The sequence below is a fragment of the Procambarus clarkii genome, chromosome 5 (genome assembly GCF_040958095.1).
Source record: "Procambarus clarkii isolate CNS0578487 chromosome 5, FALCON_Pclarkii_2.0, whole genome shotgun sequence".
NCBI classification, from domain to species: Eukaryota; Metazoa; Arthropoda; class Malacostraca; order Decapoda; family Cambaridae; genus Procambarus; species Procambarus clarkii.
The window spans coordinates 21,050,354-21,157,853 of NC_091154.1; the positions used below are offsets into that span (position 1 = coordinate 21,050,354).

General features: G+C 47.3%; 1 protein-coding gene across 1 annotated transcript; it reads left to right on the plus strand.

Moving 5' to 3' along the window:
- The first annotated feature begins 5,604 nt into the window (after positions 1-5,604).
- Positions 5,605-87,871, plus strand: LOC138351286 (uncharacterized). Its single transcript, XM_069302923.1, has 7 exons — positions 5,605-5,788; positions 6,075-6,319; positions 10,378-10,575; positions 10,686-10,899; positions 14,072-14,218; positions 35,885-36,013; positions 87,407-87,871. Exons 1-7 carry the CDS (start codon positions 5,605-5,607, stop codon positions 87,598-87,600), a joined length of 1,311 nt encoding a protein of 436 aa, XP_069159024.1. The 3' UTR covers positions 87,601-87,871.
- The last annotated feature ends 19,629 nt before the right edge of the window (positions 87,872-107,500 follow it).

Below are 107,500 nucleotides of genomic sequence, written 5' to 3' on the forward strand. Positions count from 1 at the left end.
GAAAACATAGATGAAAAAGCAGCATAAATACAAATATGTCGACAAACAGCGCTCTTTAAAGAAAAACAGGCATTGGTTGACAATAGAAGAGTAAGGTAGGTTACAGGGAATTTATTAGGTATAGCTTCGTTTTTAACTCAAACTGGTTGAGAGAGGTACAGTCTTTAACATGGTTGGGAAGGTCATTCCACATTCTGGGCCCCTTGATTTGTAGAGCATTTCTGGTTTGATTAAGTCGTACTCTAGGAATATCAAAACTGTATTTATTTCTGGTGTGGTGCTCATGGGTTCTGTTACAACCTTCTATGAAGCTTTTGAGATCAGGATTGTCATTATAGTTTAGCGTTTTATATATGTATAATACACATGAGAGAATGTGCAGAGACTTAATGTCTAACATATTCAGAGATTTGAGTAGGGGTACCGAGTGATGTCTGGGGCCAGAGTTGGATATTGTCCTAATAGCAGCTTTGTGTTGAGTAATTAGAGGACGTAAGTGATTTTGGGTAGTAGAGCCCCAAGCACAAATACCATAGTTGAGATATGGATAGATAAGGGAGTAATAGAGAGTCACCAGGACAGGGCGTGGTACATAATATCTGATCTTAGAAAGAATGCCCACAGTTTTTTAAACTTTTTTTGATATATTTAGAATGTGTCCCTGGAAATTCAGCTTGTGGTCAATGAGAATGCCAAGGAATTTGCCATCTAATTTGTTACAAATGTGGGTATTGTTTATTTTGAGATTTATTTGATTAGAGGATTTATTGCCAAACAGAATATAGAAAGTTTTGTCAATGTTAAGGGTGAGTTTGTTGGCAGTTAGCCAAAGATGGACTTTATTAAGCTCAGTATTTACTGTGGCATTTAGAGCAAGGGGATCAGGACTGGAGTAAATGAAGGTTGTGTCGTCAGCAAATAGAATTGGTTTGAGATGTTGGGAGGCGTTTGGAAGGTCATTAATGTAGATGAGAAAGAGGAGAGGGCCAAGTATGCTGCCCTGAGGAACACCAATGTTGATGGGTAGGGTGGGAGAAATTGTATTATTCACAGAAACATATTGGAGCCTGTCAGTAAGGTAGGATTTGAGGTATTGTAGGGAGTGTCCTCTGACTCCATAATGATGCAATTTAAGAAGAAGGTTTTGGTGGTTGACAGTATCAAAAGCTTTACGCAGGTCCACAAATAACCCAACAGGGAACTCATTATTATCAAGAGCTGTATGAATCGAGTTAAGCATACTAATAAGTGCATCGTTAGTGCTTTTTTTGGGTCTGAAGCCATATTGGCAAGGGCTAAGTATATTGAGTTTGGCTAGATATGAGTAAAGCTGCTTATAGATTAGATTTTCAAAATTTTTTGACAAGTTTGGCAGGATTAATATAGGTCTGTAGTTGTTAACATCTGTGAGATCACCACATTTGTGGACAGGCGTTACTCTCGCTTTTTTTAGAATATCTGGAAAGGTTTGGAGTTCAAGTGACTTGTTGAAGAGCAAAGCAATAGCAGGGGCTAAAGATCTGGAGGCTTTTTTGTAAATTAAAGTTGGTATCTCCTCAAGGGCACTAGACTTGGTTTTAAGGGAAAGGATTATCTCATTGACGTCAGTGGAATTAATAGGCTTTAGGTACAGAGACTGTGGATAGTTACCTGTGAGATAGTCCTTAACGTCAGTACTGGAAGATGGAATATCATTTGCAAGGGATGAACCAATGGAAGAGAAGAACCTATTGAACTCGATAGCAGAATCAGAGGCTGAAAGCTGACCATCGTTATTAGACAGGAGAGTCGGTTTGTTATTTAAAGACTTCTTTGATCCCAATATTTGTGAAATTGTACTCCAAGTTTGTTTAATGTTGCTCTTTATTTGGGTAAATTTATCTTCGTAGTACAGAGCACCACTTGGTTTACGAACTTTAGTTATCCGAAACTTCCAGTTTCCCGATTGGGGTTGGGGAGTCATGTTACACGAACTAAGTTCGGGTAGAAAGTAGTCCGCCAAGCTTCATGCCGGCCGGGGTTGGGGTTATCCTACACGAACCAAGTTCGGGTAAGGAAGCGGTCAGACAAGCGTCGTGCCGGCCCGTGGTGGTGGGTGGGGGGGTGGGAGATGGTTAACTCAGTTTGCTCACTGACCGTTTCGGGCGCCGCCTGCTACCCTGTGACGTCACAGACTCACGGTCTATTGTTCCCATTGTTTGAATTTGTCACGAGACTGGAGTGTTCATTCCGTGACTTTGTTTTACATATCAGCACAATCAAGGAACATCCGTGCACCATATCGACTCCAAATGCACGCATTGTATCAGTGAAAGCATCTACAAGCGGGTTACATAAAAGAAAGAGGTCATGCAGTGATGACATTTGAGAAGAAAGTTGAAATAATTAAGAAGGTGGAGAGTGGTGTCCCGAGAAGTGTCGTGTGCGCTGAATATGGCATTAGTAAAAGTACTGTTTCTGGGGGGAGCCCCGTCGGCTCCCCGGACCTTTACCGGCTGATATGCTAATGTCAGACTTTGGCATCAGTCATGTGTATGGATTTCTAGGGCCTACCGTGGACCACGAGCCAGAACCTGGCCCCCTCAGAGAGGCAAGGGGAGCAATGGCCTATAGAAACCTCCTGCGCAGCTCCCCCCTCCCCGGGAGGGGGAAGGGGAAGCCCCAGACCTCCCACGCCGGCTATCCACCCATCAGTTCTTCGGCTGATGCTATAGGCAATGGTTATGTGCTCCGGCTCCAGTGGTTGTTTCAGCACTGTACCTAGAGTGTGGTGTCTGTTTTCAAGGTGGTGCGTGAGCTGGGAGTGATTCTTCAGTACTCGGGCTGCATGCGCCTAGGGTTCCCTTCCCTAGGTGCCCTGTAAGTACAGCCCTTGGGGCTTGGGGCCACCTTCCACAAGTTCCTTGGGTCCTGCCCCTACTTGGCCTTTTACTGCTTGGTTTTCGGCCGCTCTTTGTGTGCTCGGGTGTTCTGTCTCCCTTGTTCGCCTTAGAGTAAGGAGCAGTGTTTGCACTGGTGGGGCGCGGGGTACTGTGCAGCTTGTCTTTACCAATCATAGCGGCCGGCTCTGTTCCGCTTGGGTACGCTGTCCTCTTGCGGGGTTTTCTTTTTCTTTTTGTTTATCTACCTGGTGGGGGGGGGGTCTGCCTTCGATCTTGCCCCTTGTGTCCCTTGTGTTCTGAGTATTTTCTGGTGGTACCCCCTGCTAGGTCCCCGTGAGTGTACACGTCCCGGGGGTTCAGCTCTTAGAAAGTTGTTTGGTAGCTTTGGGTGCCGGTTAGCAGTACACTGCCTGGGATTACCTGAGCGCGAGTCCTCCTAAAGTAAACGCTCGGGACCCTGGGAAACCCCTGGGGGCGCGCGGGTCCGATGGATGTGACCACAGAGTCCCCCCCTCGCTTCCAGCGAGTTTGAGGGTTGCTCTCAACTTTTGTCTCTGGGTGACTCTCTGTTTTGCCTCCATCTGCTGCCTGTGGGGTCGGTGACACCTTTGACCCGGAGTCCTGCGAGTTTGGTTGCTCGTTGTGGCTCGGTTCCCCAGTTGTGCTAACAAAGCGGGTGCGGGCAGCAGGGGCGTTGCACTTGAGCCTTGGGGGTGGCAACGTTCTCGTGGTTTCCTCCCCGGGAGCCCCGGGGCTGCCCCGTTGTAGTTCGTTTTGGGACTTGGGGGTGTTGGTTGCTTCGGTTCCATCCACGCCCCCTTGTCTTTCCCCTGGTTCACCCTTCCTGCCTGCATCCGGTTCCTTACCGTCTGTAGGTTCGGAAAAAGAAAACCCCGCAAGAGGACAGCGTACCCAAGCGGAACAGAGCCGGCCGCTATGATTGGTAAAGACAAGCTGCACAGTACCCTGCGCCCCACCAGTGCAAAAACTGCCCCTTACTCTAAGGCGAACAAGGGAGACAGAACACCCGAGCACACAAAGAGCGGCCGAAAACCAAGCAGTAAACGACCAAGCAGGAGCAGGACCCAAGGAACTTGTGGAAGGTGGCCCCACGCCCCAAGGGCAGTACTTACAGGGCACCTAGGGAAGGGAACCCTAGGCGCATGCAGCCCGAGTACTGAAGAATCACTCCCGGCTCACGCACCACCTAGAAAACAGACACCACACTCTAGGTACAGTGCTGAAACAACCACTGGAGCCGGAGCACATAACCATTGCCTATAGCATCAGCCGAAGAACTGATGGGTGGATAGCCGGCGTGGGAGGTCTGGGGCTCCCCCTTGCCCCTCCCGGGGAGGGGGGAGCTGCACAGACAGCGGCGCGGTGACGTATGACGTCATACTAGTTTCCTTGTTTTCTGTTGAAGAGTTCTATCCACTAGTTCGGCTTTAGGTAGCAATTTTCACCAGAATAGGGGTTTGTTTTGGAATGCTTACCTTTCTGGATGCTTGACCCGGTCGATGGCAGACATAGAATGCTTCCAACCTCCTCTAATCTTACGTCTTACGTCCTCTAATTACTCAACACAAAGCTGCTATTAGGACAATATCCAATTCTGGCCCCAGACATCACTCGGTACCCCTACTTAAATCTCTGAATATGTTAGACATTAAGTCACTGCACATTCTCTCATGTGTATTATACATATATAAAACGCTAAACTATAATGCCAATCCTGATCTCAAAAGCTTCATAGAAGGTTGTATCAGAACCCATGAGCATCACACCAGAAATAAATACAGTTTTGATATTCCTAGAGTACGACTTAATCAAACTAGAAATGCTCTACAAATCAAGGGGCCCAGAATGTGGAATGACTTTCCCAACCATGTTAAAGACTGTACCTCTCTCAACCAGTTTAAGTTAAAAACGAAGCTATACCTAATAAATTCCCTGTAACCTACCTTACCCTTCTATTGTCAACCAATGTCTGTTTTTTTCTTTAAAGAGCGCTGTTTGTCGACATAATTGTATTTGTGCTGCTTTTTCATCTATGTTTTCATTTCTTGTTTTCATTCTACTCATTATGCTCAATTAGTATTAAGCTTGTCATTTAAGTTTATCATGCCCGAAACGCTTTGCGTAATAGTGGCTTTAGGCATTGTATGTACTAGCTATACCTATAAGTTAAACAATCCTTGTAAATATTTATTGTATGTATGTACCTTACCTAAATAAAATTGTATTGTATTGTATTGTATTGTATTGTAACCACACGGGGGTTTCTATAGGCCATTGCTCCCCTTGCCTCTCTGAGGGGGCCAGGTTCTGGCTCGTGGTCCCCGGTAGGCCCTAGAACTCCATACACATGACTGATGCCAAAGTCTGACATTAGCATATCAGCCGGTAAAGCTCCGGGTAGCCTCCGGGTCTCGCCCAGAAAATGGCGTTTCATTACATTCAACGCTGCTTTTTTGATCTTCTTAAGGCTAAACCTATCATTTTTTACTATTTCTCTAGAAGTGAATGTGATAAAGAAATACGAAATAGGAAGGTAGTAAGTAAAGCAAAGGTGGAGAGTGTTGATAACGCAGTGTGGGAGTAGTACAAACAGAGACGTGAGGTTTGATGACAAAGAAGATAGTGGCAGGCTGGCTGCTCATGGAAAAGGCGCGTGAATTTCACCAAGCAATGAAAATTACTCAAAAGTGTGTATACAGTGATGGATGGCTCAGAAGTTTTAAAACCCTGCACTTTAATGAACCTAATGCTCAGGTTCATTAAAGTGCATGGTGAAAGACAATCTGCTGATATTGCTGGTGCTGATGAGTATGTAAGTAAATTTGCGGAGATGGTGCAGGAACAAAATTTATCTTCAGTGCAAACTTATAATGCTGATGAGACAGGTTTGTATTGGCGTATGCTTCCCACAGAAACGATGGCTCATAGTGGTGAGGACGATTAAGGTGGTTATAAACAGAACAAACAGAGAATTTCTTTGTTGTGCTGTGCAAATGCAGCTGGCATGCACAAATTAATATTACTTGCGATTGGAATTAGTAAAAACCCGAGGGCTTTAAAGTCAGCCAGTAATATATGTCGAGTGGTTTAATAAGAACTTTGTACCCGAGGTGAAGGAGCACCTGAAAAGTGTTGGTTTCCCACAAAACAGCAAAGTTGTGCTGCTGTTAGATAACAGTTCAACGCATCCACGAGGTGATGAGCTAGTAAATGGCAATATTATTGGAACGTTCTTGCCACCCAATACAACTTCAGTGATTCAACCCATGGATCAAGGAATAATTAAGAACCTTAAACACCACTACAAGAGGATGTTTGCCAGACGTCTTAATAATCAGCTTGGAACACTTAAGGACTTTTATAAAGTCTTCACAATAAAGTCAGCTATCTGGACTATTGCTAGTGCGTGGGATGAGGTAAAGCAGACAACACTAAGAAATGGTTGGAAAAACTTTGGCCCACGTCAAGTCTGTTTCCTGACGAAGATGAGGCAGATTTTGAAGGATTTGCGGTGAAGAAAGTTAGCGAGAAGAAAAAATTAAGAGAGGAACTCCTAGCCTATGTCAAGGGGATTTAGTCCCCTGAGCTGAGAGCAGAACTGGTAACTGAAACAATAGAAGATGACATCGATAGATGGATAGATTTTGATGAAGAAGCCCCAAACAATCGAAACATGACTAATGATGAAATTATAGAATTAGTATGTACAGCAAAAAAGCCAGACGAGTGCAATGAAGAAGATGGAGAGGAAGAGGAAGAGGATGAAGAAACGTTAAAGGAAAATTGTAATGTGGAAAAAATTCAGAATTTTTTTTAAGAAATTCTGGCATTTATGGACACGAGTAACAGCGAGTTTGAAATTAAGGACATGATGACTCGGTACAATTTGTATATGAAGTTTTTAAAAACAAGAGCCAAGGGAATGAAACAAATGTCAATTGCAGAGTCTTTTGCAATGGCTTCCAAGAAAGCTCGCATTGCATCACCTGCACCTGACTCATCGCATGTTGACCCAGTCAACCCAACAACTTCAGTCAACCCAAAAACTTCAGTCAAACCAACACCATCAACATCCACCACTACCTCTTCCATGTAAATAACTATGCTTCATCAACATCAGTCATCAACATAAGCAGATCAGAACTTCAATTATTGGTGAGTACAAACAAAATATGGTCGCATTTATGCTATGAACCTGTCGATTTTTCCCCTAGATTTTTTCACACATTTTTTTTATATTTTTCCTCCATTTCTCGTATACGAACTTACATGTTAACCGACGGGTCTCGTCCCCAAGGGGTTCGGAAACCAAGTGGTGCTCTGTATTTAGTTTTGGCTCGTCTAATTATCTTAGATAGCAATAATGAGTAATTCTTTGAGAATTCTTTGGAGACAATTCCTAACCTATACTTCTTCTCAAGGTCATGTTTTTTATTAATAGATTTAAGTATTCCCTTTGTAAGCCAGGGATTGTTAAGCCTTTTGGTTATAAACAGCAAGAGAAGGTTGGGAGCTGCCATTTTGGTGCGGGCGGTGGCGTCGTCTGCATGACGCCACCGTGCAAACGACGGTATTGTTTACTGGTTACCACGATGGTCTTTGGGCACCATACCAGTTTACTTGTACAAGTATGGTGAATAAAACAGGTAGATATTTATATATAATGTGTGTATTTAGCGTAATAACACCACAAACAGTATTGTTGGAGGAGAAATATTAGTGCGTCTGGCCTTGAGGGCGGCAGCCATCAGCTGACTGTGTGACGTCCTACGTCTTTGTGCCTTTACTCACCATACAAGCTTAGATGTACAGTTATGGCGAACAAAACATGTAAATACTTATATATAACGTCTGTATATAAAAGCAAAAACAGTATGGTGGGTGGAGAATGGTGGCAAGTCAGGTGAGGTGAGAGAGGGAGGGAGGGAGTGGCAGCCAGTGGCAGGCTGCCACTGGCACTGCCACTCAGCATGCTAACTTAGTGGTTCGCTATGGTGAACATGAATGTAGATACTTATATATAACTGTATATAGTGAATTATAGCAAAAACAGTATTGTGGGAGGAGAATGTGGGTGAGTCAGGTGACTGGAGGGAGGGCGGGAGTGGCTGGCTGGTACACAGCGGTCACTCCTCGTTACTTTTTGACTCATAATAGCTACTTAGTGGTTCGTTATAGTGAACAAAACATGCAGATACTTATATATAACCTGTGTATATAGTGTAATAGCCAACAAAGTATTTGTTCACCGATTGATGAACATAATTGAATCAACAATATGCACACCATATTTTTGAGTATAGCAATGCTTCACTCATTTTATTATATAAATATATCAAACTACACACTATTGAGTAATATTACAGCAAAAAAACTATGAAAAATCAGACACATTGAAATAATTAGGTAATTATCTCTTTGTGGCAACTCCGGCCTGACAGCTGGCGAGCAACAGACCGCCTGGGACGCACGCTGAGTCAGCGCCTATTTTTTGCCAGACTTCCCCGCCCTATAGCGGGCAATATATGCCACTTTGGATTTTTTTTATTTTTCCTGTGATCAGTGAACACAAATTAACAGGTTAGGAAGAAAAAATATTTTTTTTTTTTTCAAAATTACATGCGCCTGTGGGGAAGAAAGGATATTATACCCCTAGCATGTTAAGGGTTAACACTTTCTGCGGATGAGGACTCCTCCCGGCGTCCTCTTTCGCCTACCCGCTCCCGCATGGTGGACATAAATTTATGTCCTCTTTTAAAATATTTGTATAAAATTCAATTTTTATCCGATTTACTTTGGGTTTGTTTCAAACTGCGCGCCATGAGGCTCTCTTTCTCACCACTAGGCTGCATGGTACAATAAGTTCATGAAAGGTTCACAAACATAACAAAAGTAAAAACATTTTGTGTGTGTTTGACGCTCACTGATATGTTCCAGCGTTGTTTTATATTTGGCACTATTCTATCTTACGCTTTGTTGATCTTTTTTACCTACGGGCTCATAGAACATTCTATTGCGAACACATTGACACAAAAATGAATGACGTACATAGAATAATAATGTCATGAGAGTGAAATAAGTATAAACTTTCAAAGCGCCGTGCGTCGTCCCGTCACCGATACCGGGTAACAATTTCACCACTTCCCACACTCTTGCGGGTGGGCCGCAATCATTATTCTACGTTTATATTCATATCACCGTATTGGGAATTTCATTGCGAGTCCATTGATACCAAAATTAACGCTGTAGGACAAGTGTGGAGGTGATAACAATCCCAAGAGTAAAAACATTTTGTTGCTGTTGGGCGCTCACGGCGAGTCATCTTCGTAGTTATTTATTTGGTGCTGGTATCCCTATACGTTTCGTGACTTTTTTTACTGATGTTCTTCTAGAGAATTTTATTGCGAACACGTTGGTGCCAAAATGAAATACGTAGCTCGAGAACTAAGGTCAGGAGAGTAAAAAGAGTATACACATTTTTGTTTTTACGCTTACGCGGCAAAAACGCCGCGAGCACATACCGCTTTTTTTTTTACCATCCCAATGGGGCGCGAAAGTGTTAATAGCTGAATCTTTCAGAATGGCTGAATCTCTTTCAGAATGGCTGAATCTCTCTCAGAATGGCTGAATCTCTCTCAGAATGGCTGAATCTCTTTCAGAATGGCTGAATCTCTTATCCAACTAATACCCATTGTTTTGTGCACTCTCTTGTATTTGTCACAAGTTTGTTCACTTCATCCAAAACTGTTGCACCATATCACCTCACCCAAATGTGAGTATAAGTAAGACGGATAAGCTGTTTAGTCTTAGTTTAAGTAAGACTCTGTTTAGTGTTTTCAGGTTACAGTTGTGTGTGTAAACTAAAGTCTTTGAAAATGTAATAAGTTATTACGAAACGCATTCAAGCGTCGCGTCAGACTAGAAATAAAAATTAATTTTGGAGAATTGATTTTTCAATTACCATCGTCAGTAAAAAAAAAAAAACATAAGAAATATTGAGAAAATTCGTGTTAGTTATTAATCTCACTTTTTCAGTCATATTTAACAACATATGTTTACAAGAAAAACTGCTACCAAAATATACGAATATTAAAACGCACGACCCAGCAGCAAGAAACCAAGCCTTCACGATAAAATATCGCCAAGATCTGATTCGAAATCAGATACACAAGGCAGAAAATGAGATCAAAGACAACAAAATGCAACTGCAACTACTCCACACTACAAACCAATGGAGAAACAGCAACCTGGACGAAAACCTCTGTACTCGTATCGACCAACACCTCGACATCCTCACAGATCGACATCACCACAGCACCGAAACCAGGATCATAAAGAAACGAACAACATTATATGGAGGACCTATGGCGATTCCATGACCAAGAGATGGCTTCCTGAACCTTGCTGGAATCAACCTCACTGAGAACCAAATCACTCTCCTAAATCTGAGTATAAACTATCACATGATGTCCAGACCAAGCGAGATGGCCCAGAAAGTGGAGTTGGAGATCTTGTTGGACGACATTCGACCTCAAGATGCAAAAGGAGGTTACCACTAAAGACACCTTGCAAGCAGAACTTATTGCAGAAGGAGGAAAGAAATCAAGGCAACTACAGAAGCACCATACTGTCCCCTGAGCTCAAAGCGGCAGCTAAGCTGCCAGGTCTCCTGGTTGGTAGCTTGAAGTACCAGCTCGTTTGATGCGGCTGCTTGCAGCATGACATGGAAGGGTTATTGTGTAGCCCCTAATTTTTAGGTGACTAATAATAATTACCATTAAGAAATTATTCAACTTTTTAATCATAACACTATGGTATTATATTGCAGATGTTCTGGGGTCAGCAGTAGGCTGGGCTAAAGTGATCAGCGGTTCTCCACGACTGCTGGATGCATTAGAAACGTGGAAGAGCAGCTCTAATAACTTCTCACTTGGTGTTTGCAATGGGTGTCAGCTGATTGCTCTGCTTGGCTGGCTGGATCCTGATGGCCACCAAGGCAAGTGTCATGCATAAATATATATGAAGATTTTCAGGTTTGATTCATCTTGATTTGCTAGTATATTTGTGTAATCCTCACACTAACCTTAACAATAGTGATGCCTGTAATTTAGAATGTTACACTACATAAATTTGTTAACCATAATCACATTTTCATAGCATTTACCACTGACACATTACCAGTGTTAACACTTTGATGTTCTGGGCGCACATGCGTCACACTACCCCGGGTGGGTTTGGGCATTCTGCGGGAGCGCGCGGTAATTCTGAAAAGTGTATAATCTTTTCAACTTTGTTACCTCAATTCTCGTCCTAGGTCTTTCAATTTGGTATCATTGTGTTTGCAATAGAATTCTCTACAGGACTAAAGGCATATGAAGTCCAAATACCCAGTGTACTGTCCACAACAAACAAAGTGAGAGCATGTTACCCGGGAGCGCGCAGGACCGATAAAATGTGTACACTCCTTTCACTTTGGTCACCTCAATTTTCGTCCTAGGTCTTTCATTTTAGTATCATTGTGTTTGCAACAGAATTCTCTATAGGACGAAAGACATATAAAGTCCAAACAATCGGCGTACCATCCGCAACAAACAGAGATGTGAGAGCGTGTTTCCCGGGAGCGCGCAAGACCAATAAAATGTGTACACTCCTTTCACTTTGGTCACCTCAATTCTCGTTCTAGGTCTTTCATTTTGGTATCAATGTGTTCGTAATAGAATTCCTAACAGGAATATATGCATATAATGTCAAAAACAGCGGCGCGCTCCACCTGCCGACAAGATGAAAGTTACCAGAAAGAGAGCGCTGCACCACCACAAGGCGCACCTCATTACAATAGAGCAACCTGTCCTCTTAAAAAGAACGTCGATTTTGGCCGTTTGCCCGTATGGCCGAATTTGGACGTAATTTGAAAATGAAAAAAAAAATGAAAATAAATTTGGGATTTTTTTTTTTCAATAACAGTAAGTTAAGGGTCCTCTGATAGGTTAGGTGGGCAGGAAATTCTCATACAGTTTCAAAACGGTATGAAAAACGTCAATGGAAGGTTTCCTTTTCTAAGCTTGCCAAGTAAGCCGGACGACTCAAACAGAAAACGGAACAGTACGTCACTTTTGTGAGTCGATTTCATTTCAAATTACGTCCAAATTTGGCCATAGTGCGCATACAAGCTGAAAAGTGACGTTATTTTTAAGAGGACGGGTTGAATAGAGAGCGCGGTCATACCGAAATATGTGTAATCTCTTCAACTTTGTCATCTCAATTCTCGTCCTAGGTTTTCCAATTTGGTATCAATGTGTTTGCAATAGAATTCTCTACAAGACTAAATGCATATAAAGCCCAAAAGCCCGGCGAGAAAGTGAGAAAGTGAGAGCATGTTACCCAGGAGCGTGCAAGAGCAATAAAATGTGTACACTCTTCACTTCAGACATCTCAATTCTCATCCTAGACCTTTCATTTTGGTATCATTGTGTTCGCAATAGAATTCCCTACAGGAGTATATGCAAATATAAAGTCCAAAACCCCGGCATCCCACCCACAGCAAACGGAGAACGTGACGATGCGTTACCGCAGTGAGTACTAATAAAGAGCAATAAAATGGGTATACTCTCCAACTTTGTTACCTCAATTCTGGTCCTAGGTCTTTCATTTTGGTATCATTGTATTCGCAATGAAATTCCCTACAGGTGTGTATGCATATAATGTCTAAAACCACGGCGCGCTCCTCTCGAAACCGTCACCAATTTGCCGCTGGAAATCATGCAATGCTGCGTCATTACCGGACTTCCCCCCAAGTAAAAACATCACGCAATGCTGCATCATTACCAGACCAAAGTGTTAAGTAAACTGACTCGGCCCAGTCACCACAGGGCTGGGATTCTCAGAATGACATATACATACCCATGGTGTCCTCCCTTGTCAATGAATTAACCACCATATTTGTCACAACCCCCATTCGTTTCACAACCCCTCCTCTCATCATCCCCACTCCTCTAACATACCCCCCTGCTCTGTCATAACCCCCCTGCTCTGTCATAACCCTCCTTGCTCTGTCATAACCCTCCTTGCTCTGTCATAACCCTCCTTGCTCTGTAATAACCCCCCCTGCTCTGTAATAACCCCCCCTGCTCTGTAATAACCCCCCCTGCTCTGTAATAACCCCCCCTGCTCTGTCATAACCCCCCACTGCTCTGTCATAACCCCCCACTGCTCTGTCATAACCCATCCCCCTGCTCTGTCATAACCCATCCCCCTGCTCTGTCATAACCCATCCCCCTGCTCTGTCATAACCCATCCCCCTGCTCTGTCATAACCCATCCCCCTGCTCTGTCATAACCCATCCCCCTGCTCTGTCATAACCCATCCCCCTGCTCTGTCATAACCCATCCCCCTGCTCTGTCATAACCCATCCCCCTGCTCTGTCATAACCCATCCCCCTGCTCTGTCATAACCCATCCCCCTGCTCTGTCATAACCCATCCCCCTGCTCTGTCATAACCCATCCCCCTGCTCTGTCATAACCCATCCCCCTGCTCTGTCATAACCCATCCCCCTGCTCTGTCATAACCCATCCCCCTGCTCTGTCATAACCCATCCCCCTGCTCTGTCATAACCCATCCCCCTGCTCTGTCATAACCCATCCCCCTGCTCTGTCATAACCCATCCCCCTGCTCTGTCATAACCCATCCCCCTGCTCTGTCATAACCCATCCCCCTGCTCTGTCATAACCCATCCCCCTGCTCTGTCATAACCCATCCCCCTGCTCTGTCATAACCCATCCCCCTGCTCTGTCATAACCCATCCCCCTGCTCTGTCATAACCCATCCCCCTGCTCTGCCATAACCCCCCCCCCCTCCTTCTCTGCCACTGCCCTTTCTCCTCATCTGCCACTACATCCCCCCCTCTTTGGTGTCACTACTCCCCCCTCTCAATATTCTATTTCCATTAAGTATTAAAATTGCAGTTAAAATTCAACTTAAAAAATTGTGCATTCTTGTAAAGTAAAAAAAAAAGTATTTATTTTGAGGTATTCCTACAGCGTGTGTTTACATATGAAAAGTGGACAGATACACATAAGGCTTGTATTAATTTTTGACCATTGTCCTCATCCAAAGACGTCCAAAGCCCTACACTTTATTATATTCAGTTAAATCATTCTTTTCTATACAGGTGAATCTTCAGCAGTTTGTCTAACCCAGAACACTTCAGGACGATTTGAGTCTCGTTGGTCTAGAGTTCTAATAGAACCTTCAAACTCGGTGTTGCTGAGAGGCATGGAAGGAGCGAAGCTTGGGGTGTGGGTGGCACATGGGGAAGGTTTGTGAAATATACTTTTAGACCTTTTTGGTAAATAGGAAAAAACAAATTTACTGTACATTCATTAAGTGGATAGATGATATTGATACAATGATAAAGCTGTGGAATGGTCAGTTCAGTTGATTCACAACTTAATAGTCCCAGGTGTGATGTCTGTGCAGGAGAGGCAAATTTGGGCAAGTTTCCATACCCACTGATACCTCTGTTCACCTAGCAGTGAATAGGTTCTTTGCAGTTAACTGTTGTGGGGTTGTATCCTGGAGGGGGGGGGGAGGTCAATAGTTATCAATGCAGACCTCAATAATCCTAACAACTTTCCTGTCCCAAAAAATGGGAAACGGTAAACAGTTGCAAATCCTAAAGCAATTAAGACGAGATCTTTCAAAAGACCGAGAGGCTGAAACTGATCCTTGTAGAGGCAAAACGTCTAAATGGGAGCAGGAATGAAGAAGAAATCAATTCTTTTTTCTACAAAGTGATAGGGGTAGGCAGACCAGTAAATTGGTACAAAAAGGCAAACCAACAAAATCACTAGACAGGGGGAGTGAAGAATAAGGAGAGGAAACATGTTCTTGAAAATTGCATACACCAACATAGATGGAGTGAGATCAAAGATACTGGGGTTAAGCGATGTAATACAGCTGCAGACACCAGACAGTTGCACTCAGAGGCGAAATGTGATGTTATTTTAAATGGTCATATTCTCAAGAGGCTACATGGTTTGGAGACGGGACAGAAAAATGAGGAAAGGCGGTGGCATTGCTGCGCTAATGAAAGAGCTCCTGAAGGTAAATGAAATAATGATTACCAATCCATGAGAAGTTGACATAATAGCACTAGAGATCTGCAGTCAGGATGATAAACTAATGATCATAAATGCATTTAGTCTACCGCTAAGCAACACATGGTCAAAGGAGGAGCTGGATAATAAACGAGAGGGTCTTGTAACAATAATGAGAGATGATAGTGAGAGCAGATATCGATCATGACTGTTGGTAGTCGGCGACTTCAACTTGAAATCCATAGAATGGGAGGCACATGAAGCTAGAACAGAAGATTTTTGGACTTGTAGATTCGTAAATCTCATCCTGGAAACATTCATGTTTTAACATGCTAAACACACTACGATGATGAATGAAAGGGATGTTCCCTCCATTCTAGATTTATGTTTACCAGAAAAGAGGACGAGATATTTGATATTCAGTACCTTTGTCCTTTGGGTAAAAGTGACCATATCATTTTGCGAATAACGTATGCAATGTGTTATAATCTGGACAAAAATGAGGTTGAAGCAGTTGGAAAACCTGATTTCAAGAGAGGACAAGATGGGGAACTTTCACATTTCTTTAACCCTTAAATTGCACATCGCATCATATGATGCTTTGACCGACTTGCAGTAAATTGCACATCGCATCATATGATGCTTTGACCGACTTGCAGTAAATTGCACATCGCATCATATGATGCTTTGGAGTACTACGCAAGATTTAAACGGCCCGCGGATACACGGGGTTCACCACACCTTCATCAGGGCTCTTGTAAACAAAGGCAATTTAAAAAAAAAATTGTGGGCCAAATTCCCGGGTGTTAGGGGCCTCAGTATTGAGTGAGCTACCAAGCCTGACGCTCGCGGCATGAGCTCACAGCACTGCTGTTCAGCTTGTGACCACAGCATCGCCTAAAAATGCCATAATATACTTGTTCATGCTATTATGTAGCAATGATATTATTACAGAAGACACCTGACTGTGATAAAACTGACCAGGGTTCTGATAATAGCAGGATTGTGGTGATATTTAGCGCTGTGCTCCATGGAGGGAGGAGTAATGCTGTGGGAGGGAGGGTTGTGGCGATGTCTTCTGACTGTGTGTGGCCTCCTTTTATTGACTGCACTCACCATACCAGCTTAGTGGTTCGCTATGGTGAACACAAATGTAGATACTTATATATAACGTGTGTATAGAGGGTATAAACAGCAAGAGGAGTAGGTTGGGAGCCACCATTTTGGTGAGGACGGTGGCGTTGTCTGCACGATTTATCATGTTGTTTCCTGGTGATCACGATGGTCTATGGGCACCATACCAGTTTACTTGTACAAGTATGGTGAATAAAACAGGTAGATATTTATATATAATGTGTGTATATAGCATAATAATACTACAAACAGTATTGTTGGAGGAGAAATATTAGTGCGTCTGGCCTTGAGGGCGGCCGCCATCAGCTGACTGTGCGAGTAGCTACGTCTTTGTGCCTTTACTCACCATACAAGCTTAGATGTAGTTATGGTGAACAAAACATGTAAATACTTATATATAACGTCTGTATATAAAGGCAAAAACAGTATGGTGGGTGGAGAATGGTGGCAAGTCAGGTGAGGTGAGGGAGGGAGGGAGTGGCAGCCAGTGGCGGGCTGCCACAGGCTGCCACAGCCACTGCCACTCAGCATACCAACTTAGTGGTTTGTTATGGTGAACACGAATGTAGATACTTATATATAACGTCTGTATATAGTGAATAAAAGCAAAAACAGTATGGTGGGAGGAGAATGTGGGCGAGTGAGGTGTTGAGGGAGAGAGCAAGTGGCGGTCACTCCTCGCTACTTTTTGACTCATAATAGCAAATTAGTGGTTCGGTATAGTGAACAAAACGTGCAGATACTTATATATAACCTGTGTATATAGTGTAATAACCGACAAAGTATTTGTTCACTGTTTGATGAACATATTTGAATCAAGAATATGCACACCATATTTTTAAGTACAGCAATGATTCACTCATTTTATTATATAAATATATCACACTACACATTATTGAATAATATTACAGCAAAAAACTATGAAAAATCAATCAGAGACATTGAAAAAATTAGGTAATTATCTCTTTGTGACAACTCCGGCCTGACAGCTGGCGAGGAACAGACCGCCAGGGATGCACGCTGAGTCAGCGCCTGTTTTTTGCCAGACTTCCCCACCCTATAGTAGGCAATATATGCCACTTACGATTTTTTTATTATTTTCCCATGATCATTGAACACAAATTAAAGGGTTAGAAAGAATTTTTTTTTTTTTTTTTGCGCCTGTGGGGTGTCGAATGGTATATAGCCATGCACCAATTAATGGTTAAGGAATTTGACTGGAGAGACGCCAAAATTTATACCAAAGCAGAGATGCAGGACTAGGAAACAGGATTGGTTCAACAAAATGCAAGTGGGCCAGAGACCAAAAGACACAAAAATGGAATGAATAAAGGAAGAGGCCAAACCCCCCAAACATACCAGCAGTGTACAAAGATGCAAGAAACAACTACACGGCAGTGAGGAAAGAAGCAGGACAAAATTTTGAAAACGAATAGTGGACAAATGTACAACAGAACCAGGCCTATTCTACAAATTTGTAAACTACAAATTACATGTAAAGGATAAAATTCAGAGGATGAAAATGGGAAACAGATTCCTGGAAAATGAAAAGGAAATGTGTGAAACATTAAACGAAAAGTTCGAAAGTGTGCTTGAACAAAATGAAATCTTCAGGGAACCTAAATACAATAAGAATTCCAGAGAACAACATAGAAGCACATAGAGGTGTCTAGAGTACGAAGTGGAGAAAATGCTCAAGGAGGTAAGAAAGAACAAAGCATTTGGCCCAGATGGAGTTTCACCATGGGTTCTGAGAGAATGTGCACCTAAGCTCAGCATTCCACTTAAACTGATTTTTCAGGCAACCCAGTGTACAGGATTTGTAGCAGATGTGTGTGAAAAAAGGCTAACATAGTTCCAATCTACAAAAGTGGCAGCAGGGAAGACCCCCTCACTTATAGACCTGTAACATTGACAAGTGTAATAGTCAAAATAGTGGAAAAAATAATTAAAACTAATTGGGTAGAACACCTGGAGAAAAAAACGATATGAGACAGTCAAAATGTTTTTCGATCTGGAAGATCCTGTGTAACGAATTTACTCAGTTTCTATAATCGAGCCACAGAGATTTTACAGAAAAGAGATGGTTGGGTTGACTGCATCTATCTGGACCTAAAAATGGTTTTTGACAAAGTTCCACATAAGAGGTTGTTCTGGAAATTGGAACATATTGTAGGGGTGACAGGTAAGCTTCTAACATGGATGAAAAATGTTCTAACTGATAGAAAAATGAGGGCAGTAATCAGAGACAATGTATTGGACTGTAGAAATGTCACAAGTGGAGTACCCAGGGTTCAGTACATGTTCTTGCACCGGTAATGTTCATTGTCTACATAAACGATCTACCAGATGGAATACAGATTTATATGAACATGTTCATATAAAATCACAAGATCACAAAATACATGGAATCACAGCATCTCCATAACCCCGGACAACACGGTTTCAGAACAGGGCGCTCTTGCCTGTCGCAGTTGCTGGACCACTATGATATGGCATTAGATGCTATGGAAGACAAACAAAACGCTGATGTAATTTACACACATTTCGCAAAAGCTTTTGATAAATGTGATCATGGCAGTTATTGCACATAAAATGCGTTCAAAAGGAATTACCGGAAAAATAGGCAGATGGATCTACAATTTCCTGACCAACAGAGCCCAATGTGTAATAGTCAACAAAATAAAATCCAGCCCATCAACCGTGAAGAGCTCAGTCCCCCAGGGTACTGTGCTTGCTCCAGTACTTTTTCTCATCCTCATATCGGACATAGACAAGAACACAACCTATAGCACTGTATCATCCTTTGCAGATGACACTAGGATCTTCATGAGAGTAGGCAACATAGAGGACACGGCAAACCTCCAGTCAGATGTAGATCAGGTCTTTCTATGAGCTACAAAAAATAATATGGTGTTTAACGAAGATAAGTTCCAGCTCATGCTCTATGGAAAAAATGTAAATATAAAAACGGAAACCACGTACAAAACTCAGGCAAATCATGACATAGAACGAAAAGGCAATGTAAAGGATCTGGGTGTACTCATGTCGGAAGACTTTACCTTTAAAGAACACAATAAAGTAGCCGTCACAACTGCAAGAAAAATGACAGGTTGGATAACAAGAACTTTTCACACTAGATATGCTATACCGATGATGATACTTTTCAAAACGCTTGTGCTCTCTAGAGTGGAGTACTGCTGCACAATGACAGCCCCTTTCAAAGCTGGAGAAATTGCCGACCTGGAGAGCGTGCAGAGATCCTATACTGCTAGAATTCACTCAGTAAAACACCTAAACTATTGGGACCGACTAAAGAGCCTAAATCTGTACTCCCTTGAGCGCAGGCGGGAGAGATATATAATAATTTACACGTGGAAAATGTTAGAGGGGCTGGTCCCAAACCTGCACACAGAAATAACATCAGATGAGACCAGAAGACATGGCAGGATGTGCAGAATACCCCCGTTGAAAAGCGGAGGTGCAACAGGTACTCTGAGAGAGAACTCTATCAACATCAGAGACCCGAGACTGTTCAACACGCTTCCGCTACACATAAGGGGCCCCCTCCCCATCTGGCCCGTTGGCGTCGTGAGAGGGCTTCGTGGATGGCTGCCGGAGTGTGATGCTCCGTGGGACAGTCCTCTGTCCTTTTCTGGCCTTGCACTCCTGCTGCTGTCTTCTCTAATTGTGCCGGATCGCTTTTCCTTTTTCATTATGTTTAGTTTTTCTCCCCCCTCTTCTCCTATCTGCTTGTTGTTTCCTGCCGACCTTTTGCTTGTTTTGGGTTGTTTCTTTGGACTTCTTCTATTATGACGCCCGGGTGCTTGAGGAGGCATACTCTTGCACCCGTATAACTGTTAGTACCCAACGTCCCGAGCGAGGGGAACCTTTTATTGTCAATCCCCCTTTCGTCGCTGAACCCGATCTCGACTGGACTGACGGTTCTTAAGGTGGCGTTTGTGGGGCGTATACTCACGACGCACCCCTAGGGGGTCCCAGCATGATCGGCGATAGCTTCCTGTTGGGTGTCCTGCCTCTAATTGTGGCTCCATGGTGGGTATTGGGGCACATTCGTGGATAAATTTATCACTCTTCGTACGTATGTCAGTTGAATGCTTTTGTTGTACCCTCTCATGGCTCGTGGGGTGGGCGACCAAGCCCCCGAGTCGGCCTGTCTTGGAAGACCGGGCCCTGTAGCCTCCGCTGCATTGGGCCCCGACCTTGCTCCTCCTTTGGCCTCTCTGACTCCTTCCCCTGGCTCCCCTCCCTCCTCTGTGATTGGGTAGAGCCCCAAGCCCCCAGTGGTGACTACCTCGTCCCCTGGTGCGGCTCCATTCTCTAGTTGTAACTACTGCGCCTTTTAACCCCTCTCTCTCTGGGGGTTCTCACCGCCGTCCTCGTCACGACCGCCCTCGCTCGATTCCTTCCAGTTCTGCTACCTATGAAGCCTTGTTTGGTCCTGCTTCGTGGGCCAAATATTTTGATCTCCTCCCTCTTGATTCTGCGCCTCCTGACGATTTCTCCATCCATCGACATCTCGTTGATTCCGTGGATGCCTACATTACTTTCAAACCCACTCGTCTCGGTACACGTGTTCCTTTGGGTTCTCTCCCGAAGGCTCCACCTCCTGGTCCTCTGTCTGGGGTTCCCCTTCTTTCTACCCGGTCTGTCTTGTCTCCTGTGTCTTCTTCCTCGTCTCCCTCTGTTCCTCCTTCCCATCCTTCCCCTCCGTCTCTTGACTCTCCCCGCCGCCTGTCGGTGCGGGCTGATGTCCAACGCTCTCCTAACGGCCGTCATGTGTGCTCTCGTTCAGCTTCTCCTGTTGAGACGCTAAAATCCGTTGCCCAGTACGTGGTTGCTGGGACACCTGTCTCTTTAAGTCAGAAGCGTAAGCCTGGCTCCTCTCCTTCCTCCTCCCCGGCGGGTAAGAAGGTTTCGCTTTCTTCCTCGGCCCCTACTTCTGCCTCTCTCGCTCCTTCCCCTCCCATTTCGGTGGTTGCGACCCCTGTTCCTGCTATGGAGGTTTCTTTAGCCCCCGCTTCCCTCTCAGTTGCTGCCCTTGCTGAGGTGCGCTCCCCTCTTTCTACCCCCCTCTTCCTGCTGCTGTCCTTGACTGCTCCTCTCCGTTGTCTCCTCCTCCTTCCTCCTCCTTTTCCGGACCCCACCCGCCCACCTCTGATCTGTTCTCCCGTTTCCTTCACTCCGTCTTTGCTCAGTTTACCCATGCCCCCTAACCCTGACTTTGCTGACCCTGATCCCGATCCTGATATTCTTTAATGTGCTCTGTTGCTCTTTCGCCTTGGTTTCTTCCTTGTTCTCTGTTTTTGTCCTTTCTCTTCTCGTCGATGTCTATTCTTTAATGGAACGTTCGAGGTTATTACTCCAATTTCCTCGAACTCCAACTTCTGAATTCGCGGTTTTCGCCCCTTTGTGTCTGTCTCCAGGAGCCGATGCTTGGTGCTCGTCCTGGTCGTTTCCGTTGCAATTCCTTTCTCTCTCCCCCCCCCCCCAGCCATTGCTGGGGCTTCTAATTCTTCTGCTCTCTTGATTCGTGCTGATGTTCCCTTTGTTCCTTTACTTTTTCCTTCGCCTCTCCATTGTTCTGCTGCTCGTATCTTTGTGGGGAAATGGTACACAGTTTGTTCCATTTATCTCCCCCCGAGTGTCCCACTTTCTCTTCCTGATTTGAAACACCACCTAGACTCCTTGCCGGAGCCTGTGCTCCTGCTAGGTGACTTCAATTGTCATCATTCTCTTTGGGGTGACGTTCTGACGAATACCCGGGGTCGCCTTCTTGAGCCGTTTCTCCTCTCTTCTTCCCTGTCTCTTCTGAATTCTGGCGAGCCCACTCATTTGGACTCTCGGACTCGCACCCTTTCTTGTCTTGATCTTTCTCTCTGCTCTTCTTCTCTTTACTTAGATTTCATGTGGCAGGTTCTTGATGACCTCCATGGAAGTGATCATTTCCCCATCCTTGTTTCCTTTTTCTCTTTTCGCCCTTCCCTCTCTTTCCCTAGGTGGCAGTTTGCTAAGGCGGACTGGACCCTATTTACCCTCAGTGCTGCTCTCTCTGACCTCTCCCTTCTGCCTCTCTCTCGCGCTCTCCTCCTTTTTCATGACACTGTCTTCAACGCTGCCCTCCGCTCTATTCCTTCGCTCTTCCTCTCGGGGTCCACAGAAGTGCGTTCCCCGGTGGAATGCGGACTGTGCTCGGGCTGTCCGCTGTAAGCGTGCAGCCTGGAAGAGGCACCGCCGTAGGCAGACGACCGATTCTTTACTTTTCTTTCGGAAAGCTAGTGCGGTGGCCCGTAGGGCCATCCATACAGCTAAACGTGAATGTTGGGCATCTTATGTCTCAACAGTTACGTCCGAAACTCCTCTGGCCCAGATCTGGAAGCGTATCCGCAAGATAGCGGGTAAGTTCGTCCCCGATATTTCACCGGTCCTTCACCTTCATGATACTCTTGTGGCGGACCCGTTGCAGGTCGCTTCTGTACTGGGTTCCCACTTTTCTTCTGTCAGCTCTGGTCTTCATCTTCCCCAATCTTTCCTTCTTCGTAAACCTGTCCTTGAGTCTCGTCCTTTAGATTTCTGCACTCGTCTTCAGCTTCCCTATAATGATCCCTTCTCTCTCTCTGAACTTCGTTCTGCCCTGGCCCTCTGCGGTTCTACGGCGGCGGGCTCCGATGGTATTCATTATGAGATGCTTCGCCATCTCCCTCCGTGCACGTCTCAGAATTTACTGAGCCTGTATAATCGGATCTGGGAGTCGTCGTCAGTCCCTGAGGACTGGCTCGATGCCGTTGTCCTCCCTGTTCGCAAACCGGGGTCTCTGGGTACTTCCCCTAAGGACTTTCGCCCTATTGCCCTCACAAGTTGTGTCTGCAAACTCTTTGAACGTATGGTTAACGTTCGTCTGATGTGGTTCCTGGAACACCATCAACTCCTCTCCCCTTCTCAATTTGGTTTCCGCAAGTGCCGCAGCACGACAGATGTCCTGGTGAACTTGGAGGTCTATATTCGTACTGCTTTTGCTGCGAAGACCTCCGTTGTTGCCCTCCTTATTGACCTGGAAAAGGCTTACGACACCACTTGGCGGTATCATATTCTATCTCAACTTTATTCTTTTGGCCTTCGAGGTCGTCTCCCTCTCTTTCTCCGCAGCTTCCTCTCTCGTCGTTCCTTTCGGGTACGCCGTGGTACCGCTCTCTCTGCCTCTTTTCAGCAATATGAAGGTGTGCCCCAGGGCTAGTGTTCTGAGCACTACTCTTTTTCTGGTTGCCCTCAATGGTCTTCTTTCCTCTCTTCCATCTGGTGTCTTCTCCGCTCTCTATGTCGATGATCTTACCCTTTGCTGTCAGGGTAATGATTCGCCTCTCCTTCAGCGCCGGCTTCAACTTGCAATTGATGCCGTGTCGTCTTGGGCCACCGAACATGGCTTCAAGTTCTCTACTTCTAAGACTTGTGCCATGACTTTTACGCGGAAACGAGTCATTTTTCGTCCCTCTTTGTCACTTTATGGTCATCCCCTTGAGTACAAAGATTCCGCGAAGCTTTTGGGGTTATTCCTTGACACTCGTTTGTCTTGGTCTCCCCATATCTCTTACCTCCGTGTTGAGTGCTCTAAGGCCCTTACCCTCCTTCGGGTCTTGTCCCATACTTCTTGGGGGGCAGATAGTCGCACTCTCCTTGCTTTACATTCTTCTCTCGTCCTGTCTAAGCTCGATTATGGTTGCCCTGCTTACTCGTCTGCTTCTCCTTCTACTCTTCGCCGTCTTGATGCTTTGCACCATACTGGGTTGCGCCTCAGTTCTGGTGCCTTTCGTTCGACTCCCGTCCTTAGCTTGTATGTTGACACTGGCTTCCTGTCTCTCCAAGATCGCCGTGATCGTTACTGTCTTCGCTATCTTGCACAGGTCCTTACAACATCCTTCCTCTCGCCTCTGTCGTGCTTTAACTTTTACCCCTCCTGCGGTTCCTGTTCCTCTTCACCACCTCCCTCTTTCTGTCCGGTTATCTCGCCTACAGGATTCTCTTTCCGTTCAGTATTTCTAGTGTTTCTCCTTGTGTTGTTCCTTCTTTGCCCCCGTGGAGAGTCCCTCTTCCGCAGTTTTGTACATCCTTGACTCGTATCACTAAACCTTTTACCCCTCCTATGGTTCTAAAATGCCTTTTCCTTGAGCACTTTTCTTCTCACTCCCGCTCCGTTTCTGTCATTCACTGATGGGTCTAAGTCTACGGACGGTGTTGGCTACTCTGTTGTTTTTCCTGATCGCACTTATATGTGTCGCTTACCTCCGGAGACTAGCATCTTTACAGCGGAGCTTTATGCTATTCTCTATGCTCTTCGTATCCTGCTTTCTCATTGTCAGTCTTCCTTTGTAGTTGTTGTTGACTCTCGTAGTGCCCTCATTGCTCTCGGGTCCTTTAATCCGGTTCATCCAGTAGTTGTCGAGATCCAGCATTGGCTGTTTCTTGTTTACAGTAAATTTAAGTCGGTTGAGTTTTATTGGGTTCCCAGCCATATTGGTGTGTCTTTAAATGAGCGTGCGGATGCTGCTGCCAAGGAAGCTGTCCGCTCTTGTCCCATCTCTCGTAAAGGTATTCCATATTCCGACTTTTACCCGGTTATCCATTCCTCCTGTCCTTACCCGTTGGCAGGCTTCTTGGTTGTCTGTTACTGGTAACAAACTACGTACTCTTAAATGTTGTGTTTCCTCGTGGCCGTCCTCCTTCCACCGTAACCGGCTAGTGGGAAACAGCTCTGGCGAGGTTGCGTATTGGCCATACTCGCTTAACCCATGGTCACTTGATGGAGCGCCGCCCTGCTCCTTATTGTCCTAGTTTCATTGTCCCTCTTATGGTCGTGCATGTCCTTCTTGAATGTCCTGACTTCCAGGACGAGCGTGTCTTGCTTTCCGACCGCCCCTCGTGGTCACCTGTCCCTCAATAGAATTCTTGGTGACTCGGATACTTTTGATATCGTTCGACTTATGCGTTTTTGTTCTCGTATTGGCATCCTTGGTGATATTTAGGGCCCTCTGATTATTTTGCGCATTTGATGGTGCTACATAGCCTTCCCGGTTTGGCGCCTTCTTTTGATAATTACTTACTTACACATAAGGGGCATAACTGGCTGACCCCTCACAGTGTTCAAGAGAGAACTGGATAAGCACCTCCAAAGGATACCTGATCAACCAGGCTGTGACTCATATGTCAGGCTGCGAGCAGCCGCATCCAACAGCCTGGTTGATCAGTCCAGCAACCAGGAGGCCTGGTCGACGACCGGGCCACGGGGATGCTAAGCCCCGGAAGCACCTCAAGGTAACCTCAAGTATATGTTTGCTGATGATGCTAAGATAATAGGGAAGATAAGAAACTCAGATGATTGTCATGCCCTCCAAGAAGATCTGGACAAAATAAGTGTATGGAGTACCACTTGGCTAATGGAATTTAATGTGAATAAATGCCATGTTTTGGAATGTGGAATAGGAGAACATAGACCCCACACAACCTATAAATTATGTGAGAAATTTTTGAAGAATTCTGATAGAGAGATCTAGGGGCTAGGGGTGGTTCTAGACAGAAAACTATCACCAGACGACTACATTAATCACTGTGATGCGCCAAGTTTATGGTGACATTCCCCTGTGCGCGTGAAATCAAGTGTTCCTAAAAATTCATTTTTGTTTAAAATATTATAAATTCCCTTCCCTGAACATGTCTATGTAAAAATAAATACCAAATTCCACTTACTTTGGCTGTGGAGACATGGACAAGGTGCACTGGGACATCAGTCATAGGCTGGTCGCCTGTGCGTGAAGCTCCCAGAGGCGGTCGCACGGGCCATTCAAGCAGCTCAAGTTGCCACAAATATAGTTACAGTTATTTGTTCTATGTATTTCAAATGCGATTTTATTTGTTTGTTTTTTTATCGTATATGATGCATATTTGTGTCCTTTACAATATGTATACAAGTAGAACGTTCATAATGTTCCCTAGAACTGTGATACATGTGTCAGTAATGTGTGTCACAATAAATGTTTGTCGCAATATTACTCGTTAAAAATTCAACTAAAATTACAATATGCTACAGTTTCACACACTACTTACACAGTAACACACTGTATTACACACTCAGTACTTCGGAAGTGAGTAATAATCAACAAAGTAGTCCATGGTACACAGCGCGACTTCACTCTCGTTGCCACCAGGTACATACAGATTTTCGCTTCCTGTTTCTTCATTCTGTGTGCTTGCAAATAATGCACTCACTGTACACCCTTGGCTCTAGTACTTGTAGGTGGTATGTAGCCAAGCTTGTAAAGCATAAAGTAGTCCTGAAAAAATTATAGGAAAAGATCAGTTTGTAAGGTAGTCCTTGAAAAGATTGCTTTGTAAGGTCCCACACAAGAAGAAATTGTCATTCTCAGAGTGTCAGTCAATCTGGAAGAGATTCAACTATTCTTGAAAATATCTATGGAAAACATCACCATGGAAGCTGCTAACACTTCATCTATGCTACTTGTATCGGATGCATTATCACTGAACCCAGAAAATGATTCATCTGTGTATCATCTATATAAATTGGAGATAGCATATGTGGGCAAGGATGGTGCTCAATGCTACAACTGGATACACTCACTGTATCGTCCTAATAGGTGCTGTATCACTTGCATCCGACTTTGTGTTAGGTCCTTATTGTGCCTAGCTTCAACAATATCATGACCCTTATGTTCTTCAAGCAATAAGGTCTGAATTTCACACAGAGAGCGACCTTTCAACACTGCATCGGACAGGTGTTTGGGAGCCAGAGGCGCTTGTGCCACCCATGGTTGCTCACTCAGTAGTAATCCAGCCAGCAGCCCTAGTACATTCTGGGAATTTTTCAAAAAATGACTGCCTCTCACTGGAGATCCCAAAGAGTACATCTCGTACCCAACCTACCACAAGAGCGTTTCGACCCTGTATAAAAAAAATAAAAATACTTTTGTCAGTTGGCACAGTAATCGGTGAATGGCATTTGTCGTTTGGCGCAGTGCAGTGGTTAAGAACATTGTGTGAGAAGCCTATGCTACAGTTTCTAACTTCAGAATTGCTTTTAAATACATGGATGGAGAAATACCAAAGAAATTGTTCACGACTTTTGTTAGACCAAGGCTGGAATATGCAGCGGTTGTATGGTACCCATATCTTAAGAAGTACATGAACAAACTGGAAAAGATGCAAAGACATACCACGAAGTGGCTCCCAGAAATGAAGGACAAGAGCTACGAGGAGAGGTTAGAGGCATTAAATGTGCAAAAACTAGCTAGAAGAATGATTACTATGTACAAAATAGAAGTAAGAGGCGATGTGATCACTATGTACAAAATAGTAACGGGAATCGATAAAATTGATAGGGAGAAATTCCCGAGACCTGGAACTTCGAGAACAAGAGGTCATAGATTTAAACTAATGAAACAAAGATGCAGAAGAAATATAAGAACATCCACTTTCGCAAACAGAGTGGTAGTTGGTTGGAACAAGTTAGGGGAGGTGGTGGTGGAGGCCAAAACCATCAGTAATTTCAAAGTGTTGTGACAGAGTGCTGTGGAAGATGGAACACCACAAGCATAGCTCTCATCCTGTAATTACACCTAGGTAATTACACTTAGGTAATTACTTGAATCCACTCAAAATATCTATATTATTGGGACCGTCAAACAATTTTAAATCTATATTCCCTAAAGGGGCCATGGTAAAAGGATATAAGAAAGTGTTGTAGGGTATTCATAATTTATTATCCTGATACATGTGAAAGGTGCTGCACCTAGGCCAAGTTTCAGCATCTCAGCCTAAATAGAGGAGAGAAAAAAAAAAAAAAAAAAAATTAACCATGTTCAATTGATTTCACAGCCCACAATTGTGAACTAAAATCATTTCTACGACACTCGGCTATGACCTTACTATATAATAAAGATTTGGATGTCACATCTTTATCCCAGATGCATTTAGTGCAATAATACAGATTTTTAAAAGTTTCCCCCCCCTCCCCTTCCGGCCCGTTGGCGTCGTGAGGGGGCTTGGTGGACGGCTGCCGGAGTGTGATGCTCCGTTGGGTAGTCCTCTGTCCTTTTCTGGCCTTGCACTCCTGCTGCTGTCTTCTCCAATTGTGCCGGATCGCTTTTCCTTTTCCTTATGTTTCGTTTTTCTCCCCCCTCTTCTCCTATCTGCTTGTCGTTTCCTGCCGACCTTTTGCTTGTTTTGGATTCTTTCTTTGGACTTCTTCTATTTTGACGCCCGGGTGCTTGAGGAGGCATACTCTTGCACCCGTAGAACTGTAGTACCCGACGTCTCGAGCGAGGGGAACCTTTTATTGTCAATCCCCCTTTCGTCGCTGAACCCGATCTCGACGGACTGACGGTTCTTAAGGTGGCGTTTGTGGGGCGTATACTCACGACGCACCCCTAGGGGGCCCCGGCATGATCAGCGATAGCTTCCTGTTGGGTGTCCTGCCTCTAATTGTGGCTCCATGGTGGGTATGGGGGCACATTCGTGGATGAATTTGTCACTTTTCGTCTCTATGTCGTTGAATGTTTCCGTTGTACCCTCTCAGGCTCGTGGGGTGGGCGACCAAGCCCCCGAGTCGGCCTGTATTGGAAGACCAGGCTCTGTAGCTCCTGCTGCGTTGGGCCCCGACCTTGCTCCTCCTTTGACCGTCCTGACTTCTTCCCCCAGCTCCCCTCCCTCCTCTGAGGTTGGGTCGGGCCTCCAGCCCCCGGTGGTGACCACTTCGTCCCCTGGTGTGGCTAAGTCTTTCGTTGTGACTACTGCGCCTTTTGACCCCTCTCTCTCTAGGGGTTCTCACCGCCGTTCGCGCCCCAACCGCACTCGCTCGATTCCTTCCCGTGCTGATGCGTATCAGGCCTTGTTTGGTCCTGCTTCATGGGCCAAATACTTTGATCTCCTCCCTCTTGATTCTGCGCCTCCTGACGATTTCTCCCTCCATCGGCATCTTGTAGATTCCGTGGATGCGTGTGTTACTTTCAACCCCACTCGTCTCGGTACACGTGTCGTTGCTGCTCCTTCTCAGGATGCGGCTTCCCGCTTGGCTGCCTTATCTTGCCTTGGCGAGATCCCTGTTCGGGTCTCCAAGAACGTTCAGATGAATTCCAGTGTTGGCACTATTCTCCTCCCACCCCATGTTGCAACCGGTGTTCGGAATCTGCAGGATTGCCACGATGATATTCGGCATATCCTTGATGCCCAAGGCCATTCTGTCCTCCAGGTTGACTCGTTTACTCGTCCCCCTCGTGGTCGTCGCCGTCAACCCCTTCGCGTTGTGAAGATCACCTTTGATGGTAGGACCCTTCCATCCTCTGTCATTCTTGCTGGTGCTAGGTGCTCTGTCCAGGAGTATATTCCTTCTCCTTGACTTTGTAATAAGTGCTGGAGGTTTGGGCATGGTGCCCTCCGCTGCTCTGGGACTGTCTCTCTCTGTCCTTTGTGTGGGAGTGAAGGTCACTCTAAGTCGGAGTGCACTTCTCCCCAAGCTCGCTGCCTCAACTGCGGTGCGGCCCATCCTACGTTCTCCCGTGCCTGTGTCCATTACAAGCTTGAGGCGGCCGTCCTTAGCCTGAAGCACCGGGAGCGTTTGTCTTTTCCTGAGGCGAGGCGCCAGGTTCGCCGGCTCCCGCCTTATACTAACATCTCTTATGCTCGCGTGTTGCGCTCTTCCTCTCCTCGTCCTTCCCCCCTTCCTCAGACTCTCAACCGTTTCCGGGCCTTGGACCCTGATACGCCCACTGCCCCCTCCTCTGTTCCTTTGAGTTCTTTCCCGAGGGGTCCCCCTCCTGGTCCTCTGTCTGGGGTTCCCCTTCTTTCAACCCGGTCCGTCATGTCTCCTGTGTCTTCTTCCTCGTCCCCCTCCGATCCTCCTTCCCATCCTCTTCCTCCATCTATCGGCTCTCCCCGCCGCCTGTCGGTGCAGGCGGATGTCCATCGCTCTCCTAACGGCCGTCGTGTGTGCTCTCGTTCGGCTTCTCCTGTTGAGACACTGGAATCCGTTGCCCGGTACGTAGTTGCTGGGACACCTGTCTCTTTAAGTCAGAAGCGTAAGCCTGGCTCCTCTCCTTCCTCTTCCCCGGCGGGTAAGAAGGCTTCGCTTTCTTCCTTGGCTCCTACTTCTGGCTCTGTTGCTCCTTCCCCTCCCGTTTCAGTGGTTGCGCCCCCTGTTCCTGCTATGGAGGTTTCTTTGGCCCCTGCTTCCCTTTCGGTTGCTGCTCTTGCTGGGGTGCGCTCCCCTCTTTCTACTCCCCCTCTTCCTACTCCCCCTCTTCCTACTGCTGTCCTTGACTGCTCCTCTCCGTTGTCTCCTCCTCTTCCTCCTCCTCCTCCGGACCCCGCCCGCCCACCTCTGATCTGTTCTCCCGTTTCCTTCCCTCCGTCTTTGCTCAGTTTACCCATGCCCCCTAACCCTGACTTTGCTGACCCTGATCCCGACCCTGATATTCTTTAAAGTGCCCTGTTGCTCTTTCGCCTTTGTTTCTTCCTTGTTCTCTGTTTTTGTCCTTTCTCTTCCCGTCGTTGTCCATTCTTCAATGGAACGTTCGAGGTTATTACGCCAATTTCCTCGAACTCCAACTTCTGATTTCGCGGTTTTCGCCCCTTTGTGTCTGTCTCCAGGAGCCAATGCTTGGTGCTCGTCCTGGTCGTTTTCGTGACTATTCCTTTCTCTCCCCCCCCCCCCCCAGCCATTGCTGGGGCTTCTAATTCTTCTGCTCTCTTGATTCGTGCAGATGTTCCCTTTGTTCCTTTACTTTTTCCTTCGCCTCTCCATTGTTCTGCTGCTCGTATCTTTGTGTTGAAATGGTACACAGTTTGTTCCATTTATCTCCCCCCGAGTGTCCCGCTCTCTCTTCCTGATTTGAAACACCACCTAGACTCCTTGCCGGAGCCTGTGCTCCTGCTGGGTGACTTCAATTGTCGTCATTCTCTTTGGGGTGACGGTCTGACGAATACCCGGGGTCGCCTCCTTGAGCCGTTTCTCCTATCTTCTTCCCTGTCTCTTCTGAATTCTGGTGAGCCCACTCATTTGGACTCTCGGACTCGCACCCTTTCTTGTCTTGATCTTTCTCTCTGCTCTTCTTCTCTTTACTTAGATTTCACGTGGCAGGTTCTTGATGACCTCCATGGAAGTGATCATTTCCCCATCCTTGTTTCCTTTTTCTCTTTTCGCCCTTCCCTCTCTTTCCCTAGGTGGCAGTTTGCTAAGGCAGACTGGACCCTATTTACCCTCAGTGCTGCTCTCTCTGACCTCTCCCTTCTGCCTCTCTCTCGCGCTCTCCTCCTTTTTCATGACACTGTCTTCAACGCTGCCCTCCGCTCTATTCCTCGCTCTTCCTCTCGGGGTCCACGGAAGTGCGTTCCCTGGTGGAATGCGGACTGTGCTCGGGCTGTCCGCTGTAAGCGTGCAGCCTGGAAGAGGCACCGCCGTAGGCAGACGACCGATTCTTTTCTTTTCTTTCGGAAAGCGAGTGCGGTGGCCCGTAGGGCCATCCGTACGGCTAAACGTGAATGTTGGGCATCTTATGTCTCAACAATTACGTCCGAAACCCCTCTGGCCCAGATCTGGAAGCGTATCCGCAAGATAGCGGGTAAGTTCGTTCCCGATGTTTCACCGGTCCTTCACCTCCATGATACTCTTGTGGCGGACCCGTTGCGGGTCGCTTCCGAACTGGGTTCCCACTTTTCTTCTGTTAGCTCTGGTCTTCATCTTCCCCAATCTTTCCTTCTTCGTAAACCTGTCCTTGAGTCTCGTCCTTTAGATTTCTGCACTCATCTTCAGCTTCCCTATAATGATCCCTTCTCTCTCTCTGAACTTCGTTCTGCTCTGGCCCTCTGCGGTTCTACGGCGGCGGGCTCCGATGGTATTCATTATGAGATGCTTCGCCATCTCCCTCCGAGCACGTCTCAGTATTTACTGAGTCTGTATAATCGGATCTGGGAGTCGTCGTCAGTCCCTGAGGACTGGCTCGATGCCGTTGTCCTCCGTGTTCGCAAACCGGGGTCTCTGGGTACTTCCCCTAAGGACTTTCGCCCTATTGCTCTCACAAGTTGTGTCTGCAAACTTTTTGAACGTATGGTTAACGTTCGTCTGATGTGGTTCCTGGAACACCATCACCTCCTCTCCCCTTCTCAATTTGGTTTCCGCAAGTGCCGCAGCACGACAGATGTCCTGGTGAACTTGGAGGTCTATATTCGTACTGCTTTTGCTGCGAAGACCTCCGTTGTTGCCGTCCTTTTTGACCTGGAAAAGGCTTACGACACCACTTGGCGTTATCATATCCTATCTCAACTTCATTCTTTTGGCCTTCGTGGTCATCTCCCTCTCTTTCTCCGCAGCTTCCTCTCTCGTCGTTCCTTTCGGGTGCGCCTTGGTACCGCTCTCTCTCCCTCTTTTCAGCAATACGAAGGTGTGCCCCAGGGTAGTGTTCTGAGCACTACTCTTTTTCTGGTTGCCCTCAATGGTCTTCTTTCCTCTCTTCCTTCTGGTGTCTTCTCCGCTCTCTATGTCGATGATCTTACCCTTTGTTGTCAGGGTGATGATTCGCCTCTCCTTCAACGCCGGCTTCAACTTGCAATTGATGCCGTGTCGTCTTGGGCCACTGATCATGGCTTCAAGTTCTCTACTTCTAAGACTTGTGCCATGACATTTACGCGGAAACGGGTTGTTCTTCGTCCCTCTTTGTCACTTTATGGTCATCCCCTTGAATACAAAGATTCCGCGAAGCTTTTGGGGTTATTCCTTGACACTCGTTTGTCTTGGTCTCCCCATATCTCTTACCTCCGTGTTGAGTGCTGTAAGGCCCTTACCCTCCTTCGGGTCTTGTCCCATACTTCTTGGGGGGCAGATAGGCGCACTCTCCTTGCTTTACATTCTTCTCTCGTCCTGTCTAAGCTCGATTATGGTTGCCCTGCTTACTCGTCTGCTTCTCCTTCTACTCTTCGCCGTCTTGATGCTTTGCACCATACTGGGTTGCGCCACAGTTCTGGTGCCTTTCGTTCGACTCCCGTCCTTAGCTTGTATGTTGACACTGGCTTCCTGTCTCTCCAGGACCGCCGTGATCGCTACTGTCTTCGCTATCTTGCACGGTCCTTGCAACATCCTTCCTCTCGCCTCTGTTGTGCTTTAACTTTTACCCCTCCTGCGGTTCCTGTTCCTCTTCACCACCTCCCTCTTTCTGTCCGGTTATCTCGCCTGCAGGATTCTCTTTCCGTTCGTATTTCTGATGTTTCTCCTCGTGTTGTTCCTTCTTTGCCCCCGTGGAGGGTCCCTCTTCCGCGGTTTTGTACTTCCTTGACCCGTATCACTAAAGCTTTTACCCCTCCTACGGTTCTAAAACGCCTTTTCCTCGAGCACTTTTCTTCTCACTCCCGCTCCGTTTCTGTCTTCACCGATGGGTCTAAGTCAGCGGACGGTGTTGGCTACTCTGTTGTTTTTCCTGATCGCACTTATATGTGTCGCTTGCCTCCGGAGACTAGCATCTTTACAGCGGAGCTTTATGCTATTCTCTATGCTCTTCGTCTCCTACTTTCTCGTTGTCAGTCTTCCTTTGTAGTTGTTGTTGACTCTCGTAGTGCCCTCATGGCTCTCGGGTCCTTTAATCCAGTTCATCCAGTGGTTGTCGAGATCCAGCATTGGCTGTTTCTCGTTCATAGTAAATTTAAGTCGGTTGAGTTTTGTTGGGTTCCCAGCCATATTGGTGTGTCTTTAAATGAGCGTGCGGATGCTGCCGCCAAGGAAGCTGTCCGCTCTTGTCCCATCTCTCGTAAGGGCATTCCGTATTCCGACTTTTACCCGGTTATCCATTCCTCAGTCCTTACCCGTTGGCAGGCTTCTTGGTTGTCTGTTACTGGTAACAAGCTACGTACTCTTAAATGTTGTGTTTCCTCGTGGCAGTCCTCCTTCCACCGTAACCGGCGGTGGGAAACAGCTCTGGCGAGGTTGCGTATTGGCCATACTCGCTTAACCCATGGTCACTTGATGGAGCGCCGCCCTGCTCCTTATTGTCCTAGTTGCATTGTCCCTCTTACGGTCGTGCATGTCCTTCTTGAATGTCCTGACTTCCAGGACGAGCGTATGTCTTGCTTTCCGACCGCCCCTCGCGGTCACCTGTCCCTCAATAGAATTCTTGGTGACTCGGATACTTTTGATATCGTTTGCCTTATGCGTTTTTGTTCTCGTATTGGCATCCTTGGTGATATTTAGCGCCCTCTGATTATTTTGCGTATTTGATGGTGCTACATAGCCTTCCCGGTTTGGTGCCTTCTTTTGATAATTACTTACTTACTTACTTTTAAAAGTTTCCCAAAAACGTATGCAACAAAATGAAGTATATCATTATTTATAAAATCAATAAATCTACGTAGATAAGAATAATGACATGCGTTTTTAGAGGCGTAAACTCTACATATAATGTGCAAGTTTCATGTAAATTGAATAATAAATAAAGGCTGTGAGAGCAGATCTAGTTGTAAAAGTTGGAGTTGCGTAACGCGCCGCTACAAGATACTCATACTCGCGGTCACTCGTGACAATGCGTGATTTACGCATTGCGGCCAGCTCGTACCTTCTATGGAGAGCTCGCATGCATCTAGCTCTTAATGCTTTTCTCTTGTTCGTTTGGTAAGTCATATTGCAGTACAAATAGCAAAAATAGCATGCGTTCTGGGAGATATTGTGAGAGCGCGTCAGCAATACATCCACTCTCCAAGAGACACACACAGTGACTGAAGGGCTGAGCCACGTACCACCCTCTCTCTCACACGTGACTGTTGCCAATGAGTGAGTTTATATTCATTTTATGCATAACATGTTATTTTCAACGCTATTACGAAAAATAAGACTTCTACAACGTAAGATACAATACCCCGCGGCGCACCAACGCCGCGAGGACCAGATTCACGAAAGTTGCAGCGGGAAATTTGACTCTAATTACGTTATTTTTCAACATAAGATAAAACGGTTTGCACCACAGTGTTGCCAGAACGTTGCAGTATTTTTCGTAATTTTTCGTAAATATTCCATTTTTCTTCGGATTTTCGGTTACCATGGCACCTAAAGTGCAGGCAAGAGAGAACAATTTAAACTCTGGAACCAGCCCTCCTAATATTTTCAAATATGCACTCAGGAATAACATCACATGAGAACAGAAGGCATGGCAGGATGTGCAAAATAGCCCCACTGAAAAGCAAAGATGCAAAAAGTACACTGACAGAGAACTCAATCAACATCAAAGGCCCAAGACTTTTCAACATTCTTCCCCTACACATACAAGGCATAATTGGCCAACCTCTCGCAGTGTTCAAAAGAGAACTCGACAAGCACTTTCAAAGGATACCTGATCAACCAGGATGTGACTTGTTTGTCAAGCTTCAGGCAGCCACATCGAACAGCATGGTTGCTTGTCAGTCTTCTGCAGAGGATACTAATAAGGAGGATACTCCTCCTCCTGGATGAGGCCAGAGACCAAGGTGTGGGAATACTACTCATTCCTAGAATCTTCAACAGGTAGTTATGTAATATTGTATACAAGTCAATACAATTGTATAGCTAGCTAGCAATGCATCATGACTGCTAAAATATATTCCATGAACATTGTAACGTATGTGGTTGTTAAAAATAAGCAATGTTGTGAGTTTGTTCATATGTTTTAGCTAATGAATTCTAAATTATAAAGTGTAATTGTGAACCAACTCTGCAGGTCGGTTCATCTATCGCACCCAGGAGGTTCTGCCAGCATTGGAGTCTGATGGATGTATTGCTCTTCGCTACTTGGATGACCAGGACCAGCCCACAGAGCAATACCCTTTCAATCCAAATGGCTCACAAGGTGTGTAAACTGATTTAGTGGACCTAGCCTCTGTACTAATAGGAATGAATTTAATAAGAACATTTACCTGACTGTGTGAACAGATTGTGTGTTACAATCTGAAAGATTCCAAATTTTATTATTGTGCAGGGCAGTGGTTTGGGCATATTTCCTTAAATGTGATGACTGTTCAAATAGCAGTAAACAAGTACCTGGTAGTTTGGCAACTATTGTAGGTAGCATACTGGAAAAGGCAGGTCATTAGTCTAGGGAGACACTGAGAACCAGGGCTGGCTTTAACCCTTAAGTTATACATAGCGACCAGGGTTGGCTCATCAGTGGTGTGCACAGCAACCAGAGATGCTTTCAGGTCTAGTGTGAATGGTTTGGTCAACAGTTTGGTTTATATATTTTACGTTTTGTTGTATGGTTGACCTTACTACTATCTACCATCTCATCGGTATGAATGGTTGCCAACATACTCATTTCACATGTCTTTCCAATTCATTGCTAACATTGTTGCTTTTTCTCAGCTGACATTCACCTACTAAAATACTTCAATCAATTACCAAAACTTCATCACTCCTGTGCAATTTTTCAAGCAGGAACCTAGTTTATGAATGACTTTTATAATAGTCTGTAATAGAAATGTGGCCCTTGTTGAGCAGTAGAGCCATCAGTGACTTTACTATACTACCTCAAGAAATGTGAAGATCGTTACTTTATTCTGGCACCGACACGTTCCCAGTATGTCACTCGGGCAAATTCATGTTCCACAATCACACAGAACAAAGACGTCTAGTCAAATCTCAGGTGGTTGGTAGAGATATACTGCTTGACAGCGAATGGATGGAGACACACCAAATGGACACCCCACACTGACGGACAGACACCCCCCACACAGACAGACAGACACCCCCCACACTGACGGACAGACACCCCCCACACTGACGGACAGGCACCCCCCACACTGACGGACAGGCACCCCCCACACAGACGGACAGGCACCCCCCACACAGACGGACAGGCACCCCCCACACTGACGGACAGGCACCCCCCACACTGACGGACAGGCACCCCCCACACTGACGGACAGGCACCCCCCACACTGACGGACAGGCACCCCCCACACTGACGGACAGGCACCCCCCACACTGACGGACAGGCACCCCCCACACTGACGGACAGGCACCCCCCACACTGACGGACAGGCACCCCCCACACTGACGGACAGACACCCCCCACACTGACGGACAGACACCCCCCACACTGACGGACAGACACCCCCCACACAGACGGACAGGCACCCCCCACACAGACGGACAGGCACCCCCCACACTGACGGACAGGCACCCCCCACACTGACGGACAGGCACCCCCCACACAGACGGACAGGCACCCCCCACACAGACGGACAGGCACCCCCCACACTGACGGACAGGCACCCCCCACACTGACGGACAGGCACCCCCCACACTGACGGACAGGCACCCCCCACACTGACGGACAGGCACCCCCCACACTGACGGACAGGCACCCCCCACACTGACGGACAGGCACCCCCCACACTGACGGACAGGCACCCCCCACACTGACGGACAGGCACCCCCCACACTGACGGACAGGACACCCCCCACACTGACGGACAGACACCCCCCAAGACGGACAGACACCCCCCACACTGACGGACAGGCACCCCCCACACAGACGGACAGGCACCCCCCACACATGACGGACAGGCACCCCCCACACTGACGGACAGACACCCCCCACACTGACGGACAGACACCCCCCACACTGACAGGACAGACACCCCCCACACAGACGGACAGACACCCCCCACACTGACGGACAGGCACCCCCCCACACAGACGGACAGGCACCCCCCCACACAGACGGACAGGCACCCCCCCACACAGACGGACAGGCACCCCCCACACAGACGGACAGGCACCCCCCACACAGACGGACAGGCACCCCCCCACACAGACGGACAGGCACCCCCCACACAGACGGACAGGCACCCCCCACACAGACGGACAGGCACCCCCCACACAGACGGACAGGCACCCCCCACACAGACGGACAGGCACCCCCCACACAGACGGACAGGCACCCCCCACACAGACGGACAGGCACCCCCCACACAGACGGACAGGCACCCCCCACACAGACGGACAGGCACCCCCCACACAGACGGACAGGCACCCCCCACACAGACGGACAGGCACCCCCCACACAGACGGACAGGCACCCCCCACACAGACGGACAGGCACCCCCCACACAGACGGACAGACACCCCCCACACAGACGGACAGACACCCCCCACACAGACGGAGATATTTGACATTCAGTACTTTACTCCCTTGGGTTAAAGTGACTGTCTTTTGAGATATGCAGTGCGTTATAATCTGGAAGATAATAAGGAGGTTGAAGCAGTTGAAAAACCTGACTTCAGGAGAGGACATTATGGCGACCTTAGAATTTTTTTTAGTGAGTATAATTGGACAGACTTGTTGCTAGGCAAGGAAGTAAATGAGATGTATGTCAAGTATTGTGAAATATATGATAAAGGCACAAAAAAAATTGTACCGAAGCAGAGATGCAGAACCAAGAAACAAGATTTTCAATGGAAATTGCAAGATGAGCCAGAGACCAACAGTCACAAAAATGGAATCAATATAGGGAGAGGCCAAACCCACTAAACGTATCAGCGATACAAAGATGCGAGAAACAACTACACAGCAGTGAGGAGAGAGGCAGAAAGAAATTTTTAAAAAGGAATTGCGGACAAATGTAAAACAGAACCAGGTCTGTTCTATAAATTCTTAAACAACAAATTGCAGGTAAAGAATAATTTTCAGAAGATGAAAATGGGAAACAGATTCACAGAAAATGAAAAGGAAATGTGTGAAATTTTAAACAAAAAGTTCCAAAGTGTGTGTGTGTGTGTGTGTGTGTGTGTGTGTGTAATTACCTAAGTGTAATTACCTAAGTGTAGTTGCAGGATGAGAGCTACGCTCGTGGTGTCCCGTCTTCCCAGCACTCTTTGTCATATAACGCTTTGAAACTACTGACGGTCTTGGCCTCCACCACCTTCTCACTTAACTTGTTCCAACCATCTACCACTCTATTTGCGAAGGTGAATTTTCTTATATTTCTTCGGCATCTGTGTTTAGCTAGTTTAAATCTATGACCTCTTGTTCTTGAAGTTCCAGGTCTCAGGAAGTCTTCCCTGTCGATTTTATCAATTCCTGTTACTATTTTGTACGTATTGATCATATCACCTCTTTTTCTTCTGTCTTCTAGTTTTGGCATATTTAATGCTTCTAACCTCTCCTCGTAGCTCTTGCCCTTCAGTTCTGGGAGCCACTTAGTAGCATGTCTTTGCACCTTTTCCAGTTTGTTGATGTGCTTCTTAAGATATGGGCACCACACAACAGCTGCATATTCTAGCTTTGGCCTAACAAAAGTCATGAACAATTTCTTTAGTATATCGCCATCCATGTATTTAAATGCAATTCTGAAGTTAGAAAGCATTGCATAGGCTCCTTGCACAATATTCTTTATGTGGTCCTCAGGTGATAGTTTTCTATCTAGAACCACTCCTAGATCTCTTTCTTTATCAGAATTCTTTAAAGATTTCTCACATAATATATAGGTTGTGTGGGGTCTATGTTCTCCTATTTCACATTCCATAACATGACATTTACATTAAATTCCATTTGCCAAGTTGTGCTCCATATACTTATTTTGTCCAGGTCTTCTTGAAGGGCATGACAGTCATCTAAATTTCTTATCCTTCCTATTATCTTAGCATCATCAGCAAACATGTTCATATAATTCTGTATACCAACTGGTAGATCATTTATGTAGACAATAAACATCACTGGTGCAAGAACTGAACCCTGTGGCACTCCACTTGTGACATTTCTCCATTCCGATACATTGCCTCTGATTACTGCCCTCATTTTTCTATCAGTCAGAAAATTTATCATCCATGTTAGAAGCTTACCTGTCACCCCTCCAATATTTGTGTGTGTGTGTGTGTGTGTGTTTGTGTGTGTGTGTGTGTGTGTGTGTGTGTGTGTGTGTGCGTGCGTGTGTGTGCGTGTGTGTGTGTGTGTGTGTGTGTGTGTGTGTGTGTGTGCGTGCGTGTGTGTGCAAAATGAAATTTTCAGGGAACCAGACACAGTAAGAATTCCAGAGAAAATAGAGAGCACATAGAGGTGTCTAGAGACGAAGTGGAAAAAATGCTCAAGGAACTAAGTATGAACAAAGCAGTTGGTCCAGATAGTTTCACATTGGGTTCTGAGCTCAGCATTTCATTTTTCTGGAATGATTGATTGATTGATTGATTGAACACTGATTTTTCACGCATCCCTGTGTACAGGAGTCATAGTAGATGTCTGGAAAAAGGCTAAATATAGTTCCAATCTACAAAAGTGGCAGCAGGGAAGACCCCTCAATTATAGACCTGCATCATGACAAGTGTAAAAGTTAAAATATTGGAAAAAAAAATAATTAAAAATAAATGAGGTAGAACACCTGCAGAAAAATTATATAATATCAGACAGACCGTATGGTTTTAGCTGTGGAAGATACTGTGTAACGAATTTACTCAGTTTTTATGATCGTGCCACAGAGATTTTACAGGAAAGAGATCATTGGGTTGATTGCATCTATCTGGACCTAAACAAGGCTTTCGATAGTTCCACATAAGAGGGTGTTCTGAAAACTGGAAAATATAGGAGGGGTGACTGGTAAGCTTCTAACATGGATGAAAAATTTTCTAACTGATAGAAAAATGAGGGCAGTAATCAGAGGCAAGTGGCATTCCTCCAGTCCAATACAAAGTGAAGTACCACAGGGTTCAGTTCTTGCACCAGTGATGTTTATTGTCTACATAAAAGATCTACCAGTTGGTATACAGAATTATATGAACATGTTTGCTGATGATGCTAAGATAATAAGAAGGATAAGAAACTTAGATAATTGTCATGCCCTTCAAGATGACCTGGACAAAATAAGTATATGGAGCACAACTTGGCAAATGGAATTTAATGTTAATAAATGCCACGTTATGAAGTGTGGAATAGGAGAACATAGACCTCACACAACCTATATATTATGTGGGAAATCTTTAAAGAATTCTGATAAAGAAAGAGATCTAGGGGTGGTTCTAGATAGAAAACTATCACCTGAGGACCACATAAAGAATATTGTGCGAGGAGCCTATGTCACGCTTTCTAACTTCAGAATTGCTTTTAAATATATGGATGATGGTATACTAAAGAAATTGTTCACGACTTTTGTTAGGCCAAAGCTAGAATATGAAGCGGTTGTGTGGTGCCCATATCTTAAGAAGCACATCAACAAACTGGAAAATGTGCAAAGACATGCTACTAAGTGGCTCCCAGAACTGAAGGGCAAGAGCTACGAGGAGAGGTTAGAGGCATTAACCCTTAAATGGCTCATGGCTATATACCATTTGACTCCCACAGGCACATACAAAAAAAAAAAAAAAAAAAAAAAAAATATTTTTTCCTTCCTAACCTGTTAATTTGTGTTCACTGATCATGGGAAAATTAATAAAAAATCGTAAGTAGCATATATTGCCCGCTACAGGGCGGGGAAGTCTGGCAAAAAACAGGTACTGACTCAGCGTGCGTCCCTGGCGGTCTGTTGTGCGCCAGCTGTCAGGCCGGAGTTGCCACAAAGAGATAATTACCTAATTATTTCAATGTCTTTAATTGATTTTTAGTAGTTTTTTTGCTGTAATATTATTCAATAGTGTGTAGTGTGATATATTTATATAATAAAATGAGTGAATCATCGCTGTACTCAAAAATATGGTGTGCATATTGTTGATTCAATTATGTTCATCAAACAGTGAACAAATACTTTGTCGGTTATTACACTATATACACAGGTTATATATAAGTATCTGCATGTTTTGTTCACCATAACGAACCACTAAGTTGCTATTATGAGTCAAAAAATAACAAGGAGTGACCGCCACATTCCAGCCAGCCACTCACTCCCTCAACACCTCACTCGCCCACATTCTCCTCCCACAATACTGTTTTTGCTTTTATTCACTATATTCAGACGTTATATATAAGTATCTACATTCGTGTTCACCATAACGAGCCACTAAGTTGGCATGCTGAGTGGCAGTGCCAGTGGCAACCAGCCACTGGCTGCTACTTCCTCCCTCCCTCAAGTCACCTGACTCACCCACATTCTCCTCCCACAATACTGTTTTTGCTTTTATTCACTATATACAGACGCTATATATAAGTATCTACATTCGTGTTCACCATAACGAACCACTAAGTTGGTATGCTGAGGGGCAATGGCAGCGGCAGCCAGTGGCAGCCTGCCACTGGCTGCCACTCCCTCCCTCCCTCCCTCCCTCACCTCACCTGACTTGCCACCGTTCTCCTCCCACCATACTGTTTTTGCTTTTATATACAGACGTTATATATAAGTATTTATATGTTCACCATAACTGTGCATCTAAGCTTGTATGGTGAGTAAAGGTACAAAGACGTAGGACCTCACACAGTCAGCTGGTGGCTGCCGCCCTCAAGGCCAGACGCACTAATATTTCTCCTCCAACTCCTGTTTGTGGTGTTATTACGCTATATACACACATTATATATAAATATCTACCTGTTTTATTCACCATACTTGTACAAGTAAACTGGTATGGTGCCCAGAGACCATCGTGGTGACCAGTAAACATGATAAGTCGTGCAGACGACGCCACCGCCCTCACCAAAATGGTGGCTCCCAACCTACTCCTCTTGCTGTTTATACCCTCTATACACACGTTACATATAAGTATCTACATTTGTGTTTACCATAGCGAACCACTAAGCTGGTATGGTAAGTGCAGTCAATAAAAGGTGGCCACACAGTCATGAAGACAACGCCACTACCCTCCCCTCCCACAGCATTACTCCTCCCAACATGGAGTACAGCGCTAAATATCACCACAATCCTGCTATTATCAGAACCCTGGTCAGTTTTATCACAGTCAGGAGTCTTCTGTAATAATAAGTAATAAGTATTTTATGGCATTTTTAGGCAATGCTGTGGTCACAAGCTAAACAGCAGTGCTGTGAGCTCATGCTGCGTGCATCAGGCTTGGTAGCTCACTCAATACTGAGGCCCCTCACACCCGGGAATTTGGCCCACCATTTTTTTTTTTTTAAATGGCGTCTGGTTACAAGAGCTCTGATGAAGGTGTGGTGAACCCCGTGTATCCGCGGGCTGTTTAAATCTTGCGTAGCACTCCAAAGCATCATATGATGCGATGTGCAATTTAAGGGTTAAATATGCAAAAACTAGAAGACAGAAGAAAGAGGTGATATGATCACTACACACAAAATAGTAACAGGAATTTATAAAATCGATAGGGAAGATTTCCTGAGACCTGGAACTTTAAGAACAAGAGGTCATTGATTTAAACTAGCTAAACACAGATGCCGAAGAAATATAAGAAAATTCACTTTCGCAAACAGAGTGGTAGACGGTTGGAACAAGTTAGGTGAGAAGGTGGTGGAGGCCAAGACCGTCAGTAGTTTCAAAGCGTTATATGACAAAGAGTGCTGGGAAGACAGGACACCACAAGCGTAGCTCTCATCCTGTAACTACACTTAGGTAATTATCACACCATCTTGAGTGTACTGGAGCTGGAGGAGGCAGGAATGACACTGCAACAAGTTCCTGGAATATTCATATTACCTAAGTATTCGGTGACAGGTTGAGGGCTGCAGTGGTGTCCCAGGTTACATTTCTTTTACACTTCAGGGAAGTGTAAAAGCAAATAAAATACAATAAACAAGTAAAGGTGAGTGAAAATAGCCGAGTTGGAAAAGTTTGTTTTTGTTCTCGATGGACTGACAGTTCTTAAGGTGGCGTTTGTGGGGCATATACTCACCACGACGCACCCCTGGGGGGCCCCGGCAAGATCGGCAATAAGTCTCTTGTTGGGTGGCCTGCCTCTAATTATGGCTCTGTGGTGGGTGTGAGGGCACATTCGTGAATGAAAGTCTTTTCTCATTTGTATGTCGATTAATGTTTCTCTTCTACCTTCTTGGGCTCGTGGGATGGGCGACCAAGCCCCTGAGTCAGCCTGTGTTGGAAGACCGGGCTCTGTAGCCCCCGTTGCATTTGGCTCCAATGTTGCTCCTCCTTTGACCCTCCTGACTACTACTCTCGGCTCCCCTCCCTCCTCTGGTTGGGTCGAGCCCCAAGCCCACAGTGGTGACCACCTCGTTCCCTGGCATGGCTCAGTCTCTAGTTGTGACTACTACACCTTTTAACCCCCCTTTCTCTGGGGGTTCTCAACGCCGTCCTCGCCACGGCCGCACTCGATCGATTCCTTCCCGTACTGATGCGTATCAAGCCTTGTTTTGTCCCGCTTTGTGGGTCAAATACTTTGATCTCCTTCCTCTTGATTCTACGCCTCCTGACGATTTCTCCCTCCGTAGGCACCTTGTTGATTCAGTAGAGGCCTCTGTTACCTTCAACCTCACTCGTCTCGGTAAACGTGTCGTTGCTGCTCTTTCTCAGGAGGCAGCCTCCCGCTTGGCCGCCTTATCCTGCCTTGGCGAGACCCCCTTTTCGGGTCTCCAAGAAGGCTCGGTTGAATGCCAGTGTTGGCACTATACTCCTCCTGCCCCATGTTGCAACCGGTGTTCGGAATCTACTGGACTGCCATGAAGATATTCGGCATATCCTCAAAACCCAGGGCCATTCTGTTCTCCAGGTAGACTCATTTACTCGTTTCCCCCTTGTGGTCATCCCCGGCAACCCACTTCGAGTTGTGAAGATTACATTTGATGGTAGGACCATTCTGCCCCCTGTCATTCTTGCTGGTGTCAGGTGCTCCGTCCAGGAGTACATTTCCTCTCCTTGGCTCTGTAATAAGTGCTGGAGGTTAGAGCATGGAGCCCTCTGCTCCTCCGGTACTGTCTCTCTCTCTGTCCTGTGTGTGGGGGCGAAGGTTACTCTGTCGGAGTGCACTTCTCCCCAGGCTCACTGCCTCAATTGTGGTGAGGCCCACCCTACCTTCTCCCATGCATGTATACATTACAAGCTTGATGCAGCCATCCTCAACTTGAAGCACCGGGAACGTTTGTCTTTCCCTGAGGCGAGGCGCCAAGTTCGCCATCTCCCACCTTATGCTAACGTCTCTTATGCTCGAGTGTTGCGCTCTTCCTCTCCTCGTCCTTCCCGCCTTCCTCAGTCTGTCGATCATTTCCAGGCCTTAGACCCAGACACGCCCACTGCCGCAGCCTCTGTTCCTTTGTGTTCTGTCCTGAAGGGTCACCCTCATGGCTCTGTCTGGGGTTTCCCTTCTTTCTACCCAGTCTGTCTTGTCTCCTGTGTCTTCTTCCTCGTCTCCCTCTGATTCTCCTTCCCATCCTTCTCTTATGTCTCTTAGCTCTCCGCGCCGCTTATCAGTGCGAGCTGATGTCCATCGCTCTCCCAACGGTCATCGTGTTTGCTCTCGTTCTGCTTCTCCTGTTGAGATGCTTGAATCTGTTGCCCAGTACATTGTTGGTGGGAAGCCTGGCTCCTCTCCTTCCTCCTCCCTGGCGGGTAAGAAAACTTCACTTTTTTCTTCGCCCTCTACCTCTGACTCTCTACCTCTGGCTCTCTTGCTCCATCTCCTCCTGTTTCGGTGGTTGCACCCCCTGTTCCTGCTTTGGAGGTTTCTTTGGCCCCCGCTTCCCCCTCGGTTGCTGCCCTTGCTGAGGTGTGCTCCCTGGTTTTTGCCCCTTCTGCTGCTGTCCTTGTCCCCTCAGTTGTCCTCCCCTCCTCCTCCTCTTCCTCCTCCTCCTCCTCCTCTTCCTCCTCCTCCTCTTCCTCCTCCTCCTCTTCCTCCTCCTCCTCTTCCTCCTCCTCCTCCTCTTCCTCCTCCTCCTCCTCCTCTTCCTCTTCCTCCTCCTCTTCCTCCTCCTCTTCCTCCTCCTCTTCCTCCTCCTCTTCCTCCTCCTCTTCCTCCTCCTCTTCCTCCTCCTCTTCCTCCTCCTCTTCCTCCTCCTCTTCCTCCTCCTCTTCCTCCTCTTCCTCCTCCTCTTCCTCCTCCTCTTCCTCCTCCTTTCCTCCTCCTCCTCCTCCTCTTCCTCCTCCTCTTCCTCCTCCTCCTCCTCTTCCTCCTCCTCTTCCTCCTCCTCTTCCTCCTCTTCCTCCTCCTCTTCCTCCTCCTCTTCCTCCTCCTCTTCCTCCTCCTCTTCCTCCTCCTCTTCCTCCTCCTCTTCCTCCTCCTCCTCTTCCTCCTCTTCCTCCTCTTCCTCTTCCTCCTCCTCTTCTTCCTTCTCCTCTTCTTCCTTCTGTCCCTGCAGGTCTGCCTCTGGTCTCTCCTTCTACTCCATCTTTACTCAGTTTACCCATGCCCCCTAATCCTGACTTTGCTGACCCTGATTCTGTGCTTCTTTAACGTACTGTGTTCCCTTTTCACCTATGTTTCTTCGTTGTTCTCTGTTGCTGTCCTTTCTTCAGTGGAACATTCGTAATTATTAAGCCAATTTCCTTGAACTCCAACTTCTGATTTCACGGTTTTCGTTCATTTGTGTCTGTCTCCAGGAGCTGATGCTTGGTGCTCGTCTTGGCTGCTTCCGTGGCTATTCCTTTCTCTTCCCCACCCCCCCCCTCCTGGCTGTTGTTGGGGCTTCTAACTAACTCCTAACATCATCTCTGCTCTCTTGATTTGCTCTGATGTTCCCTTTGTCCCCTTACTTTTTCCATCGCCTCTCCATTGTTCTGCTGCTTGTATCTTTGTGAGGAAATGGTACACGGTTTGTTCCATTTATCTCCTCCCCGAGTGTGCCACTTTCTCTTCCCGATCTTACACACCTACTGGACACCTTGTCAGAGCCTGTGCTCCTGCTAGATGATTTCAATTGTCATCATACCCTTTGGGGGGATGTTCTCACAAACATCACTCACAAAGCGTGTTTTTGTATCTTTTGCGTTAGTCACAGCCCTCTGTTCTGGTGGCCATTTTCTTCTGCCGGTTTCCCGGTGTGGCCACCAGGGTGGCGTTGCGGTTCGTTTACATGCGCCTGGGTGTGCGAGCGAGCGTCTGGGGTGAGTTTTCACCCCTTTTTCAGGGGTTTTATTCTCCTGTTGTCACCTCTTTGCTTTTCTGGTGTTTTCTGCCCGTTTCCTGTTCCTCTGGGAATGTTTGAGTGTTGATTTTACACCGGGATTTCCATTTTGTCTGTTTTGGGTCTGGGCCCTTGGGTTTAGGCTGTGTCCTCGGCTGTTATGCTTGCTCTCACACCTTGTCCCTCGGTTTTCTGTCTGTTTTGATCGATTCCCTGGGGTTTTCTGTTTGGGGGCTGTGCTTTGCCTTCTGTGGTGTATCTCCGCCAGCAAATGTGGTGATTTGGGCTCCCCCTGGTTCGATTCCGGGTTACTTTGGGTTCTTTGGTTTCGTTCCGGAGGTTTCTTCCTCTTGGGCCCCCTTTGTGGGTTCAGGGGGCTTTGTTTCCTCGTGTGTGACCCGGTTCTGCCTTCTGGAGTTCCAGGGTCTTCCTGGCTTGCAGACTGATCTTTTTGGGTCTTGGCACGTGTTGTGGTCTTGCTGGGACTTTGAGGTTTTGCTGTCGAGGTGGGCCTTTTGATGCAGTTTTGTGCCTTCTTCGCCTGGCCGGCGTGGTGCTCTCTGCCCACTGGTCGGCGGCTTGTAATTTTCTTTTCACGTGTGTGTGTGTGTGTGCACATGTACATGTGTACACTGTGTGTGTGTGTGTGTGTGTGCACATGGGTATGTGCATACACATGTGTGTGTAACATAGCTTGTATGTGTATATGTATGTGTATATGCATGATGTGTATATATGTGTATCTATACTTTTTCTTTCGGAAAGGGTTCTGTTCCCTTCTCTGTTGATGGGGCGCTGGGGGAGCAGCTTGCTCTGTTAACTCTTGCATGGTCCCGCAGTTAGTGGGCGCTTCTGGTTGTCTTCCGACCTCTGGTGACGGCGGTGGACGGCTTCTCCCACTTTGGGGGGTTCAGGGCTGGCGGGGTGGGCTTCTTCCCTTGTGCTTCGTCATGTCATCTTAGTGGGTGCATTGGACGTAGTCGTTCCACCCCATTCTTCTGGGGTTCCCGTCTGCTCTTTGCAGACGTGGCCCTGTCGAATCTGCGGTTCTTCTGGACTACTTCAGTCTGCGCCCTGGATTCTATGCCCTCATCGGAGGACTATTGTCTCATGTCCGGCTTCTGTTGGGGCCGGGTGCCTTGATGGTGGCCCTGGACCTCCAGGTCAATTCTTGGCACATTCCTCTCCAGTTTTCCGGGACTGGCACAGTTGGTGGTGGGGTTTCAGGCTTGCTGCTTTTGTTGCCTTCCCTGTTTTGTAATTGGCACTTGGTGTATTTTTACATCTTTACCGGATCTTGGTGCCCTGTCTGAGTCTGCTTGGGATTCAGTGTCCGGCCTACCTCGACGACTGGCTGGTGTGGTCTCCCAGTCGGTCCGCTTGTCTGCTCGCCAGGGGTGTGGTTCTTTCCAGATTGCCGGGTTTGGTTTCCTGGTGATCTGGAGGCCATTTCATCTATTTCTGTTCTGGGTTCGGACCTGGCTGGGCCTTGTTTAGGGCTCTTGGGCCGCTCCTTGTCTTCCCTCCAGAAGTGTTACTGCGGCTGTGGTCCTGGTCCCGGGTTGCTCAGCGGTTCCTTGAGCAGTTGTGCGGGAGTCTGAACTTTGACATGCTGGTCTGCCCGTGGGGACGGGTTTGGCTTCAGCATCTGTTTGGTTCCTTCGGAGACTCCCATTCCGCCTCTCTTGCAATCGTTGGGTTCATAACTCCGGGGATCTTGTGTTGGTACTGCGTCACCAGCTTCCTCTTTGGGGTTTTCAGGGTTCCGTACCTTGGCACCTTCCCGAGCCTTCGCTCGATGTGTTCACGGACGGGTCATCTCTCGGTTGGGGCTTTGTGATCAGTGCTCACCAGGTCGGCCGGGGATGGTGGGATCTGTCCATCCGTCGAGCTCACAGCACGGTTCGGGAGTTCATGGCTGTCTGGTTTGCGCAACTCGTCCTCGACTCAAGTCCATTACATCCAGCGGTCGACCCCACAGACGCATTCATAAATTTTAATATGCTGTTCATTCAAAACGGGAATTTTCTCAAGTATAAATTAATATTATAATATATTAGCATATTGTGCATATATAGGCATAGGTTAGGTTAGGTTAGGTGTTTAGGTTCTGTTGGCGATTATTTGTATTTGTAGTACGTGGGTGAAGCATTTAAAGTGTTGTGATTCAAACAAAATTCGTCAGTGAAACACTTGTTCCGGATATGTTCGAACGTCAGCAGTTGTGAGTCATGTGTAAACCGCTTTTCATTCATAAACAGGGGGTTTGGCGGGTGCATGGAATTACTTTTGGATCTTTGTTTGGAGGACTGGCTTGGTTTGCGCTTCAGAGGGTTTGGGTCGCTCGGTGCTCTACCATTCAGCTCCATTCGGACTGTTCTCTAGCAGTTCATTTCCGGAACCACAGGGTTTCTCTTAGGTGTTGACCTTTGGAGTTGGTTCCTTATTGTGGCTCGTTTGCTGGATTCTCGGGGTTTGGCTAACCGTGAGGTTCATGTCCGGGGTGTGTCCTGCGTCCTGGCGGACGCAGGACGGTTCTTGGTTCATTCCTCTGTTTGCGGATTGGCCATTCGTCGCCGATTCGTTTCGTTGGCTCTGTCGGACGTATGGACTCCTGGCCATGGAAGTCTTTGAGTCGGCATGGTCTTGGCTTCGCCCATTTTATGTGACGCCCTTACCCGCCTGCGAGGCGTTCACGGTGGATGCCTTTCGGCAGCACTGGTCGAGGTGGGGGTACCTGTTCCTCTTCTCCCGGTCCAGCTGTTGCTTCGGGTTCTGGCTCAGTTGGAGCCCATTCCCACGAGAGTAGTCCTTATGGTTCCTTGGTGGCCGGCCCAGCTTTATTTTCAGACGCTGCTTGATAGGTGTCTGATCCCAGGGCGTTTTTCCCGCGGCTCTGCCTCTTTCGGCAGGTTGGATCGTTCTTGTACGTAACTGGTTCGGCCTTCTCCTCGGCTCTTCTCATCTGATTTTTTGACGCGGGTATCACCATCCCTGTGGTGATCAGGTGGCTTTGTTGAAGGTGTCCCACCTGCGAGCTTCGACATACTGTCGACATACTTCGACATACTGTCGCCATACTTGGCAACAGTATAATGTTCCTGGTGTTTCTATGCACTTTTTCTTGCTCTTCGTAGGTTATCCTCTCCTTCGTATCGGGTTGTTTTGTCCTTTCTTGGGTTTTCAGGACTACAGCTATTGATGTTTCTTACTGTCGCCTTGTTTTGTGTGGCGCTGGCAGAGTCGCTCCGGCTTCCGTTCGGGGTGGACGTCACATCTGCCCCGTTTTGTACGCTTTCTCGTGTTTTGTTTCACCTCCGCCCTGCTCATGGGTCGCTTGTGCCGTCCTGGTCCTTGATCAGGGTGCCTTCCTATTTTCTCCTCAGTTTGTGGTAGCCCCATTGGTTCAGGTTTCTGCTCTTTGGTACTGGTGGTAGGTTTGTACATTTGCAGCCATTCTCCGTCCTGGCGACGGTCAAGATGGCTGCTTTCCTGAGGGGTTCTTGGGTTTTTGATGCTCGATTGGTTTGGCCGGGGGTGCGTCCTGTGTTGTCCGGTTGCGTATTTTGCCGTTACCTGCCTACCGAGTCTGGGGATGCACTTTGAGTTGTTCTGGTTCCCCTTGTTCCCTGTTTCAGGGCTCGGGTCTCCCAGGTTGTCCGCAGAGTCTTCCAGCCTGCAGTCTGTCCTTGCGCCCGTGATGTTCAGACGTTTGCAGCTTTTGCTGCTCTATTGGTGACGTCTAGGGCTCATTTCAGGCGCAGGGATTTGAGGATCGCACAGGTTCTTGGCTGGCCATTCTTTATGCGCATCTGCTCCTGTGCGTTCTTGTTGCCTTGGCTTGCAGGTTGCAGCCTGTTGTTTCGGCTTCGCATTGTGGAGTTTGTGGCGGCCGCCTCCCGGGTTAGCCCTTTCTTTTCCTTCTCTTTGGGTATGAAGCTCCAGGGAGCCGTAGGGGCTCCCCACAGAAAACCTCTACTCTGTTGTTTTTCCTGACAGCACTTATGTGTTGCTTACCTCTGGAGACTAGCATCTTCACAGCAGAACTTTATGCTATTCTCTATGCTCTTCGTCTCCTGCTTTCTCGTTGTCAATCTTCCTTTGGCGTTGTTCAGACTCTAGTAGTGCTCTCATGGCTCTCGGGTCCTATAATCTGGTTCATCCAGTGGTTGTCGAGATACAGCATTGGCTGTTTCTTATTCACAGTAAATTTAAGTCGGTTGAGTTTTGTTGGGTTCCCAGCCATATTGGTGTCTCTTTAAATGAGCATACGGATACTGCCGCCAGGGAAGCTGTCCGCTCTTGTCCTTTCTCTCGTAAAGGTATGCCTTATTCCAATATTTACCCGGTTATCCATTCCTCCATCCTTACCCGTTGGCAGGCGTGTTGGTCTTCTGTTCCTGGAAACAAACTCTTAAGAGTTGTGTGTCCTCGTGGCCGTCTTCCTACCACCGTAACTGACGATGGGAAACAGCTCTGGTGAGGTTGCGTATTGGGTATACTCGCTTAACTCATGGTCACTTGATGGAGCGCCATCCTGCTCCTTATTGTCCAAATTGCATTGTTCCTCTTACGGTCGTGCATATCCTTGTTGAATGTCCTGACTTCCGGGATGAGCATATGTTTTGTTTTCCGACTGTCCCCCGCGGTCGCTTGTCCCTCGATAGTATTCTTGGTGACTCGGATACTTTTGATATCGTTCACCTTATGCGTTTCTATCCCGTATTGGCATCCTTGGTGATATTTTGCACCCTCTGATTATCCCGCACATTTGATGGTGCTACATAGCCTTCCCGGTTTAGTGCCTTCTTTTGATAATTACTTACTGTACTTCCTTCTTCCGGTGGTTCCCCCTGCTAGGTCCCCGTGAGTGTACACATCCCGGGGGTCAGTTCTTAGAAAGTTGTTTGGTAGACTTGGGTGCCGGTTAACAGTACCCTGCCTGGTATTACCTGAGCGTGCGAGTCCTTTTATAGTAAATGCTCAGGACCCTGGGAAACCCCTTAGGGGGAGCGTGGGGCCCGATGGATGCGGCCCCGGAGTCCCCCCTCGCTTTGTGCGAGTTTGAAGCTTGCTCTGTCCCCTTGTCTCAGGGTGACTCTCCCTGTTTTGCCTCCGTCTGCTGCCTGTGGGGTCGGTGTCACCTTCAGCCCCGAGTCCTGCGAGTTTTGTTGCTTGTTTGTGACTCGGTTGGTGGCAACGCATTAGGTTGTCTGCTCCCTGGAAGCCCTAAGTCTGCCCCATTTTGGTTGGTGGTCTTGTCGGGTCCCCTCGCCCCCCCTTCCCCCTTCTTCCCTGCATCCAGGTCCTTACCGTCTGTGGGTTCGGGGTAAGGGCAGGGCTTCCATGGTTTTGAAACTCGGTTGGTCTCGGGAAATTCCCCTTCTGGGGTAGTGACGGGGGCATTCGAGCCTGTTCCTCCAGCCATGTTGTATGAGTCTGTCAATGATCTCCCTTCCTTTGTGATTTTCATGGCTGCCCCGGTTTTATCTTGAGGCTGGGGCTTTGGGGGGGATAGCTCGGCTCCTGGGCCTGCTATGTGGGTTCTCGGGGCTGGGGTGGAGCTGACATTGGGGGGGGCCTCAGGCCTCGTTGAACCCCGCCGGGGTTTTTCTACCCTGTGGGCTTGCTTGCAGTTACGCGGAGTGGGGTTTTTTCTTCCCACTCTCCCCATGAGGTGTTGGGCGTCGGCCCCTCCCCAGGCTCAGTTCCTTGTCCATTAAGCCCATTGGTTCCGTCCTGTCTGTGGGTGCTCTTCTCCGTTCTTCGCCCCTTTTTTCTTGGGACAGGACTTCCCCGTCATGTTCCCCTTTTCTTGGGGTTTCTGCATGACTTTTGGTCTCGGGTGCGACTGGGCTTTTCTGTGCCTTCGTCATTTGTGCTTGCTTCTATAATGTTCTCGAAGGTTTGGGATGGTTTCTGGGAGGGGAGCCCCTATGGCTCCCTGGAGCTTATTAGGCTGATATGCTAATGTCAGACTTTGGCATCAGTCATGTGTATGGAGTTCTTACGGGCCTACCGGGGACCACGAGCTAGAACCTGGCCCCCCTCTAGAGAGGGCATTTATTGAAGCCCATAGAAACCCCCATGTAATTGGAAGCATTCTATGTCTGCCATCAACCGGGTTAGGCACCCAGTAAGATAGGCGTCCCAAAACAAACCCCTATTCTGGTGAAAATTGCAACCAAAAGCCGATCGAGTGGATAGAACTCCCCAAACAAAAATGAGCAAACTAGTATGACGTCATCCGTTGTTGCGCCGCTGTATGCTTACCCCCCTCCCTGGGAGAGGAAAGGGGTACCCCCAGATCAACCGGCGATCCACACCCCAGTTCTTGAGGCTGATGCTATTGGCTCGGTTGTGTGCTCTGGCTCCAGTATTTTGCGGCGCTGTGCCTTGTGTGTGGCTGCTGTACTCCAGGGATGCGAGAGCCAGGAGTTATTCCTCAGTACTCAGGCTGCAAGTGCCTAGGGTTCCCTACCCTAGGTGCCTTGTAAGTACTGCCCTTGGAGCTTGGGGGTTACCTTCCACAAGTTCCTCGGGGTCTGCCTCTGTGTTCATTTTACTGCTCAGTTTCTCGGCTGCCCTTTGGGTAGTTTTGTCTTCCTAGTGTTTTGTCTCCCTAGTTTACCTTAGGGCAGTTTACCTTAGGGCAGTAAGAGGCAGTTTTCGCACTGGTAAGGGGTGCAGGGTGCAGTGCAGCTAGTTGTCACCTATCACAGTGGCCAGCTCTGTTCCTTGGGGTACGTTGTCCTCTTGCGGGGGATTTGTTTTTCTTTTTCTTTTTGCCTTGGTGGGGGGGTTCTGCCCTATTTGCCACTGGTGTTTGTTGCTGTCCTATGTCAGACATGCTGATTCTCAGAGGGTCTCTTGGTGGACCTTCCCGGCAGCGTCGTGCCAAGGCTCGGGGTTCCTCTCGTCGTGGTAGGCTACTGGTGTCAGGTTCGGGTTCGGCTCCTCCTTTGGACCCGCCTACGTCTGGTCGGCGCGGTGTTCGCTCTGTGCAAGGTTCTGGGTCTTGTAAGGGGTGCTGGCACTTTTGAGCTTCGCCCCATTGACGGGGTGATGGGGGAGGGGGGGGAGGCTTGCGCTGTTCACTCACGCATGGTCCCACAATTTGAGGGTGTTTCAGGTCGTTTCGCATGGCCTCCAGTGACATTGGGTGGACCCTTCCCCTGCAGGGGGTTCGGGGCTGGCAGAGTAGGCTTCTTCCCCTGTGCTCTGTCAAGTCATCTTGGAGTGGGTTTGCTTGGGCGTGGTCGAAATGACAACGTCCCTCAGATGGGTTTCCCGTCCGTTTCCAGTCCCGAAATGGGACTGCGCGGACCTGCAGTTTATTCTGGACTTATCCAGTCTGAACCCCTGGATAAGGGGGTTCAATGCAGTCCTTGGCTCTTTGGCGCTGGTTGCTTCGGGTGACTCGTCTGCTGAGTTCTCAGGGTTTGGCTCTCCTGGCAGTTCACGTGCAGGGAGTGTCCAATGTCTTGGCCAACAGCCTGTCTCATTTCGTTCCCCTCTCCACGCAATGGACTGTCGACGCCGACTCCTTCCGTTGGCTTTGCCAGACGTTCGGACACCCCGAGGTGGACCTCGGTTTGGTCGGCATGGTTGCAGCGCCTTCCCCTGTTTCAGGTGCTGCTTGCTCGGTGTCCAAACCCGGAGGTTTTTTCACGATTCCGCCTCTTCCAGCAGATCGGACCAGTATGTCACGTGACTGGTTTGATCTTCTCCTAGAGTCTTCGCGTATGGTGTTTTTGACTCAAGTTTATCATCATCTCTATGGTGATCAGGTGGCTTCCTTATTAGTGTCCCACCTGATTAGTGTCCCACCTTATTAGAGGTGCCAAACAGATGGAAGAAGTACTAAGGAATGCTAGAAAATTACAAAGTGATGAGGATGGGAAAGTGTGGTCGTTAAGACGAGATCTTTCAAAAGAAGATAGGGAGAAGCTGAAACTGAACCTCGCCGAGGCAAAACGATTAAATAAGAGCAGGAATGAAGAAGAAATCAATTTTTTTTTCTACAAAGTGATAGGGGTAGGCAGACCAGTAAAGTGGTACATAAAGGCAGACCAACAAAATCATTAGAGAGAGGGGTAGTGAAAAATAAGAAGAGGGGGGAACAAGTTCCTGAAGATTGCATACACTAACATAACCGGAGTAAGATCGAAGATACTGGAGTTAAGTGATGTAATATAGCTGAAGACACCAGACATTGTTGCACTCACGGAGAAAAAACTTGAAGATGCCATTTTAAATGAGGTCATATTCCCAAGGGGCTACTCAATTTGGAGACGGGACAGAAAAATTAGGAAAGGCAGTGGCGTTGCTGTGCTGGTGAAAGAACACCAAAAGGTGAACGAAATAATGACTGCCAATTGACAAGAAGTTGACATAATAGCACTAGAGACCTGCCATGAGGATGATAAACTAATGATCATAAATGCATATAGTTCACCGCCAAGCAGCACATGGTCAAAGGAGGAGCTAGATAGTAAATGAGAAGGTCTTATAACAATAATGAGAGAGATCATAGCGAGAGCGGATAACAATAGATCACGACTGTTGATAGTCAGCGACTTCAACTTGAAATCCATAGACTGGGAAGCATATGAAGCTAAAACAAGATTTTTGGACCTGTAAATTTGTAGACCTCATCCTGGAAACATTCTTGTATCAACAAGTTAAACAAGCAACGAGGATGAGGGAAGGGGACGTTCCCTTCATGCTAGATTTGATATTTACCAGGAAGGAGGAAGAAATATTTGACATTCAGTACCTTCCTCCCTTGGGTAAAAGTGACCATGTCTTTTTGGAATAAAGTATGCAATACATTATAATCTGGAAGAAAATAAGAAGGTTGATGCAATTGAAAAACCTGACTTTAGGAGAGGACATTTTGGCAACCTTAGAAAAAATTTTAGTGAGTATAATTCGACAGACTTCTTGCTAGGCAAGGAAGTGAATGAGATGTATGTCAAGTTTTGTGAAATATATGATAAAAGCACAAAAAAATTTATACCAAAACAGAGATGCAGAATTAGTAAACAGGATTGGTTCAACAGAAATTGCGAGAGGGCCAGAGACCAAAAGACACAAAAATGGAATCAATACAGGAAGAGGCCAAACCCCCATACATACCAGCGATACAAAGATGCAAGAAACAGCTTCACGGCAGTGAGGAGAGAGGCAGAAAGAAATTTTGAAAAAGGGATTGCAGACAAATATGAAACAGAACCAGGTCTATTCTATAAGTTCATAAACAACAAATTGCAGGTAAAGGATAATATTCAGAGGTTGAAAATAGGAAATAGATTCACGGAAAATGAAAAGGAAATGTGTGAAACATTAAACGAAAAGTTCCAAAGTGTGTTTGTACAAAATTACATTTTCAGGGAACCAGACACAATAAGAATTCCAGAAAACAACATAAGGCACCTAGAGGTGACTAGAGACGAAGTGGAAAAAATGCTCAAGGAGCTAAATAAGAACAAAGCAGTTGGTCCAGATGGAGTTTCACCATGGGTTTTGAGAGAATGTGCACCTAAACTCAGCATTCCACTTCAACTGATTTTTCAGGCATCCCTGTTTACAGGAGTTGTAGCTGATGTGTGAAAAAGGCTAACATAGTTCCAATCTACAAAAGTGGCAGCAGGGAAGACCCCCCTTAATTAGAGACCTGTATCATTGACAAGTGTCAGTCAAAATATTGGAAAAAATAATTAAAACTAAATGGGTAGAACACCTGGAGAAAAACGATATAATATCTGACAGATAGCATGGTTTTCGATCTGGAAGATCCTGTGTAACGAACTTACTCAGTTTCTATGATCGAGCCACAGAGATTTTACAGGAAAGAGATGGTTGGGTTGACAGCATCTATCTGGACCTTAAAAAGGCTTTCGACAGAGTTCCACATAAGAGGTTGTTCTGGAAACTGGAACATATTGGAGGGGTGACAGGTAAGCTTCTAACATGAATGAAAAGTTTCCTGACTGACAGAAATATGAGAACCGTAATCAGAGGCAATGTATTGGATTGGAGGAATGTCACGAGTGAAGTACCACAAGGTTCAGTTCTTGCACCAGTGATGTTTATTGTTCTACATAAACAATCTACCAGTTAGACTACAAAATTATATGAACATGTTTGCTGATGATGCTAAGATAATACTGAAGATAAGAAACCTAGATGATTGTCATGCCCTTCAAGAAGACCTGGACAAAATAAGCATATGGAGCAACACTTGGCAAATGGAATTTTATGTGAATAAATGCCATGTTATGGAATGTGGAATTGGAGAACATAGACCCCACACAACCTATAAATCCCCCTCACAGTCTGGCCCGTTGGCGCCGTGAGGGGACTTGGTCCGGCAGCTGCTGGAGTGTGATGCTCCATGGGTCAGTCCTCTGTCCTTTTGCAGCCTTATGCTCCTGCTACTGTCTTTACCAATTGTGCCAGACATCTTTTCCTTTTCCTCGTGTTTCATTTTTCTCCTCCCCCCCCCCCCCCTCCCTCTCTCCTTTCAAATTGTCATTTCCCACTGACCTTTTGCCTGTGTTCATCATTCTTTCGGCCTTTTGTTTTGACGCCCGGATGTTTATGTATATGTGGAGGCATATACTTAATCAAACTAGAAATGCTCTACAAATCAAGGGACCCAGAATGTGGAATGACCTTCCCAATCATGTTAAAAACTGTACCCCTCTCAACCAATTTAAGATAAAAATGAAGCACTACCTAATAAATTCCCTGTAACCTATCTTACCCCTGTATTGTCAACCCATGTCTGTTTTGTTTTCAAACACCGCTGTTTGTCGACCTAATTATTTTTGTGCTGCTTTTTCAGCCATGTTCCCCCCTTTCTTATTTTTATTTGTTCTCTACACATTTTATACTTTAAACTCAATTAGTATTAAGTTTTAGTCTTTAATGTTTCCCCCCCCCCCCCTCCCCATCCGGCCTGTTGGCGCCGTGAGGGGGGCTTAGTGGACGGCTGCTGGAGTGTGATGCTCCGTGGGACAGTCCTCTGTCCTTTTGGTGGCCTTGCACTCCTGCTACTGTCTTCTCTAATTGTGCCGGATCGCTTTTCCTTTTCCTTTTGTTTCGTTTTTCTCCCCCTTCTTCTCCTATCTGCTTGTCTTTTCCTGCCGACCTTTTGCTTGTTTTGGTTATTCCTTTGAACTTCTTCTATTTTGACGCCCGGGTGCTTGAGGAGGCATACTCTTGCACCCGTAGAACTGTAGTACCCGCTGAACCCGATCTCGACGGACTGATGGTTCTTAAGGTGGCGTTTGTTTATTTATTTATTTATTTAATTATGAATATACAAGAATGTACATTGGGAATGTGAGGATACATAATATGGTAATTACAGTCTTGTAAAGCCACTAGTACGCGCAGCGTTTCGGGCAGGTCCTTAATCTAAGAAAATTTTAAGGAGGTAAATACTTGCAAAATTTATAGACAAAAAATTGACAAGTTACATAGAATGAAAAAAAGATGAGAGAAAATTGTAGGTACAGTATATTAAAGCACATAAGTAGCTAAGATTGATTGCAATGACAGCTTGAATTATAGTTGACAAAAATTGGTAGTCACAATACAGCATATGGCTAGCACATAAAAGAAGACAGCAATGAACACAATGATAAGGTTGTTTGATACTACATAAAAATTAGGAGATTGGTTAACACTAGGTACAGAGCAAATTTAAAGCTCAGTGTAGGAAACTAAGAAGATGAAATTAGGTACTTTTTGGTTTTGCTTTTAAATAAGACAAAAGTTTTACAGATTTTCAATTCACTAGGGAGTGAGTTCCATAGACTAGGTCCCTTAATTTGCATAGAGTGTTTACACAGATTAAGCTTGACCCTGGGGATATCAAAGATATATTTATTTCTGGTGTGGTGATAATGGGTCCTATTACATCTGTCCAGGGAGTGTTTCAGAGCATTTGGCAGGTAGGCTGCTCCATTATAACAATCTTTCTTTGTTTCAAATGTGTTGCATTTGTTTTGTATTTGTCATTTACGTCTCAATAATGGAGAAGCCTACCTTACATACACTGAATAAACCATTATGACATTTTCCTTTCTTCAAATGTGTTCAATATTTATTTTTCATTTGTCTTATAGCAAAAGGTTCGTTCGGTGGTCTACAGGTCGGCTGCTCCATGTTTCTTAAATAAAAAAAAAAAACGAAAAATAAAAGAACTGTTGAAACAATTTGAAAAATGGACAAATGCCATAAAGGTTCGTTCAGTGTTTTTCGGGTAGGCTGCTCCATTATTGAGACGTAAGTGACAAATACAAAACAAATGGAACACATTTGAAACAAAGAAAGATTGTGATAATGGAGCAGCCTACCCAACAAACACTGAACGAACCTTTTGCCATAACGAATATGAAAGACAAGGGCTGCTGGCTGGGTTAGTACTGCGTGAGCAACCATTTGTGGCACACGCGCCTCTGGCTCTCAAACACCTGTCCCACACAGTATTGAAAGACTGTTGTTGCACCTATGCTGAATTGCATAGGTGCAATTCAGACCCTATTGTTTGAAGAACATAAGGGTCTTAACATTGGTGAAGCTAGGCGCAATAAGGGCTTAACACAACGGTCGGATGCCAGTGATACAGCACCTATGAGGATGATACAGCGAGCGTATCCAGGTGTAGCTCTGAGCCCCACCCTTGCCATCTCGAATTTATATAGATGATACATAGATGAATCGTTTTCTGGGTTCAGTGATGATGCATCTGATACAAGTAGCATAGATGAAGTGTTAGCGGCTCCCATGGTGGTGGTGTTCATTGATATTTTCAAGAATACCTGAATCTCTTCCTGACTGATGGACACTCTTTGAGGCTAGCTGAATCTCTTCCTGACTGATGGACACTCTTTGAGGCTAGCTGAATCTCTTCCTGTGTGGGACCTTACAAAGCGATCTTTTCAAGACTACCTTACAAGCAGTCTCCGTGGTGTAGTGGTAAGACACTCGCCTGGCGTTCCGCGAGTGCTATGTCATGGGTTCGTATCCTGGCCGGGGAGGATTTACTGGGCGCAATTCCTTAACTGTAGCCTCTGTTTAATGCAACAGTAAAATGTGTACTTGGATGAAAAAACAATTCTTCGTGGCAGGGGATCGTATTCCAGGGACCGTAGGATTAAGGACTTGCCCGAAACTCTACGCGTACTAGTGGCTGTACAAGAATGTAACAACTCTTGTATATATTTAAAAAAAAAAAAAAAAAAAAAAAAAATTGAGCTTTTCCTATAATTGTTTCAATACTACCATATGCTTTACAAGCTTGGCTACATACCACCTACAAGTACTAAAGCCAAGGGTGCACACGAGTGTGTTATTTGCAAGCACACAGAACGATGAAACAGGAAATGAAAATCTATCTGTAGCTGGTGCAAGGAGAGCAAAGTCGCTCTGTGTACCATAGACTACTTCATTGACTATTACGCACCTCCAAAGTAGAGTGTGTTACTGTGTTATTAGTATGTGAAACTGTACATACTGTAATTTTAGTGAATTTTTACCATGTAATATTGTGACAATAAACATTTATTGTGGACACATTACTGACACATGTATCACAGTTCCATGGAAAATTATGAACATTCTACTGTATACATATTGTAAAGGTCACAAATATGCATCATATACGATAAAAGAAACAAATAAAACCGCATTGGAAATGCATAGAAAAAATATTTTGAAAATATATTTGTGGCAACACGCGGTGCTTGAATGGCCTGCACGACTGTGTCTGGAAGCTTCACTCACGGGCGACCAGCCCCTGATGACGTCACAGCGCACCTTGTCCACGCCCTCACAGCCAAAGTAAGTGGAATTTGGTAATTATTTTTCCATAGACATGTTCAGGGACGGTAATTTATCATTTTGCAAAGAAAAATGATATTTTGGGGAACATTTGATGTCATGCACTCTGGGGGAATTTCACAATAAACACAGTGCATCACACTGGTTACATGGGGGTACACTCGTTTTTTATGACATCCGTTTCACATGACAAACATGGAACGGATTAAATTCGTTATGCGAGGTACCACTGTATTTAGCAAGTTTAGGGATTTAAACAAGGGAGCTGAGTGTTGTCTGAAAGCAGAGTTAGTTATTATTCTGATAGCAGATTTTTGCTGTGTGATGATGGGCTTAAGGTGGTTTGCAGTGGTAGACCCCCATGCACAGATAACATAATTAAGATAGGGGTAGATTAGTGCATAATATAGTGAGAGGAGAGCAGAGTTAGGAACATAATATCTGATTTTGGAGAGTATACCAACTGTCTTAGAGACTTTCTTAGTTATGTGTTGAATGTGGGTGCTGAAGTTGAGTCTCTTGTCTAGGAATAGGCCAAGAAACTTGCCGTCATTTTTATTGCTGATGTTAATGTTGTCTATCTGTAGCTGAATTGCATTTGATGATTTGCTTCCAAGTAAGATGTAGTAAGTCTTTTCGATGTTTAATGTTAGTTTGTTCGTTGACATCCATAAGTGGACTTTTTTCAATTGATTATTCACAACATTATTTAGTGTATGTGGGTTGAGGTCTGAATAGATAAGGGTAGTATCGTCGGCAAACAATATAGGTTTGAGAATATTAGAGACATTAGGCAGATCGTTTATATATATAAGAAATAGAAGAGGTCCTAAGATACTGCCCTGTGGCACTCCAATGGTAATTGGTAGAGTGGAAGAAGTTATATCATTGATGGTTACATATTGGTGTCTGTCACTAAGATAGGATCGAATGTAGTCAAGGGCAAGGCCTCGGATTCCATAATGCTGGAGTTTAAGTAAGAGGTAGTTGTGATTAACAGTATCAAAGGCTTTTCTTAGGTCAATGAAGAGTCCAATCAGAAACTCATTTTTGTCAAGGGCTGAGTAGATAACGTCAAGGATTCTAATGATTGCATCGTTGGTGCTCTTTTGGGACCGGAAGCCAAACTGGCAGGGGCTGAGTATGTCGAATTTTACGAGGTAGGAATAGAGCTGTTTGTAAATAATTTTTTCAAATATTTTTGATAGAATGGGTAGATTTGATATTGGTCTATAATTGTTTATGTCCGTTGGATTGCCTCCTTTATGGACTGGCATTACTCTTGCTTTTTTGAGGATATCAGGGAAGGTGTGACACTATAGATTTGTTGAACAGTAGTGCTATGGGTGGGGCAAGAGCATGGGAGGCTCTCTTGTACACAATGGACGGAATTTCACTGGTGTTCCCTGCCTTGGTTTTTAGAGAGTGTATGATGGACACAACATCTGCTGGGCTGATTGGTGAAAGGAGAAGAGAGTTTGGATAGCTGCCTGAGAGATGTGTGTTAATATGTGTCTGAGTCTGTGGGATTTTACAGGCAAGATTAGCACCAACCGATGAAAAGAAACTATTAAATTAATTTGCCATTTCTAAATCAGTTGACGGTATATCCCCATCCTTGTAGAGTTTTATTTGGTTATGTGAGTGTTGTTTAGTTCCTAGGATACTAGAGATTGTTTTCCAAGTGCTTTTCATGTTGCCTTTTGCTTCATTGAATCTATTCACATAATATGCAAGTTTTGCCTTTCTTATGATACTGGTAAGCATTGATGAGTACCTTTTAGCTACTTCCTTTGTAATTAGGCCAATCCTAAGTTTCTTTTCATATTCATGTTTCTTGTTGATTGAGTTGAGAATGCCACTTGTGAGCCATGGATTGTTTAATCTTTTGTCAGTTACTTGCTTGGTAAGAAGGGGACAATGAAGGTTGTAGAGGCTTAGAGTTTTGGAGAGGAAGAGGTTAGCTAATGAATTTATATCATGGGTATTATTGAATTCAGAATCCCAGTTAATATTGTGAAGTGCATCTGTAAGATTGCCTAAAGCTGATTCACTGTGTAGCCTAAATGAAAGTTTCTTGCTCTTTGGTGGTGTTATGTCCATGTCCGCTATGAGAAAGGTAGGATAGTGGTCAGTTGTTCTGTCGTAGATTATACCAGATACAAGGGGAGCTGTTATGTTTGTCCATATGTGGTCCAAGGTAGTGGCTGATGTTTAAGAGACTCGGGTAGGTTTGGTGATTGTGGGGATTAGCATACAGGAGTTCATGCTGTTAAGGAAATAGTCAACTTGAGAGCAATTTTGTTGACCCAGGTCAATATTAAAGTCTCCTCCCAGAATGATGTGGTTTTTGTTGAGATTGTTGTTTATAATAAGATTCCTTAGGTTGTCTGAGAAAGAAGCTATGTTAGTATTGGGAAATCTATAGATGGCTCCAATAGTCAAAGAAGATTTAAGGGATTTAATTGTAAACTGAGCAAAAGTATATTCACAGTAGTCATCTCTGTCACTAATAACACTGTTGCAGATAAATGTATCTCGGTAATATATAGCTGTGCTACCACCTTTTTTTATTAGGCCTACAGTTATGAATGGCTTTATAACCAGCTAAGTTGTAGAGTTGGGTATAGTCTTTATTTAGCCAAGTTTCTGTTAAAATAATGAACGATAAGTTAGTACCTAGTGCTGTGAGTAATGCATTTAAATCGTCAAAATGTTTACCAAGTGATCTAACATTTTGGTTATAAACTGATAGACAGGTGCTATTTTGGAGTTTTTTAGCCTGGTGTGCTGTGAAATACTTGCAATAATGATGATCAATGTGCTGGTTGGTGTAGATATGAGACAGAAGATTTTGATCAGGATCAATATCAGTGTGCATAGAGATGCAGAGGGATCACGATACAAGATACACGATAAAGCAAAACACAAGAATAAAAGCAAATACAATAAAATAGTAACAATTTAGAAGTAAAATAAAGATCCAATAGATAGCCAGGGAGGACACAGAAGTTACATAAAATAAAAAACAAAAAATCAGTAGAGACTGACAATATAAATGTAAAATAAAAAATAATAAGAAAAATAATAATCAGAAAAAAATGATCTTGAAGATAATTAGCATAGTAATGGTTAATTAAAATCCTATAATTGGTATGAACCTAAGAAAACAGTGAGCTCAAATAGATAATTCCGAGAGAAAAAAAGAAAAGAAAAGAAAGATGACATGTAAATCTAATTAAATCTTGAAATTTACTCTAATATAAATCTAAGTGTAAAAATATACAGGGTGAGAGTATATTCATGTGGAAGATTTTACTATGATACTGAGGTAGATGCTTATATAAACAATTATACTGTTAATTAATTCCAATATATGATTACAAGAAACAAATACCAAGTTACTTTAAGTAACAGGGTAATAAAAAGCCCTAGGTTTAGTGACAAGGGAATTAACTAAGACCAAATAATTAGGAGTATAACAGGCAAAGATGACAAACAAAAAATAAAATAAAAATAAAAATATAATTGTGGGGCGTATACTCACGATGCACCCCTAGGGGGCCCCGGCATGATCGGCAATAGCTTCTTGTTTGGTGTCCTGCCTCTAATTGTGGCTCCATGGTGGGTATGGGGGCACATTCGTGGATGAATTTTTTTCTCTTCGTCTATATGTCGTTGAATGTTTCTGTTGTACCCTCTCAGGCTCGTGGGGTGGGTGACCAAGCCCCTGAGTCGGCCTGTATTGGAAGACCAGGCTCTGTAGCCCCCGCTGCATTGGGCCCCGACCTTGCTCCTCCTTTGACCGTCCTGAATTCTTCCCCCAGCTCCCCTCCCTCCTCTGTGGTTGGGTCGAGCCTCAAGCCCCCAGTGGTGACCACTTCGTCCCCTGGTGAGGCTAAGTCTCTTGTTGTGACTACTGCGCCTTTTGACCCCTCTCTAGGGGTTCTCAACGCAGTCAGCGCCACGGCCGCACTCGCTTGTTTTCTTCTTGTACTGATGCGTATCAGGCCTTATTTGGTCCAGCTTCATGGGCCAAATACTTTGATCTCCTGCCTCTTGATTCTGCGCCTCCTGACGATTTCTTCCTCCATTGGCATCTCGTTGATTCTGTGGATGCGTCTGTTACTTTCAACCCCACTCGTCTCGGTACACGTGTCGTTGCTGCTCCTTCTCAGGATGCAGCTTCCCGGTTGGCTGCCTTATCCTGCCTTGGCGAGATCCCTGTTCGGGTCTCAAAAAACACTCGGTTGAATGCCAGTGTTGGCACTATTCTCCTCCCGCCCCATGTTGCAACCGGTGTTTGGAATCTGCAGGACTGCCACGATGACATTCGGCATATCCTTGATGCCCAAGGCCATTCTGTCCTCCAGGTAGACTCGTTTACTCGTCCCCCTCGTGGTCGTCGCCGTCAACCCCTTCGAGTTGTGAAGATCACCTTTGAAGGTTTGACCCTTCCGTCCTCTGTCATTCTTGCTGGTGCCAGGTGCTCTGTCCAAGAGTATATTCCTTCTCCTCGGCTTTGTAACAATTGCTGGAGGTTTGGGCATGGTGCCCTCCGCTGCTCTGGGGACTGTCTCTCTTTCCTATGTGTGGGGATGAAGGTCACTCTAAGTCGGAGTGCACTTCTCCCCAAGCTCGCTGCCTCAACTGCGGTGAGGCCCATCCTACCTTCTCCCGTGCCTGTCTCCATTACAAACTTGAGGCAGCCATCCTCAACTTGAAGTACCGGGAGCGTTTATCTTTTCCCGAGGCGAGGCGCCAGGTTCGCCGGCTCCCGCCTTATGCTAACGTCTCTTATGCTCGCGTGTTGCGCTCTTCCTCTCCTCGTCCTTCCCACCTTCCTCAGACTCTCAACCGTTTCCGGGCCTTGGACCCTGATACGCCCACTGCCCCCTGCTCTGTTCACTTGAGTTCTGTCCCGAAGGGTCCCCCTCCTGGTCCTCTGTCTGGGGTTCCCCTTCTCTCTACCCGGTCTGTCATGTCTCCTGTGTCGTCTTCCTCGTCTCCCTCCGATCCTCCTTCCCGTCCCTCTCCTCCATCTATTGACTCTCCCCGCCACCTGTCGGTGCAGGCGGATGTCCATCGCTCTCCTAATGGCCGTCGTGTGTGCTTTCGTTCAGCTTCTCCTGTTGAGACGCTGGAATCCATTGCCCAGTACGTAGTTGCTGGGACACTGGTCTCTTTACGTCAGAAGCGTAAGCCTGGCTCCTCTCCTTCCTCCTCCCCGGCGGGTAAGAAGGCTTCGCTTTCTTCCTCGGCCCCTACTACTGGCTCTAGTGCTCCTTCCCCTCCCATATCAGTAGTTGCGCCACCTGTTCCTGCTATGGAGGTTTCTTTGGCCTCTGCTTCCCTCTCGGTTGCTGCCCTTGCTGAGGTGTGCTCCCCTCTTTCAACTCCCCCCTCTTCTTGCTGCCCCTCTTCCTGCTGCTGTCCTTGACTGCTCCTCTTCGTTGTCTCCTCCTCTTCCTCCTCCTCCGGACCCCACCCGCCCACCTCTGGTCTGTTCTCCCGCTTCCTTCCCTCCGTCTTTGCTTAGTTTACCCATGCCCCCCTAACCCTGACTTTGCTGACCCTGATCCCGACCCTGATATTCTTTAACCCTTAACATGCTAAGGGTGTAATATCTTTTCTTCCCCACAGGCGCATGTAATTTTGAAAAAAAAAAAATTATTTTTTCTTCCTAACCTGTTAATTTGTGTTCACTGATCACGGGAAAGATAATAAAAAAATCGTAAGTGGCATATATTGCCCGCTATAGGGCGGGGAAGTCTGGCAAAAGATAGGTGCTGACTCAGCGTGCGTCCCAGGCAGTCTCTTGCTCGCCAGCTGTCAGGCCGGAGTTGCCACAAAGAGATAATTACCTAGTTATTTCAATATGTCTGATTGATTTTTCATAGTTTTTTTGCTGTAATATTATTCAATAGTGTGTAGTTTGATATATTTATATAATAAAATGAGTGAATCATTGCTGTACTCAAAAATATGGTGTGCATATTGTTGATTCAATTATGTTCATCAATCAGTGAACAAATACTTTGTCGGTTATTACACTATAAGCACAGGTTATATATAAGTATCTGCATGTTTTGTTCACTATAACGAACCACTAAGTAGCTATTATGAGTCAAAAAGTAACAGGGAGTGACCGCCGTGTACCAGCCAGCCACTCCCGCCCTCCCTCAAGTCATCTGACTCACCCACATTCTCCTCCCACAATACTGTTTTTGCTATAATTCACTATATACAGACGTTATATATAAGTATCTACATGTTTTGTTCACCATAACTGTACATCTAAGCCTGTATGGTGAGTACAGGCACAAAGACGTAGGACCTCACACAGTCAGCTGATGGCTGCCACCCTCAAGGCCAGACGCACTAATATTTCTCCTCCAACAATACTGTGTGGTGTTATTATGCTATATACACACATTATATATAAATATCTACCTGTTTTATTCACCATACTTGTACAAATAAACTGGTATGGTGCCCAAAGACCATCGTGGTAACCAGTAAATAACACCGTCGTCTGCACGGTGGCGTCGTGCAGACGACGCCACCGCCCTCACTAAAATGGCGGCTCCCAACCTTCTCTTGCTGTTTATACCCTCTATACACACGTTATATGTAAGTATCTACATTTGTGTTCACCATAGCGAACCACTAAGCTGGTATGGTGAGTGCAGTCAATAAAAGGTGGCCACACACAGTCAGAAGACATCGCCACCATATTGGTGGCGATGTCTTCTCCCACAGCATTACTCCTCCCTCCATGGCGCACAGTGCTAAATATCACCACAATCCTGCTATTATCAGAACCCTGGTCAGTTTTATCAGTCAGGGGGTCTTCTGTAATAATATCATCGCTACATAATAGCATGAACAAGTATATTTTGGCATTTTTAGGGGATGCTGTGGTCACAAGCTGAACAGCAGTGCTGTTAGCTCATGCTGCGTGTGTCAGGCTTGGTTGCTCACTCAATACTGTGGCCAATAACACCCGGGAGTTAGGCCCATGATTTTTTTAATAAATGGCGTCTGTTTAGAAGAGCCCTGATGAAGGTGTGGTGAACCCCGTGTATCTGCGGGTTGTTTAAATCTTACGTAGTACTCCAACACGTCATATGACGTGATGCGCACTTTAAGGGTTAACGTGCTATGTTGCTCTTTCGCCTTTGTTTCTTTCTTGTTCTCTGTTGATGTCCTTTCTCTTCTCGTCGATGTCTATTCTTCAATGGAACGTTCAAGGTTATTACGCTAATTTCCTCAAACTCCAACTTCTCATTTCGCGGTTTTCACCCCTTTGTGTCTGTCTCCAGGAGCCAATGCTTGGTGCTCGTCCTGGTCGTTTTCGTGGCTATTCCTTTCCCTCCCCCCTCCCCCAGCCGTTGCTGGGGCTCCTAATTCTGCTCTCTTGATTCGCGCTGATGTTCCCTTTGTCCCCTTACTTTTTCCTTCGCCTCTCCATTGTTCTACTGCTCGTATCTTTGTGGGGAAATGGTACACAGTTTGTTCCATTTCTCTCCACCTGAGTGTTCTGCTTTCTCTTCCTGATTTGAAACACCACCTGGACTCCTTGCTGGAGCCTGTGCTCCTGCTGGGTGATTTCAATTGTCGTCATTCTCTTTGGGGTGATGTTCTGTCGTGCTTTAACTTTTACCCCTCTTACGGTTCCTGTTCCTCTTCACCACCTCCCTCTTTCTGTCCGATTATCTCGCCTACAGGATTCTCTTTCCGTTCGTATTTCTAATGTTTCTCCTCGTGTTGTTCCTTCTTTGCCCCCGTGGAGAGTCCCTCTTCCGTGGTTTTGTGCATCCTTGACCCACGTCACTAAAGCTTTTGCCCCTCCTACGGTTATGAAACGCCTTTTCCTTGAGCACTTTTCTTGTCACTCCCACTCAGTTTCTGTCTTCACTGATGGGTCTAAGTCTGCGGGCGGTATTGGCTACTCTGTTGTTTTTCCTGATCGCACTTATATGTGTCGCTTACCTCCGGAGACTAGCATCTTTACAGCGGAGCTTTATGCTATTCTCTCTGCTCTTCGTCTCCTGCGTTCTCGTTGTCAGTCTTCCTTTGTAGTTGTTGTTGACTCTTGTAGTGCCCTCATGGCTCTCAGGTCCTTTAATCTGGTTCATCCAGTAGTTGTCGAGTTCCAGCATTGGCTGTTTCTTGTTCACAGTAAATTTAAGTCGGTTGAGTTTTGTTGGGTTCCCAACCATATTGGTGTGTCTTGAAATGAGCGTGCGGATGCTGCCGCCAAGGAAGCTGTCCGCTCTTGTCCCATCTCTTGTAAAGGTATTCCATATTCCGACTTTTACCCGGTTATCCATTCCTCTGTCCTTACCCGTTGGCAGGCTTCTTGGTCATCTGTTACTGGTAACAAACTACGTACTCTTAAGTGTTGTGTTTCCTCGTGGCCGTCCTCCTACCACCATAACCGGCGATGGGAAACAGCTCTGGCGAGGTTGCGTATTGGCCATACTCACTTAACCCATGGTCACTTGATGGAGCACCGCCCTGCTCCTTATTGTCCTAGTTGCATTGTCCCTCTTACGGTCGTGCATGTCCTTCTTGAATGTCCTGACTTCCAGAACGAGCGTGTGTCTTGCTTTCCGACCGCCCCTCGTGGTCACCTGTCCCTCAATAGAATTCTTGGTGACTTGGATACTTTTGATATTGTTCGCCTTAGGCGTTTTTGTTCTCGTATTGGCATCCTTGGTGATATTTAGCGTGCCCTGATTATTCTGCACATTTGATGGTCCTACATAGCCTTCCCGGTTTGGTGCCTTCTTTTGATAATTACTTACTTTAATGTTTTTCCTGCCCGAAACGCTTTGCGTAATAGTGGCTTTAGGCATTGTATGTACCAGCTCTATCTATAAACCTAGCAATTTTTGTAAAAATCTCTTGTATGTATGCACCTTATCTGAATAAACATTTATCTATTTATTTATTTATTTATTTATTTTTACTTGAAAGCATGTCAAGCATGTCATCCTTTGTCTTTCTTTGTCACTTTGTCATCCCCTTGTGTACAAAGATTCCGCGAAGCTTTTGGGGTTAATCTTTGACACTGGTTTGTCTTGGTCGCCCCATATCTCTTACCTCCGAGTTGAATGCTCTAAGGCCCTTAACCTACTTAAGGTTTTGTCCCATACTTCTTGGGGAGCGGATAGGCGCATGCTCCTCTATTTGCACTCCTCTCAACCTGTCTAAACTCAATTATGGTTGCCCTGCATACTCTTCTATTTCTCCTTCTACTCTTTGCCGTCTTGATCCTTTGCACCATACTGGGTTGTGCCTCAGCTCTGGTGCCTTTCGTTCGACTCCCATCCTTAGCTTGTATGTTGACACTGGCTTCCTCTCTCTCCAGGACTACCGTGATCACTACTGTCTTCGCTATCTTGCACGGTCCTTACAGCATCCTCACTCTTGCCTCTTTCATGCTTTAACTTTTACCCCTCATGTAGTTCTTGTTCCTCTTCACCACCTTTCTCTTTCTGTCCGTTTGTCTTGCTTAAGAGATTCTCTTTCGGTTCGTATTACCAATGTTTCTCCTCGTATTGTTCCGTCCTTGCCCCTGTGGAGGGTCCCCCTTCTCAAATTTTGTACTTCCTTGACCCACATCACTAAAGCTTTTACCCCTCCTACGGTTATGAAATGCCTTTTACTTGAGCACTTTTTTTCGCACTCCCACAACGTTTCCATCTTCACCGATGGGTCCAAGTCTGTTGACGGTGTGGGCTACTGTTGTTTTTCCTGACCACACTTATATGTGTCGCCTTCCTCCGGAGACTAGCATCTTCACAGCAGAACTTTATGCTATTCTCTATGCTCTTCATCTTCTGCTTTCTCGTTGTTAATCCTCCTTTGGTGTTAGTTGACTCTCGTAGTGCCCTTATGGCTTTGGAGTCCTTTAATCCAGTTTACCCGGTGGTCATCGAGATTCAACATTGGCCGTTTCTTATCTGCAGTAAATTTAAGTCGGTTGAGTTTTGCTGGGTTCCCAGCCATGTTGGTGTCTCTTTAAATGAGCGTGCAGATGCTGCCGCACTTGTCCCATCTCCCGTAAAGGTATTCCTTATTCCGACTTTTACCCAATTATTCATTCCTCCATTCTTGCCTGTTGGCAGGGTTGTTGTCTTCTGTTACTGGTAGCAAACTACGTACTCTTAAAAGTCATGTGTCTCTGTGGCCTTTCTCCTACCACCATAAACGGCTCTGGCTAGGATACGTATTGGCCATACACGTTTAACTCATGGTCACTTAATGGAGCGCCACCCTGCTTCTTCTTGTCCTAATTGCATTGTTCCTCTTACAGTTGTGCACATTCTTGTTGAATGTCCTGACTTCCAGGACGAGCTTGTATCTTGCTTGTATCTTGCTTCCAAAGTCAGAAGAGACTTTCGCGGAAGTCTCGCGGTCAATCGTCCCTCGATAGAATTCTTGGTGAATGACATACTTTTGATATCGTTCCCCTTATGCGTGTCTGTTTTCGTATTGGCACCCTTGGTGATATTTAGCGCCCTCTGATTATTCAGCACATTTGGTGGTGCTACATAGCCTTCCCGGTTTGGTGCCTTCTTTTGATAATTACTTACAACCTAAAAATTATGGGAGAAATCTTTCAAGAATTCTGACAAAGAAAGGGATCTCGGGGTGGTTTTAGATAAAAAACTTTCACCTGAGGACCACATTAAGAACATTGTGTGAAGAGCCTATGCTACACTTTCTAACTTCAGAATTGCTTTTAAATCCATGGATGGGGAAATACTAAAGAAATTGTTCATGACTTTTGTTAGACCAAAGCTGGGATATGCAGCGGTTGTATGGTGCCCATATCTTAGCCCTTCTGTTGTATTTGTCACTTACAGGCGCATAGCAAAAAAAAAAAAAAAAAATTTTCTCCTAAACATGTTAATTTGTGTTCTCTGATCATGGGAAATATAATAAAAAAAAATCGTAAGTGGCATATATTGCCCGCTATAGGGCGGGGAAGTCTGGCAAAAAAACAGGAGCCAACTCAGTGTGTGTCCCAGGTGGTCTGCTGCTGCTCAGCTGTCGGGCAGAAGTGGCCTCAAAGAGAGAATTACTTGTTTACATATGTATGATTGATTTTTCATAGTTTTTTGCTGTAATATTATTCAATATTGTGTGTGACCGCCACACACCAGCCAGCTACTCACTGCCACTCATTCCCACAACACCTCACTCGCCCACATTCTCCTCCCACCATACTGTTTTTGCTTTTATTCACTATATACAGACGTTATATATAAGTATCTACATGTTTTGTTCACAACTGTACAACTAAGCTGATATAGTTAGTTCAGGCACTAAGAGACGTCGCTACGTACAGTCAGCTGGCAGCTGCCTCCCTCTCACATTCAAGGTCAGGTGCACTAAAATTTCACCCCCAAACAATACTGTTTGTGGTGTTATTACCCTATATAGACACAATATATATAAGTATCTACATGTTTTGTTCACCAAAACTGTTCTACTAAGCAGGTATAATGCCCAAAGAGCATAGTGGCCACCCCTCCCAACATGACAAATCATGCAGATGTTGCCACCCCCATCACCAAAATGGCTTCATCCCCACACTCCTTTTGCTGTTATATATAACGTATATATACAGTGTAATAAGTATCTACATTCGTGTTCACCCATAATGAAACTCTAAGTTGGTATGTTGAGTGGCAGCCCGCCACTGGCTGCTACTTCCTCCCTTCCTCACCTCACTTGACTTGCCACCATTCTCCTCCCATCATACTGTTCTTGCTTTTATTCACTATATACAGATGTTATATATAAGTATCTGCATGTTTTGTTCACCATAGCAAACAACTAAGCAGGTATAGTGAGTCCAGACAGTAAAAGGTGGTCACACAGTCGGCAGACAATGCTACCTCCCTCCCCACCAAGATTACTCCTCCCAGTACAGCACTAATTAGCTCAACAATCCTGCTATTATCAGAATCCTGGTCATTTTTATCAGTCAGGGGTCTGTAATACTATCATCGCTAAATAAAACCAGTAGTGGCGCCTCGATTAACCCTTAAACCGCGCAAATCATATATATATGCTTTCAGTGACAAAACTGAAACCGTGCATGTCATATATGATTTCGTGTCTTGTGCTATAATTTAAACGCCCCGCCTGGGATAGGGGCAGCTATAGTGCAACCACGACTGATAGTTGCCAGATGCCACCTAGAAAAAAAATCCAGCCCAACATTCTTGGGTGTGAGAGCTTCAGTATTGAGTGGGCCACCAAGGCTGACACACACAGCACGAGCTCACAGCACAGCTGTTCAGCTTGTGACCACAGCATCGCCTACAAATGCCATAATATATATGTTCATGCTATTATTTAGTGATGATAGTATTACAGAAGACCCCTGACTGTGATAAAACTGACCAGGATTCTGATAATAGCAGGATTGTGGTGATATTTAGCACTGTGCTCTATGGAGGGAGGAATAATGCTGTGGGAGGGAGGGTTGTGGCGTTGTCTTCTGACTGTGTGTGGCCACCTTATATTGACTGCACTCACCATACCAGCTTAGTGGTTCGTTATGGTGAACACAAATATAGATAGTTATATAAAACGTGTGTATAGAGTGCAATAACAGCAATAGGAGTAGTTTGGGAGCCGTCATTTTGGTGAGGAAGGCGTGTCGTCTGCACAACTTATGTAGTTTACTGATGGCCACTATGGTCTTTGGGCACCATACCAGCTTATTTGTACAGGTATGGTGAATAAAACAAGTAGATACCTCGATAACAATGTGTGTATATATAGCGTAATAACACCACAAGCAGTATTGTTGGAGGAGAAATATTAGTGCGTCTGGCCTTGAGGGTGGCTGCCACCAGCTGACTGTGTGAGTAGCTACGTCTTTGTGCCTTTACTCACCATACAAGCTTTGATGTACAGTTATGGTAAACAAAACATGTAAATACGTATATATAACATCTGTGTATAGGGAATGAATGCAAAACAGCATTGTGGGAGGAGAATGAGGGCAAGTGAGGTGTTGTTGAGGGAGGGAGTGGCAGGCTGGTGTGTGGTGGTCATTCCTCGTTGCATTTTGACTCACAATACCAACTTAATTTAGTGGTTCGTTATGGTGAGCAAAACATGCAGATACTTATATATAACCTGTGTATATAGTGTGATAACAGCAAAACTATTTGTTTTCTGTGGGGAGCCCCTACGGCTCCCTGGAGCTTATCGGGCTAATGTGTGTTATGTTAGACCGGGACATTAGCTAAGGAGTTCAGACCTACCAGGGACCAGCGCCAGAACCTGGCCCCTTCAGAGAGGTTTCAGGGAGCAATGGCCCTGGAAAACCCCATATGGTTGGGGGTTTTCCTTATCTGCCATCGACCGGGGTTAGGCACCCAGAAAGGTAGGCGTAACAAAACAAACCCCACATGGTAAGAAACTACAACAAAACCGAACAGAGAGGTAGAAAACTCCCTACAATCCCAAGGAAACGAGCAAACAAGCAAACATCACACTTTACTGCCGCGCCGATCGTCCGCGCAGCCCTCCCCACCCCGGGAGGGGGAGGGGGGAGCCCCGGACCTACCGCGCCGGCTGCCAAGCTCCAGTTCGTTCGCTAATGTCAACCGGGATTGACGCTTCTCTGGCCTCAGTTTCCTAGGCGGTGTTTGCCTTGTGTGGCGTTCACTGCCGTGTGTTGTGGTGTGCGGTGGCCAGGAGTACTTCATCAGTGCGGGGCTGCATGTGCTTAGTGGCTGACTTCCCTAAGCGCCCTGTGAGTACTGCCCTTGCGTTACAGGGTTATCTTCCCTGGGGCGTTCGGGAACCATTCCCGTAGAGGTTCTTGCTGCTCGGCATTTGCCTCGCCCTTGGGGCCAGCTGGGGCTTGGGGCCCTTGTTTGGCCCTGGGTAGGGATTGGTATTGTGCTGGTTAGGGCGTCAAGGTGTTGCGCAGCCTGCCACCTAAGCGGCGGCCGGTTTCTGTTGCCTCTGGAGACGGTGTACTTTTGCGGGGTTTTTCTTTTGTTTTTCATTTTCTTGCCTGGTGGGGGTCTGCCTAAGGTGGTTATAGTTCCACTGGTAGTGTTTGGCGGCCCTCTGCTAGGCCCCCGTGCTTGTACACGTCTCAGGGGTTTTCAGTGCTATAATCTACCCTCTTATGTTTGGGTTTCTTACCGGTTAGCAACACCTTGCCCGGGCTTCCCGTAGTTGTTACCCTACGGGCCCTGGAAACCCCTGTCTGGGCTCGGGGGACCATTGAATGTGTCTTCTGGGTTCCAACCCGTCTTGAACGGGATCGTTGGTTGCTGTTCCCTTGTCTCCGGGTGACAGTCGCCATTTTTACCTCCGTCATGCTGCCTGTTGGGTCCCTGACACCTTGACCCGGAGTCTTGCGAGTGATTCTCTGCTTGTTCTTCAGTACTCTGCTGATGTTATTACTGTTCAGAGTACAGGCGGCATCCATGTTGCAAGCTAGGTTAGGTTGCTGCAACATGCTAGGTTGGTTTCCCACTCGAATGCCCGTGGCCGCCCCGTTTGGTTAGGTGCTGCTCGCCCCTTTCTCTCCATGTTCCCGGCTCCGGACCGTCTGCGGGTTTCGGGGTCGGGGCGGGGTTCAGTTGCGGCAGAGACTCGGGCGGTTTTCGGGGGATGCCCCGTTCGGGTTGGGGACGGAGGTTTGAGCCTGTGCCTCCTGCCAAGGCTTCTGGGTCTTACCAGCGGCCCTTTCTTGTTGCCTTTCCCATGGGCTCTTGCTTTTCTTTGAGGGCGGAGGGCTTGGAGGACGGCTCTGCCCCGGGGCCTCTGTTGTTGGTTCCCGGGGCTGTGGGGGTTGCCTGCTAGCAGTTCTGGGGCGGTTTTGCCCCTTCAGGGGTTTTTCTGCTGTTGGGCGTCGTTTTTCGCCCTTCCAGTCTGCTAGCTTCCCACATTTGCTGGCGTGTTTTTGTGTATTAAGCGTCAGTCACAGCCCCTGCTGGCGGCCATTTTCGTCTGCCGGTTTCACGGCGTGGCCACCAGGGCGGCGTTGCGGTTTGTTTACATGCGTCTGGGTGTGCGAGCGAGCGTCTCTGGTGAGTTTTCAAAAAATTTGCAGGGTTTTTGTTCTCCTGTTGTCGTTTCTTTGTTTTTCTGGTGTTTCTTGCCGTTGCCTGTTCCTCTGGGAACGTTTGGGTGTTGAATTTGGGTCTGAGCCTCTGGGTTTAGGCTCAGTGCCCCTGGCTGGTATGCTTGCTCCCACACCTTGCCCCTCGGTTTTCGGTCTGTTGGGACCGTTTTCCCTGGGCGTTCTGCTGGGGTCTGTGCTTTGCCTTTTAGTGGTGTTCTCCGCCGGCAAATGTGGTGGTTTGGGCTCCCCCTGGTTCGATTCTGGGTTCCTTTGGGTTCCTTGGTTTCGTTCTGGAGGTTTCTTCCTCTTGGGCCCCCTTTTGTGGGTTCAGGGGACTTTGTTTCCTCGTGTGACCCGGTTCTGCCTTTTGGGGTTCCGGGGTCTTCCTGGCTTGCAGACTGAGCTTTTTGGGTCTTGGCACATGTTGTGGTTGTGCTGGGACTTTGTGGTTTTGCTGTCGAGGTGGGCCTTTTGATGCTGTTTTGTGCCTTCTTTGCCTGGCCGGCGTAGTGCTCTTTGCCCCTAGTCGGCGGCTTGTGCTTTTACAATATATGTCCTCACCTAGTTGTGCTTGTGGGGGTTGAGCTCTGGGTCCTTGGTCCTGCCTCTCAACCGTCCGTCAACAGGTGTATCGGTTCCTGTGCCTCTTGGGCTCTGTCATGTCTACATGTGACAGTGTCTGGGGGTCAGCCTCGTTACTTGTGTGAGGAGTCGCCACATTACTTCTTAGTGCTTTCCCGTTCCCATTCTGACACTCAAAAAAAAAAAAAAAAAAAAAAAAAAAAAAACTTCTATCTGTGGCTCTTTTGGGTACTCAGTTTCCACCTGTGTCCCCTAGTGCGTGTGCCCCTTGTGTTACATAGCCTGTCCTTCTCAACCCTGTCGATTCCCTTGGGTATCTTGTATGTGGTGATCAGGTCTCCCCTCACTTCCTCTTCCAGCGAAGTGTGGTTTCATTCCCGTAGTCTCTCCTCATGACTTCGGTAGTGTACTTTTTCTTTCTGAAGGGGTTCTGTTCCCTTCTCTGTTGACTGGGCGCTGGGGGAGCAGCTTGCTCTGTTGCCTCTCGCTTGGTCCCGCTGTTGGTGGGCGCTTTGGGTTGTCTTCCGGCCTCTGCTGGCGTCGGAGGACGGCTTCTCCCCCTTGGGGGGGGTTCAGAGCTGGCGGGGTGGGCTTCTTCCCTGCGCTTCGTCATTTCCTCTTCGTGGGTGCGTGGGGCGTGGTCGATCCGCCCCATCCTTCTGGGCTTCCCGTCTGCTCTTTGCAGTCATGAGCTTTTCCCGTCTGCTCTTTGCAGTCGTGAGCTTTTCCAGTCTGCAGTTCTTCTGGACTACTTCCGTCTGCGCCCTGGATCCTCTGCCCTGCTCGGAGGACTGTTGTCTCCTGTTCGGATTCTGTTAGGGCAGGGTGCATGGATGGTGGACCTGGACCTCCAGGTCACTTCTTGGCACGTTCCTCTCCAGTTTTTCTGGGGCTAGCACGGTTGGTATTTACCTATGTGTACTTACCTAAGTGTAGTTACAGGATGAGAGCTACTCTCGTGGTGTCCCATCTTCCCAGCACTGTCATATAATGCTTTGATTATAATTGTCATAGTCATATAATGATTGTCATATGTCATAATATGTCTTCATATGATTGTCGTACAATGCTTTGGTGGTGGGGCTTCAGGTTTGCTGTTTTTATTGCATTCCCTATTTTGTGAAGGGCACTTTGTATACTCTTTGCATCTTTACCGGATCTTAGTGCCCTGTCTGCGTCTGAGATTCGGTGTCTGGCCTACCTCGACGACTGGCTGGAGTGGGCTCCCAGTCAGTCCGCTTGTCTGCTCGCCAGGGGTTGGTTCTTTCCAGATCGCTGGGTTTGGTTTCCTGGTGATCTGGAGGTTTTACCTTCTGTTTCCGTCCCGGGTTCGGACCTGGGCCTTGTTTCAGGCTCTTGGGCCCCTCATTGTCTTCCCTCCAGAAGTGTTACTGTGGCTGTGGTCCCGCCTTTGGCTGTTCAGGAGGGGGTCCCGTGTTGCTCAGCGGTTGCTTGGGCGGTTGTGCGGGAGTTTGCACTTCGGCGTGCTTGTCTGCCCGCGGAGTCGGGTTTGGCTCCGGCGTCGGTTGGTTCCTACGGAGACTCCACTTCCGCCTCTTGCATTCCTTGGGTTCCTCTGGGGATCTGGTGTTGGTGCTGCGTCACCAGCTTCCTCTTTGGGGTTTTCGGGGTTCCGTGCCTTGGCGGCTCCCCGAGCCTTCGCTCGATGTGTTCACGGACGGGTCGTCTCTCGGCTGGGGCTTTGTGACCAGTGCTCACCAGGTCGGCCGAGGTTGATGGAGTCTGTCTGTCCGTCGGGCTCACAGCCCGGTTCAGGTGTTCATGGCTGTCTGGTTTGCGCTTCGGAGGGTTTGGGTCACTAGGTACTCTACCATTCAGCTCTGTTTGGACTGTTCTCTGGTGGTTCTTGCCGGAACCACAGGGGGTTTGGTTAACCGTGTGGTTCGTGTCCGGGGTGTGTCCTGCGTCCTGGTGGACAGCCGTCTCGGTTCATTCCTCTTCGTGGGTTGGCCAGTCGTCGCCGATTCGTTTTGTTGGCTCTGTTGGGCTTATGGACTCCTGGCCATGGACGTCTTCGGGTCGGCGTGGTCTAGGCATCGCCCGTTTTTGTGGCGCCCTTCCCACCTGCGAGGACTTCACGGTGGAGGCTTTCGGCAGGCCTGGTCGAGGTGGGGGGTACCTGTACCTCTTCTCCCGGTCCAGCTGTTGCTTCGGGTTCTGGCTCAGTTGCAGCCCATTCCCACGAGAACAGTCCTTATGGTTCCACTGTGGCCGGCCCGGCCTTCTTTTCAGACGCTGCTTGATAGGTGTCCGTACCCGGGGCGTTTTTCCTGAGGCTTCGCCTCTTTCAGCAGGCCGAATCGGTCCTGTCCGTGACTGGTTCGGCCTTCTCTTTGGCTCTTCGCGTCTGGTATTTTGAAGCAGGTATCGCCATCTCTATGGTGTTCAGGTGGCTTTGTTGACGGTGTCCCACCTGCGAGCTTCGTCTTGGGGACTGTATGACGTTTATTACGTCTTCTCGCGTTTTGTTTCCCCTCCGGCCTGCTCATGAGTCGCCTGAGCCATCCTGGTCCTTGTTCAGGGTGCCTTCTTCTCTTCCCCTCAGTTTGTGGTAGTCCCTTCGGTTTCAGTTTCCTCCTCTTTGGTACTGGTGGTAGCTTTATTGGTGTGCAGCCTTTCTCTGTCCTGGCGACGGTCGAGACGGCTGCTTTCCGGAGGGGTTCTTGGGGTATTGGTACTTGTTTGGTTTGGCCGGGGGGTGCGTCCTGTGTTGTCCAGTTGTGCTTTTTGCTGTTGCCGGCGTACCGTGCCTGGGGATGCGCTGTAGTTGATCAGGTTCCTTCGTTCCCTGTTTTCAGGGCTCGGGTCTCCCGGGTCGTCCGCAGTGTTTTCCTTCTTACTGCGGTCTGTCTTTGCGCCCGTGCTGTTCAGACGTTTGCAGCAATTGCTGCTGTGTTGGTGACGTCTCGGGCTCATTTCGGGCGCAGGGAATTGTGGGTCGCACAGGTTTTTGGCCGCCCATCCATATGTGCGTCTGTTCTTGGGCGTTCTTGTTGCCTTGGGTCGCAGGTTTGCGACCGGTTGTCTTGGCTTTGCGTTGCAGAGTTTGTGGCGGCCGCCTCCCGGGTTAGCCCTTTCTTTTCCTTCTCTTTGGGTATGAAGCTCCAGGGAGCCGTAGGGGCTCCCCACAGAAAACCAGCGTTGAATGTAATGAAACGCCATTTTCTGGGTGAGCCCCGGAGGCTCCCTGGAAACCCTCCCTCCCACCGGTCGGCGGTTTTTTCGCGTTGGTTGAAGCTTAGCTTCCGAACTGGAGCTTGGCAGCCGGCGCGGTAGGTCCGGGGCTCCCCCCTCCCCCTCCCGGGGTGGGGAGGGCTGCGCGGACGATCGGCGCGGCAGTAAAGTGTGATGTTTGCTTGTTTGCTTGTTTCCTTGGGATTGTAGGGAGTTTTCTACCTCTCTGTTCGGTTTTGTTGTAGTTTCTTACCATGTGGGGTTTGTTTTGTTACGCCTACCTTTCTGGGTGCCTAACCCCGGTCGATGGCAGATAAGGAAAACCCCCAACCATATGGGGTTTTCCAGGGCCATTGCTCCCTGAAACCTCTCTGAAGGGGCCAGGTTCTGGCGCTGGTCCCTGGTAGGTCTGAACTCCTTAGCTAATGTCCCGGTCTAACATAACACACATTAGCCCGATAAGCTCCAGGGAGCCTCCGGGGCTCACCCAGAAAATGGCGTTTCATTACATTCAACGCTGGTTTTTTGTGCTATGAACAAAATAATTGAATCACTAATATGCACACCATAATTTTGAGTACAGCGATGGTTCACACATTTTATTACATAAATATATCACAATTCACACTATTGAATAATATTTCTGCAAAAAACTAAGAAAAAATCAGACATTGAAATAATTAGGTAAAATATATTTGTGGCAACTGCCGCCTGACAGCTCGAGCGGAGTAGACCTCGTCTGGAGAAGGCTCTCTCAATGCTCCTTTTTTTGCCAGTCTTCCCTACCCTATTGCGGACTAAAATATGCCCCCTACGATTTTTTTCTTATTTTTCCGTGATCAGGGAACAAAAATGAGACGAAATTTTTTTTTATAAGACGAAAGAATTTTTTATAAGACGAAAGAATTTGTTGTATTTTTTTGTTGTTGTTACGCCTGTGGGTGTTAAAGCCATTTGGACCCCTAGCGTTTTGAGGGTTAACGAGTTTAATCCGTTCCAGCACCGAGCTCATCATGTAGAAAACTCGTCTTGTGAAACAACAACAAAAAAACTGTCGTTGGAGGTGTCCGAGAACCTCGTCAGTCAGAGAGACATTTTCTGGGAGTGGCTTGCTCCCTACTCGAAATGCTCGTAACTGGAGCCTGCTCGTCACTCAAGGTTCCACTGTACATTTGACATTTTTAGGCAATACTGTAGTCACAAGCTGAACAGCAATTCTGTTAGCTCATGCTGCGTACACCAGCCTTGGTTGCTCACTCAGTACTGAGGCTTTTACACCCAAGATTGTTACCCACGAATTTAAAAAAAATGGCGACTGTTTAGAAGAACCCTTACATAGCCTTCCCGGTTTGGTGCCTTCTTTTGATAATTACTTACTTACTTAGAAGAACCCTGAGGAAGCTGATGTGAACCCAGTGTAGCCGCAGGACTCTTAAAATAGTGCATGAGATCCTCAAACGTACATGTAGTGCGCCGTTTTGTGGCATTTCCTCCCTACATACATGTATGATTTGTGCCATTTAAGAGTTAAATAGCTACTATATTATCAAAATGCACAGTGTCATTAGATGACCCTTTTCTGGGGGGAGCCCCGTCGGCTCCCCGGAGCTTTACCGGCTGATATGCTAATGTCAGACTTTGGCATCAGTCATGTGTATGGAGTTCTAGGGCCTACCGGGGACCACGAGCCAGAACCTGGCCCCCTCAGAGAGGCTAGGGGAGCAATGGCCTATAGAAACCCCCGTGTGGTTGGAAGCATTCTATGTCTGCCATCGACCGGGTCAAGCATCCAGAAAGGTAAGCATTCCAAAACAAACCCCTATTCTGGTGAAAATTGCTACCTAAGCCGAACTAGTGGATAGAACTCTTCAACAGAAAACAAGGAAACTAGTATGACGTCATACGTCACCGCGCCGCTGTCTGCGCAGCTCCCCCCTCCCCAGGAGGGGGAAGGGGGAGCCCCAGACCTCCCACGCCGGCTATCCACCCATCAGTTCTTCGGCTGATGCTATAGGCAATGGTTATGTGCTCCGGCTCCAGTGGTTGTTTCGGCACTGTACCTAGAGTGTGGTGTCTGTTTTCTAGGTGGTGCGTGAGCCGGGAGTGATTCTTCAGTACTCGGGCTGCATGCGCCTAGGGTTCCCTTCCCTAGGTGCCCTGTAAGTACTGCCCTTGGGGCTTGGGGCCACCTTCCACAAGTTCCTTGGGTCCTGCCCCTGCTTGGCCGTTTACTGCTTGGTTTTCGGCCGCTCTTTGTGTGCTCGGGGGTTCTGTCTCCCTTGTTCGCCTTAGAGTAAGGGGCAGTGTTTGCACTGGTGGGGCGCGGGGTACTGTGCAGCTTGTCTTTACCAATCATAGCGGCCGGCTCTGTTCCGCTTGGGTACGCTGTCCTCTTGCGGGGTTTTCTTTTTCTTTTTGTTTATCTACCTGGTGGGGGGGTCTGCCTTCGTTCTTGCCCCTTGTGTTCTGAGTATTTTCTGGTGGTGCCCCCTGCTAGGTCCCCGTGAGTGTACACGTCCCGGGGGTTCAGCTCTTAGAAAGTTGTTTGGTAGCTTTGGGTGCCGGTTAGCAGTACCCTGCCTGGGACTACCTGAGCGCGAGTCCTCTTAAAGTAAACGCTCGGGACCCTGGGAAACCCCTGGGGGCGCGCGGGTCCGATGGATGTGACCCCAGAGCCCCCCCCTCGCTTCCAGCGAGTTTGAGGGTTGCTCTCACCTTTTGTCTCTGGGTGTCTCTGTTTTGCCTCCGTCTGCTGCCTGTGGGGTCGGTGACACCTTCGACCCGGAGTCCTGCGAGTTTGGTTGCTCGTTGTGGCTCGGTTACCCAGTTGTGCTAACACAGCGGGTGCGGGCGGCGGGGGCGTTGCACTTGAGCCTTGGTGGTGGCAACGTTCTCGTGGTTTCCTCCCCGGGAGCCCCGGGGCTGCCCCGTTGTAGTTCGTTTTGGGACTTGGGGGTGTTGGTTGCTTCGGTTCCATCCACGCCCCCTTGTCTTTTCCCCTGGTTCACCCTGCCTGCATCCGGTTCCTTACGGTCTGTAGGTTCGGGGCGGGGTTTTTTGGTGGTGTTGAGACTCGGGCAGTCTCGGGGAATTCCCCTTCCGGGGTAGTGACGGGGGCATTTGGGCCTGTTCCTCCAGCCGTGTTGTATGAGTCTGCCAGTGGGCTCCCTTCCTTAGTGTTTTCACGGCTGCCCCGGTTTTCTGGTACGGCCGGGGCTTTGGGGGAACGGCTCGGCCCCGGGGCCTGTCGTGTAGGTTCCCGGGGCTGGGGAGGGGCTGACTTGGCCTTGGCCCCGTTAGACCCCGTGGGGGTTTTTATCCCCCTCTAGGCAGGGCTTGTGGTTACGCGGAGTGGGGTCTTTCCTCCCCACTCGCCGTACGTGCTGTTGGACGTCGGCCCCTCCCCGGGCTCGGTTCCTTGGCCTTTGAGTCGGTTGGTTCCGTCCTGTGGGTGGATGTTTCCTCTCCCCCCCCTTTTTGGGACGGTGTTTTTGTCATGTTTCCCCGTTCGATGGGGTTCTGCGTGACTTCTGATCTCGGGTGCGCCTGCGCCTTCGTGTGCCTTCGGGACTAGTGTTGGCTTCTGTGTTCTCGAGGGTACGGGAAGGTTTTTCGCTACTTCCCGCATTATTGGAACGTCTGTCGGCTCCTCGTACTTGTCGCCCTGTTGGGCTACTTGTCGCCCTGTTGGGCTACTTGTCGCCCTGTTGGGTACTTGTCGCCCTGTTGGGCTACTTGTCGCCCTGTTGGGCTACTTGTCGCCCTGTTGGGCTACTTGTCGCCCGGTTGGGCTGCTTGTCGCCCGGTTGGGCTGCTTGTCGCCCGGTTGGGCTGCTTGTCGCCCGGTTGGGCTACTTGTCGCCCGGTTGGGCTACTTGTCGCCCGGTTGGGCTACTTGTCGCCCGGTTGGGCTACTTGTCGCCCGGTTGGGCTACTTGTCGCCCGGTTGGGCTACTTGTCGCCCGGTTGGGCTACTTGTCGCCCGGTTGGATTCCTTTTTGGGCTCTTTGCTTCTTTGGCCGGTTTTCTTGTTCCTGCTTCCTCTTTTGGCTCTTTTTCTCGTGCAGTAGTCCTGGCTGGCGCCTTCCCGCAGGGAGGGTGTGCGGTTCGGCCAGCGTGTTATGCGCATGCGCCGTGGAGTTTGTTTTGGTCTGGGCGGTGTTTCAGTGCTGGGGTTTTGCGCCCTTTTTTTTGCTACAGTGCTTCGCCTCTCGTTCTTCTCCCTGGCTGCGGGATGTGCCCCTTCGCGCCGGGGGTGTCCTGGTTCCCTGTTGTGGGGAGGACACCGCGGTTTTCCCTGTGTCATGGGTGTGGACCGCCTCCTTCGCCTCTCCCTGTTCTCCTGCGGGTCCTGCAGGGTCCGGCTCTGGCGTCTTCACCTGGCGGTGCTCTCAAGTTCTTCTGGGCACGGTTGAGTCGTGTCAAGTTCGTGCCACCATTCGCCAGGTGAGTTTCTGCAGTCTGGCGTCTTTTGGCCGGGCGCTGGATGCGGCGGTGTTTCTATACCTGTCTTTATTTAGGTATATTTTGTACGACTGAGACCGTTCGCACACCAGTGACTGTCCCTTATCACCCCTTCCTGTCCCCCCTCATGTGCATGTCCAACCCATGCTGGTGTCATTCAGGGGACCCTCCCTTTTTAATGTTGTGAGGTGTGGGGGTTGTAGGGTTGGTTCTGTACTCACCTGGTGAGGCTCCTGGCTGTGCTTGCAGGATTTGAGCTCTGGCTCTTGGGTCCCGCCTATCTGGTAGAACTTGCGGGATAGTACCAGTGGAGTGCAGTGGTGCTATTGGCACTTTTGGGGGACACTGTATTACCATCAGTGGTCTGTGCTTGTTACACGACCTACTTGCGAGCATAAGCCTTCTTGCTGGTTCGTCCGTGGACTTCCAGGGCGCACTGGCCTGTTTTCGTATGGCAGTTCCGGCCCGTCCTGGTTGTGGGGGTATGTGGGCCGGTGGACTGCTCTTAGCAGCTGCCTGGTGGGCCATCCTCTGGCCGGTCTGGCCTAGCCTTGGACCGGGCTTCAGGTGTAAAAGAGCTCCCAGTACCTCATCCAGCAGGTATCGAGCGGGGTTTCTTCGCCGTCGGTCGCCTGGTGCAGGTTTCTGGGCCTGCAAGGTTTTTGTAATGTCTCCGTTGGCCCTGTCTGGGGTCTGCCTGCTCCGTTTTCTGCCTTTGCAGAGGGGAGTTGCTATTTACAAGTTGCTGCTGCACGTGTGCATTGGTACCGTGTTTCACGGTGGCGTGTCCTTGTTCCTGTGTCCGGTTGTGGAGTGGCACTTTGCTGCCGTTTTGTGCCTGGGGATTGCGTGCGGTTTTTGTCCCTGCCTGATTGTCCACCCCTGGTTGTTCTCCTGGGGTTTTTTGTGCTTCTGCTCTTTCTTCCTGCCTCCTCTGCAGCAGGGATGTTCTGCGTGTATTCTTAGGCGTTGGTCAGCCTGTGTCCTGTGATGTGCTTCTTTGTCTCGGTCTATTGCAGTTGTTCGTGCCCCTGGGTTCGGGTCCTGTTCTGGCGGCGACCCTTCCGCCTTCTTTGGTTTTCCTGCCCTGCCGGTTGTTTTTTTTTTTTTTTTTTGCGGGGGTTCTTGCGATGTCTCGCGTCGGACCCGTAGTTTCTGAACTCCTGGCGGGCTTGCATGCTTTGGGGAGTTTTTCTGTTCGGCAGACGTTCCATCTCCTTGTGCCGCCTGGGTTTCGGTGGTCGCGCCCGAGATCTTCTCGCGGCTCCGCCTTTTTCCTGGGCTCGGGGGGGCCTTGTCAGGGCTGCTTATGTTCTGCCTTGTGGTCTTGCCTCCGGTTGGTGGTCGGGTGGCTTCGTGGTAGGTGTCCCACCTGCGTGCTTCTCTTGGCGGCAGTATGGGGTATTTTGGCGGTCCTTCCTTTTCCTGTCCCTTCTTAGGTGGTTACTCTTGTTGGCTTGGTTTACTCTCGGCTTGGTTTTCTAGTTGGGGTTCGGGGCCGTCGTCTTGCCACATACTGTCGCCTCTTTTCGTGCGGCGCAGGCGGAGCCGCTTCAGCTTGCTTTCGGTCTTGGTGTTGCTTCTGCACCGTTAGTCAGCTGTCTTGTGCGTCGTTTCACCTCGGCCTGTTCGTGCGCCGCTTGCACCATCCTGGTCTCTGGTCAGCGTGCTCTGTCTTCTCCTCGGTTGGTAGTGCCCCCTTCGGTTCCGGTGTGTTTTTTCGTCGGCTCTTTCCTTTGGGCCTTTGCCTCTGGGGGTCGGTTCGCTGAGTTTTCTTGCTCCTTCGGTTTTAGCGTTTTTGTTGTTTGATGGCAGCAGTCTCCATCTTTTCTGGCGCGGGGTGGGGCTGCTGCATTCTGGAGGGGTCCAGGGTTTGTTGGTGCTTCGTTGGTCGGGCCGGGGGTGTCGTTTGTGTGTTCAGTGGCGGCCCTCCGCTGTTGTTTGTGTGCCACGGCGTTTGGGTCCGGAGCGCGTTTTGCGTTGATCCGGTTCTGTTCTTCCCGGTTCGCGGGTGATGGTGTCCCAGGTGGTCAGCCGTGTTCTTGCGGCTACGCTGCCTGTGTTCTTCCCTCATGCCTGTGGCGTTCGTGGCTTCGCTGCTCTCGCTGCCGTCTGGGCGACGTGGCCTTGCAGTCTTTCGGGCATGGATTTTTGGTGTTCGTGCAGGGGCCTTGCTGCTCGTGGTTCTCGTGTTGTTCCCGGGATTTTCGGGGCTGTGGCGCCTTGGGTTGGCATTTGCTGCCAGTTGTCTCGCCTCCTTGGGGGGTGCGTGGTGTCCGCCTCCCGGTTTTGTCCCTTTGACCTTCCTCTGTGGGTAGTTAGCTCCGGGGAGCCGACGGGGCTCCCCCCAGAAAACCAGCGTTGAATGTAATGAAACGCCATTTTCTGGGTGAGACCCGGAGGCTCCCCGGCAACCCTCCCTCCCTCCGGTCGGCGTTTTTCGCGTGTTTTGACATCCAGCCTCAGAACTGATGGGTGGATAGCCGGCGTGGGAGGTCTGGGGCTCCCCCTTCCCCCTCCTGGGGAGGGGGGAGCTGCGCAGACAGCGGCGCGGTGACGTATGACGTCATACTAGTTTCCTTGTTTTCTGTTGAAGAGTTCTATCCACTAGTTCGGCTTAGGTAGCAATTTTCACCAGAATAGGGGTTTGTTTTGGAATGCTTACCTTTCTGGATGCTTGACCCGGTCGATGGCAGACATAGAATGCTTCCAACCACACGGGGGTTTCTATAGGCCATTGCTCCCCTTGCCTCTCTGAGGGGGCCAGGTTCTGGCTCGTGGTCCCCGGTAGGCCCTAGAACTCCATACACATGACTGATGCCAAAGTCTGACATTAGCATATCAGCCGGTAAAGCTCCGGGGAGCCTCCGGGTCTCACCCAGAAAATGGCGTTTCATTACATTCAACGCTGGTTTTTTTTTTTAAAGCTAAGGAAACCTTAAATTATTTCATTTTAGTACTCGAGTTGGTGTCAAGATCCTACAAGCTTCCTTCCCTGATGTATTCAAATAACACTGCATTTGCTGTATATGCCTTGCCTAACTGAGTTTTCTGTCGTGCAGGTGGTGTGGCTGGCGTTACGTCGCCCTGTGGAAGGCACCTGGCTCTCATGCCACATCCAGAGAGGTGCACCCTGACTTGGCAGTGGCCACACCTTGCTCCACCCCTCATTGCTCCTACCGCAGACTGTAGGCTCATTGCCCCATGGAGTAGGCTCTTCCAGAATGCCTTTGACTGGTGCTTTGATGAGTCATAATAGTAGCAGTCTTCACTAAATCCTGGAGCCATACTAGTTTCTTAAATTTGAGTTCTCCAATATTCTTGGAGGCAATAGCAGTAACTACATTTTAGTTGATTTGCAGTCATTTTTCTTCAAAAAAGGTTATAATGCCTTCAATTTCTTTCAAGCTGATGGAGGGTTAAAGCTCCATAGTGTATATATAAAAGTGCTCTCTGCCAATTGTGCCATTTTAATATATATACAGTAACTTAAAATGAAAATGGTATAATAAAAATAAATTAGTTTGTTTGCTTGACTTCCTAACCATTATCTAGATGTACTGTAATGAATTTTGGCAACATTGAACTTAAATTTGGAAAAGCTGATACGATGGAAATTTTAAATTCTGTATAATGTGGTGGATGCTAGAATGAGTCAGGTGGATCAAGATCATATGTGCATCATTTACCTGAATTTACCTGAGGGCCACTGGCACTAGTATCCTCAACAAGGACAGGAAGCCAGCGCATGGCTTGTTGAAGACCCCCCCCCTCCCTCCCTCATTTGTCTTGATAATCTTGTACCAGTTTGACTTTGAAATACAACAGTCTTGGTATTTATGACTTCGGTGGGTAGGCAGTATTGTGGATTAATAACCTTGTGGGTGATAAAGCATCTCCTATTCTCAGTCTTACATTGTGGCTTGAGCTTGAAACCGTTGCTCCTTGTTTGTGTTACATCTCACCTTTTGAACAAATTGTCCAGTTCAACATCGTCCAAATTGTTTAGTATTTTAAGTGTCAATAAGATCCACCCTGTCATGTCTGGTTTGCAGTGTTAGCCCTGTAGCCCTCGACTGTTCCTGATACTGGAGTAGACTTAGCTCTGGAATGACTTTTGTTGCCAGGTGTTGCACTTTCTCCAGAGCGGGTATGTCCTGAAGTTGAGGTCTTTATGCTTGGATACAGTAATCAAAACTGACTTACAGAGATTTATACAGTTGAATCACTGCCTTCTTTTCTTTAAATTAAAATGCAAGTTTGATTATTCCAAGGGTTTGCAGTTTTCCAAACATAAAAGTCATGTAATCACTTCCAAAGTAAATTATTATTTTGTTACCACTTACTTGATTCTTTGATTTTTTTTCTTTCAAAATATTGCAGCTTGTATATGTAAATATTCTAAACTTTATTTCTCACTACAGTAGCTTGTTCAAAAAACTTGGGTTCAAACAGATTCAAGAATTGTTCCAGTATGCAATATGGCTTATGCAATAACTGCTATTCTCTGACTATAGATATTCACGTCTCGCTGTGTCAGCAGTTGACGAAATATAGTCAAGGTGTGTGGGAATTATCAAAATAGAAAATGCTTGACCTTCTATACCCGAGTTTTGCCTTGTGAGGGGTCACCTTGTTAGGGGGTTCACCTTGTTAAGGGGGGTTCACCTTGTTAAGGGGGGTTCACCTTGTTAAGGGGGGTTCACCTTGTTAAGGGGGGTTCACCTTGTTAAGGGGGGTTCACCTTATTAGGGGGTTCACCTTGTTAAGGGGGGCTCACCTTGTTAAGGGGGGTTCACCTTGTTAAGGGGGGTTCACCTTGTTAAGGGGGGTTCACCTTGTTAAGGGGGGGTTCACCTTGTTAAGGGGGGTTCACCTTGTTAAGGGGGGGTTCACCTTGTTAAGGGGGGGTTCACCTTGTTAAGGGGGGGTTCACCTTGTTAAGGGGGGTTCACCTTGTTAGGGGGGGTTCACCTTGTTAGGGGGGGTTCACCTTGTTAAGGGGGGGTTCACCTTGTTAAGGGGGGTTCACCTTGTTAAGGGGGGTTCACCTTGTTAAGGGGGGGTTCACCTTGTTAGGGGGGTTCACCTTGTTAAGGGGGGGTTCACCTTGTTAAGGGGGGTTCACCTTGTTAAGGGGGTTCACCTTGTTAGGGGGGTTCACCTTGTTAAGGGGGGGTTCACCTTGTTAAGGGGGGGTTCACCTTGTTAAGGGGGGTTCACCTTGTTAAGGGGGGTTCACCTTGTTAAGGGGGGTTCACCTTGTTAGGGGGGGTTCACCTTGTTAAGGGGGGTTCACCTTGTTAGGGGGGTTCACCTTGTTAAGGGGGGGTTCACCTTGTTAAGGGGGGTTCACCTTGTTAAGGGGGGTTCACCTTGTTAAGGGGGGGTTCACCTTGTTAGGGGGGGTTCACCTTGTTAGGGGGGGTTCACCTTGTTAGGGGGGGTTCACCTTGTTAGGGGGGTTCACCTTGTTAGGGGGGGTTCACCTTGTTAAGGGGGGGTTCACCTTGTTAAGGGGGGTTCACCTTGTTAAGGGGGGTTCACCTTGTTAAGGGGGGTTCACCTTGTTAAGGGGGGGTTCACCTTGTTAAGGGGGGTTCACCTTGTTAAGGGGGGTTCACCTTGTTAGGGGGGTTCACCTTGTTAAGGGGGGTTCACCTTGTTAAGGGGGGTTCACCTTGTTAAGGGGGGTTCACCTTGTTAAGGGGGGTTCACCTTGTTAAGGGGGGTTCACCTTGTTAAGGGGGGTTCACCTTGTTAAGGGGGGTTCACCTTGTTAAGGGGGGTTCACCTTGTTAGGAGGGTTCACCTTGTTAAGGGGGGTTCACCTTGTTAGGAGGGTTCACCTTGTTAGGGGGGTTCACCTTGTTAAGGGGGGTTCACCTTGTTAGGAGGGTTCACCTTGTTAGGGGGGTTCACCTTGTTAAGGGGGGTTCACCTTGTTAAGGGGGTTCACCGTGTTAAGGGGGGTTCACCGTGTTAAGGGGGGTTCACCTTTTTAAGGGGGGTTCACCTTAAGGGGGTTCACCTTAAGGGGGGTTCACCTTGTTAAGGGGGGTTCAACGTGTTAAGGGGGGTTCACCTTGTTAAGGGGGGTTCAACGTGTTAAGGGGGGTTCACCTTGTTAAGGGGGGTTCACCTTGTTAAGGGGGGTTCACCTTGTTAAGGGGGGTTCAACGTGTTAAGGGGGGTTCACCTTGTTAAGGGGGGTTCACCTTAAGGGGGGTTCACCTTAAGGGGGGTTCACCTTGTTAAGGGGGGTTCACCTTAAGGGGGGTTCACCTTGTTAAGGGGGGTTCACCTTGTTAAGGGGGGTTCACCTTGTTAAGGGGGGTTCACCTTGTTAAGGGGGGTTCACCTTGTTAGGGGGGTTCACCTTGTTAGGGGGATTCACCTTGTTAAGGGGGGGTTCACCTTGTTAAGAGGGGGTTCACCTTGTTAAGGGGGTTCACCTTGTTAAGGGGGGTTCACCTTGTTAAGGGGGTTCACCTTGTTAGGAGGGTTCACCTTGTTAGGAGGGTTCACCTTGTTAAGGGGGGTTCACCTTGTTAAGGGGGGTTCACCTTGTTAAGGGGGGTTCACCGTGTTAAGGGGGGTTCACCTTGTTAAGGGGGTTCACCTTGTTAAGGGGGGTTCACTTTGTTAAGGGGGGTTCACCTTCTTAAGGGGGGTTCACCTTGTTAGGGGGGTTCACCTTGTCAAGGGGGGTTCACCTTGTTAAGGGGGGTTCACCTTGTTAAGGGGGGTTCACCTTGTTAAGGGGGGTTCACCTTGTTAAGGGGGGTTAACCTTGTTAAGGGGGGTTCACCTTGTTAAGGGGGGTTCACCTTGTTAAGGGGGGTTCACCTTGTTAAGGGGGGTTCACCTTGTTAAGGGGGGTTCACCTTGTTAAGGGGGGTTAACCTTGTTAAGGGGGGTTAACCTTGTTAAGGGGGGTTCACCTTGTTAAGGGGGGTTCACCTTGTTAGGGGGGTTCACCTTGTTAGGGGGGTTCACCTTGTTAAGGGGGGTTCACCTTGTTAAGGGGGGTTCACCTTGTTAAGGGGGGTTCACCTTGTTAAGGGGGGTTCACCTTGTTAAGGGGGGTTCACCTTGTTAAGGGGGGTTCACCGTGTTAAGGGGGGTTCACCTTGTTAAGGGGGGTTCACCTTGTTAAGGGGGGTTCACCTTGTTAGGGGGGTTCACCTTAAGGGGGGTTCACCTTGTTAAGGGGGGTTCACCTTGTTAAGGGGGGTTCACCTTGTTAAGGGGGGTTCACCTTGTTAGGGGGGTTCACCTTGTTAAGGGGGGGTTCACCTTGTTAAGGGGGGTTCACCTTAAGGGGGGTTCACCCTGTTAAGGGGGGTTCACCTTGTTAAGGGGGGTTCACCTTGTTAAGGGGGGTTCACCTTGTTAGGGGGGTTCACCTTGTTAAGGGGGGTTCACCTTGTTAAGGGGGGTTCACCTGGTTAGGGGGGGTTCACCTTGTTAAGGGGGGGTTCACCTTGTTAAGGGGGGTTCACCTTGTTAAGGGGTTCACCTTGTTAGGGGGGTTCACCTTGTTAAGGGGGGGTTCACCTTGTTAAGGGGGGTTCACCTTGTTAGGGGGGTTCACCTTGTTAAGGGGGGGTTCACCTTGTTAAGGGGGGTTCACCTTGTTAGGGGGGTTCACCTTGTTAGGGGGGGTTCACCTTGTTAAGGGGGGGTTCACCTTGTTAAGGGGGGATTCACCTTAAGGGGGGTTCACCTTGTTAAGGGGGGGTTCACCTTGTTAAGGAGGGTTCACCTTGTTAAGGGGGGTTCACCTTGTTAGGGGGGTTCACCTTGTTAAGGGGGGTTCACCTTGTTAAGGGGGGGTTCACCTTGTTAAGGGGGGGTTCACCTTGTTAAGGGGGGGTTCACCTTGTTAAGGGGGGTTCACCTTGTTAAGGGGGGTTCACCTTGTTAAGGGGGGTTCACCTTGTTAAGGGGGGGTTCACCTTGTTAAGGGGGGGTTCACCTTGTTAAGGGGGTTCACCTTGTTAGGGGGGGTTCACCTTGTTAAGGGGTTGGGTTCACCTTGTTAAGGGGGGGGGGGGTTCACCTTGTTAAGGGGGATTTACCTTGTTAAGGGGGGTTCACCTTGTTAAGGGGGGTTCACCTTGTTAGGGGGGGTTCACCTTGTTAAGGGGGGGGGGTTCACCTTGTTAGGGGGGTTCACCTTGTTAAGGGGGGGGGGTTCACCTTGTTAGGGGGGTTCACCTTGTTAAGGGGGGGTTCACCTTAAGGGGGGTTCACCTTGTTAAGGGGGGTTTCACCTTGTTAGGGGGGTTCACCTTGTTAAGGGGGGTTTCACCTTGTTAGGGGGGTTTCACCTTGTTAAGGGGGGTTCACCTTGTTAAGGGGGGGGGGTTCACCTTCTTAAGGGGGGGTTCACCTTGTTAAGGGGGGGTTCACCTTGTTAAGGGGGGTTCACCTTGTTAAGGGGGTTCACCTTGTTAAGGGGGTTCACCTTGTTAAGGGGGGTTCGCCTTGTTAAGGGGGGTTCACCTTAAGGGGGGTTCACCTTGTTAGGAGGGTTCACCTTGTTAGGGGGGTTCACCTTGTTAAGGGGGGTTCACCTTGTTAAGGGGGGTTCACCGTGTTAAGGGGGGTTCACCTTGTTAAGGGGGGTTCACCTTGTTAAGGGGGGTTCACCTTGTTAAGGGGGGTTCACCTTGTTAAGGGGGGTTCACCTTGTTAAGGGGGGTTCACCTTGTTAGGGGGGTTCACCTTAAGGGGGGTTCACCTTGTTAAGGGGGGTTCACCTTGTTAGGGGGGTTCACCTTGTTAGGGGGGTTCACCTTGTTAGGGGGGTTCACCTTGTTAAGGGGGGGTTCACCTTGTTAAGAGGGGGTTCACCTTGTTAAGGGGGGTTCACCTTGTTAAGGGGGGTTCACCTTGTTAAGGGGGGTTCACCTTGTTAGGAGGGTTCACCTTGTTAGGGGGGTTCACCTTGTTAAGGGGGGTTCACCTTGTTAAGGGGGGTTCACCGTGTTAAGGGGGGTTCACCTTGTTAAGGGGGTTCACCTTGTTAAGGGGGGTTCACCTTGTTAAGGGGGGTTCACCTTGTTAAGGGGGGTTCACCTTGTTAAGGGGGGTTCACCTTGTTAGGAGGGTTCACCTTGTTAGGGGGGTTCACCTTGTTAAGGGGGGTTCACCTTGTTAAGGGGGGTTCACCGTGTTAAGGGGGGTTCACCTTGTTAAGGGGGGTTCACCTTGTTAAGGGGGGTTCACCTTGTTAAGCGGGGTTCACCTTGTTAGGGGGGTTCACCTTAAGGGGGGTTCACCTTGTTAAGGGGGGTTCACCTTGTTAAGGGGGGTTCACCTTGTTAGGGGGGTTCACCTTGTTAGGGGGGTTCACCTTGTTAAGGGGGGGTTCACCTTGTTAGGAGGGGGTTCACCTTGTTAAGGGGGGTTCACCTTGTTAAGGGGGGTTCACCTTGTTAAGGGGGGTTCACCTTGTTAGGGGGGTTCACCTTGTTAAGGGGGGTTCACCTTGTTAAGGGGGGTTCAACGTGTTAAGGGGGGTTCACCTTGTTAAGGGGGGTTCACCTTGTTAAGGGGGATTCACCTTGTTAAGGGGGGTTCACCTTGTTAGGGGGGTTCACCTTAAGGGGGGTTCACCTTGTTAAGGGGGGTTCACCTTGTTAAGGGGGGTTCACCTTGTTAAGGGGGGTTCACCTTGTTAGGGGGGTTCACCTTGTTAAGGGGGGTTCACCTTGTTAAGAGGGGGTTCACCTTGTTAAGGGGGGTTCACCTTGTTAAGGGGGGTTCTCCTTGTTAAGGGGGGTTCACCTTGTTAAGGGGGTTCACCTTGTTAGGAGGGTTCACCTTGTTAAGGGGGGTTCACCTTGTTAGGAGGGTTCACCTTGTTAGGGGGGTTCACCTTGTTAAGGGGGGTTCACCTTGTTAAGGGGGGTTCACCTTGTTAAGGGGGGTTCAACGTGTTAAGGGGGGTTCACCTTGTTAGGGGGGGTTCACCTTGTTAGGGGGGGTTCACCTTGTTAGGGGGGGTTCACCTTGTTAGGGGGGGTTCACCTTAAGGGGGGGTTCACCTTGTTAGGAGGGTTCACCTTGTTAAGGGGGGTTCACCTTGTTAGGGGGGTTCACCTTGTTAGGAGGGTTCACCTTGTTAAGGGGGGTTCACCTTGTTAGGGGGGTTCACCTTGTTAGGAGGGTTCACCTTGCTAGGGGGGGTTCACCTTGTTAAGGGGGGTTCACCTTAAGGGGGGTTCACCTTGTTAAGGGGGGTTCACCTTGTTAGGGGGGTGTTCACCTTGTTAGGGGGGTGTTCACCTTGCTAAGGGGGGTTCACCTTGTTAAGGGGGGTTCACCTTGTTAAGGGGGGTTCACCTTGTTAGGGGGGGTTCACCTTGTTAGGGGGGTTCACCTTGTTAGGGGGGGTTCACCTTGTTAGGGGGGGTTCACCTTGTTAAGGGGGGGTTCACCTTGTTAAGGGGGGTTCACCTTGTTAAGGGGGGTTCACCTTGTTAGGGGGGGTTCACCTTGTTAGGGGGGTTCACCTTGTTAGGGGGGATTCACCTTGTTAAGGGGGGGTTCACCTTGTTAGGGGGGTTCACCTTGTTAGGGGGGTTCACCTTGTTAGGGGGGTTCACCTTGTTAGGGGGTTCACCTTGTTAGGGGGGTTCACCTTGTTAAGGGGGGTTCACCTTGTTAGGGGGGTTCACCTTGTTAAGGGGGGGTTCACCTTGTTAAGGGGGGTTCACCTTGTTAAGGGGGGTTTCACCTTGTTAGGAGGGTTCATTTTGTTAGGAGGGTTCACCCTGTTAAGGGGGGGTTCACCTTGTTAAGGGGGGTTCACCTTGTTAAGAGGGGGTTCACCTTGTTAAGGGGGGTTCACCTTGTTAGGAGGGTTCACCTTGTTAAGGGGGGTTCACCTTGTTAGGAGGGTTCACCTTTTTAGGAGGGTTCACCTTGTTAAGGGGGGTTCACCTTGTTAAGGGGGGTTCACCTTGTTAGGAGGGTTCACCTTGTTAAGGGGGGTTCACCTTGTTAAGGGGGGTTCACCTTGTTAGGAGGGTTCACCTTGTTAAGGGGGGTTCACCTTGTTAAGGGGGGTTCACCTTGTTAAGGGGGGTTCACCTTGTTAAGGGGGGTTCACCTTGTTAGGGGGGTTCACCTTAAGGGGGGTTCACCTTGTTAAGGGGGGTTCACCTTGTTAAGGGGGGTTCACCTTGTTAGGGGGTTCACCTTGTTAAGGGGGGGTTCACCTTGTTAAGGGGGGTTCACCTTAAGGGGGGTTCACCCTGTTAAGGGGGGTTCACCTTGTTAAGGGGGGTTCACCTTGTTAAGGGGGGTTCACCTTGTTAGGGGGGTTCACCTTGTTAAGGGGGGTTCACCTTGTTAAGGGGGGTTCACCTTGTTAGGGGGGGTTCACCTTGTTAAGGGGGGGTTCACCTTGTTAAGGGGGGTTCACCTTGTTAAGGGGTTCACCTTGTTAGGGGGGTTCACCTTGTTAAGGGGGGGTTCACCTTGTTAAGGGGGGTTCACCTTGTTAGGGGGGTTCACCTTGTTAAGGGGGGGTTCACCTTGTTAAGGGGGGTTCACCTTGTTAAGGGGGGTTCACCTTGTTAGGGGGGTTCACCTTGTTAGGGGGGGTTCACCTTGTTAAGGGGGGGTTCACCTTGTTAAGGGGGGATTCACCTTGTTAAGGGGGGTTCACCTTGTTAAGGGGGGGTTCACCTTGTTAAGGAGGGTTCACCTTGTTAAGGGGGGTTCACCTTGTTAGGGGGGTTCACCTTGTTAAGGGGGGTTCACCTTGTTAAGGGGGGGTTCACCTTGTTAAGGGGGGGTTCACCTTGTTAAGGGGGGGTTCACCTTGTTAAGGGGGGTTCACCTTGTTAAGGGGGGGTTCACCTTGTTAAGGGGGGTTCACCTTGTTAAGGGGGGGTTCACCTTGTTAAGGGGGGGTTCACCTTGTTAAGGGGGTTCACCTTGTTAGGGGGGGGTTCACCTTGTTAAGGGGTTGGGTTCACCTTGTTAAGGGGGGGGGGGTTCACCTTGTTAAGGGGGATTTACCTTGTTAAGGGGGGTTCACCTTGTTAAGGGGGGTTCACCTTGTTAGGGGGGGTTCACCTTGTTAAGGGGGGGGGGGGGTTCACCTTGTTAGGGGGGTTCACCTTGTTAAGGGGGGGTTCACCTTAAGGGGGGTTCACCTTGTTAAGGGGGGGTTCACCTTGTTAAGGGGGGTTCACCTTGTTAAGGGGGGTTTCACCTTGTTAGGGGGGTTTCACCTTGTTAAGGGGGGTTCACCTTGTTAAGGGGGGGTTCACCTTCTTAAGGGGGGGTTCACCTTGTTAAGGGGGGGTTCACCTTGTTAAGGGGGGTTCACCTTGTTAAGGGGGTTCACCTTGTTAAGGGGGTTCACCTTGTTAAGGGGGGTTCGCCTTGTTAAGGGGGGTTCACCTTAAGGGGGGTTCACCTTGTTAGGAGGGTTCACCTTGTTAGGGGGGTTCACCTTGTTAAGGGGGGTTCACCTTGTTAAGGGGGGTTCACCGTGTTAAGGGGGGTTCACCTTGTTAAGGGGGGTTCACCTTGTTAAGGGGGTTCACCTTGTTAAGGGGGGTTCACCTTGTTAAGGGGGGGTTCACCTTGTTAAGGGGGGTTCACCTTGTTAGGGGGGTTCACCTTAAGGGGGGTTCACCTTGTTAAGGGGGGTTCACCTTGTTAGGGGGGTTCACCTTGTTAGGGGGGTTCACCTTGTTAGGGGGGTTCACCTTGTTAAGGGGGGGTTCACCTTGTTAAGAGGGGGTTCACCTTGTTAAGGGGGGTTCACCTTGTTAAGGGGGGTTCACCTTGTTAAGGGGGGTTCACCTTGTTAGGAGGGTTCACCTTGTTAGGGGGGTTCACCTTGTTAAGGGGGGTTCACCTTGTTAAGGGGGGTTCACCGTGTTAAGGGGGGTTCACCTTGTTAAGGGGGTTCACCTTGTTAAGGGGGGTTCACCTTGTTAAGGGGGGTTCACCTTGTTAAGGGGGGTTCACCTTGTTAAGGGGGGTTCACCTTGTTAGGAGGGTTCACCTTGTTAGGGGGGTTCACCTTGTTAAGGGGGGTTCACCTTGTTAAGGGGGGTTCACCGTGTTAAGGGGGGTTCACCGTGTTAAGGGGGGTTCACCTTGTTAAGGGGGGTTCACCTTGTTAAGCGGGGTTCACCTTGTTAGGGGGGTTCACCTTAAGGGGGGTTCACCTTGTTAAGGGGGGTTCACCTTGTTAAGGGGGGTTCACCTTGTTAGGGGGGTTCACCTTGTTAGGGGGGTTCACCTTGTTAAGGGGGGGTTCACCTTGTTAGGAGGGGGTTCACCTTGTTAAGGGGGGTTCACCTTGTTAAGGGGGGTTCACCTTGTTAAGGGGGGTTCACCTTGTTAGGGGGGTTCACCTTGTTAAGGGGGGTTCACCTTGTTAAGGGGGGTTCAACGTGTTAAGGGGGGTTCACCTTGTTAAGGGGGGTTCACCTTGTTAAGGGGGATTCACCTTGTTAAGGGGGGTTCACCTTGTTAGGGGGGTTCACCTTAAGGGGGGTTCACCTTGTTAAGGGGGGTTCACCTTGTTAAGGGGGGTTCACCTTGTTAAGGGGGGTTCACCTTGTTAGGGGGGTTCACCTTGTTAAGGGGGGTTCACCTTGTTAAGAGGGGGTTCACCTTGTTAAGGGGGGTTCACCTTGTTAAGGGGGGTTCTCCTTGTTAAGGGGGGTTCACCTTGTTAAGGGGGTTCACCTTGTTAGGAGGGTTCACCTTGTTAAGGGGGGTTCACCTTGTTAGGAGGGTTCACCTTGTTAGGGGGGTTCACCTTGTTAAGGGGGGTTCACCTTGTTAAGGGGGGTTCACCTTGTTAGGGGGGTTCACCTTGTTAGGGGGGGTTCACCTTGTTAGGGGGGGTTCACCTTGTTAGGGGGGGTTCACCTTGTTAGGGGGGTTCACCTTGTTAGGGGGGGTTCACCTTGTTAGGAGGGTTCACCTTGTTAAGGGGGGTTCACCTTGTTAGGGGGGTTCACCTTGTTAGGAGGGTTCACCTTGTTAAGGGGGGTTCACCTTGTTAGGGGGGTTCACCTTGTTAGGAGGGTTCACCTTGTTAGGGGGGGTTCACCTTGTTAAGGGGGGTTCACCTTAAGGGGGGTTCACCTTGTTAAGGGGGGTTCACCTTGTTAGGGGGGTGTTCACCTTGTTAGGGGAGTGTTCACCTTGCTAAGGGGGGTTCACCTTGTTAAGGGGGGTTCACCTTGTTAAGGGGGGTTCACCTTGTTAGGGGGGGTTCACCTTGTTAGGGGGGTTCACCTTGTTAGGGGGGGTTCACCTTGTTAGGGGGGGTTCACCTTGTTAAGGGGGGGTTCACCTTGTTAAGGGGGGTTCACCTTGTTAAGGGGGGTTCACCTTGTTAGGGGGGGTTCACCTTGTTAGGGGGGTTCACCTTGTTAGGGGGGATTCACCTTGTTAAGGGGGGGTTCACCTTGTTAGGGGGGTTCACCTTGTTAGGGGGGTTCACCTTGTTAGGGGGGTTCACCTTGTTAGGGGGGTTCACCTTGTTAGGGGGTTCACCTTGTTAGGGGGGTTCACCTTGTTAAGGGGGGTTCACCTTGTTAGGGGGGTTCACCTTGTTAAGGGGGGTTCACCTTGTTAAGGGGGGTTCACCTTGTTAAGGGGGGTTTCACCTTGTTAGGAGGGTTCATTTTGTTAGGAGGGTTCACCCTGTTAAGGGGGGGTTCACCTTGTTAAGGGGGGTTCACCTTGTTAAGGGGGGGTTCACCTTGTTAAGGGGGGTTCACCTTGTTAGGAGGGTTCACCTTGTTAAGGGGGGTTCACCTTGTTAGGAGGGTTCACCTTTTTAGGAGGGTTCACCTTGTTAAGGGGGGTTCACCTTGTTAAGGGGGGTTCACCTTGTTAGGAGGGTTCACCTTGTTAAGGGGGGTTCACCTTGTTAAGGGGGGTTCACCTTGTTAGGAGGGTTCACCTTGTTAAGGGGGGTTCACCTTGTTAGGAGGGCTCACCTTGTTAAGGGGGGTTCACCTTGTTAAGGAGGGTTCACCTTGTTAAGGAGGGTTCACCTTGTTAAGGGGGATTCACCTTGTTAAGGGGGGTTCACCTTGTTAAGGAGGGTTCACCTTGTTAGGAGGGTTCACCTTGTTAAGGGGGGTTCACCTTGTTAAGGGGGGTTCACCTTGTTAAGGGGGGTTCACCTTGTTAGGAGGGTTCACCTTGTTAAGGAGGGTTCACCTTGTTAAGGGGGGTTCACCTTGTTAGGAGGGTTCACCTTGTTAAGGAGGGTTCACCTTGTTAAGGGGGGTTCACTTTGTTAGGAGGGTTCACCTTGTTAAGGGGGGTTCACCTTGTTAGGGGGGTTCACATAAGATTTCTTGGATTGGGTGAGTGTTCCCTCGGCTCGCTCTCCTGCACATATCTTGGCATTTTATGTGCAGAATTATTTTTTCTGAGGTTGGAAGAAAACGTGCTCAGATCGGGGACTTGTTTATTTTATAATGGTAAATAATAAATTAATATAATAAATTAATAAATAATAAATTATTATTATATAATAAATAATAATAAATAGTATAATGATAAGCAATTATTTTTAATGAATCAAATAGCTAATTAGGATGAATGATAAATAATTATTGACTAGTGCATAACAATAAAGTATTAAAGAATAATTATAATGAATAATCTTTATAATGATAAAGTATTAAATCAATTACAATTGATAACTACATCTATAGTTAGTAATTGAAAGTTGCATTAATTTAATTACACTAATTACAAATCATGGGAATATTTCTTGGCTATCTGCAGGCTTATCACTTTGGGGGTTCCGGCGGAGCACCCCCAATCCCGCGAGGGCCAGCGGCGCGGAACCCCCAACCCCGAAGGGGGAACGCGGCGGCTGGCAGCTGTATAGGAATGTGACTATTCGCGCTGTGGCTGTAACCTTGCCTGTGACAGGTTTCCCCCGACTGAAAAAGTTACCAAACCGGGTCTACTAGACAGATGCTACAAGTGAAACTGCTTCCTTGCTGAAGCCATTGCAAGGTGCCATATGAGCATAGAGGGGCAAGAGCCCACTAACTAGACCTTGCAAGGCGAGTGTGCCTCGCCAACCTTTAACTAGGGATATGACCACTCGTTCCTGTGACAGCAACCGTGCCCGCATCTCAGGAGAGGGCAATAAAAACAACCAGGTTCTTCCCGACTGAAAAAGGGACCAAACCTGATCTACTAGGCAGTTAAACTGTTTCAGTTAGTTAAACTAGCCATTCTACTAGGCAGTTAACATACTGCAAGTTAAACAGCGTCCTTGGTGAGGCCAACGGGCATCATCGCGACGATCCAGAGCGTAGAGGGCAAGGTGTACCCCCCATGCAATGTCCTTGTGAGGTGATCGTACAGCAGGGGAAAGTACACCCAAGTAGGGGCGCTGTGCACGATGTCGTAAAACTGGTCATTGCTGGAGCCCGCCCTCACAGGGACGAAGCCTGAAAGGCCGGCCCCAGGGCGGGTGTGGGAAGTGGGAAGCCGCCTTCACCGAGGCCAACTCCCCAGGGTCGACCCTGTGTCCGTCGTTGTCGCTGCGGCCCGCCCCTAGCGGTGAGAGTGGTGTCGACCTCATGGGTGCAGTAGTCTGCCCTCGGGCTCCATCCCTTTTCCTTGTTCATCAATGGTGTACCTTGTGCGCCTTCAGTAGTTGGTTCTGGAAGTATTAAGGCAGTAAGGGTGGGCAGAAACGGGCATGCAGTATGAACGTGACGGGCAAGGAACCTACCCTTTAAGGGTACTGCTGGAATTAGTTTGTAAGAGGGGGGGGGGGGCATTTCCGGAAGCGAACTGGGCAAGTGTCATTAATGGATAAAGCCAGGGTGATACCCTGCGGAAAACTCTGAAAAGGAACACTGGCACTGGGGATAGGAGTGACTAGAGGGGAAAGGAAGAGAAAAAGATCTTCCAGGAAACTAGTCTGTACCGAAGTAAGGTAACTACCAAACCGAGCAGAACTTTAGCGGGAAAAACCCAGACAAGTGAAAAAGGTGGGTGGGGAACCAGTTGACGTATCTGGGTCAAGGGCAGAAGTTAATCCAGGGGGGGGGGGATCTAGCAAGTAATAATTCATTTCAAAATAATCCAATAGAATAATATAAAAGAACAGCCCAACATGATCAATATTTATATGACCACTATGTATATAATATCAAATCAATATATAAATAAGACCATAAATCAAATATAAGAAACAGGTCTTAAGGCGTAACTGCAACATGCTTGCGTCCAGAGTGACACGAACACAAATTATAAGGATGGTAACCGAGTTAGTTAGTGATCTCCATTGTATGTTGGCCTCCGAAAGCATGTTAGAGCTGAATAGTTAGCCTAAGAAACTGCCTTAAGAAGCGTCAATGAGTTCAGTCTTGGAGTGTCAATGAGCATTCTGCGAGCAGCAGTACCCCAAGAACTTCAAGATCAAGACCTAGATTCAGGAAGCTCTGTGTATTTCTTCGTAAGTGGGTTTGCTACGAAGGTTCCTAAGTGCGCCCTAAGAAGATGCTTAGGTGCGATTCAATAAGGTATACTTAGGAAGAAAATTGTTGGTTCACCTGCGTGCCGATAGAGGTCACTACTGTGTTTCGTTTGGCCAATCAGAGAGCAGCAACATTCTTCATATTGAAAATTTAGCGCTGGCTTATCGGAGCTCTACTGCCTCCTATTTACGTCGAATTTTCTTGAAAAAATTAGTATATTTCGAAGTAAAACAATGTTTTTTCAACTTCTACAGCCAGCACCGACATTGTAGTAAACAAATATGTTACATTTGTTGTTTACCTACGTAATTTTAAGAGATACTGTGTAGCTGTCCTTGTTGCTCGGAAGATGCGCTGACAATTATTGCATATATTTACTGAATTTACCCAAGGGCCACTAACTATCTAGTGACCTCGAAGAGGACAGAAAGCCGGCGGCTTGTTAAAGGGCCCGCCAATTGTCTTAATGATATTTTTTAGCTGGAATTTGGCATTTACGGCTTCAGCGGGTAGGCGGTTCCATGGGTTAATAGCCCTCTTGGTGGAAAAAAACATCTGTTTTCAGTCCTACTTGAGAGAACATACTCTCCAACACTATATCTGTGATTGTCCTGTTATCAGTGACTTCATACCAAATGGTATGAGGTATTTTGAGCTCTGTAATTACTTCATACACTCAGGAATATTGGAAGATATTCTTGTGCTGCACCCAGATTTTGCCAGTGGAGGCTAATAGATCAGTGTTACGAACCCGGATCCAGCGTCCGAGCACGGAGCAGTGACGACCGCGCCATCTGTGGGTCAGCTCCCGAAACCCCCTCCAAACGGACGACGACACCTGGTGAGGACGACGTGTACTGGCTACGAGGGCCAGTTTCCAGTCCCGTTCAGCGCTCAACACAGCCGCTGCTGACCTCTGGTGAGGTGAAGCTCAGACAACTGCGCCATCTATGGAGTGGATAGGTGGGCGTTTGTGCCTGAGCTCGTAAGAGAGGTGTTTTAGTGTGTCCCAGTTATTGATGACGTGTCTGCTTACAGAGTCGACCTGGGACTGCTGTGATGGAAGTTGAGTCAGTCTACCCAAGGCAGCCGTCTCCATACCTTGTGCTTTGCTGCAGCAGCTGTGAAGTCGTCCCCCCCCCGGAAGAACACTGTGGTGTTACCCTGCCAGTGGAGTGGCAGTAGAAGGATTACCCGGGACCGACTGCTGGAGACGATTATCCACTGGGGTATTGAGGACAGGAGAATGATTTGTGGTATCACACGAGGCTCCTGTCTAGGGCGTTACCCTAATATCGCCCGTGGAGTGGCCTGACCAGCGTTGCTGATCCGGAACCTGCCAGCAGACCTGCTGGACTTGTGGTTGACGGCCTCCACGGCGGTGCCCCCAGTGGACCTGTGTTTTGGCTGACCTGTGGCCAGGGTAGGCTCAGCTTCTCAAAGGATTCGTTGTGAGGCCACGAAAGCACCGAAGACTTAGCACCGAGAGCTTGGATCCAGAGTCTTCAGGAGAAGACGTTTGTGTACAGTGTTAATACCCCTCCCCCCGTGTAATCTTTTTATATATTATTTATTGGTGGTGGTCAATATATTATATTAAGTTCTTGACTTTATTTCCCTTCCCCTTTAAGTTACTTGCGTCACGGATCTCATCCCTTGAAAGCCACTACTGGCTTTGGGGCCGGATACAACTTCCTCTAACAACATCAGAGTAAGAACCCCGTTGCGTCCCGAGAGGGCCGTAACAATCAGCATTAAGTATTTTGTTCTCTCCTAATTCCATGTATGACTGGCCATCCTGTGAGGTGATGATGTTGGATGAGCTTGTAGCTGGTTTTTGATCTACACTGTGTGGTCCTTTATACAGAATAGGGAAGCAGCACATTGCTGTGCATACCTAAACATGTTTAAAAATACATTGTTTGAGAGGAGTTTTGTAGAAACTGGTAAGAGTAATTATAATATAATGTTTCCATGATTCAGTGCTTACCTCTTGTGAAAATTGCTTAGAGTTGTTTAGTCAGAGTTGATTTGTTTTTTGTATTGAGGCTGGTATTTTCTAAATTGATTCCATGTACAGTATGTCTAACCATCCTGTGAGATGGGAGTATTAGATAAACTTATAGCTAGTTTTTTATCTACACTGTGTAATATTCCATATAGAATAGGGTAGCAGCACATTGCTGTGTATACCTAATCTTCTTAATAAAAAAAATCAGTAATAAAGATTTTAAATTATAGTTTGTATTATTACAAATACAGTACTGTATTATCCTTATTAAATCATGTTGACCATGGATCATTAAGATCTCATGTTGATATGTAATACAAGTCATATTTCTTTTGAACTGCTAATCCATGCTAATCATTCATTAAATTGTGCATTATGTCTCAATTTTTCACTTCCTTGGATATACTGTACAGTACAAAAAGATAGGATAAAAATAAACCAGTAATATTTATTTCATTATATTTTTCATTTAAATAACTGCATCAATATTTTTACAGCTGACAAGATTTGTTTTCCCATACAGGTGCATTAATTATTTGTTAAAAAAAATTTGGTTTATTGTTACACACAATGGTGCTACATAGCCTTCCCAGCTTGGTGTCTTCTTTTAATACTTACTGATTAAAAAATAAATAATAAATACATTTTATTCAGGAAAAGTACATACAGTTGATTTACAAACATACTGTTGGATTTATAGGCAGAGCTAGTACATACAATACCTAAAGCCACTAATACTCATAGCATTTCGGGCAAGGTGTGGGGGGAAAAAAACACAGACTAAAACTTAATAGTAATCGGGATTAGGTATAAATTGTGTTGAAAGAAGGAATAAAAAATACAAAAAGGGGGTTAACATAGCATAAATCAGCAATTGCACATGTTGGTGAACAGCGTTGTTTAAAAAATAGCAAGACATGGGTTGACATTTAGGAGGTAAGTTAGGTTACATGGAGTTAATTAGGCAGTACTTGGTTTAACTCTTAAACTGGTTGAGAGAGGTACAGCCTTTGACATGATTCGGGAGGTCATTCCACATTCTGGGTCCCTTGATTTGTAGAGCACTTCTAGTTTGGTTACACACAGCCAAATTGAGTAACAGGAAGAGGTCTTGGACACAAATTTGTTCCATGCTAAATGTAGAGGAATCAGCTGAGTATTCCTCAAATAAAATAAGTTGCCTCAGCTTATAAGGTAAATAAAATAAGCATTTCTCAAATAAGTAGCTGCCTCACCTCACTGCCTTACTGCTACATAGCCTTCCCGGCATGGTGCCTTCTTTTGATAATTACTTGTTCCACACCCAAATTGTATAACAGGAAGAGGTCTTGGACCCCTACTTCCCTCTCTCTCTTGTAATAATCTCTTTTAATAATCTATATTCTACTATCATCAAACACATATTTATTTCAAGTTTCAAGCAGAGAATGCATATATAACTAACACGAAGGATTCCTCTTCACTAGATTCACCAGCTATAATATTTTGGTCATGTTCCAATATCATAAATCGATCCCAGTGTTATGTAGTAGAGAAAAAAATGACTTATATCCAGTTTACGTAAAGCTACGAGTGGTCGAAACCACACTTAAATCCCGGAATGAACTTATGAAGGTTTTTCCACTTAGGGTGGCTCTTTGAATACAGACGTAGCCGCCACGAAGGCGCTAAGACGGAAAACGCTCTTAGCTAAGAGGAAAAAACCTTCGTAAGTACCTTCCTGAATCCGGCCCCTGGAGATCTGAGGCAAAGTGAAATGGACACCAGGAAAGCTAGGGATCCGTATACGTAAAATTATTAATGTAATTAATATAGTAAAATAACAGAAATAAGGACGAAAATAGTAAACCAACTCCCAGACCCATAATAAATTAATACGGACGAGATGGGGATTTTTTTTTTTTTTTGAGATATATACAAGAGTTGTTACATTCTTGTACAGCCACTAGTACGCATAGCGTTTCGGGCAAGTCCCTGGAATACGATCCCCTGCCGTGAAGAATCGTTTTTTCATCCAAGTACACATAGGAATGTATGAATATATATATGTGTATATATGTGTGTGTGTTTATATATATATATATATATATATATATATATATATATATATATATATATATATATATATAAATATAAATATATATATATATATATATATATATATATATATATATATATATATATATATATATATATATATATATATATATATATATATATATATATATATATATGTCGTACCTAGTAGCCAGAACTCACTTCTCAGCCTACTATGCAAGGCCCGATTTGCCTAATAAGCCAAGTTTTCATAAATTAATGTTTTTTCGTCTACCAAACCTACCTAACCTAACCTAACCTAACCTAACCTAGCTTTTTTTGGCTACCTAACCTAACCTTACCTATATATATAGGTTAGGTTAGGTTAGGTAGGGTTGGTTAGGTTCGGTCATATATCTACATTAATTTTAACTCCAATAAAAAAAATTGACCTCATACATAGTGAAAAGGGTAGCTTTATCATTTCATAAGAAAAAAATTGTAGTAAATATATTAATTCAGGAAAACGTGGCTTATTAGGCAAATCGGGCCTTGAATAGTACGCTGAGAAGTGAGTTCTGGCTACTAGGTACGACATATATATATATATATATATATATATATATATATATAAGCCTATACTTGCATAAACCACAAGTGAAGATAAACAATCTTTGGACAACACCCACCAGTGGGACTCGAACCCAGAAAGCACAACTACCTTCCAGTAGCTGGCATAACTAGTATGCTTTAACCCACTACGCCATCAGACCTTACAAAAGAAGTAGATAGTTCGAGATATATATATCTCAAACATCTCTACCTCCCGAAGGCACCAGATGAGTGAGGGGTCAATCTGCAATTTTCGTCAAGCCACTGTCAATGTGAGAGAACTCGTGTCCAGCGTATAAGCTGGACACGAGTTCTCTCACATTGACAGTGGCTTGACGAAAATTGCAGATTGACCCCTCACTCATCTGGTGCCTTCGGGAGGTAGAGATGTTTGAGATATATATATCTCGAACTATCTACTTCTTTTGTAAGGTCTGATGGCGTAGTGGGTTAAAGCATACTAGTTATGCCAGCTACTGGAAGGTAGTTGTGCTTTCTGGGTTCGAGTCCCACTGGTGGGTGTTGTCCAAAGATTATATATATATATATATATATATATATATATATATATATATATATATATATATATATATATATATATATATATATATATATATATATATATATATATATGTCGTACCTAGTAGCCAGAACGCACTTCTCAGATTACTATGCAAGGCCCGATTTGCCTAATAAGCCAAGTTTTCATGAATTAATTGTTTTTCGACTACCTAACCTTCCTAATCTAACCTAACCTAACTTTTTAGGCCACCTAACCTAACCTAACCTATAAAGATAGGTTAGGTTAGGTTAGGTAGGGTTGGTTAGGTTTGGTCATATATCTAAGTCAATTTTAACTATAATAAAAAAAAATTGACCTCATACATAAAGAAATGGGTATCAATATCATTTCATAAGAAAAAAATTAGAGAAAATATATTAATTCAGGAAAACTTGGCTTATTAGGCAAATCG

Excerpts from the sequence above, each read along its gene's own strand:
- LOC138351286 (XM_069302923.1), top strand. The coding sequence starts at position 5,605 with ATGGATGGCTCAGAAGTTTTAAAACCCTGCACTTTAATGAACCTAATG. Across the intron at positions 10,576-10,685 it reads CTAAGCTGCCAGGTCTCCTG|AAATTATTCAACTTTTTAAT; the intron begins GTTGGTAGCTTG and ends ATTACCATTAAG. Across the intron at positions 14,219-35,884 it reads GTGGGTGGCACATGGGGAAG|GTCGGTTCATCTATCGCACC; the intron begins GTTTGTGAAATA and ends CCAACTCTGCAG.